The sequence below is a fragment of the Pantherophis guttatus genome, chromosome 4 (genome assembly GCF_059756535.1).
Source record: "Pantherophis guttatus breed Tessera chromosome 4, ASM5975653v1, whole genome shotgun sequence".
NCBI classification, from domain to species: Eukaryota; Metazoa; Chordata; class Lepidosauria; order Squamata; family Colubridae; genus Pantherophis; species Pantherophis guttatus.
Window position 1 is genome coordinate 129,079,866 of NC_142066.1, and position 103,266 is coordinate 129,183,131.

The 103,266-nt window shown below is 38.1% G+C and overlaps 1 protein-coding gene across 7 annotated transcripts; it reads right to left on the minus strand.

Annotated features, from left to right (window-relative positions):
* Positions 1-2,845: 2,845 nt before the first annotated feature.
* Positions 2,846-101,137, minus strand: PPP1R9A (protein phosphatase 1 regulatory subunit 9A). 7 transcript variants are annotated; one of them, XM_034402529.3, is made up of 17 exons: positions 100,869-101,135; positions 92,002-92,755; positions 70,333-70,465; positions 69,009-69,129; positions 59,536-59,640; positions 54,870-55,008; positions 54,232-54,381; positions 48,884-48,937; positions 47,814-48,043; positions 46,974-47,070; positions 46,551-46,710; positions 45,382-45,420; positions 39,904-40,061; positions 20,262-20,369; positions 19,411-19,434; positions 18,732-18,914; positions 2,846-9,205 (listed from the first exon to the last, which is right to left on the minus strand). In XM_034402529.3, the coding sequence occupies exons 2-17, from the start codon at positions 92,710-92,712 to the stop codon at positions 8,993-8,995; spliced, it is 2,625 nt and encodes an 874-aa protein (XP_034258420.1). In that variant the 5' UTR covers positions 92,713-92,755; positions 100,869-101,135; the 3' UTR covers positions 2,846-8,992. The 7 variants fall into 7 exon arrangements, with proteins under 7 accessions (XP_034258420.1, XP_087748891.1, XP_034258424.1 ...); XM_087892765.1 differs by lacking the exon at positions 100,869-101,135 and adding an exon at positions 100,117-100,412; XM_034402533.3 differs by lacking the exon at positions 100,869-101,135 and adding an exon at positions 99,657-99,843.
* Between the last annotated feature and the right edge of the window lie 2,129 nt (positions 101,138-103,266).

The window sequence follows — 103,266 nt, forward strand, 5'->3', positions numbered from 1 at the left end:
TGGAAGGAACCTTGGAGGTCTTATATTCCAGCTCCTTGCTCAAGGAGGAGATCCTATTCCAGTGATGGCTAACCTTTTTGCCATCATGTGCCAAAAGCAGGGGGAGCACGGGGGGAGCGTGTGTGCCCACACCCATAATTCTATGTGCCCTGTGCATGCACCTGCGCCCCCCTGCGCTCCCCCACTTTTGGCACGGGATGGCATGGTGGGGCCATTAGGCCTGTTTTTCGCCCTCCACAAACTCCAGAGGCTTTCTTGGAGCCTGGAAAGGGTGAAAATGGCCTTCCACATGGCCCTCCGGAGGCCCTCCAGAGGCCAGAAATGGCCCATTTCCGGATCTTCCAGGCCCACCGGAAGTCGGGAAATGGGCTGTTTCCAGCCTCCAGAGGGTCTCTGGGGGGATTATGAAGGCTGTTTTCACCCTCCCTAGCTCCTAGAAAGCCTCTGGAGCCTGGGGAAGAGCAAAAAATGGGCCTTCCCCACCTTCCCGGATGCCTGTTTCCCGACTTCCAGTGGGCTCGGAAGGCCCAAAAATCAGCTGGCCAGCACATGCATGCGCACTGAAGCTGAACTAGGGTAATGCTCACGTGCCCACTGATATGGCTCCGCGTGTCACCTGTGGCACGCGTGCTATAGGTTCACCATCACGGCCCTATATCATTTTAGACAAGTGGCTGTCCAAAACCTCCAGTGATTTCAAATTGTTCCACTGGTTAATTGTTCTCACCATTGGGAAGTTTCTCCTTAATTTCAGGTTGTTTCTTTCCATGTTCAGTTTTCATCCATGGCTTCCTGTCCTGCCTTCAGGTGTTTTGTAGAATAGGTTGACCCTTTCTTTGTTGGGGCAGCCCCTCAAATATTGGACACTGTTATCAGGTCACCCCTAATCATTCATTTCATTAAACTAAAATACTCAATTCCTGCAACCATTCTTTAGATGTACTGATTCACATGAATCAAAATTCGTATTTTGATTTCCCCTCTTTAATGCAGTGTGTGGTAATATAGTGGTGAATTTAACAGAACAATATTCTGTTAATATCACCTAGTTCTCTTCCAATTCTAATTCTGGTGGAGAATGGTGCCCTCTACTGGACAAAGATAAGCAGAGGTTTTTTCTGCAGGAATGTAATATGTTGAATTTGAACTGATCTCTTTTTATAGACTTTTTTTTTTATACACAAAAGTTAAGCGTACAAGTGCAAAATGCTAAGGACAACAAAACCATTTTCATTTGTAAGTGACATTATCATGACCTTTTAATATTACTTGGGGGTGGTTAAGGGCATATCTCTACTTGCCCTTAATAACAGTACAGACATGGCCTACTAACTCAGTCTTGCTCTTACTGCTGTCTTCCTCTTCTTACCAATCTATGAGTATGATAGTTTAAATTTTCTTTAGCTGTATCACTTTGTAGATATTTTGTCCCTTGCCTGGCATTGTTCAAGAGCAGAGGTCTTCAAAGTTGGCAGCTTTAAGACTTGTGGACTTCAGCTCCCATGATTGTCCAGAATAGCTATGCTGGCTGGAGAATTCTGGGAGTTTAAGTCCACAAGTCTTAAAGCTTCCAAATTTGAAGACGTCTGTTCAAGAGCAACCTCAAAGCGTGTGAGATCTGCTGGATACTTAGAACAGACACAGTAGAAAACAGGGCACAAATTGGCAGTCAAGACAGCTCATTTCAAGGCAGTTTAGCTTTCTGACAATTCTATGATGCATGGATAACAATTGAACTCTTTTGTAAGAGAAAAGGCCTCATGGAAAAATGAATTCTATTTATTTGTTTGTTTTATAAAATTTATTGGACTCCTTCCTATAATACTTATATTGCTATTTTACTGTCCATTGCCTTTTTAAAAAACCAGTGACAACTGAGTTGTTTGTAATTTCAATCTTGAATAGTTCTGTTTTACTCCCACCCACCCCCTCCTATCAGACAGGAACAATACTTCCAACCATAAATGATTGGTATAAAAGCAAAAACCAAGGTAAGGTGACATGGTAGATGGTTATATAATGATTATGTAATTAGCCTGATATGGCACGGTGTAGCTCAGTGGTTAAGATGCTGAGCTTGTCGATCGAAAGGTCAGCAATTCAGCGGCTTGAATCCCGATTGCTGCGTAACAGGGTGAGCTCCTGTTACTTGTATGCCAACCTAGCAGTTCGAAAGCATGTAAAAGAATGCAAGTAGAAAAATAGAGACCACCTTTGGTGGGAAGGTAACAGCTTTCTGTGCGCCTTTAGCATTTAGTCATGCTGGCCACATGATCACGGAGACGTCTTTGGACAGTGCTGGCTCTGAAACAGAGATGAGCATTGCCCCCTAGAGTTGGGAACGACTAGTACATATGTGTGAGTGGAACCTTTACCTTTACCTAATTAGCCTGATAGTTGTTTTTTTTTAAATATTGCAAGAACCCTGTCAGCCCCACTCCATAGGAAGACTGGAACTAATTCAGTGATGAGAAACCTATGACATACATGTCAAAAGTATCATGCTACATTTTGGGTGACATGCCAGCCTTCAACAAGCTCCAACAATTACTCTTGAAAGCACACCCTGTTGTCCAATTCTTGGAGGTGTGGAGGCAAACTAGAACCTCCAAAAATTGCATGGGAATGGAACATGTTTTTTACCCATAAATCCTAAAAGATTGAAAACATTTTCTGAAGAAAAAGCCAAGAATTCTTGGAGGAGCAGCATACTTTTAGTTCAAGGTTCAAGTTCATTTCCTTTTCCACTATGGATAGAATTACCTAGATTTCAGTCTGATTTGGATTTTTTCCATAACTTAGGTAAAATGATAATTATACATTTCAAAATGACCAATTCAGCTGATAAGTTTTAAAGTTCTTTTATTGCATTCATTGTCTAACAATACTTGTTTGCAATAAAGTTATATACACTAACAAATCAATCACAAACTTTAAAAATCTGTAATACAAACGGAAACTGGCTTTTTTGTTTTAGGCCTCCAAATGTAGAGAGAATATTTTTCCTGGAAGTTATTTAAGGAAAAATTGAGAAAGTACAAACATAGCGCTTCAGCATCTTTCATGCAAAAGATCTGACACCCAGATGTACAAAATTAAATATCAGGATTACATGCAAGTGATACATAAAACCTCCAAAATAGCTGTGCCATTCATTCTTTTTTGACCAACAAACCAAAGTTTAAAGCCGCAGGACACAGATATAGAGTGGGTTTGAATTTAAGCTGCTTTAAAATTTAGGAATAGAGTTTGTTCTGGAATATGGCTTTCCAAAAACAGGAACTAAAATGTGAAACAGTGAGAATCTCTCAGTGTACTGATTTAGTTTCCTTCCTTTTCATTTTATTTTTTGTCCTTTATGGGAGCAGCTTCAATAATCTCAAATTAATCCTAGCCCTAAATAGCAAACGTCCATCAAAAACTAACCACTGTAAATTATCTCAGGATTTTGAAATTATTGGTAACACAGCAGCATTTCCACCAGGAATCAGCATAATTTCACTAGATTCTGTAAATTTTCTTACTTCTTTTCTTTCTTGATTGTCACAGCATTATGAGGACATTAGGAGAATATGAACAAGTTATGAATACATAATTTAACATCTTTCTAAGGTGATCACCTGATGTGTTTGGAAGGGGGGTTTACCATGAGAAAGATCTATATTACGATTGTCTTCCAGATAACTTGCACCTTCTTCTGTTACCATCACCGAATCATAAATGATAAGGATAGCAAGTTTATTGAAATAATTAGTTATTGCATAATAGTCTTTTCTAAAAGTTCATATGAAAGAAGCAGTAATTAACAGTTAAAAAAAATAAATTTCAATGATTAATACGTTATGTGCACTGCATAATTTACACTCACAAAAGTCTCTTGTAAGAAGAATGTCTCTTCTTACATACAAGAGACTATTGAACAGTGCATTTTCAGAGCCATATCACAGACGTCTAAATAGATATTATTCCAGTATAACACAAATACAATAAAATCAAGAAGAGTCATTAACTGAGTATGATTTAGCAACATAAATATGGTTGATACTAAAGATACCCAGAAGAAACATTAACAAATGTAACTTCAAAGCAGAATTTTCTTAAAATCTCAGAAGCCACATTATTAAATTTATAACAGGCAGTTTCACTTACTAATTCCCAGGACAGGGCATGACTAAATTCATTGATAGGATGAATATATAATTAAATGTATACATCCAAGTGGACTCTTGTGTAAAGATATATAAATGAACAAGTATCTTCCCTTGCTTAAGAACATTATAATGAAAGTAGTTTCCTGAATGGGTCATTGACAGAAAAGATTCAAAACCTTAACTGCTAGCTATGCAAACCATTCTTCACTCAGATGCTTGCTTGCTTGACAGAACTCTGGAAACTGCTGTTATTTGTTACTGTCTCATTGGGTTGATAGTAAAGCAAACTCTTTGACAAATTATTTTTAAGCCAAGGACTAAATCCAGTGAGTCAGCCAAAGTGCAGATGATAGGCAGTAAGACAGAGGTCACCCTGACAGATCCTTGCTAAAGATTTCTCCTCTACACTTTAAGTTGAATAACTGCAAAATGTTAACCAATGCCTTTAGACACAAAGATTTAAAAGTTAAATAGTAATTCAAGCAGTCTTTTTGGATTTTAAATTTCATGGCTGTTTTAATTAACACACGAGGCTAAGATCAGCAACACAGGTAAATCTTTCATTTTTTAACCATTTCTGCCTTAGTTCAGGAAAGATGCAAGAATCAAAGCAACAAAGCTCATACTTCAAAAAGAGAAAGACACATTGAATAAGACACATCGAATAGTACCAGTGCACAGGATTATTTGGCAGCAAGTAATTATTCTTCCAGATATTTTAACAGGATAACCTATAGGCTTTGGTGAGTTCTTACATGGGTTCCCTCACCCCATTCAAGAGCCTTGGTGGCACAGTGGTTAGAATGCAGTACTACTGCACGCTATTTCTGCTGACTGCCTGCTGCCAGCAGTTTGGCAGTTCAATTCTGACTGGCTCAAGATTGACTCATCCTTCCAAGGTCAGATTGTTGGGAGCAATATGCTGACTCTGTAAACTGCTTAGAAAGGGTTGTAAAGCACAATCTGAGGGCCCAGATTGTTGGGAGCAATATGCTGACTCTGTAAACTGCTTAGAAAGGGCTGTAAAGCACTATGAAGCAGTATATAAGTCTAAGAGCGATTGTTAGTGCTTTTTTAGTAAGTATCTTGAGTCAGATATCATTAAAAGTTTTACTTTACAGATATTGGGAGTCTTGTAAAGGTTTACTCAACAACCAAAATACAAAAAATGTTCACAGTACAAAAGTGAAGGTTAAGAAATTCATTAGATATGAATCCTGTATAAGAGCGGAAGGAGAAGGACCTCAATCTTTGAGGCCTAATCTTCTTTCAATTTTACTTCTTTCACATTATCTCCAGTTACTATTTTACTAATAGTTTGGCTACAGCCTGATTGTGGGTACAATTATTTATATTTCTTTAAGGAAATTTGCATAGCTGCCCACTCGTGGTCAATGACTCTGAGCAGCTTACAAAAATAAACACCCAACATACAAACAATTAAAAAAAACTCATCCTCTGGTAACATCAATCAATCAGACAAGCCAGTTGATGGAGTCCATTCCACTCTGGGTTCCCCCAGCCCATTGGCAAAACCAGGGTCTTCAGGGCCTTGTGAAAGAGTATCAAAGTGAAGGCCAATCTAATCTCTGCAAGAATGATGTTCCAAAGGGAGGGGGCCACTATGAAGCCACTATGGCTCTTCTTCTGGGTCCTGCCAGATGTACCTTCTTAGGACAGAGGACCCACTCTGGTGGGTCAGTAGATGTGACCAGGAAAAGATGGCCCTTCAGCTAACTAAATAAATCAAATAAATATTTGATCTGTTTTGGAATCCTTCAAGATTTTCATTTTCTGAGTTAACAAGGGAAGGAAGGTGGACTTGATCCTGCTTCCTGTTAAAAGCTACTACAACCATCCAGATAATCAATAAATTTATCTACTGGTTTATTTATCTGTTATCCTGCAACAATCCAGATAATCAATAGATGTTAGCAAAGTTATATTATCACTCTAACTTTTTCTTGCAATATAGTAATCATTGAATGCTTACAGTTTGAAGTAGCAGTCCTTCTCCTGTTCAAGTATCTATTCACTAGATTCTGCCAACATTCTAGGGTAATTTAATGGCTACCTAATGTACCTTTAATGATTGTCCAACAAGCACAAGTTAAAGAAGTGCAGGTCTTCCACAATGTATACTTGTGAAAGAAAATAGTGTTGTTGTTAGGCAGACATGAGCATCCTAACTCACTTTACTATAGCAATTCCTATTAAAAAAATAATTAATGGGCAGAGATTAGAAGCATTGTCACAAACACCTGGAGGGAGGGAAATGAAGAGGAAAAAAGAAAAGCAGCAAATAAGATATAATTTGGCTCTTACCGGTGGAGACGCAAGGTTTGGTCTGATCCATTCTGTATCTATTATTTACTCAATGGGAGTGTTAATTTTATATATTTCTTTCTTATGTATAAATAATTACTTTTATTTTAAAAAACTTAAAATTCAATGCTCAGGTCTAAAATTATCACAAAACACAGAAGAAAATAAGGGGATAATTTGCAGAACATACATCAAATTAGTTATGTGCAACATCACACACTTTACACAGAAGGAATGTAAAATCATTCTACAAAGCAATATATAGTCTTCAGGAATCTTAGAAATATAAAATAAAGAACATAAATTATATAAAGGAGAGGAACATGTCCTTAGATGTTACATCCATCTTAAATTACCAATAAACCTAACAAAAGCAGAAGAAATGCATTTAATTCAATTACTAACTTCGGAGGTAAAAGAAAGTTCCTTTTCAGATATCCCTCTTTTGCTCAAATAGAGCATTTAACCTCTACACTAAATTAATTAGTTGAATTTGACCATTCTCAGAGGTTTTTTGTTCAATCAGTCTCCTAGAAGACAAGTGTCTTCCATTTGATGTTTCTTTTTTCTTTTTCTTTTGTACTCTTGGTCCTTTCTGGCTCAAAAAGAAGTGTTAGGACTTTCAAGTCATCAGATATGCTGGCAAGGTTTTGTTATTATAGCTGCAGGTTTCAACTTAAGTATTGCAATACAAACACAGAATTACTGAGTAGGATTGGAGAGGAATGAGGGTCCTGGCAATTAAAAAATGCATATGGCATACAGAGCACTGCAAGTAGAACAGGCATAACAAAGCCACTGAGACTGAAATGGAAACTTGAGCTCCTGTAGTTAAGAAATTATCTTGTAAAAATTCCAGAATTAAGTTCAGGTAGGCCTTAAATAAAATCTGGATGCTAGCTAAATGATCATAACAAACTTCTTTTAAAGTGGTCATTCTTTAAAGTCACCTATCTGTTTCCAAATCAGATTCAGTTTCAGTTTATAGTTCTATATAATGCAGTATCACCAAAACCAAATAAAAAGAAAAGAAAAGCCTATGCTAAACTCAGTTAGAACCAGATCTTATCTATATTATTTTAATCAATTAAAAGGGAAACTGAGTTCATCATTTGGCAAAATATTAATTGCCACAACTAAAACAAACATCCTACTGATTTTAAAGGAGGGATAAGTTAAGTGCATGTTTAAATCTCTCCAATGAATCAATACAATTTTAAAGAACTTACTTTCACCTGGATCAATACTTAAGAATTATAATTCTTCTTAAATCAAAGATTACACTATTCTTTGACCCACCTATTTAAGCCTGAGCTTTTGATTCTACCTGATTATTCTCGTTAAGGGGAAAACATCCAAAGTACATTTTTAGAGCTATAGCTTTTTTCTTCTTCAGTATTTTACTACAAGATAGCTGGCAATCTTTTATTATTTGGCAGCTTAAAAAACACATTGCTTTTTAAATGGCAAAAATTTCTTCTTCCCTTTAGAAAAAAAGAAATATATATATACTTGAAAGTGACTTTGAAAGTCAATTTTAGCAGGTGAAACCTCAGCTCTGCCAAGGGATATAATCAACTTTGCCTTCTGGTTTAAGGGAAGTCAAAAGGTAGATCATCTTGCTGATCAAATAAATGTTAATTCTTTTAGGAAAAAGAAGAAAAGAAAAGGGTATCATGCTACTGGAAAGTGCAATTAAATACCTTCCTCAAGAAAAACATTGAAAAATTGTACTTTATTACAAACCAACTTAGATTTAGAAATCCAACTATACATATAAATTCAGAGAATAAATGTTACTCTCTAGTGTCACACAGCACATTAAGGCCTTGCTTTCATTGTTCTTTAGCTACAGTTCCTGGGAGGGGAGAAATGTGGGGTGCTGATAACAAAAGGGCTGCCTTCCCCATTGAAATGCAAGAGAGTGACTGAACTCCGCTGCACCTGTTATTTCGGTATCATTTCAGATCCTGACACCACACTGTGCTAGGATGAAGCGGAATCCTCCCTCAGCACGGATGTGGCTTGAAGCCCACTTGCAGAGGAAAAGATTGAAACATTTGATGTGCCCTGTTATCCATGTGTAGTCACTGATACACAGTTTAGCTGGTTATTCACCTTTGCAGGTCCATTGAATCTTTTCTTTTAACCCTGGCCTGTTTCCAGGGCACTTTAATTTATAGTGTAAAAGTTACATAATTCTGTGTCTGAAGACAAACAAGGAGGTCCAATGCAAACGAGGACAAGTATGCCAGGGCAGCATCGAGAGGTTAAAGGAGCAACATCCCATCCTGGGTTGCTGAGCTATTAAAAAAAATAAAGCCACCGTGATCTGAATTGCCAAATACATCCCAAGTATCCACATGTTTACAGGGGCAGGAATAGCCAGTCATGATTTGTCTCCCTTAAGAAAAGCTTCAGATAGAGGTGCAAAACTTTCTTTTTAATGAAGAAAACAGTGTTGCTTTTCCAAAACCATCTTCATGTACTTAGAAAGCACAGTTAATTCTGGCGTCTCACTGCTCATTAGCCCCCTGAATTGGTTCCGGTGATTGCTTTTCCAGCTTTCTGCACTTCCTTTGAAACTGATCGTTTTCCTTCTTCCTAAGTTTTTCCCTTTGCTTTTCCATCTTCTCTTGAGCTTTGCGGGCTTTCTCTAAATTTGCTTTCATTTCTTTAATTTTCTTTTTAATCACAGCTCTCTCCTGGGAAGATGTCATACCAAGGAACTAATTTTTTTTTTAAAAAAAAAAAGATAAACATTTTAATGTATGGCAAAATTACAGGTCCTTTAAAATATCATGGGGATGTGTAGAGATTACCGTAAGCAGCGGCATGGTCTTTAATAGAACAGTAAATAATTCTATTCTTGATCTATCAAAGCAACCCATTCAGTGAGGAAGAACAAAACTGCTATTACTAGTACTACAACAGTAAAAATATGCTTATACCTGGGCATTAAGAAGAAACACTTCATTCAGTTTTGATTCACATTTGACTTTCTCCAGATCAAAGGATCTATAATGAGAGCCAGGCTGATCTAGTAGTTAAGGCGCCAGGCTACAATTCAGGAGATGGTGAGTTGTAGTCCTGCCTTAGGCATGAAAGCCAGCTGGGTGACTGTGGGATAGGCACTCTCAGCCCAAGTCCCTACACAAGGTGGTTGTTGTGGGGAAAACAGGAAGGAGTATTAGGAATACTGATTTATTTATAAAAACAATAAAGGTGGGATATACATATATATGCTGTGCGTGTTGGCTCTTTAAATTTTAATTTTAACCAATTTCCTTTTCTAATATAAATGTGTCCCTATAAAGGAACATCTCAATCATTACTCCTTAACTAGATTAATGCTGCCTAGCTTGGCTGGCCTCACCTAATGTACAAATGCTACTGATTTCAAATTTATTTTATTTTTATTTTTATTTTATTTTAAATTTATATACCGCCCTTCTCCCTGAGGACTCAGGGTGGTGTACAGCCAGAATTAAAAAACATGAAATACAAATATTAAAAACAATTAAAATATATATAAATTTGGCCCAAAATTAAAAATACAAACCAATTAAAGCATTTAAAATTTCTTCTTAAGCCAGCCCGGCTTGCTGGAAAAAGTGGGTTTTAAGGGCACGGCGGAAGGCGCTAAGGTCTTGGATTCTCCTTATCTCTGGGGGCAACTGATTCCAGAGGGTAGGTGCCCCCACAGAGAAGGCCCTCCCCCTGGGGGTCACCAGCCTACATTGATTGGCTGATGGCACCCTGAGGAGGCCCTCTCTGTGGGAGCGCACAGGACGATGGGAGGTTGTTGGTAGCAGCAGGCGGTCTGGAAGATAGCTAGGCCCGATGTCATGGAGCACTTTAAAGGTGATAACCAGCACCCTGAAGCGCACCCGGAAGACCACTGGGAGCCAGTGCAGCTCGCACAGGAGTGGTGTTACATGGGAGCGCCATGCTGCTCCCATCACTACACGCGCTGCTGCATTCTGGACCAGTTGGAGCCTCCAGGTGCTCTTCAAGGGGAGCCCCATGTAGAGAGCGTTGCAGTAGTCAAGGCGAGAGGTGACGAGGGCATGAGTGACTGTGCACAGGGAATCCCGATCAAGAAAGGGCCGCAACTGGCGAATCAGGCAAACCTGACAAAAGGTCCCCCTGGCTACAGCTGTCAGATGTTCCTCCAAGGACAGCTGCCTATCCAGGAGGACTCCCAGATTGCGAGCCCCTTCTGTGGGGGCCAAAGACTCTCCCCCAATAGTCAGTGATGGAGTCAACTGACTATATCGGGATGCCGGGAGCCACAGCCACTCAGTCTTGGAAGGGTTGAGCCTGAGCCTGTTCCTCCCCATCCAGATACTTGATTTCCCTTGGAACCTGTTGAACTCTTGGCTGTATGGTATGGTGAGACAGAGTGCCAGATGTCAAAATGTTGGCAGCAACTATCAATGATCACATCTAGTTCCAAATTAATTAGGAGCCTTAATATGAGAAACAGACATTACTGTTACTGGAGTGTTTTTGGAGATCAATAAAAATGCATTCTGCAATGCTTGATCTAATAAGATGTAACCTGATAAGCTAATATCTGATTGTAGCATTAAATAGCTATTTATGAGATAGCACAAGGCCATGTGGTAAGAGGATAAAAATATGTGTATGTGCTTCTGTAATAGATACAGGTACATCTATATGTACATTCATATTTATGTGGTATATATATTTACAAGGGAAAAATCCTTCTGTATTAATAAAGGCTTTTGCTGTAAGAGATGGCATAAAAGTATTTTAGAATGGATAAATTATACTGTGTTTTCTAAAATCAAAACCACCCAAGAAAAGAACTATAGATAATCCTTGACTTATGACTGCAACTGAGTCTGGAATTACGGTAATAAGTCATGGCAATTGTTATACAGGTTAGCAACCTGTATAACCTGTATTTGACCAACCCAATTTTACAATAGTTTTGCAGAAGTTGTTAAGTGAATCGCTACAATCATCAGCTGAATCTGTTCCCTGCAATGGCCATTTTATGTCAGAAAGCAGAAGTGAATACTAGTTTCCAGTGAAAAAGCCGTAAATTATGATTATATTCCCTTGGGATACTGCAAACAGACATATGTCAGCTTTGGAAGCCATATTAGGCCAGAAGCTTCAATGCTGCCATCTTCTCATCTGTGGGAAAGTAGGAACGGGGATTAAGTAGAGGGGTTGTTAGTAGACATAATAGCATTCTTCCTGTCGGTCAAGATCAGGGTGATCCAGCATCTGGAGAAGGAGTGGTCAGGGGACTGGATCGAGATGGAACGGACGTTGATTGGAGCATATGATCGACTAGGGGGAAAAGGGATGGTTTTGGCATCTTTGACTTACTGAAGGAAAACCCGGGCTTTTCAGATTCGGGTTTTCCCAGATGTGCCAGTTTGCCTATTCTAGTAAAGAGAACTTTGGAAAAATGCTTGCTTCCGCATCTTTACTTGGAGTTGGGGCTTTTCTGGAACGCTGACACATAAACATGAACCCGTAACCATGGGGGAAAGAGCCCCTGGCCATTAGAACTGTTGCAATATTTTCAGGATCAGACTCAATAAAGATAATAGGAGTTAGAGCTTTAAATATATTTCTTTTTAATTATGATAGGCATTCTATATTCACTGAATATTCAAGGTAGAAGCGACGAGAATGGTGAGGGTGGCTCCTTATATATACAAGGGGTGGAGCTAGGAATGGGAGTGGTAAGTTATGAATACATTAAAGTCCAAAGAATAAGTTAACCTCTGATGTTCCATATATACATTATTTACACATTGGAGAATAAGGCATTTACATCTGACAAATCCCCCTCTAAATGCCGGTTCGTTACACAACACCAATTACATTCTGATTCAGGACAATATAATACATATAATTTAGAAGTTAAATATTTGTGTTGTTTAGAAGGTAAGGGTTTTGTTAATATGTCAGCTAATTGTTCAGAAGTATCGCAATGTATTGCTTTAATGAATCCGTCTTGAGACAGTTGTCTCACATGCTTAAACTTTATATCAATATGCCTGGACCTTTGTCCAATTGCATCGGATCTGGATATTTCAATGGCCGCTTTATTGTCTTCATGCATAATAAATGGTAAAGTGGGTTTCTTCCAAACATCAGTGATCAGATCATTGAACCATACAAGGTTATTTGCAGCCTTGGACAAACAAACATATTCCGCTTCTGTAGTAGAAGTGGCTACTAGTTCTTGTTTACCAGTATACCAGTAAACTGGACAATCATTCAATAGAAAAACATAACCAGAAGTACTCTTTCTGCATGATGTATCACCAGCCCAATCTGCATCAGCATAACAAGTAATTTTTGGTTCTCTGTCATTATTGGGTTCCAACATTAAACAAAAATCTAATGTACCCTTCAGATATCTTAGAATTCTTTTGACAGCTTCCCAATGATACAAGGTTGGTTTACTAACATATCTTGACAATAGATTGAGAGGTAATGCAATATCTGGCCTAGTCCAATTAGATATATAAAGGAGTGAACCTATAACTGATCTGTAAAATGTGTTGTCTTTAAACTCAGGGGAAGATTCATCAGTGTTTCTAAGAAAATCAGTTTGCATAGGGGTGTCACAGGTTTTGGCATTATTTAAGTTACATTTGTTTAGGAGTTCGATGATTTTATCTTTCTGTGTAAGTTTGAATCCCCTTTTAGTTTTGTTAATTTGCACACCAAGGTATTTATTCACTTTACCCAGAGATTTCAGTGAGAAGTGTTCATTTAACTTATTTACAAAGATTTCCCTGCTCTCTTTATGCTTTCCAATGTATAAAATATCGTCCACGTAAATTAATACAAATTCAATATGATCATTACTCTTTTTTACAAAGAAACAATTATCAGCAGTGGTGGCGTTGAAATCCATGGTCTTAAGTACTTTTACCAAGCAATCGTACCATCTTTTGCCGGATTGCTTTAATCCGTACAGACTCTTATTTAATAACCAAATTTCGTTCTTATTAGTGTATTGACTGTGTGGTGCTCTTACATATATTTCCTTATCTAATTTTGCATGTAAGTATGCGGTCTGTATGTCATATTGGAATACGTCCAGATTGAGTGCAGATGCTACTACAAGGGCTGTTTTGACACTCTCTGTTCTCACTGTGGGTGAATATGTATCAGTATAGTCTTCTGGATATTTTTGTGCATAGCCTTGTGCAACTAGTCTAGCCTTGTATAAGGTATTGCCTCCTTCTAAGTTCTTAATTTTATAAATCCACCTGGTACCTATAATTGTTTTATCCTTAGGTGCGATCGCAGGTGTGAATACATTTAATCCTTGTAAACTTTCCATCTCTTTTTCCATAGCTAGTTCCCATTTTTCTCTTTCTTCATGTGGAAGTTTCAATACTTCTTCATATGTATTAGGTGTTATTTGTTCTCCATTCATATGCATTATGTAATCTTTGTATTTATTTGGTATTTGGTTTCTATTGTTTCTAATAGTTCTTTCAGGCTTGCTATGGTTATCATGCAAATATCTAGCTTCCTTTTTTGTTAATGTGTCTGTCTTTATTTTATGCTGACTATTAGTCCAAGTTTTGGTTTTGTTCTTACTTTTGTTAATATTTTGATTTTCTGTTGCTCCTTCCTCGCAAGATATCGTATCTTTACATTTATTAGGAAATATTTCATTAAGGTGCAATTTTGACCAATTGGCCTGTTCATGGAACACAGCTGTTCTGGATACTATAAATTTGTTATTACTATCAATAAATCTGTACCCTTTGGTTCCAGTTTCGTATCCCATGAATCTTAATCTCCTGGATACGTTTTCTCCCTTTCTCCTCAATTGTTTAGGTATGTGTACGTCTGCAGTGACTCCAAATATGTGCATGTGTGATAATTTGGGTTTTCTATTGTACATCACCTCATATGGTGTCTTATTCACAATACTGGACCAGGTTCTATTTTGAGTGTAATTCGAATAATGTAATGCCTCTGACCAAAATTGTTTGCCTAAACCAGCATCCTCTAATGTGCACCTAATCATGGTTTGTAGTGTGGAATTTTTCCTCTCTGCAACTCCATTTTGAAATGCAGAAAAAGGATTGGACGTGAAATGTAACATTCCTCTATCCTTTAACCATTGGGAGAATTCTTTAGACATGAACTCACATCCCCTATCTGTCATAATTTGCTTTATTCTGATATTATGTTGTGTTTCTATACGTTTGTAGAATTCCTTAAATTTCTGAAATGTTTCATCCTTGTGCTTTAATGTGTAAACAAAACCATATCGGCTGTAGTCATCCACTATTGTTAGGAAGTAACGTTTTCTATAGGTAATTGAGGGACTTAATGGACCAACTAAGTCCATATGTACCAAATCAAAAATATTGTTAGTTGATCTGTTAGATTTTTTTGGTCTGGGACTGGTTTTTAGTTTGGTGGATTTACATACTGAGCATTCCAAATAATTTTCACAATTTTTTATTTTGACACCTTCTGCGTGTTCAGTCATTTTTTGTACTACAGGAAAGCTTGCATGTCCTAACTTCCTGTGTAAGATGTGAGCACACTCATCATGAATTGGTTTACCTATTTTTGGTTTCTTTTCCTTGTATGTATTTTTGTGATCATGAGTTATTCTACACTCATCATTGTCACTGTTACTGACATTTTCATCATCTGCTTCAATATAATCTTCCATATTTGAATCAATGTTATGTAAACATCTTTCTTTAGTTATCAGATAGGGTAGACCTCCTTTTATCATTACAGTACCTACATTTGTTTTGTTCTTTTCTACAGTTGCTTTCCCTTTTGAGAAAACTATATTGATATCAGATTCTCTGCTTAATTTTATGGCACTTAGTATGTTGTGAGGTATTTCTGGGATTAATAATACCCCCTCTATTTTCCCTAGACCAGGCAAGGTCACATTTCCTTTGCCTAGTACTTGAACCTTTTCTTGATTAGCTACCTTTATCACAAACTTATCTTCTATAAATGAAGATAATATACTTTTGTTGTTGGTGGTGTGATTTGTTGCACCAGAATCAATAAGCCAATTGTTATTCTCATCCTGCTGTGTTCTGGTGCTGTCTTGTTTGTTTAGCCCATTCAGTGACCCAGATTTCCTCTCTTTTGAATTTTCTCTACCCCCTCTACCTTCTTTGTAATTTGGTGGACTTCTATATTTGTGTCTATCTGTGGAAGATTGTCTGTAATTATATTTGCTCCTATATTCTGGCCTATGTCTCTCTCTTGAGACTTTGGGACAGTCTCTTCTACTATGTTCCCTGGATCCACAATTGTAGCATCTAAAGGCTTCATTATGTTTATCTTGAAAGACTACTTTCCTAAAAGGTTTGTGGTCTGTTTGGTTACTGGATCGATTTTTTCTTGAATTGTCTTCTGCTATCAATTTGTTAGATAGACTTTCTATGGATAAATATCCCAAATTAATGGTATCTAAGTGTGACATAAAGCTATCCCATGATGGATCAAGTGAATTGATAATAACACTTTTCATTGTTTGATCTGAAATCACTTCCCCCCTCAATTGTAGCTCAGCTCTTATTTTGTTTAGATTTATCAAATGCTCACTTATAGAAACCCCTGGTTTTACTCTAGAGGAAAAGAAATCCTTAGACATTCTTGTGGTTGTAGCTACGCTATCGCTGTGAAATAGATTAAACATGCATTGAATTATTTCTGATACAGTTAGGTTTGGTTTGATGCTATGATACATTGCAGGAGACACGCTAGATATTATTATGAAAAATGCTCTATGATGTAAACAATCTATTTTTAAAGTCCAAGGTCTTCTTGGAGGGCTAGTTATAAAGAATAGTAAATTTTCTTTCATGAAAATAACCTGTAGCTGTTGATACCACTCTTGTAAATTAATGCCATCAATTCTAAGTTTTGGGAAGTCACTGGGTAAGTTACCTACATTATTCTGTCCATTACTTACAACCTGGGGCAGTCCGTGATCTCTCAAGTGCAGGAAATTACAGAACGGCATTGGGATGCTTGCAATGAGTCTGCGCGGTTCTCTGGCCAGTTCAAGTCCTTCTGGGTCGTCTACGTAGTTTCGCACATGCGCGTTGCTCATTTCTTCTTTGGTGGCGTCGTGGAAGGTTCTCTCCCTTTCAGCTCTCTCGATCCGCTCCTCCTCAGATGAGTCGGTCTCTGGCTCGGTTTTTGGGGTTCTGGTGGTGGCGACGGTTCTTTTCTTCCTTTTGTGTGCGTTGGTATTCGATCTTGTCTGTGGTGTAGGGCGAAATCGGCATGGCTCTCTGGGCTCGGGCGTCGTCGCTTTCGAAGTCAGGATGGGAGCGTGCAGGTCTTGAGTCGCCGGTTTGATTTCTTGCTTCTTCGTAGATGTCTTGGTAATTTTCAGTCTTGGCCCAAAAGCAGCAAAAAGTGTTTTCATTGCTGATTTTACTTGAGATTTTGTTAAATCGTCTTCACTTTCTGATTTTGGATCATCTGAAGAGTTTGAGACTTCTTTCTCACTTTCTTCGTCTGATAGTGTTTTTCGCGCCAGAAATTTTGAACTGAGCGTTTTGATTGGCTCTGCCCCATTCTCTTTTGAAGTTCGTTGAAACCAAGATGGCTGCCATTCAAAATTTCGCGCGGGATCACATCTTTTCTTTTTAACAACTATTTTCTCAGTAGTCATCTCACTTACGGTTTTTTGATCTTTGGGTTTTTCTTTAATGACGTTTTTCTCTCTCGCTGCTCCGCTGTTCTTCAGCATCTCCTGGAGGTCCGCGATGAGACTTTCATCATTCTTTTGGCTTTTTAGTATCTTTAATATCTCTGACCTGAGTTCGTTATTTTCTATTTCGATTTCTTTCTGGTCATTATTTTCACTCATTAGTTCTTCTTCTTCAGTGGTGTATTCTTCGGATTCTCTCGAAATCGCATTGGTGAATTCGTTGATCATCTCTTGATCAGTTTCTATTTCTTTGCTGTAGGCCCTGGTGTTGGGCCTATCTTTCTTGGACATTTTTAATTACTTATTGAGTCAATTAACCATCCTCTGCTACCAGATTGTTGCAATATTTTCAGGATCAGACTCAATAAAGATAATAGGAGTTAGAGCTTTAAATATATTTCTTTTTAATTATGATAGGCATTCTATATTCACTGAATATTCAAGGTAGAAGCGACGAGAATGGTGAGGGTGGCTCCTTATATATACAAGGGGTGGAGCTAGGAATGGGAGTGGTAAGTTATGAATACATTAAAGTCCAAAGAATAAGTTAACCTCTGATGTTCCATATATACATTATTTACACATTGGAGAATAAGGCATTTACATCTGACAAGAACTTTAAATCCAGGTTGTAGGTACCTTTTTTGGAGTCCATTGTACCTTTGAATAGTCTTTAAGCAATCAGTTGTAAATCTAGGACCACCTGTAAACTTATAGGACTAACCTTCATTTATTTTATTTTATTTTTAAAAAATATTTTTATTGACTATTTTACATTTTTAAAACCAAAAACATAATAGAAAAAGGCAAAACGAAAAAAGAAAAAGAAAAAAAATTGCAGAAAATTGTAATTATATTATATAATTTTGTTATTTATGTTTTGTATTTTACCGTTTGGACTAACCTTCATTTAATGATACCAAGAGATGCACTCAAATACGCAATGCCAAGCACGGGGAAATCAGGAGATTCAGGCAGTTCAAATAAGTATTGCAAGCTTAAGCTCCCTACAAGAATCTGAGCTACTAACAGTTAAGGGAAATTCACAGGATTTAAGGATAGAAAGGAGTTCAAAGTGAACTGGACTTAGAACTCTTGTGGGTACGCAGAGATTTGTGACTTATGACACATTTGACCCCTCTTTTGGACTCAGCCTGGTCACCTCCTACAGCAACATGGGTCAGGATTGAATTCATGATACTGTAATGCCAGGTGTACTATCTCTGGCCATTAATTTTCAAAATAAAAAGAATTTTGAAAAATAACAAATTAAACAATGAATATTAAATTGTATATTAATTTTAATAGATAGCATTGTGCATCTAGGTATGATTTTTAGGGGTAATGATATTTTCATAATTTCAATGGTAACTCTTCAGTTGTATAATTTAAATTTTCAGCAATTGGTATTGCTATAACTTATTACTATATCTTATCATCTCTATATATCAAGATTTTGATTGCATTTCCCATTATACATTCGCGTAATAAAATTCTGAATTATTTTTCCAACACCAAGAAGCAATTACCTTAAGTTTACTGCCATCCAGCTGAAGGAGACATTCTCCATTTATATTATGGGCTGTGAATTCAGAAATATAATGTTCTAAATTCAGGCTTTTTAACCAATTGGAGACCTGCTGCACACTCCATTCTGAAACACCACGATTTGGAAACTGGCTGTGCTTGGGAGATTGTCCATCATCAAGAATCTATAACAAAAATGTTTTGCAATACAAAGTTCAGAAGAGCTGAACCATCAGATCATGGTGATAGTAGCATATCTTCAATATAATTTCAATAACATTCCCAACTAATTGTGAAATCATATCAAAATTGAAAAGTTATAACATTTATAAAAGTGTGCCTATAGCACACTAACCTAACATTCAATTGCTTAATATTCTTTGGAGGGACAAACATTTGGAAAAATCCTTTTAATATCTGAGTTTATTTCTCATATTATTTTTATCTATCAGAACTACCACATGCTGATTTTATAGACTGCATCTGGAATGACAAAGGTTCCATCTGACCAAATTTCATGCAACGTTTACCATTTTGAAAACCACATCCTAATACCTATACCTAATATATCAAGTAAAAAATATCTTTTACTTACTATCTTTTATAGTAAGATATATTTGAATGAACTCAATACACCATGCAATAAAATGTTAACAAATAAATAGCTTACTATTGTCTCACCTCATCATCAATCATATCCAAGCTCTGAGAGAGTCAGCATTAAAAACAATTGAAAATAAAACATTACAGAAAGAAACTTATTTAGGGAAAAAAGTGCCTACATATAAAGCTTCCAGATCTAGGTTCAGATGCAGAGGTTCAGATGATCATTAGATGTCAACCAAGAGACACATTTGCTGCTGTGACACATTTAACATTTTGCTGCCATCTAGTGGTCTCCTAGGTTTCTGCCCTCTAGATCTGAAAGTCCAAGAACTGATGCTGCAACAAATTTCATAACTGAAGACACCATTAACAATCTATTTTGAAAACAAAATTTTATAGAAATTTTGGTACATAACCAATAGCATCTTCTTTCTCATTATTGCACGTATAAAATGCAATATATCATTTTATATTTATATTGCAATTTAGTAATATAAACAGTTCTTCTTTAAATAGTTTTCAAGATTCAGAATGAATTTGTTGTAATTTCTGAGCGGAAGGGATGCTAAACGCATGTAAAAAAACATGTGTGTGTGTGTGAACATGCATTTTCAATTTTATATTATGTTCCTTTTGAATTTATGTACTATATTACAATTTTAAAGATTATACATTGTTTTCTATCTATGCATTTTCCTTGTTCCTTCATTTAAAACTCATTAGGTAATTACAACTGTTTTCTTTCCTGCACATGTTTTAGATTTTATTTCATGATCAGTAGCTTAACATATCCATTAAGCTAATGATTATAAACAGCAGATCTAAACAAGTATACACACACACACACACACACACACACACACTAACTAGTTCACAAGGAGCACAGAACTCATTTCCTGCTCTTTAAGTATATGTGGAAAAGATACCTCATCAGAAGATACAACTGTGGAATGTGAAAATCCTGGGGTTTTTGATCCTGTCCCTAAGCCACTCAAATCAGATGAACTCGTGCTGCTTGGGCTGAAGTCATCATTCTGTATGGGAATAAGAATAAAACAAGGACAATCAAGTCCAACAATAAAGATTGGCCTGCAAGATTAAATTAGAATCTGCTAAGATTTCATTCATTGTGATAATTTGTTCCTCTAGATTGGAAATATGAATAGTGACCTTAGATTAAATATTTTTTGAAAACATAATTAAAGGAAGCGATTGTAAGGCCCCTCCTCAAGAAGCCTTCCCTGGATCCAGCAGAATTAAAGAACTTTTGTCCAGTCTCCAACCTACCCTTTGTGGGAAAGGTTGTAGAGAAAGTGGTGGCACTTCAACTCCTGCGGTCATTGGAGGAAACGGATTATCTAGACCCTTTTCAGTCTGGCTTCAGGCCTGGCTACAGCACGGAAACTGCCTTGGTCACACTGATGGATGATCTCTGGCGAGCCCGAGATGGAGGTCAATCCTCCATCTTGGTGCTACTTGATCTCTCAGTGGCTTTTGATACCATTGACCATGGTATCCTTCTGGGACGGCTAAGGGAGTTGGGAGTGGGAGGCACTGTGTTACGTGGTTCTCCTCCTAACTCTCTGGTCGGTCACAGTCGGTGTTGGTAGGAGGACAGAGGTCGATCCCTAGGCCCCTCGTTTGTGGAGTGCCTCAGGGCTCGGTCCTCTCTCCCCTCCTATTTAACATCTACATGAAGCCGCTGGGTGAGATCATCTGATGACACGGGGTGAGGTATCAGCAATACGCTGATGATACCCAGCTGTATATCTCTACCCCGCTTCAATTCAGTGAAGTGGTGGATGTGATGTGCCAGTGCCTGGAGGCCGTGAGGGTCTGGATGGGAGTCAACAGGCTCAGACTTAACCCAGACAAGACCAAGTGGCTGTGGGTATTGCCTCCATGCTGATTGTCCATCCTTGGTTCTGGGGGGGGGGGAGAAATTATCCCCATCACAACGGGCTCGCAATTTGGGTATCCTCCTAGACTCACAGCTAAGATTGGAGCAACATCTGTCAGCTGTGGCTAGGGGGATCTTTACACAGGTTCACCTGGTGCACCAATTGCGACCCTACTTGGATCAGAAGGCTCTCCTCACAGTCACTCATGCCCTTGTCACCTCACGGTTAGATTATTGCAACACGCTCTACATGATGCTCTACACTTTTCTACATTGAAAAGTGTTCAGAGACTACAGTTGGTCCAGAATGCAGCCATGAGAGCTGTCGTGGGTGCACCTAGGTACACCCACATTACATCAATTCGCCGCGAGCTGCACTGGCTCCCTATTGGTCTCCAGTCACAATTCAAGGTGTTGGTTATTACCTTTAAAGGCTCAGGGCCAGCGTATCTTCGAGACCGCCTTCTACTGCATAGCTCCAGTGATCGGTAAGATCCCACAGAGGTGGTCTCCTCAGGGTCCCGTCAGCTAAACAATTCTGGCTGGTGGGCCCGCAGGGGAGGGCCTTCTCTATGGCTGCCCTGGCTCTCTGGAACCAGTTACCTCCTGAGGTCTGGGCCATCCCCACCCTATTGGCCTTCCGAAAAACGGTGAAGACCTGGCTCTACCAGCAGGCCTGGGGCCGTTGATCTTGCTGCTGCGATTTGGCAAGATCTGGCCATGAATGATGTGAATGGGTTTTAATTGTTTTTAATGATTTAACTTTTAATGTTTTATATATGGTTTTTAAATGCATATTTAAGGCGGCATACAAGGTGAACAAACAAATAAATAAATAAATAATGCAATGTTATATATTAACAATGAAGATCAAACCTTGTGTGTTCCTCCACGTTTATTGTAGTAGATATGCTGAATTGAAAGATCCCAATAAATTTCAACACGGGTTTATGCATCTTTAAAACTATTTACAAAGACTGGAAACTTTTTATATAACTTTTGCTGAAAATGGATAAAAATTAACTTCTGATTTCTGGATTTATTGATTAAAAGGACTTGTTTATAGGCAGAAGGGAATTATAATGTGTAATATGGGAAGATAAAATTGTTATGTTTGCAACAGTTGCAAAGATTGGAAATTACTGTTAATATCTTTCTTTTCCTTGCTTTTTTGTTAATTGCTTTTTCTTTTATCTTTTTCTTTTTTTTTATTTCTTATTCTGTAGCTTTTTAAATTTTTAGTAGATCTTCTTTTAATAATTTAAAAAAAAAAAACTGGAGCCCTGGTGGAAAAGGTTTAAAATTTGTATCAACTTAGTAACAGCAGTGACCTTTTGGTCTTTCCCACTTTAATATTTGCTATCAAGACAACTTGTTCAAAGTGATATTGCAAATTAATTAGCTATGGTTTACATTACCATGTTATGATCTATAAAAACTCCAGTCTTTTCAGCAGATTTTCTACACCTGATTGTTGAAAGTAAGAAAGATGATCTGTATTATAGCTCTAATGACCAATATGGTTAGAACAGTTCCCTGCTTGTGGGAAGATAAATAGATAAAATAAAGACAGCCAATCAAAAAATAATGTTTCAAAGAACATTGGAAAATTACCAAGTTCATTTGATGGAAATTGACACATTAAAAATGGGAGGAGTAAAGGGTTCATTTGATCTGGACTCAAGCTTCAGGAGGATCTGAAATTTAGTCTTTTTTACTTTTAAAATATAAAAAATATATTTTGTTTTCTTTGTATGGTTTCATTTTTTTTAACTGATCTCAAAAGGATGAGCTATTAAGTTTCTTTCACAGAGTGCTTCAAATATGTTCATCTGATGCTGTAAGAAGGGAAACAAATACCATTAAAATAGTAGCTTTTATTGTAGGCTCTGGTTTTTATTTGTGCAATTTCACAACCATGAACTAAATTCAATCTGAAGGGCACGTGTGTTCACTAGAAACTGCATATTACTAAAAATAGGCCCAATTCCACTGAATCCTTAGAACTTCAATCCATTCTTCACTCCTTCCCACATCCCTGCATGTAAACCTCCAAAGGCCTATGCAAGGGTCCTCTTTGTAGACTTTAGTTCAGCATTCAATACTGTCATACTGGACATTCTTCTAACTAAACTAAATCAGCTAGCAGTACCTGAACACACTTGTAAGTGGATCACAAGCTTCCTAACAGACAGAAAGCAGCAGGTGAAGCTAACCAAAATCACATCAGATATCTGTACAATTAGCACAGGAGCCCCCCAGGGCTGTGTGCTCTGTCCACTTTTCTTCTCTCTATATACCAATGATTGCATCTCAAATGATCCATCCATTAAATTACTGACATTTGCAGATGATACAACATTGATTGGTCTCATTCGAGACAACGATGAATTCGCATACAAATGGGAGGCTGAACAACTAGTCTTGTGGTGCAACTGGAACAATCTGGAACTGAACGCACTCAAAACTGTAGAAATGGTGGTAGACTTTAGGAGAAACCCTCCCATACTACCACCTCTTACAATATTAGATAACACAGTATCAACAGTAGAAACCTTCAAATTTAGATTCTATAATATTGCAAAATCTAAAATGGACACCTAACATCAAAAATGTCTTCAAAAAAACACAACAAATAATGTTTTTTCTGCATTAACTCAGGAAGCTCAAACTTCCCAAGGAGCTGCTGATACAGTTCTACAGAGGAATTATTGAGTCTATCATCTTCACCTCTATAACTGTCTGGTTCAGTTCTGCAACCCAACAAAACAGAAACAGGCTTCAGAGGATAATTAGAACTGCAGAAAAAACAATTACTACCAACCTGCCTTCCAATATACTGCACAAGTCAAAAAGAGGGCTGTGAAAATATTTATAGACCCCTGGCATTCTGGACATAAATTGTTTCAACTCATACCCTCAAAAGGTATAGAGCACTGCACACAAAAACAATTAGACACAAGAACAGTTTTTCCCCAGACGCCATCATTCTGCTAAACAAATAATTCCCTCAACACTGTCAAACTATTCACTAAGGCTGCGTTACTATTACTCTTCTCACCGTTCCTATAACCAAATTCCTCCCACTTATGATGGCATGACTGTAACTTTGTTGCTTGAATCCTTACGATTTATATTGATATTGTTTCCTGATTGCTTTTTTGTACCCTATGATTATCATTAAGTGTTGTACCTTATGATTCTTGATGAATGTATCTTTTCTTTTTATGTACACTGAGAGCATATGCACCAAAGACAAATTCCTTGTGTGTCCAATCACACTTGGCCAATAAAAAATTCTATTTTATTCTATTCTATTCTATTCTATTCTATTCTATTCTATTCTATTCTATTCTATTCTATTCTATTCTACTCTACTCTACTCTACTCTACTCTACTCTACTCTACTCTACTCTACTCTACTCTAAAGGTTGGGAATCCAAGGAAAAAGGCAATTTCCATCCCACAAAATGATGTATTGAGTTGAGAACAGAAATGTCTCCTTTAGGAAATGACCTCATAAAACACAAATCCAATCCTGTGCTTAGTGAGTTGTGTGGATTAGCAGAAAACAAAATGAGTTTATGTTTTCCCACAGCAAAACTATTGAGAACTGCTTTCACAATTCCATAGCAATAAAACTGTCTAAATTTATCTTTAGCTGCCTCCTAAGGAATCCAAAACTTGTAGTATTCTCTATTTTGTGGTCTTAGCATTCTCAAAAACTCTGCACAGAGCTTCAGTTATCCCTACTTTTAGGATAAGTAGGGGCATATCCATGTTCTCAAACCCTTCTCCAGTTTAACCCTCCAATCTTTGTGAAGTTTCTCATTCCCTTCTCTTCCCAACAACTCAATGGAAAGCAAATCAAATGAAATTGTGAAAAAAATGGGTTTCAAATAATGGTCTGCAGCAACAAAATTATAGGATCAGCATAAAATCTGATTTGCAGGTGGGATGGGGGATTCTATGATTCTGAATCAGATATTAACATGTTAAAGAATCCCTGACAGTTGGGAGTCAGGGACCATATAAATTTAAGACCAACATAAATTAATTGAGATGATGATGAATATAATTTGATATTGAGATCATTATCAAATTCAAAATCTCTATTTTTTAAGCTCTGATAAAATTCTTATATACCTGTCTTTCTTAGCTTGGTAAATTTCCATTTTTACCTGCTAATAGAATCCTGTTCTAGACAGAGCTCTGTTGTATGTTATTAAAAATGCTAATATGGATTTCATTATCTCTTTGTTACACTTGTATTGCACAAGTAAATAGCAATCATCACCATAAACATAAAACTGGAACACAAAATATATTTTGTTCCTATCAATGCAATAAAGCAAGAATTATATTTTATAGATGAAGAGAAAGAAGCAATTTCTTCTAGAGCAGCATGTGCATTAATCTGATCGAATAAAAAAATTGAACTAGATCATATATCAGGTTTTATACACAACAGACAAATAGCTCTCTAAATAAAGTTTCCTGTGAAATATTTAATATTCCTGAAAACAAGCCCACATACTGGTAAGAATGAACAATGGAAGCATCAATAATATACAAATGTATTTATCTAACTGAAAGAGAAAATTAAAAGATAAACTAAAATAAAATATTCAGTAATATGGTTTAATATATGTTTGATAGAAGTACCATTGGAATAGGGGAAAACTCATTTGTTGAGTCTGTATTCCTTTTGTATCTTTCTGAGCCACAGCAATTTCTAAAAAGAATTTGGGTAAGGGAAAATAGTATGGGTTAAATCTAAATATCATTGCTCAAGCAAATGACTGTAGTTTAGGGGTGTCAAACTCAAGGCCCGCGGGCCGAATGTGACCTGCCGAGTGCTTAGATCTGACGTGCAGGGCTGCCCTGGAAACAACGTCTGCCAGCAAAAACAGAGCTCGGGAGGGCCATGCGCAGCCCTCCCAAGATCCATTTTTAGCTGTGACGGTTTCCTACAACCCTCCCGAGCTCCGTTTTCGCTGGCAGAATGCTTGGGCCACCACAGGTAGCCCTGACACAAATGACTTTTATCTGGCCATACCAACCCTGGCCATGCCCCCCCCCCGAAGTCAAACACAACCCTGATGCGGCCTTCAATGAAATCAAGTTTGACATTCCTGCTCTAGTTTATTTGAATGAAAGTAAAATGTGCTAGAAAATTTATTTAGTAAAATGTTCTTTAAGAGTGTTATGTTATTTCTTGGGGGATGAAGGGTGTTGTCCTGATCTGAAATTATTTAATTTTAATTTCTCTTTTCTCATAGCAACTTAAAAGAAAGAAAATGTCTCTCTCTATTGCTATTTTATGCACCTGAAGAAATAAAATTCAAAAAACGGAAATTATGCAGCGCCCACTAAACTTAATATTTAAAAAAAAATCTCTGTCCCCTTTTCCCAATATACACTGATGCTAATTAACTTCTGTCAAGAAATTCACAAAAGGACAACTTGAAAAACAAGAGAAAACAGAAAGAATAAGATAATACAGAATTTAACTAATAAATAAAATTCAAATGCTGTAGTTTAAACTTTGCTGCAGAATTCTGATCTTTGTGAAAATTCCGCAACACAAATTTTGCACAAACTCTCTTTAAACTGTCCTGAGCAGACGTTAATACCAAACACAACAGAACAGAGTAACAGAGTTGGAACATCTTCTAGTCCAATACTCTGCTATAGCAGGAACGCTGCATAATTTCAGATAAATGGTTGTCCAATTTCTTTTTTAATAATCTCCAAAATGGAGTACCTAGAACTTTTGGAGACAAGTCGTTCTACCAATTAACTGTTCTCATAGTCAGGAAATTTCTCCTTAGTTTAAATTTGGTTCTATCCTTGATTAATTTCCATCTGTTGCTTATTGTTCTGCCTTTACTTTTACTTTACTTTACTTTTATTTGATTTATATACCGCCCTACTCCCGAAGGACTTTAGGTGCATTTAAGAATAAGTTTTATTATTTATTTATTTATTTATTTATTTATTTATTTATTTATTTATTTTATATATATATATATATATATATATATATATATATATATATATATATATATATATATATATATATATATGTTTTCTCAAGTTTTCGCGGGTGTTTGTATGTAGGTCTTTGGTTATTCGGGTCTTCTCCCACGTAAAATTGGAAGTGTCTTGGCGACGTTTCGACGAAGTCTCATTCGTCATCTTCAGGCTGGTGTTCTCGGCTTCGTGCTTCCAGGAGCAATGTGAGATCGCAGCTGTCTCTTCCTTTTAACTGCTAGTGGGGGTGTGAGCTGATTGGGTGGGAACTTGGCTGTGTTCTGATTGGGTGGAGGTGTGTTCTGATTGGTTAGGGGCTTGGCTGTGCTCTGATTGGATGGGGGGTTTGTTGTGCTCTGATTGGCTGGGGGGGTGTTCTGTTTGGGTGGGGGCTTGGTTGTGCTCAGCTTAGTCTGAGTTGCAGGGGGATTTGAGCTGGTGAGCTGCGTTGTTGTTGTTTGGCTTCGTGTTTGTGGCCATGCGAGCTCTTCATGGTGGGTGTCAGTCTGCTTCATGGATGGATTGGAGGGGTTTAAAGTGGCTAATGATGCAGCTGCGGTCTGGCTTCTGGTCCTTGGTCGTGGCTCATTATCAGTGTGGGTTTGAGTCTGCTTTCTGCGTGGATGTGTGGTGGTGACATCGTGTGTGGCTCTCATGAGTGTGGGTCTGGTGTCATTCGTTATGTTAGGGACTCGTTTGTCAATAAGGGCGGGTTTCTAAATGGCTGGTAGGCGGGAGGTATCGTCTCGTTTGTTCATGCTGTGTGGGCGTTTTTCTATCTCGATGGCTTCTCTGATTATTCTGTTGTTAAAGTGTTCAGTTTTGGCGATAGTTCTGGTCTTTTTAAAGTCAATATCATGTCCTGTGGCTTTAAGGTGTTGGACCAGGGAAGAAGTTGGTTCCTCTTTTCTGACTGAGTTCTTGTGTTCTTCTATGCGTGCACTTATTTGTCTGTTGGTTTGTCCGATGTATGTGGTGGGGCAGGCGGTGCATGGGATTTCATATACTCCTTGATTTTCTAACTCAATTTTGTCTTTGGGGTTCCTTAGGATGGTGGATATTTTTTGGTTTGTGCAGAATGCTGTCTTGATGTTATGTTTGTGGAGGATTTTGCTTATTCTGTCTGTGGTGCCTTTTATGTATGGGAGGAGGGCTTTGCCGTTTTCTTGTTCTCTGTCTTGGATTTTAGTGGGGGTTTCTTTTTGGATTAGGTTGGTGATCTTATTTCTTTAGAATCCATTGGATGTTAGTACGTTAGTGAGAGTGTGTAGTTTGGTTTTTAGGTGTTGTTCGTCAGCTAAGCGTTTTGTTCTGGAAATGAGTGTCTTGGCTACAGAGTTGATCTGGGCAGGGTGGTGGTGTGAGAGTGCATGCAGATAGCGGTTTGTGTGTGTTTTCTTCTGGTAGATAGTGTGTCCTAGGGAGCCATTGGATTTTCTGTAGACTAAGACATCCAGGAAGGGAAGTTGGGGGCATTAGGACAGGGACGGTAGGCATGCTGGTGCTCTTATGGACGCCCCTTACAAGACCTCTTAGGAATAGGGTGAGGTCAACAGTAGCCAATCTAAGGTTAAAATTTTGGGGGTTTGGGGATGAAACCACAGAGTCAGATAGTGAATTCCAGGCATTGACGACTCTGTTGCTGAAGTCATATTTTTTGCAATCGAGTTTGGAGCGGTTCAATTTAAGTTTGTATCTATTGTTTGTTCATGTATTGTTGTGGTTGAAGCTGAAGTAGTCATTGACAGGTAGGACATTGTAGCAGATTATTTTATGAGCTATGCTTAGGTCATACTGAAGGCGGCGTAGTTCTAAATTTTCTAAGCCCAAAATTTCAAGGTATTTTGTTCTGAGCATAAGATATTTTGATCGTCTCTTCTTGGGGGCAGCCCCTCCTCAGATATTGGAAAACTGCTACCATGTTCTTTTTATTAAACTAAACATACCCAATTCCTGTAGTTTTGCTGATTTCAGTTTAGGACTTACAAATTCCTAATTGCTGAGGGAAATAGTATATAACTTACTGATGTAACCAAGAAGTAGCTTTAATGCTGAAATCAAGATCTGATTTTACAAATACAAAATGAGAAAATTAGACAAATATTTTCTTCTATTTCATGACTAGGACTCATCCTTTTGTTTCCTTCCCTTGCCTCTTTCCTTCCACTCTCCTTCCCTTCCTTTTCCTTCTACATTTAAGTACTGCTTTGTTCAAATGAGGTTCTTTTACATTATTGCCTGAGACACAAACTATAAAACATAGAATAACATTGTTTGAGTTCTGACTCTTGATACAATTATGGCATTTCTTTTGACTATCTTGGAAAAGTACAACTTGTATCATCAAATGACTAGTTTATATATTTCCAATTGCAGCCAGGTCAAACCCAAGGCAAAGCATTACTACAGTGCCCTTGATATTGGCCCTTGAAATGTACTGAAAATCTTTTCAGATTGAATTTCATTAATGTAAATGGAAGAAATATAATAGGATTCTGTTTTAGAAAAGGTTGAAGTAATACTAGCCCCCCCCCATGGATTTGGTTGCCACTAGAGCAGCGATTCTCAACCTGGGGGTCACGACCCCTTTGGGGGTTGAACGGCCATTTCACAGGGGTCGCCAAAGCCCTCTCTCGCCCGCCCCTCATGCCTTCACTCACCTTCACTCTCTGCTCTGTTGGATCGCCGGCCTTCGTTTACCCCGCCCACTCCCAATCTATTGCTGCTTCCTGAGTCCCAGCTGATGGCTAGAGGAAAAAAAAATGTTTAAATTCTTGCCGTGGGGCTTCAAAGGCCTGCCCTATAGCTAGTGGTGCAGTCGAACCATTTGTTAAATTGCTGGCTTGCCCCGCCCCTCCGCACCACTATTTATTGCCAATAAATAGTGGTGGGCGAGGGGCGGGCGAGCCAGCAATTTAACAAATGGTTTGGTGTTTTTTGGTAATTTTATTGGACCACGGAGCTTCAGCATAGGTTAATTAGCCCTGGATTAGATCGGCTCCCGACCCTCAGCTGTTTTGCTCAGGACTCTGGTGCTTGCTTGCAAAGAGTGCTGATTTTTTTCCCCCTAGCTATGCTGAAAAACGAATCTGAAAGTAAAGCAGTTTGCTGTTGCTGCAAAGTTGGAAAATTAGGCAGGCAGATTTCTTTTCTTTTTCCTCCCCAAAAAAGGTAGGTGCAAACAATGGGAAATTTAGGGCAAAAGAGGAGAGTTCAAGATTTTAAAACACAAAAGAAAAAAAGATCTATTTAACTAGGGAATTGTAATAATTGAGATACTATTAATTGTATAGTGTGTTGAAAGCAGAAATGGTTAAGTTGTGGTTTGGAGGAATATATGGGGGAAATTATTTGGTTTATTATTATTGGTAAATATAATTAATTGATTTGTAAGAAATTGGATTGCATGGAAATAATTGGAATATTCATGTTCATATTGATTAATATACAAAAAAGGTAGTTATATAACTAATTGATTTATATTAAAATGTTGAATTTATATTAAACAACTGTAATATTACATAATTAACCAATGTGAGGATGGATATAAAAATAGATGACAATGCATCAGGAGTATAATATAGAATAGAAGGGAAAAATTGAATTTGATTAAGATTAGAGATGAGGATGAAGGGTAATATTGGTTTTTTACAAAAATAGATGAGGAATAAATATGGCAAAAAGGAAATATAGAAATTGTAAATTTAATTGAAATGACTAAACACTGTTTAAATTTATGAACCGGCCAAATACTCTGTTCAAAGAAAATACATTGTATGTTTGTATGTGTGTTTCTAATTATTGTTATTTATTCATATTTGTTCTCTTTTATTCTTTAAAGTTTAACAATTCATTCTTTATCTTAATATCTTTATATTTGTTTGGGGTTGGCTTTCTTCCCTTTCATCTTTTTTATTGTACAGCAATCTTTCTCCTCAAACCTACCACCTCTCTCTTTTCTTTCCTTCTTACTTTCGCTTCCTCCCCCTCTTCTTCTCCTCCCTACTTCCTCTTCCTTTCTCCTTCTCTTCCTCTCTTCCTCCCTCTCTTACCCTCACTCTTACTCTAATTTCCCTTCCTTTCCTTCATCCCTCTCTATTGCTGTATCCTTTTATGCATATGGACTACTCAGAGGGCTGAAAAAGTTATTTCTGACTAGTCCTCGCACTTTTGACCAGTCCTCGAACTTACGACTGTCCTCACATTTTACGTTTTTGCCCTATCTTGTCACCATGGTGAAGAGAAGCAGTTGTGAAATGAGTGACATGGTTGTTAAGAATGCTACAATGGGCATAAATGATGACCAGTCATAAGTGCGAAGACCGGTCAAAAGTGCGAGGACCTGTCAGAAATCACTTTTTTCAGCCCTTTGGGTAGTCCTTTTGTGCATATGGACTACTCAGAGGGCTGAAAAAGTTATTTCTGACTGGTCCTCGCACTTTTGACCAGTCCTCGAACTTATGACTGTCCTCACATTTTACGTTTTTGCCCTATTTTGTCACCATGGTGAAGAGAAGCAGTTGTGAAATGAGTGACATGGTTGTTAAGAATGCTGCACGGGCATAAATGTGAGAATGGTCATAAGTGTGAGGACCAGTCAAAAGTGTGAGGATCTGTCAGAAATGACTTTTTTCAGCCCTCTGAGTAGTCCCTATACATATAGCCATGGCTACCCGGTCACATGACCTCCAAGCCATGCCCACCCAGTCAAATGACCTCCAAGCCATGCCCCAAAATAAGCCACGCCCACAGAACTGGTACTAAAAAAAATTAGAACCCACCCCTGGTTGGGGGTCACCACAACATGAGGAACTGTATTAAAGGGTCGCGGCATTAGGAAGGTTGAGAACCACTGCACTAGAGATTTGTAAATATCAAAGCGGGACAATTACCTCTGTAAACATTTTGCTTCCAATCTCATATGACTTATGAGATTCTCAGGTAATGAATGCAATAATAAATGAAATATGTAATAAACACACATTTAAACAGTACTTTTTTTTCTGAGTTCAAATAGCTTCAAATTATTATTTAATTTCATACTCAAGATAAATGACAGGAACAAGGTTTGTAAAGGAATTATAATAAATTGTAAAGGATGCACCAAATTGTAAAGGATGCATTAAAGACTAATTCCTTGTGGGTCCAATCACACTTGGCCAATAAACAATTCTAAGATAAACAATAAATACAACCCCAACATTTTACTATTTGCCCATTGAGCTTTTAAAAAATTATTCAAATGCACTCTGACAACCTAATTACAAGGCTTTGGTCCATAAAAGTGGGAAATTACAAAAATAAAATGGTTTCTTTTTTTTAACTAATGGAGGCTGTAATTTAAGGACCTCCTCCAAACCAAGCCTCTTTACACTTATGATTTATGTTTATTACAGTGTAATGATACTTCCTCCCATTCCAGAAGGAAGTACAAAGAAATACAAGCTTGAGGAAGAACAGAGCAATTTTTAACAACTTGTCTGAAAGCTTCTGATGACCAAGATGTACAGTATCTACCAAGAAGCCAATGTGATCAAATAACTGGAGGAAGGAGAACTGGCCTCCCCATTCCTTTTCCATCATTTCATTTGGCTTCCATGCAAAGGAAAGGTCTGTCTCTCAAATATGCCAATTTGGTGAATGAAAAATACTGCTTTTCTCAGTTACATCTGATACTTCTTGGTGTGAGCTGTTTTCCATTCTTTCAAATAATTTTCAAACAATAAAATTATTATTATTATTCCCTCTTCCAATTTTTTCCCAATTTTCTTAATTGGCACCTGAGACCAAGCTAAAACCAAAAAATGTTAGGGAATTCACAGAAGCTTAGCATTTAGAAAGATCAGTCATCAATAAAAACATATAGATAAACCACATTCTAAACACCATTCAAAAAACCTATAACAAAAAGATTAGAATATCTGTATAGAATTCCAGTAGCTAACATTCAGAAATCAGCTCCAAAAAACAAGCAGAAAGCAATACTCTAAACCAGGGGTCCCCAACTCCCAGTCCATTGACTGGCCACAGCATGCCAGCAACTGGGCCATGCAAACAAGTGAAGCCCCATGATGGTATGCAGGCAGCACACAAAATCATGCTCCTCTCCATGCGCTGCATATGGAACTCTGCAGAGCCTGGATAGCTCTGCAGACAAGACACTAATTTAACACCAGCTGTCTGCAATTAAAGTAAGTTTGAATCTTGCCAGGCTCAAGGTTGACCTAGCCTTCCATCCTTTCTAAGGTAGGTAAATTGAGGACCCAGTTTGTGGGGGCAATAAGCTGACTTTGTATAAATATACAAAAGTATGAAGGCTATTGCTTAACGCACTGTAAACCGCCCTGAGTCTCCGGAGAAGGGCGGCATATAAATCAAATTAAAGAAAGAAAAGAAAGAAAGAACCGCACCATCTGTACATGTGCACGGCTTTTCCATGCCCCATGCACTGCGTGCGCATCCACACTATCTGGGCATGCATGCAGCTTTTGCGTGGCTCCCCCATGCTCTTCGTGTGCAATCACACCATCTCTGTGTGTGCTTTCGCATGGCTTCTCCTGTGCACTGAGGGTGCAATCGCACTATCTGTACATGCACAAATGCACACACATGTGCAGGAAAGTTCCAAAGACTAGCTGGGTCCCCTGAATTGCATGTATGCACATAGGAGGCCCGAACACCAGTTGGGGAGTGTGTGCATGCACGGCTGCAGGTGAGTTGGGAAGACAGCTCGCTTGCCCAGAAAGATGGCTCTGTGTGCCACCTGGGGCACACATGCCATAGGCTTGTCATAATGGCTATATAGGTTATAAAAATAAGGGAAGGTCCCACAATCACAAACATTGATGATGTCACCTAGTTGTATATTAAAATGTCTTCAAGCAAACCACCAAGATCAGAGAGCACAAAGAATACCACAGTTTAACCCTGGGCTATAGATAATTCTCTTCCATTGAAATACACACATTATATGACAATGGACATTCCATACTACTTATGAAACTATGTTCTGGGTTTTGGTTTTTGCTATTTTGGCAGTCCTGTACAAATTAAATATGTCAATGCAGTTCAAGGCTATTAAGGCCCCTATTTTTTTTTAACCAGATCCAGTGGATCCATAAACTGCAATCTGCACCTGTTGAAAACAGATTTGATCTCAGTTATGGAGGCCATCTTAAATATATCACAGCAGTTAAGAGTGCTTGGCTATTGTTGCCTGGGCTTGGCACTGGTTAGTACTCCAGGCAACACTAGAGTTAGATTGAGATTAGGAAACAAAAAAACCTCCGTGTTGTTACCATGATTTGAGGTCATCTTAATTTTTATTTAATATTTAATACTGAATTACACTATTGTATTATTTCCTCTGTTGCACTGGGGATGTATAAAGTTTGATTGGAAATTGATTGCAAAATGTAGTGGCCAAAATGCTGATTAATCAGAGAGCATTTTTACAGTTTATGCCAACTAGGTAAATACTCATTTAAAATTATGTTTATAACACTTACATGGTTTGTAACCAATTTAGTTGATGGGTTATCTTCATACACATTCTACTCTTTGTCTTTTCCTACTAGCTATATGGTTGACAGGTTCAAGCATATAACCACTAAATTTACTATAAACCATTAAAAAGTGTCAAAGACGTAATAAGTTTAATAACTAAATAAGACACAGATTGTCTCTAAAAGAAAGGAAGCAGGTCTTGCCTTCACTTATTTTTAGCTTGCTAATTTCAATTGATTACACAAATTTCTGAAAGGAAATTGCTTTTATTGCTTTATTGTTTTGCTGCTGTTTTTAATGCTGTGTTATGGAGCTGGTTTAGGAGGCTTGCTTTTTATATTTGCCTTAATTGATTTGGATTCCATGTTATTTGGAATGCAGACTATCAGTCTGTCAGTTTGTATGTACAAATGTGTACAAAAGTGTGTACAAATAGAAAGAAAGGACTGTAGCTTCTTGATTTGTTATAATATCCTATGAACTATGTCAAGATAAAACTTTGTTACACAATTTTGCTACTTTAAACTACATATTCATTTTATTTGAATAAAAGTCAGTAATATACTTCCAGCAGGGCTAACAATTGGATTTTTAGTTTCCACTATGCTGAGAAAGCAGATTCTGTATCCAAGAAAAAGGATCACTTTGATCCATGACTGAATTGTGCTTTCTGCTGTGGGCATGGGAACACAGTAAATTAGGTTTTTAAAAAATTGCTTGTGAATAAAGCCTGGCTAAAGATTTAATCTTCTATTGTTCTGCATAGATATGTAGCTTTAAAATCAGTTTGCAGTCCATCTATAAGTGATGATTGGGAAAGGAAACTAAAAGGGCTCCCAATGCGATTTCTTAAATTAAAAAAGCAGCATAATTATATATAGTTAATTAGGAAAACTGCTACCATTCTATTGTAGATTCTTTTCTTGTTAATTGAACAAAAGTTATTATTTACTCATTATCTAGTCTTGCTGAGTAAACCTACTTTCATATAAATTTTGATCATACCTTGGTTGCCCGCAGAGCAACCTTCTCTAATCATGTAAGTACCATGGCTTAGGGCCAGGGTACTTACAGGACCGCCTTCTGCCACAAATAGCCTCCCACCGGCCAGTTCGCTCCCACAGAGAGGGCCTCCTCAGGGTGCCGTTGCCAGACAATGCCGGCTGGCGACCCCCAGGAGGAGAGCCTTCTCTGTGGTGGCACCTACCCTTTGGAACAATCTACCCCCAGAGATACGAGTGATCTCCGACCTCCGGACCTTTCGTCGGGCCCTAAAAACTCATCTCTTTCAGTTAGCCAGTCTCTCTTGATTTTATGATTTTATGGTTGGTTTTAAATTTTGATATGGATTTTAAATTGATAAATTTTAAACTATGGGCCAAATTTAATTATTTTAAATCTATTTTTAATCGTACTTATGTATAAATGTTTTTTATTTTGGCTGTCCACCGCCCTGAGTCCGAAAGGAGAAGGGCGGTATAGAAATTCGAATAATAAATAAATAAATAAATAAATAATCTAATAGTGCATTCAGACTGCATTGAATTACAGTTCCATTGTCTCTGTTGGAAGGGGATTTGAGAGTTGCAGTTCAACAGACACAGAGTCAAAGAATTGAGAAAAGTTAGCTTAGAAGATAGATGATTACGCCATCTAGAAAGAAGTGCATTGTTCAAAAGCACAAAGAAACTGGACTATAAAAAAGTCTAGATGATCTGTGCACGATCATTACCTAGAGATCCTGAAATGGTTCTCTTTTTTGTAAATAGATGATTGCAGCAAGAACAATTTAACATAAATAATTTTTTTTGATATTCTTAAAAGGGAATACTTCTTCATTTTGAAACACAGTAAAATACTCAGATCCAAGGGCAAAAAATTTGATCCAGAAAATTCAACTCTATTGAAATAGTAATAGTGCCTCATTATAAAATACCTTAGTCAAAACTGTGCAACTTTTTTGATTGGCAACTTCACTTTATTTTTCAGCCTCCCAAGTTTACAAAACTAATACATAAAGTGCTAAATTTATGTATCAGTTAAATTTCTGGGGTGGGGGTTTACATTGTAATAATTTTAATTAATTTTAATTGGATTTTAATTTATATTTAATTCATATTGTTGAATTTTTATCTTGTAAACCGCCCTGAGTCCTTCAGGAGAAGGGCAGCATATACATTGCAATAAAATAAATAAATGAAAATAAATGAAAAAGAGCTTAATTTAATATTCATTACATAAATGGAATGCATGTTCTGATTTATTTTTCTCTGCAGCAGCCCAATGAAATACTGAACATTTGCAAAAAGTATGTTGTTATGTTATTCTCAACCTTTACCTAAGGCAGGAGTCACCAACCCCTGGTCCATGGACAGGCACTGATCTATGGCATTCCAGAAACTGGGCTGCATAAACAAGCAAAGATCCATCTGCAGGATGCAGGCAGCATATGAAACCAGTATGGTCCACAGCTCTCCATAGAATCAGTCCATGGTGCCCCAAAGGTTGAGGGCTGCTGATCTAAGACATTTATCTCATTTTCCCTTAAATCAAAATTCAATTCTGTATTCATTAGTTCTGCTAATGGAAGAATTCTTTAAAAAACACACAAAGCTGTAAAGAGATAAAAATCACACAAAGGAATGAAGAGAGATAGCAGTGCTTGGCTCAATGAAACTGCAATGCCCTACGTGTGCGTGCACGTGTGTATGTTATGTGTAAGAGAGACACACAATAACAAATAGTATATCTCTTCCAATCCCTTTCCTCAACATAAAACACTAAAGCCTATTGTTTCAGTCTTTTTGTTAGATTTTAATCAACTACTTAGCTTCAAAGGACCGCAAAAATATTTGCCATCACAAATACATGAACATTTGATGCCAGAAGGGCTGGTGGTAGATTTACCAGAATAGATTACATGGTTATTGTACAAAAATCCTGGAACTAGACTGATTGTATCATCCATCTTTCTTTCAATTTGAGATTTAGAATTTAAAATTTAGAATCTCAAAATAATAAATTAACCAAATCCAGACAGATTTTGAAAGTACATACAGTTCTATTCTGACTTTTGATTAAAGTGCTAGTAGATCAAGGAAAGTGGCATAAGGTGAGAAAATAAATTGCAGTCACGTACACATTTAGATTCATAACTCCCTTTTTCCGACCCTGTAATCCCTTAATTCAGGGTAGAATCAGGGTGACTGAGCAGAGTTGAGTGCTTACTGGCCAGAAGCCCATCTTGTTACCATGCAGAGTTTGAAGAATATTTTTTCTTTGCACCCTAAGAAAAAACATCTACTGCTACCTAGGATTGAACTCTCAACCAGGTCAGCATCTTCACCACTAGGCCACCACACCAGTTATTTAATTAGATCTTTATTGTGGTAGATACCATATTTTTGGAGTATAAGACACACCTACCTTTTTTGATGAGGAAAAGAAGAAAAAGAAATCTCCCTCTGCCTCTGAGCAATTTTGCTTCATTGCAGCAAACAGCCTGCTTTACTTTCATTTTCGTTTTCAGCATAGCTTGATTAGCACAAGGAAAAAAAAATATGCTCCAGCAATTTACCTCTTTGCAGCAAGCAGCAGAGCCCTGCGCAAAACAGCTGAGAGCAAATCAGCTGAGAGTTGGGTGGCCGATCCAATCAACTTGTGCTAATTAGGCTGTGCTGAAGCTGAAAGGAGCTGTTTTTTCTTGCTGTTTGCTTGCAAGGAGGTAACTGCTGCGAGGCAGAGGCCAAAGGGTGGGGGCCAGTGGGTGGGTGAGGCTACATTTGGTGTATAAGATGCACCTAAATTTTCACCCCCTTTTAGGGGGGGAAAAGTGCATCTTATATTCTGAAAAATACAGTATTTCTGCTTGTTGGAAGGTTTCATAACTTTGATGGGATGTTGAAGGACATACTACAGTCATATATTGCTGATCTTCATCCTAGTTTTCAATTACATTGCGAAATGTAAATGTAGCATTACTACCACAGGGGAGAGAGAGAACAACTACCAGAATCTGATGAAGAATATTAATGAGGATGGGCAGAGAAGATTCTGTAATGTAATGTATATGGAGCCACCATAACTGTATGCAGTGTGTTGGTATAAGAGATTATTAAGCAGATTCAGGCTTTTGGGAACTAATCAAGTTATTTTGAATATTTAAACCATTATAACTTAAAGCATATTTTCCAACCCATGTCTGCTTCTCTTTTAACTTTTTAACTTTAACTTTTTATTTTGAAGCATTTGCATTTCTTTTTTGCACTGGTGCACCTTAAAATTACTTATTAAATTACCTGTTTGCAGTATTTAATAAGAATTAATAGCATTACAAAGATGGGAGGAAATAAAGCGTATCACAATGTACATAAATTTCAATCAGACAACTTGGCATGACTGCAAGGAAACATGTTTTATCTTCAAACAGAAAATAATGGATGGAATATATAAAGTTTCATCACATTTCAGTCAATGCAGGTAATCCTCGACTAAAGACTAACATTTCTGTTGCTAAGTGAGACAGTTTTTAAGCGAATTTTGTTCCATTTTACAACCTTTCTTGACACAATTGTTAAGTGAATCGCTGCCATTGTTAAGTTAGTAATAGGATAGGATAGGATAGGATAGGATAGGATAGGATAGGATAGGATAGGATAGGATAGGATAGGATAGAACAGAACAGAACAGAACAGAACAGAACAGAACAGAACAGAACAGAACAGAACAGAATAGAATAGAATAGAATAGAATAGAATAGAATAGAATAGAATAGAATAACAGAGTTGGAAGGGATCTTGGAGGTCCAAGCCCCTGTAACACAGTTATTAAGAGACTCTGGCTTCTCCATTTACTTTGCTTGTCAGAAAGTTGTAAAAGATTAACCCTGGGACATTGCAACCATCATAAACATCCATTGCCAAGCATCTGAATTTTGACCATATGACCATGAGGATGATGCAACAGTCATAAGTATAAAAAAATGGTCATAAGTCACTTTTTAAAGTGCTGTTGTGACTTCAAACAGTCACTAAGTGAACTGTTGTAAGAGGAGGACTACCTGTATTACCCTGACAGCAAAGGTTGAGCAAAATAACAAGGGATGTTTGTCATAGTAATGTACTCACCTTCTTTTCAAGACTGTCTTCTCCATCTGTGGAGCTGATGCTGTCACAAAGTCTTGTTCGGATTGGCCGTGACCTTTTGTTTTTCACTGAAAGCTGCAAACGAGTTTTCAGAGCTTTAGAATCCAATCTTTCTGTTTCAGGGACTGCTTCATTGAAATCTTTTGGAGGAAAAAACAACAACACTCAACTGTCTCAATACTCAGGAATATCCTGCACAATAGGATGTACAGAATGAACAATATTCTATTGATCAAATATAGAGGAAGTAATTTGTCTTTGCACACTGTCATCAAAGTGAATTGATCATTTGTTGCATGGAAATTAAAACTATGTTAGAAAATGTTGAGACATCCTGATGGTTTGTTAAAAACTGAAGAATAAGTTTTTATTTAAAAATTAACATACGCTAAATCCTTGGTGATAGAAATGTACTTAAGATAGGTATTTTTCCAGGAAAATGTTGTTTAGCTTAGTATATTCCACAGTGGAAGACAAAGAATGATTATTTGCATTCTAAGAAATGTAAACCAGTCTAGATGCTGGGGCATCTCCCCTTATTGTTCTTACAATTCATTAAATTAATTTTTATCTATTTAGTTTGGTCTAGTGGTTAAAGCACCAGGTTAGAAAGTGAGAGACTGAATTCAAGTCCTATGTTATCCATGGAAGCCAGCTGGCTGACTTTAGGCCAGTCACACTGTCTCGGTCATTCCCTACCCTACAATAAAGGGCTATTGTTGTGAGGAAAATAGGAGGAAGTTGTGTTGGATATGTTTGTTGCCTTGAATTATTTTAAAAATTCAAGGCAACAAAATAAATGTTATGGGTTGGGTTAAAATAAATAAAATTAAAGAAAGGTTGCAACTAATAAATTGGTGGGATTGTAACTCTAATTTGTACTGGAAGTACCAAATGAAAGCTTTTCTTCCAAAGAGAGATATCAGGCCAATTCAAATTCAGATTAAATGTTTCCTGAAAATGCCCAGATTCCACCTTCTTTCTCAAATGACTCTTATATCACTTCTATAGTTGCTCATTATATGATAAGATACTTTTATTTTGGTTTCTACTAGGGAGCAGTAAAAAACACGGGAAATATAGTTAATATAGTTTGAGCGTGTCACTAATATCCACACTTCTCCCAAAGCTAAATGGGTGTCGACTAGTGAGTATTTGGATATTAGGAAGTACTATGTCCTTGAACAGTATGTGAGTAGGTGACAGAAAATTCAAAATCAAAGACTATTTTGCAAGAAAACTTTTCATTAATCTCTTTTGTAGAAAGGGTGACTACAGCAACAGTAGTACAGTACAGTTCATTCATTCAAGGGATCCAGGAGTTAACTTCTATAAAAAGTATCTTGGGTTCATTTTAGGTCATTTTGATTTTGTCGCAAACTCCTAAGCCTTATTGACGGAATTAATTAGTAAATGTAGATATCAATGAACAGGTAATGATAACCAGTTATTTTAATGATTGAAAAAATCATCAAAGCAAAAGGAAAAGTGAGAATGTGGGCTATGAAATAGTCATATCTTGCTATAGAGCTAGTTTGGTTTGGAGGTTGGTTATTGTGTTGTGTAACCCCATTCATCTCTGGGGTTGTTTTCTATTTAACACATGAATAAATACAGAATAGAAGTGATAAAAAGAAACTTTTTAAAAAGATGGCAAAAAAAAAATAATAATAAAAAGCGTCCTTTCATGTTTTCCTTCAGTATTGTGTTTTCTTTCTCCCATCAAGTTTTCACTTTCTTTTCATTTCCTTACCAGTGCTGATATTCTAAAAGTAAATTTAGCTGAAGAATTAAAGGGAGTTCTATAAAAAATAAATATGGATTTTTAAGTATGTAGCTTACACGGAATTATTTTCCTCACAGCAATAAGTAATAAAACCACCTATATGCTCTACTCTACGCACCTTGCTCCTTTTCTTACAATTTTTGTTAAATTTAAGTAATTTTTAATGTTAGTATTTATTATTTTATTATTTAATATTTTATCTTCTTTTACTTGGTTGCAAGCCTAATAATATTTTATTTATTTTTATGTTATTATATTTTATGATAGAGATGACAGACAGACAGACAGACAGACAGACAGACAGACAGACACACACACACACACACACACACACACACAGATGCATAGATAGATACACAGATAGATAGATGGATAGGCAGGCAGGCAGGCAGGCAAAAAAAGTAAGGGAAAATATAGCTTAGCTCCAAGAATGTTAGAGAAATAGCATGGGAGATCTATAATATTCAGGTTTTGAAGATGGCATCAACTGGTTTCTCATAGTCTATGGATTCCTCTTCCTATTCTAGAATTAATGCTTCAAAGAGTCCTACAGATTTATAGAGCAGAATTGGAAGGTTGTGTCTAGCAGTACCAAAAAAGCACTGTAAGAAACCAACACATTCTTTTTTCTCCATGTTCATTTTGAAATGCTCAACAAATATGCCATATCCACGGAGGGAACTGTGGACAGTGGAACTGTGAATTATTTCACAGATATATAATATGTATAATATGCCCACATTCCATATTTTGCTTTTGATTCTTTTGAGATCTAGAATGCTTCCCAACGAGTTTTATATTATTTTTATTCCTTTTATTGTTGTTATTGATGGTGATGGTCAATTCATTTTATAAACTGTGCTCCTCAGGTCTAGATAATTTTTCAACGTATACATGCAATTATATGCATTTCAATGCACTTATGTAAATATATGAAATCAAAACCTAATTTTCTTCACTTCTATTTGTGGTAGAATCAATGACTGAAAGCAATGTAGGGGCTGTTAAGAAATATTCCAACTTGGATTCCAAAGCGGGGAGGAAATGAACGAGACCAAATACTTAGGACAATAACAAGCATTTCTCAAAGAAAGGCAAACAGTCTAGCAAAATTCTTGTGAACTGATGAATCTTAAAAAAAAAAACCTCTTGACCTAAACATTAGAACTATTTTGGTTGCTTACACCTGGCACTGATTCAACTACTGTATAAGTCAAATAAAAAATACTTTTCTTCTCCTCAAACCTTCTCCTTAAGATTTGTCACAAAATACACCTCACTTCAACCAGGTTGAAACATTTGGTATCTGACAAAATGTTTCCTTCTTTCATTCCATCTAGAAAAGCCATGAGCTGAATCTTTTTAAATATGGGATGGAGGATTAGATCCTCCAAGCATACCTGAGAGCAACCATTCAGTGTGCAAAAAGACTATTAGCACGCAAAAGCAAGAAATGATTTGGGAGATAGTAATAGAGATTAGCAGCTACTAATTGTATTACTACCTAAGGCAACTACTTTGTTGGGTCAAAGGATAAGGCCAGACCTAGCAGAGCAGGAACTCAGTGAGATTAACTAGAGGTAACAACTGCTGGGTTTTATTTTATTAACTTATTTACTCAGTGTTTTTCATAGGTAGCAACCACACAAGCACAAAGCAGCCTTGATACAAAATATACCCAATCAGCATAACCACAATTGTTTTATTTATGATTAATAACTAAACTCACATCTCACTGGCATGAAAAACTTTACAGAATTTTCATAGTAGATGTTGTTATGGAGTCAGATTTTTTAAAAGATTCATTTTAATAAGTGGACCAAGAATTACCAAAAATCATAATGAAAATATCTGTTATAATGCTATACTGGAAAATATAGGAAAAATTTAACATCAACAAGATGAATTTTAATCTTGTTTTTCAATATGCATGTAATGATAATTTATCTGGCCATTCTTTATTTTCCAATTCAAAAGATTTTTTAAAATTACATTTATGAATCAAAGCAATAATAGGAATGTAATTGAATTGTCCAACTTTAGGCTTTAATGGCATGGGTATATTGCTATACTGTAATTCATTCTAACATTTTATACTTAGTGTAAGACATAGGCAGGTAGCAGAAGCTAATTGCCCTCAGAAGCTAAGTAAGTTATGTCCTGCTTAATACTTGGATGGGGAACTATTGGAAAGTAAAGGCCTATTGATAAAAAGGCAAAGAAAACCACTTGTATAAGGCTGCCAAGAAAACTATTTGGATAGTTATCAAGACTCAAGTGAATCAATTGTATCTTTATTTTTAGTTACGTACAATAATAGTAAATATAATGTCACTATTATATTTTTGAAGAAATGTCTTGTCAAGAAGCATTTTCACTTTGTTTGCTCATAATATTGAAAAGCAAAGACTCCTATGTACATTATTTAACCAATGAAATATGAACATAATATTTGCTAGATGAAATCCTATATTATAAACTGACACGTTTAATGGAAGATAAAATTAAATCCAAACTTACTCTGACTTACTGAACAAGGCAGATATGTAGAAGCATTAAAAAGTGGTATCAATGCAGCTAAAGATAAATGATTTGACTGAACCCTTCTTCTGTACCTTACTTACTTACTTACTTACTTAAGTCTGCCAAAGCCAACCTATATGAGTGTGTTTATAGACTCAAATTTAAAAGAATCCTCTATGTAACAAATGATCAATAGAAACTCTATATTCTATACTTTCTAAGATATAGACATGCTATATACATTAGCTAATCCTTTTTCACTGAAGTAAAAATTAAAACTTCTTTTAATGAACATCTTTTGTTTCTCACCTTAGACAGATTAGAGGACAATATTTTTTATGTCCATGGAAAAAGTGCCAACTGGCAATTCTAATAGAAAACTTTATCAAACATGTTTCTTCTGGACAAAGGAAGGAATTATATACTTTGAAGTTTTATATATTTAAAAAAGTTGTTCTTGAAATAGTTGCCTTTTACCTTAGTTATATCATGCTATGACTCAGGAAGCCCCACCGAGTTAGGCAAGGTTGAAAAAAGACTCTTGATTGTGTGCAGTTCTTTCCTAAAAAGCATTTCATACTTTTGGTGATATCTAGTTGTAGCTAAACATCATTCTGTATACTGGCAAGATGGTTAATGTATCAAGAGTCTGACCCTATACATTTGATAATGACTCTTCGCAATATTTCATCACATAAAGATCAGGATGTTTGATTTCAAAACACTAGTTAGCTTAACAGTGTCAACTTTCTACACTCTTGATTCCTGAAATGGAAGCCAACTTTCTGATCAGGAAATAGCAAGACATCAGAAATCATGTCTGCACACATATATTTAACCAGCATGTGAGTGGATATAACAAAACATGGATTCCCAAGGTTGTACAGGCTATGAAGTACATATATAAATGAGCAACAGCCAAATGGAATGGATCTACAACTACATTGTTTTCACATTATTTCTTTTGCCATACTATTTATGAGTATTATGGGATAAGGACATGATCCCATAATTAAACATCCACTATACATTTATAACACTAATGGGAAGCGAGGAAAGTTCTAACAGACAGGAGACTGATTACATCTGCTGTCACAATGGATATATTTTAACACTGAACATTAGATCATGTGCTGTAGAAAAAAACTTACCGAATACATCATCAGAATCAACCCCCTTTATAGCTCCTTCTGCAAATATGCACAGGAAACCTATTAGCCAATTCTCTATTATATCCTATCTTTAAAATATTACAAATATCTTCTAAAAGGAAATTTTTTAAAAAGCTACAATAGACAATAACAGTCAGAAAACTAATTTTCTATCTGAAACATATTACCAAGAAGCTACTTTACTCTAGAAAAATTTGATTTATGTAAATGACAAAGGTGCTTTCACTAAAATGTATTAGCAATGTGACAAAGAATTATACAAGTATTAACAATATAAATGGGACAGCATTTATAACCCAAAGTTCATGTGTGTTTGGGACTACAGATAAATCTTTAGATTATAGATTTAAGTCTGGATCAGCCAATATTATGCTGAAAATCAGCTGTGTCTTATTTTCTTTCCTTCCAGAGCCTGATTCTGTCAATTTTTAAATCAAATACACCTATACCTGGGTTTGTTCTTATAAATTAACAAAGAATTGCTTCCCAACAGTGTATATATATAGTGCTTCTGTATGCAGTCATACCTCTCTGCCATCCATTTCTACATTGAACTACACAAACTATGCTACTAATATGTTCCATCTGCTCTCCTGCAGCTGACCATTATATGAGAATGGTTTTTTTATTTATTTTAAATATTTATATAGTTGCCTATCTTGAACAAAACTCTGGGCAGTTTACAACCCAAAATTTTCAACGTAATGGAAAGAGAAATTCGTTGTCAAAGCATGTACGACTTCTTGCCAAAATAGAGATGTCCACCCCTGCTCTGAACACATAAACACACAGGTGTCTCTATTGTTGCATAAATCTTTGGTTTATTTTTACAGATACAAAAGTCACTGCATTTTCCACTTTGAAATAAGGTAAATATAAAACATCTTAGAGTATGCAAACTCTTTGTTAATTTGTTAATATAATAGAGAAAAAATCAGATATAAATCGAACCAAAAAAAGTTATACATGTTTATATTTATATTTTTACTTATAAAGGTATTTTTATATAACATTATTTGATATGTTCAGCACATCATTTATTACTTTTCAAAAATACTAATCATTCCAATTCCTTCCACAGTAGTGATATACTAGTGTTTATCACACAGTAGTAACGAAACAATCTTCCGATTCACATTCAGACAAACCTTGAAGTAAGGTATCCAGGTAAGTTACATCAAGCTTTTCTGCTGTATTTCCTTTTGAGGATTCTCCAGCAAAGGTCTGTTGTTCAAAAATGTTATTATTGTTGATCTGGCCTTCATTTTGCCTCAGTAGCCTGAGCACTTCTGTTTCAAGTTCTTTAATCTGAGAGAAATATAGGCAACCATTAGGAAAAGATTTGAGACATTTTGTTTTCTTGAGGCAAATAAACAAAGCATCTCTCAATACTTCAGATCATGAGGGCTACTTCAAGTCCCTGTTTTAATGCAGGGATAATCTCTATGCCTTATAGTTCTACAATGTTGCTCATTGATTTAAAAGATTTATAATCTGCTCTTCTTGGTATCAAATTATAATAAATGAATTAATGCTTTCAAAATAAATAAAAGTTACAAAGTTTTTTTTACCCGAGCTTGTAAATATTGAACTTCAAGAAAGTGATCTTTTTCCAGATCTTCAATTTTCTGCTTGTCAGCATCATGGTACTGCAGATACTCAAGTTCTCTTTAGGGAAAAACATATTTGCTGTTTAGAACAATCTTTGAATTGTGATAAATACTGAATCAATTTGCTGAGGTGGTGTACTATACTTTAATATATAGTTTCTCAGAGAATTCCTGTTGATAAAGAGGTTTAATACTAATTTTATAACAACTATGGGACAATAAAAGGTGGAAAGGTGTTTGTTTACGGAGTGCACTGAAATAGCATTTCAGATTATCCTTTATGAAAAATGGTTAATTAGCACTATCAAAAAACAATGAAGGAAAATCAATATATGTCACATAGTTTGCTTCATAGACAGAAAAGCTGTGATATAAAGGCATTACATTTTTAGTTAGTGTTACTCATTTAGAATATGTTTAAATATTTCAAAAGCTATATGTCAATCTGTTTGGTATATTGTATAAATTTGTAATTTTAGCTTAAATGGTCATATACATTTTAGAAGGTTTAAGCATACAGGCACTATTTGATTAATGATATTTGGAGGCTTATACCCAACCTGTTCTTCATTTTAAAACCTTTTAGCTGCAATCTACATATATAGCCTCATATTACATTCGCAAAACCCCTACAAATTAGGCTGAGGGGTGAGGCTGCCCAAAGTCAACCATATAATTCATGGCTGAGCCAACATCTGAATTAGTGTTCCCCTCAATCAAGCTTAACAGTTATATTGTTCTCTGCTTGTCTTCATACAGTTTGGGAATTGGTTCTTGACTAAGCACAAGGATGTTGCTTACTTTTGTTGAAACTCCTTAATCAATTTCTTAGCTTTGTTGTATTTCCTCTCCAAGGTCTGATATTGCTCTTGTGACTCTCTCAGATGTCCATTTACATTATGGCACAGATCTTGTGCTTCAACCCAATAAGCCTCGATTTTCGCCATATTGTCCTTGTTTTCCTTAATGCTCTGCTGAAGTAATTTCCTTTCCACCTGCCAGCTTATTTTCTCATTTTCAGCAATCTGCAGCTGGAGAAAATTAAGTTACAGATTTATATATTCAGCTTAATTGACTGGAAAGAATGTTGGGAATATGGCTACTATTATTTAGAATAACAATAATTCAAACAGCTTTCCCCTCATGTTTTTTAGTTCTACAGATTTTAGTTCTACAGACTATTTAAGTCAATTCAGAAGGTTGGCAACTGACTCATATTTTTGATGGTTGCAGTGTCCCAGGGCAGTGTTGAAAGCCAAATTTTTTTACTACTGGTTCTGTGGGTGGGGCTTGGTGGGCGGGGCATGGCGGGCATGGAAGGGGAATGATACTGCAAAATCTCCATTCCCATCCCACTCCAGGGGAAGGATACTGCAAAATCCCCGTTCCCTCCCCACTCCTGGGAGAAGGATATTGCAAAATCTCCATTCCCACCCAACTCTGGGGCCAGCTGGAGGTAGTATTCTCCGAGCCACTACCGGTTCTTCAGAATCTGTCAGAACCTGCTGGATTTCACCGCTGTCCCATGGTCAGGGAATCACCTTCTGAGAAATAAAGTCAATGGGGAAACCAGATTGACTTAACAACCGGGTTACTTACTTAACAACTGCAGTGATTTATTTTACAGCTATGGCAAAAAAAAAAAAAAGATAGTAAAACAGACCAAAACTCACTTAATAAATGTCTCGGCAACATAAATTTTTGAATTTAATTTGGCCTACTTGTAAACCATTTGTATAACATAAATTCTCCTAAATCAACTAAGGCTATTACTTCTTGTTATTCCTTTCTAAAAAGAACTTTTCTTTGCTTCCCTTTTAATCCATCTGAAAATAAGAATATTGTCATTTGATGGTGATAACCATCCTTACCTTTCTTTTTAGCTGCTTAACCTGTGTTCCTGTAATTGTATGCCGGAGTTGCAACTAAAAATGCAAAACCACAAAGCAAACAAGTGAGCTGCAAATGCCATTATTCTTATATACATATATTTGTGCATACATACGTCTTGTGAGTTCTGTCTGTCTATCTCAGGTTTGTTGCACTTGCAGTGGGAACACTGCGGTGCAGAAGAATATAAATTAAAATATCTAATCTGAAAAATAACTCAGTCTTTGCAAGCTAATTAAAGAAAAAGTGTTGCTAGCCTGCCTCTCTAAATATAAGATTAGGATATTCAAACTGCCTAGTGAAATCATTTCTCCTTAAAGATGTAATATGAATAGTCATATTCAGTTTCTTAAACAGACTAGATTTAAATTTTCTAGTGCATATAAATACTCTAAAAAATATTAGGGCAATTGTTTAAAGCAGACATGTTCTAAAGTAGCAGCAAAACCTGGAAGAATCTATGAAATGCATCAGTACTAGGAAGGAAACAGTAGAATAAACATATATACTATAACCAAAAGGAAATACTTGTAACCCTCGAATTGGTAAAAATAATTGAAGAAATTTTTAAGCTATCTTTCTTGTACTTTTATTTCTGAGAATCTCTGAAACAGAAATTCCAGATTTGGAACTTTCTGGTAAGACGAATTATCTCAACTCTAAAACCAAAATTGTGATGATTAATGGAAAGCAAAAGTAAAAAATTGTGATGCAAACAAACAAACAGTGGTCAAATAAATTAAACAGTGGTCAACACCAGATCTAATCAGGTTGAAAATCAGCAGAGAAAGTATTTACCTGCTAATGAAAGGCCACCATAAAAGACTCTAAACAGAGCCCTTAAATGTCAGGGTTCCTTTACGAACAGATATTCACAGCAAAAATGTTTTTTTAAAAAAATTGTAAACCTGCAATTCTCTTCAACGAAACATTTGATAAACTGTGAGAAAAGTCAGGGGTGACTGATAGGAATAAAATGTATGGCTTAAGCGGTTCTCAACCTGGGGGTCGCGACCCCTTTGGGGGTCGAACGGCCATTTCACAGGGGTCGCCAAAGCCTTCTCTCGCCCCCCCCCATGCCGTCACTCACCCTCATCCTCTGCCTCTGTTGGATCGCCGGTTGCCATTTGCTTATCCCGCCCACTCCCAATCCATTGCTGCCTCTGGAGTCCCAGCTGATGGCTAGAGGGAAAAAAACTTTAAATTCTTGAAGCAGGGCTTCAAAGAACCGCCCTACTCTCAGCTGTTTTGCGGAGGGCTCTGTTGCTAGCTAGCTGCAAAGAGGTAAATTCCTGGAGCAGATTTTTTTCCCCCTAGCTATGCTGAAAAAGCGAAATTGAAAGTAAGCAGGGTCTTGGCTGCAAGGTGACAAAATGAGGCAGAGAGATTTCTTTTTCTTTTTTCTCACCAAAAAAGATAGCTGCAAAACTGCAAACAATGGGAAATTTAGGGCAAAAGAGGAGGTTCAAGATTTTAAAACACATAAGAAAAAAAGCTCTATTTAACTAGGGAATTGTAATAATTGAGATACTATTAATTGTATATTGTGTTGAAAGCAGAAATGGTTAAGTTGTGGTTTGGAGGAATATATGGGGGAAATTATTTGGTTTATTATTATTGGTAAATATAATTAATTGATTTGTAAGAAAATGGATTGCATGGAAATAATTGGAATATTCATGTTCATATTGATTAATATACAAAAAAGATAGTTATATAACTAATTGATTTATATTAAAATGTTGAATTTGTATTAAACAACTGTATTACATAATTACATAATTAACCAATGTGAGGATGGATATAAAAATAGATGACAATGCATCAGGAGTATAATATAGAATAGAAGGGAAAAATTGAATTTGATTAAGATTAGAGATGAGGATGAAGGGTAATATTGGTTTTTTTTAAAAAAATAGATGAGGAATAAATATGGTAAAAAGGAAATATAGAAATTGTAAATTTAATTGAAATGACTAAACACTGTGTTGGAAGAAATATCCTTCTGGGTTCTGCTCCAAATGGGGAAAAAGACACTGAAAACATGGAAACTGCTTGGAAAGATGGTTTAATGGTGGACAGGATCACATGGCTTAAGTTCCTGAACAGAAAAGGGGCAGATACAGTAAATCCTCAGGTTTTTATGCTCTCTCTGGCTTTGCATTTCTTGGGGCCCCGAAAGAGTATCCTGATTGGTTGTCAGACTCCCAGGGGGTAGGGGTCTTAGCTAGCCTTGCTGACTGATGGTCACATGTGCTTCCCAGGTCACATGCTTCCCAGGTCACATGTGGTGAGTTTCAGTTGCTAGATGGGGCCCATTGTGTTAGTTTTTGTTGCTATTGTGTTGCAAATGTCCTTTGACAAAGGATTGACTTTCTGCCTCTGGCCCATTAACAAAGGGTGGGGGGGCAGGAAGGTGGGAGCTGCTTTGTCTGTAAAATATGCTTCTCCATTTCTCATCCAGGGAAATATAATATTCTGCCTTTTTAATATTTCATTCTTCTAGGAAAGGGGTGGGTGCTAACCTCCTACAACTGTTTAAATTTGTGAACCGGCCAAATACTCTGTTCAAAGAAAATATGTTGTATGTTTTTATGCGTGTTTCTAATTATTGCTTTTTATTCCTATTTGTTCTCTTTTATTCTTTAAAGTTTAACAATTCATTCTTTATCTTAATATCTTTATATCTGTTTGGGGTTGTCTTTCTTCCCTTTCATCTTTTTTATTGTACAGCAATCTTTCTCCTCAAACCTACCACCTCTGTCTTTTCTTTCCTTCTTACTCTCTTCCCCCCCCTCTTCTTCTTCTCCCTACTTCCTCTTCCTTTCTCCTTCTCCTCCTCTCTTCCTCCCTCTCTTACCCTCACTCCTACTCTAATTTCCCTTCCCTTCCTTCATCCCTCTCTATTGTTGTATCCTTTTATGCATATGGACTACTCAGAGGGCTGAAAAAGTTATTTTTGACTGGTCCTCGCACTTTTGACCAGTCCTCGAACTTACGACTGTCCTCACAATTTACGTTTTTGCCCTATCTTGTCACCATGGTGAAGAGAAGCAGTTGTGAAATGAGTGACACGGTTGTTAAGAATGCTACAATGGGCATAAATGATGACCAGTCATAACTGTGAAGACCGGTCAAAAATGCGAGGACCTGTCAGAAATCACTTTTTTCAGCCCTCTGGGTAGTCCTTTTGTGCACAGGGACTACTCAGAGGGCTGAAAAAGTTATTTTTGACTGGTCCTCGCACTTTTGGCCAGTCCTCGAATTTACGACTGTCCTCACATTTTATGTTTTTTGCCCTATCTTATCACCATGTTGAAGAGAAGCAGTTGTGAAATGAGTGACATGGTTGTTAAGAATGCTGCACGGGCATAAATGTGAGAATGGTCATAAGTGTGAGGACCAGTCAAAAATCCGAGGACCTGTCAGAAATGACTTTTTTCAGCCCTCTGGGTAGTCCCTATAAACATAGCCATGGCACCCGGTCACATGACCAGCTAGCCACGCCCACCCAGTCACATGACCTCCAAGACATGCCCATAAAATAAGCCACGCCCACAGAACCGGTAGTAAAAAAATTTAGAACCCACCCCTGGTTGGGGGTCACCACAACATGAGGAACTGTATTAAAGGGTCGCGGCATTAGGAAGGTTGAGAACCACTGGCTTAGAAGCAGAAGTGAGCTGCAAAATTGACTTGATCAGTAGTTGGCAACCAGAGCATATTCCACATCTGGAATTTTATAGTCCAGTTACAGCATAACTAAAACTGGTTATAAATGTCTTCCATTCCATAGTTATAATATAAACACTTTCTGTGTTTTTCCAACTCACTGAGGAATAATTGCTTAGTTTGCGCCCATTTTAATGGATTTGGGTGTGGGAAAGGGGAAGGATCTGATCATATGAATTCCTGAGCTGGATTTTTAAAAAAAATATAAAGCCATAAATCACTCTTATTCTCAAAGCTTATGGTCGATTCTGCCCTTCTAAAACAGCACTATAAGCCACTGAACTGTATTTAGGTTTCTAAATAAATAGGTTTTCAAATGGCTTTGATAACTACAATCTGTCCACATACAGATGGTTTACTCAATGTTCCTCTGCTATTAAAACAGATTCTTGTATTATCAATATAAACAATGAACACCAATTAGTTGTATTTAGATCATTGAGTAGAACATGATATGATACACAATAAACCAAGAGTTAAAAAAAACTGTCTGAGCAACAGAAATTTATTTTGTAAATTAACCATGTGTACTCCTAACTAAATGTAGTGCCTATAAGGTAATAGAAACAATCCAATAATTGATTGGGAATGAATCTCTATGAACACCAATACTATTATACCAGTGTATAAATACTAGTAACATTTCCTCTGATACTGAAGGCAGTGATCTATTGAAGAGATATGTGGAATATCAGTGTGACAGAAAGGGAAAAGGGCTAGATTAAGCTAGGCATGATCTACATCAGGCAAATTGAAGAGTTGTGGATTTCAACTCCCAGAATTCCCCAGCCAGCATGGTCAGCTGAGGAATTCTGTGAGTTGAAGTCCACAAATCTTAACATTGCCAAGTTCGGAGACTCCTGATGTACATTGTAGCCTACTCTCAACCATAGAAATTCACTAGTTAATTTAGCCCCGTAGTTATGCTAAATTATGTATTTTAACCCTGTAATCTTGCCTCAATCTACTTCTCCGTTATTATATTGGGGAAAAATTGGCAAAACAAATACTATAAATTCTGCCTTGACATCCCGGAGATAAAGGGGGATATAGAATAACAGAGTTGGAAGGGTCCTTGGAGGTCTTCTAGTCCAACCCCCTGCTTAGGCAAGAAATCCTATACCACTTGAGATTCTAGCCAATTCCTTTTATTGCTATCATCACAACAGTTGCTTTAAACCCATTGCTTCAGTCTTCTAAGGCAAAGGGAAGCTTCTATGTCCCTTTGCAGATTTTTCCTGATATTAAAGAAGGAAATGAAAATGGATTTGTGCTACTATGGTTTTGAATACCAGTTTGCATGAATCACTGAAGAGAATGACCTCGTAACTTGGGTATAATCTTACAGACAATCTGGTGGCTGCTATAAGAAAGATTAGAATTAGAGAATTAAAAATGAAAAACAAGGATTAGAGATTCTAATTCTTTAATTGTGCTCAAGCCATATATTCATTAACTATGAATGCAAATGGGCAATATTACACTTCGCACTGATAGAGTCTATATTAGTGAAAATATCAGTTTTTCAATGTTTTCTGAATCCCGAATACAAGCTTTTGTTTGATCATTTCTATCCATTTCTAATTCTCTAGATTACCTCTTTAAATTTTTCGGCCAATGTCTCTATTTCTTCTGGAGAAAGGATGTTATCATTTTCAGGACAATCAAAGAATTGAATGTTTTTTTGTTCTCTTGGATAAGCTGCCCCAAAATCTTCATTGTCTTCATCAGCACCATATTCCTCTGTCTTGGAAGCCAATTCATTTTTTAAATTTGTTTAAACAATTTTTAACATACTTTCATTAAAGAAAACAGTAAATTTACTGCAAAAAAATTCCCCAGACAAGTAAATCTAAACAATTTTAACCACCAATAAAATCATAAAATCTGTAAGGAAGGTTGAGCCTTCTAGAACAGTTCTAGATGAGAAGTAAAGCAGTTTTTTAAGTATTATTTCATTATTTATTTACTTTATTACCTAAGTGTGAATTATTCATTTATATGCTTGAAGATTGGGAATCCCTACCTCTTCTTTTTCTCAATGGTCGCTAGAGTAAAAGCTGGAAGCTTTTAAAAATAATCAAACCTGGATTCTCAGTTTCTGACTTCAAAAAAAAATCAGAAAATAGTAAAATATTTGGAATTTTGGAAGAAGGTATTATTTCCAGTTGCAACTACCAAAAATGTTAAAGTAGAAAGAATGAAATATAAACAAATAAGGAATGAACAAGATACCTCTTCTTCATTCTCATCCTCATCAGCTTCATACTGTGCATAATGATGGCCTCTCTGGCGGTGGTCATACTCTATGGTCTGCTTAATCAATTTACCCACTTCACTTACTTGTCCTGCTTTTTCTCTGCCTATTAAAAACCTGGGGAGAACATAAATGAACAAGGGTAATTCCCCCCCTCTTCTCTTGGTTTCTAAACAGCCAAATATAGAAAACAGTAATGGAACATCTTACAACTAATACGCTTTAAACATTTGTGGACTAATATTCACTTTATCAATACTGCATAACCAAAGCCCAAACCTCTCATTTAAAGGAGATATTTTATAATGCATTGTTGTTTGTAACTGAGTTATACTGAATGTCAGGGTTCCAAGTAACACCCCCAACGAAAGAAAACTCCGAGGCTTGAACTTCCTCAAAATTTGTTTAAATGAGGGACAGCAAATCATTTACATTCTTGATGCAGAACAAATTTACAAATTAGATTCTCTTAAGCAGCAGAAGTGTCACTACTATCTGCAAATTTAGGTACCTCTAGTGCAGGGGTCTCCAACCTTGGCAACTTTAAGACTTGAGGAATTCTGGGAATTGAAGTCCACAAGTCTTAAAGTTGCCACGGTTGGAGACTCCTGCTCTAGTGAACACTTGAATTTATGTATATCAATTTGTGCATTTTTTTCTTTAATGGTTTAGGACTATGGACTATTGAAAAGAATAGTGACTGTATTAAGAGGCCAAAGCTCTTGATACTGGATAGTTGTACCTGACTGTTCTATGCAATAAAGGAGAAACACTCAAAACAACACTTTAAATAAGAACATTTAAAAGAGCATAGGGCCAAGGGACCATGCAAGAAGCTGCACACGTACATTCATCCCAAAAACAGGAGCAAAAGAGCACGTGGCTTTCACTTACCTTTAAAATCCTGAGGTTGTTTGTACGCCCATCAAAATTAGAAAACTATTTTTACACAGCACTGGTAATCCTTGAGTTATGACCATAATTGAGTCTGGCAATTATGACCATAAGTTGACTGTCATATAGGAGGTCACTATGTTACCAGGAGCAATTTTATAATCTTTTTTTTTTTTTTTTGGCAATCATTAAACAAATAGAGAGGTCATAAAGGAAAGCAATTCTTCACTATGGGATGGGGGTTTTCTTGCCAGAAATCAGAAGTAAACACTGGTTTCCAGCAAAACCTTCATAAATTGTAATCATATGACCACAGGTGCCTGCCGCAAATGGCCATAAATCTAGGCTGGTTGTAGAGCCCCCCAAATGTGTCAAATGATTGTGACGGGGGCAGCAACACTGAAACTTCAAAACTGGATCATAAGTAGCTTTGGGTATCTGTTGTAACTTCAAATGGTCCTGTTGTGGCCCGCCAGCAGCCTGCGCAGATCGTGGCTGATCCCGACGAGGAGGAGGCTGGTGTGGTGTCACACCAGCAGCCTGCGCAGTCGGCACTCGCATCGGAGAGTGAGGAGGATGAAGAGGATGTGGTGCCAGAGGCAGAGACTCAGCCAGGGCCTTCAGAACCTCCAGAGGCTCCTTCAAGTGGAGATAGTGAAGTGGAGGAGCCTCTCTTAAATGCTTGAGCATGCAGGGCTGCCAAAAGGCAGGAGTGGCTACTCAGGAGGAGGAGATCTCCTCGAGAGTAAGGCTTGAGGATAATTGGCCACTCCCTTAGCCTATTTAAGTCACACACCGTTAGTAAGTTTCTTGCTAGAAACAACTTGTAATTATCATCAGAGCATTTTTGGAAAAGTCTTATCGTATCTTGTTTTCTGGGCTGGTTGCCAACCTTTGCCGGACTTTGGTTTATTCTTGCTACTTAATAAATTTGATAAGGACCGTTGGTGTGTGTCAATATCCTCAGGAATCTGGAGCTGGGGCAGAACAGGTCCCTAAGCAACTGATCACAAGTTAAGGTTTACTGGTAATAATAAACAGGTCACACAAACCTGTGATGTCATGACAATAATATCACCTTCTGCAATCTTCTGACAAGAAAAGTCAATGGGAAAACCAGATTCACTTTACAACCATGTTACCAATTTAATAAATGCAGTGATTCGCTTAACAACTGTGACAAGAAAGGCCGTAAAGTGGGGCAACTTAACAACTGTCTCATTTAGCAATGGAAATTTTGGGCTCAATTGTGGTCATAAATTGAGGACTACATGTATGTGTAATTTTTTTAAAGGAAATTTTTAAAAAGTAACAGAAATTCTTACTCTTCTAATGAAGGAATGTCAAATACTTAGAAATGAACACTGCAGGAGAATTAAAAATTCACACAGATGACTATGTGGGAAACACAACACACATTATCCATCTTCATCATATGAGAGAGTGTAAATCATAATTTCAAGCCAGTTGCCAAATATCTGGATTGTGATCATGTTACTGCAAGGATGCTATGATGGGCAGAAAGGCAGGCCATCTTGCTGTTGTGTATAAGTTTAAACAGTGCTTAATGAGTGGTTTTTAAGGGCCATCTATACCAGTGGTGGGTTGCCCCCTGGTTCGCACCGGTTCTATAGAACCGGTAGTAAAACTAACGGGAGGCTCCACCCACCGACTCCGACATCATCAAAGCGATTCTGCGCATGCACAGAAGCTTCTCTGTGTGTGGCCCCACTGCAAACCAGTAGTAAAGGTAAGTAGAACCCACCCCTGATCTGTACCATTTGACAATGTGAGGTAACAATCAGTAGAATAATAACAATCAGACTAAGCGCGGCCACATGTTTATTGGACCCGTGTCCCTCCTGGCTGGTGCTGGCCTCTCGGGAGGTTACACGAGGTTGGCTCCAGGGGATTATAAATGCTTCCTTGAGAGAGGGTGTCTTCCCTGCCACCTTGAAGGAGGCGGTGGTGAGGCCTCTCCTCAAGAAGCCTTCCCTGGACCCAGCAGTGTTGGCTAATTACCGTCCAGTCTCCAACCTTCGCTTCGTTGCGAAGGTTGTTGAGAGTGTGGTAGCGCGACAGCTTCCTCAGTACTTGGATGAATCGGCTTATCTAGATCCGTTCCAGTCGGGCTTCAGGCCTGGATACAGCACGGAAACAGCATTGGTCGCATTGGTAGATGATCTCTGGAGGGCCCGGGACAGGGGTTGCTCCTCTATCCTGGTCCTATTAGACCTCTCAGCAGCTTTTGATACCATCGACCATGATATCATGCTGCACCGGTTGGAAGAGTTAGGGGTGGGGGGCACTGTGTTGCGGTGGTTCTCCTCCTTTCTCTCTGATCGGTCGCAGTCTGTGTTGACAGGGGGGCAGAGGTCGACCCCGAGGCCCCTTATATGTGGGGTGCCACAGGGGTCGGTTCTCTCACCCCTTCTGTTCAACATTTATGTGAAGCCGCTGGGTGAGATCATCCGTGGTTTTGGGGTGAAGTATCATCAGTATGCTGATGATACTCAGCTATACATCTCCACCCCGGACCACCCCAATGATGCCCTTAAAGTGATGTCCCAGTGCCTGGAGGCTGTACGGATCTGGATGGGGAGGAACAGACTCAGGCTCAACCCATCCAAGACCGAGTGGCTGTGGTTTCCGACGTCCCGATATAGTCAATTGGTGCCATCACTGACTATTGGGGATGAGTCATTGCCCCCCACGGAGAGGGTTCGCAACTTAGGCGTCCTCTTGGACTCACGGCTGTCTTTAGAAGAACACTTGACGGCTGTGGCCGGGAGGTCTTTTTATCAGGTTCGCCTGATTCGCCAGTTGCGTCCCTTTCTGGATCGGGACTCGTTAAAAACGGTCACTCATGCCCTCGTCACTTCACGCCTGGACTACTGTAATGCTCTCTACATGGGGCTCCCCTTGAGGAGCTCCCGGAGGCTCCAGCTGGTCCAGAATGCGGCCGCGCGGGTAGTTATGGGAGCAGCATGGCGCTCCCATGTGGCTCCCCTCCTGCGCGAGCTGCACTGGCTCCCTGTGGTCTTCCGGGTGCGCTTCAAGGTCTTAGTTACCACCTTTAGAGCGCTCCATGGCTTAGGACCGTACTTACGAGACCGCCTTCTGCCTTCTGCCACCAATAGCCTCTCACCGCCCAGTACGCTCCCATAGAGAGGGGCTTCTCAGGGTGCCGTCAGCCAAACAATGTCAACTGGCGGCCCCCAGGGGGAGAGCCTTTTCTGTGAGGGCACCCACCATCTGGAACGAGCTCCCCCCAGAGATACAGAAGATTCCGGATCTGCGCACTTTCCGCCGTGCCCTCAAAACATTCCTGTTTCAGCAGGCCGGCCTGGCCTAACTTTCCCTTTATATTGCTTTTTGATTTTATTTTAAACTGGGATGTCTTGAATTATCTAGGACCAGAATGTTTAGTATATTTTAATTGGTTTTTTATTATTAACGTTTGTATTACATGTATTTTTATTGTTCGCTGTTCACCGCCCTGAGTCCCTTAGGAATAGGGCGGTATATAAATTTAATAAATAAATAAATAAATAAATAAATAAATAAATAAATAAATAATATTTAATAGACTTACAGTATATTAAGTGTAAATATATTGAGGCAAAGGGATTTTTGAAAATGTTAATTGTTTTCATTCCATTTATTTGGAATATGCTATTTGTTTTATTACAGTAGCATAATTGCATTGAATTTAAAATTTCTTTTCCAGGGTTTCCTAGAAAATGTTACCGGATTCGTCCTGTGCTACGTCTGAGAACTGTTGAAGCAAAATCTTGTGAAACACCGACCATGTTGACACCATCTACTTCTATAAGTTGATCGTTTAATCGGATCCTTTAAGAAAAATAAAAACAGACATGTAAAGAAATGCATGATATTTTATAATCTGCTTAATGAAAGATAAAATAAGTTGGCCCTATAATCCACTTCTGAAGCCTCTTTTGAAACTTAAATCAAATGTTTTTGAACTAATTCTTCGCTTAAACCAAGATAAACAATTCAACATCAGGTACAGTAGCAAGTTTATAAATACAGTTGTGTAAACTTTGAACCAAATAACAATAAACAAACACATTATCATAGAAAAATGTACACTTACTGGAATAAAAGACAGCATAAGAGGAAAGAGAGAAGCATAATATTGCAGAGTACTGAGGATCAATTCTTTTTCATCATTCAATTGTCTTCTGATTTTTTTATGTTTGCATTTAAGTAGAATCAAATTAGTAATGCAGCCAGTATCTCATAAAACTTGGCTCTTGAAACAAATGACATTTTGGTCATACCCAGTAAAATTTTCTGCTAAATGTAACTCAACTTGCATACAAAAAACTCAAATGTTGGTATTTAGTGGTATAGTAGTGTTGGTATGGAGGAGGGCAATTCCATCAGGATTATGGGTGGGAGGGGCAGATATGGTGGGAGCAGGGGGCCACATCGTATTGTGGGGGCACGTGCCTGCTGTCTCCAAGCGGCGACGTGCTCCGGCTCCCAATGCTCACCTCGTTCCCTGGGTTATCCAGAGTCTCAGAGCCCTGGTCTTAGGCTGATGCTGTGCAACGCCAGGTCCGTGGTCAACAAAGCCCCCCTCATTTGTGAGCTGATTCAGGAGGGGGTAGCGGACCTGGCGGTTATTACAGAGACCTGGTTGGGCCAGGAGGGGGGTCCCCCTCGTTGAGATGTGCCCACTGGGTTTACGCGCATTTCATCAGCTGAGGGCCCAGAGTAGGGGTGGGGGAGTGGCGGTTATTGTAAAGGAAGGCCTCGATTCTAGGGAGGCCACTGTACCTCAGATAGCCAGATGTGAGTCTCTCCTTGTGAAGTGGGGCCATGGGATGCAGATGGGCTTGCTGATTGTGTACTTGGTTCCCTGCTGGTGGCAGCGGCCCTGCCCAAGCTCCTCAAAGTTTTATCCGGGGTGGTGGTTGATACCCACAGGTTTTTGGTCATGGGGGATTTCAACCTGCCGTCCATCAGTGAAATGTCGGAGGTGGCTCGGGAGTTCATGGCTTCCATGACAGCCATGGACCTGACCCAGTTAATTCATGGCCCTACTCACACAGGAGGACACACTCTGGACTTGGTTTTTGTCTCTGGTCAGTGGTTGAATGGTCTAGATATAGGGGATATAGTCATCGAACCCTTGTCATGGTCAGACCATTCTCTCCTTAGACTTGACTTCCTGACTACTACACCCCACCGCAGGGAGGCAGAGCCCACTAGGTGGTTCCGCCCCAGGTGCCTGATGGATCCTGATGGGTTCCAAATGGAGCTTGGGCTATTCCCTGAGACTCTGGCTCACGACTCAACGAAAGACCTGGTGGCCACCTGGGATAGGGCAGCCACTGGTGCTTTAGATTGGGTCATGTCTTTACGGCCTCTGACCCGGTGCCGAATCGGCCCAGCTCCTTGGTTCTCCGAGGAGCTGAGGGAGATGAAGCGCCGGAAAAGACGCCCAGAGAGTAGTTGGAGGGCTAGTCGTTCTGGATCTGACCAAGCACTAGTGAGGTCTTATAACAAGACCTACTTAGTGGCGATAAAAGCGGCAAAGTGCAACTACTTTTCCGCTCTTTTTTTTTTTTTGAAAAACTTTATTGAGTTTAAAAAGACATAAATATATTGACATTTCCATTAATATCAGATGTGCAGTGGTTTTAACTATATACAGAATATATTTCTGGTGACATTTCAAATTACTTTTTACTTTTATTTAACACACCTTTTTCTCTTCCTTTCATTGTATCATACATCCATTCATACCACCTTCCCCACACAGTATAGTATTCTGAATTCTCATCATTGTTTATTTCATGAGTTAATTTAGTCATCTCTGTGCACTCCTGTATTTTCCTAATTATAAGCTCTTCTGGTGGCTGGGTTTTCTCTTTCCAATATTGTGCATAAGCCAATATGGCGGTTGTAATTATGTGTATCATTAAATGAATCCTTTCATTTCCATATGGCTTCTTTACTATTCCCAGGAGAAATATTTCCAGTGTTAATTCAATATCTTCCCCAATTATTTCTTGTAACCATCTCCTGGTCATACTCCAATATTCTTTCGCTTCCGGGCACGTCCACCAAATGTGAAAGAAGATGCCTTGACCATAGCCACATTTCCAACAGTTGGGGTGCATATTGGGATATATCTTTGCTAGCCTAGCCGGGGCTAGATACCATCTGTGGAGCATCTTGTAGTGATTTTCCTTGTATATCGCAGCTCTGGTCAATTTAAGGTTCTTATTCCATGCCTCCTCCCATTCATTAAAATTTATATCACGTCCAATATTTTTCTCCCATGCATTCATTTGATTCTTTGTTATATCCTCAGCCCTGTCTTCATCTAATAAATAGTTGTATAATTTAGCCAGGATCTTTTTGCCTGTTCCCATCAGGACTTTATCCAACCCATTAAGTCCAAGTTCTAAGCCACATTGTTCTTTGTCTTTCTGGTATCTAGATTTTATTTGTAAGTAGGTCCACCAATCTAAAATTATTCCTTGCTCTCTCAAGGTATCATTTGATTTAAGATTTCCTCCTTCATCTAAAATGTCTTTATACCTACTCATTTTCTCCATTCCCCATCTATTGGAATAGATCAGGGCCTCCATCGTGGAAAGCCACCTTGGGACTTTTTTATAGTATCTCTGCCTAATCAGGATCCATGTTTGTATCAATGAGTTTCTGATTTTATGTCTATGAAAATAAGCGGCAAAGTGTAACTACTTTTCCGCTCTTATCATGTCAGCAGATAATCGCCCAGATGCCCTATTTAGGGTGACCCGCTCCCTTCTCCACCTGGGAGTGCGGAAAGACCCCTTGCAAGGGCATGCTGAGGATTTTGCGCATTATCTGCATGATAAAATCGCTCAAATTTGGGACGGCCTGGACTCTGACTGGGTGGGTTCAGGCGAGGTGTCCGAGGCGGGTCTTGAGAATGTTATCTGGGAGGAGTTTGATCCTGTGACTCCCGAGGACGTGGACAGGATGCTGGGGAGGTTGAACGCAACCACATGTTTATTGGACCTGTGTCCCTCCTGGTTGGTGCTGGCTACCTGGGAGGTTACACGAGGCTGGCTCCAGAGGATTATAAATGCTTCTTTGAGTGAGGGTTTCTTACCTCCCGCCTTGAAAGAGGCGGTGGTGAGGCCCCTCCTCAAGAAGCCTTCTCTGGATCCGGCTGTTTTGGCAAATTACCATCCTGTCTCCAACCTTCGCTTTGTGGCGAAGGTTGTTGAGAGTGTGGTTGCGCGACAGCTCCCACAGTATCTGGATGAAACTATCTATCTGGATCCATTCCAGTCCGGCTTCAGGCCTGGGTACAGCATGGAAACGGCATTGGTCGCTTTGGTTGATGATCTCTGGAGGGCTCGGGACAGGGGATGTTCCTCTGTTCTGGTCCTATTAGATCTCTCAGTGGCTTTTGATACCATCGACCATGGTATCATGCTGCGCCGGCTGGAGGGGTTGGGAGTGGGAGGCACCGTGCTACGGTGGTTCTCCTCCTATCTCTCTGACCGGTCGCAGTCCGTGTTGGCTGGGGGGCAGAGGTCAACCTCGAGGCACCTTGTTTTTGTTTTTGTTTTGAAATTTTTTTTTATTTTTAAACCAAACTTAAAACATAAAACAATTGTCATCCATTACAATTACAGAAAGTGTATTGATCAGTTACGAATCTTTTGTGCTTAATCCTCTATCCCACATTTTCTTATTTAACAGTTTATTACATTATTATTCTCATTTACCAATTATTTAACAATAAATTATCCTCTATAAGGGGAAGAAAAAAACCCCTTTATATATTTTATTATCTTATCCATTTCATGTTTCATATTTCATTTCCATTCGAGGCACCTTGTTTATGGGTTGCCGCAAGGGTCGGTCATCTCGCCTCTCCTGTTCAACATTTATGTGAAGCCGCTGGGTGAGATCATCCGTGGATTTGGGGTGCGGTGCCATCTCTATGCTGATGACACTCAGCTGTACATCTCCACCCCAGACCACCCCAACGATGCCCTTGAAGTGATGTCCCGGTGCCTGGAGACTGTGCGGGTCTGGATGGGGAGGAACAGGCTCCGACTGAACCCCTCCAAGACCGAGTGGCTGTGGCTGCCGGTGTCCCAATATAGCCAGCTGGTGCCATCGCTGGCTATTGGGGGCGAGTCATTGGCCCCCACGGAGAGGGCTCGTAACTTGGGGGTCCTCCTCGATGCACAGCTGTCTTTTAGAAGAGCATATGACGGCCGTGGCCAGGGGGGCTTTTTATCAGGTTCGCCTTATACGTCAGTTGCGTCCCTTTCTGGATCGGGACTCCTTATGCACGGTCACTCATGCCCTCATCACCTCTCGCCTGGACTACTGCAATGCTCTCTACATGGGGCTCCCCTTGAGGAGCACCCGGAGGCTCCAGCTGGTCCAGAATGTAGCCGCGCAGGTAATTATGGGGGCGACATTGTGCTCCCATGTAACACCTCTCCTGCACGAGCTGCATTGGCTCCCAGTGGTCTTCTGGGTGCGCTTCAAGGTATTGGTTCTCATCTTTAAAGCGCTCCATGGCTTAGGGCCCGGGTATTTACGAGACCATCTTCTGCCACCGATAACCTCCCACCGGTCAATCCGCTCCCACAGAGAGGGTCTCCTCAGGTTGCCGTCGGTCAAGCGATGTTGACTGAAGACCCCCAGGGGGAGAGCCTTCTCTGTGGGGGCACCCGCCCTCTGGATCGAGCTACCCCCAGGAATACGACTGATCCCGGACCTCTGTACTTTCCGCCGAGCTTTGAAGACCTTCTTATTTCAGCAAGCCGGGCTGGCTTAAAATTTTAATGGGTTATTTTATGGGTAAAGGGTTTTAGAATTTGGGGAAGCCAAACTGATCTAATTCTGTTTTAATTTATTTTAATTTTTATATTGTATGTATTTTAATCTTGGCTGTTCATCGCCCTAAGTCCTTCGGGAGAAGGGCGGTATACAAATTTAATAAATCTAATCTAATCTAATCTAATCTAATCAAATGGAAGGAGGAGATTTCTGAACACCTTCTAGTTCAGAGTTTCTCAACCTTGGCAGTTTGAAGATGTGTGGACTTCAACTGCCAGAATTGCTGGCTGGGGAATTCTGGGAGTTGAAGTCCACACGTCTTCAAACTGTCAAGGTTGAGAAACTCTGTTCTAGTTGATTCATTGCTATTTTGTTTTTTTCTATAAAGCTTTTGGAAAGATTCGTGGGATGTGCTATGTTGGCCCATTAATAACAGTGGAGTGGGAAAAGAAAGGAGGCTGACACTTCAGTGACATATGTCTTTTTTGATTTATGAGCCACCAAAGTTTTTGTGATTGTGACATATGAATTTTCTGCTTGAACCAGGTCCTTTTCTTTGTAACTAAGCAATCTACCTTTCACTATCTCTTAAATCTGTAGAAATGTCATTATTTCTTTTTATCTGGGTAACTAAGACTCTGATTCAAAGTCTGAATTACCACTGTCAGAGTCACAAGTATTGGAGTTTAATGTAACCTCTCTAGACCTTCTGGGGCCAGGATTATTTGTATCCTGAGTAACTTCTTTTGGTCTTCTTTACCTGAGAATTATTTCTCTATCAAGAAAGTAACAACAGGAGCATTAGGAGGTATGTAGAGAACTAATGAGAAAGAGTATCTCCCCCCCCCCCATTACAACTATTCTACAAACAGGCAACTCCTTCATTGTAGTCATTGTGTGATAATATCCACAATATGTTCCAAAAATGCCAAATATGCTAACTGGTTGAAAAGGTTGCCTCCTTTTGTGTCTTTATTTCAGAATTAAGTTTCAGAGACTTCTCAATCCTGTTTTTTTATTTGCCACTTACTCCCTCTTATTTATGACTCATTTTTTTGAAATAAATAGGAAGGATTGACACAGCCTCCTTCATGTAACAGCATTTTCATAAATATCTATATAGAAGCAGCTATTTTTTCTCTCATCAGAAGAGGGAAATATATTTAGAGAATCAGAAGTTTTTCAGTTGAATAGTTTAAATATTCCATGTAAAAATTATAAAATCAGGTCTTCAACACTAAAAAGTTAATTTTTGAGTTAAGTCATTACTCTGCAGTTTGAACTACAATTTTTAGAGGGAAGAATTTTTTTCTATACATTATTAATTCAAGTTTTACAAAGCACCTAAAAACTAACAGACTAATAAATATAGCAATAAAAAAAGAAAAGGAAAAGTGCTGAAAGGAAAAAATAGTTCCTATTTCCTTTGCATCAAAATGTACATATAATTTTGTACATTTACAAAATTATTTATTTGATGATTCCAAAAATCCTTTTTTATATTATCCATTTTTTTCTTATCATCAAAACCACAAATTATAGGTGATTTTTTTTCTATTTCATAAAAAAAATCTATAAGGAGTTTTCATTCAGTCATAATTATAGGCAGTGTTTCCCTAAACAAGGGAATTGTTGACTAAATTTTGACAATTTTGACTAAATTGTTAATTTAGTCATTCCATCTTCATTAATCAGGAATGTTGAGACTTACCAACTTTTGAGCATATAATAGTATTGCTACCGTTGTTATAAAGATAATTAACAGAAATTCTGATGCCTGGCTTTTCTATATAGCTTACTAACAAACTGTATCAAAGCATTCTCTTCAAAAATAAAAATAAAAATAAAACTAGAGTAAAAATAATATCTCTTTAACCACCGAAACCTTTATGTAACAAAGAGTCTTTGCTACAAAAGGAAATATCTCTTCAGTTGTAATTGATTATTTCTTTAAGTGATTAAGAGATGGTGAGAGTAAGAATTTATAAATCCAAGCTCCTCACAGCTCAATTTATAGTCTGGCTGCAGAAACTTTTCCGTTTCTGCAGTTTAGCTAGAAAGAACTGCTGTCCAGAACTAATATGGAGCTCTAGATCTCCCTTTGATCCAGGGAGATAAAAGGCAAGCAGAAATCACTTTCCAACTGATCTTCAAAGGCTGCACCAGCTCTCCTCATTTTTGGGACTGTTATTCCACACTGGAAGCAACTCCCAAAATGCAGTCATCCTAATAGGTATAGTACTGTTCCATATAAAATATTCACCCACAACACAATCCATTTCACTGTGTCAATCCAGTGAAGATCCCCATTCCCTTTAAAGATGCATACACAACTACATGCACAGATAGCATTTTGAGCCATTAATAGAAATAGCTTATAGCTAATGGCTTATAACTTCACTCAACTATTCTTTTCTATTCAGTATAGGCGATTTTTAGAACAGACAATGGGGCCTGGGGGACATGAGGACTCCTCCAAAGCCCCCAATGGCACTTCATGCTATTTGCACATATAGTAACAATTCATAGTTGGAAGAAAAATTGCAATCTACTTACCCTTTCCAAAGTCTACCCATAGGAGTGTTGCAGAGCTGGTAGACTGGGCACTACTTTTATTCCTTGTAACTGCATTTACTAAATATAATATTTCATTGGGAAACATACTAGATATATAAAAGATATATAAAAGCATTTCAAAGCTGTTATATTCTGGATTTCTTGCTCCCATGATTCCAGTCTACTGGGGGTGTCAAAATCTTCTGAGAAGATGGAGAGTCCGCACCTGAATTTTCATTCACCTAATGGTTGCTAAATATATTATCAGTTGATCTCTTAGATTAGTAAGACACTGATAAGGTATCATCATTTGTCACATATTTACTTGCTTAGTTGGGAAAAAACTAGCCTAACAATTTTTTTATCCTTCAAGATCCAGTAAATTATTCTCTTAGCTTCAGAAACAATATGTCTTATTTTTCTTTCATTTCACTTGCTATATCTATTCTTTAACATTTACTACTCTTATACTCAAAGTCATAGCCTTCCATATCTCATGGTCCTCCCCAGACGGACCGAAAGATATTAACCTGTTAAGTTACTCATCATGGTTTCGATTTACTCATATCATCCTTGGACCCCTGAATGAAAGTTATAAATTATTCCAGATATAGAATTAAAATCATATAATAAAGGTCCCAACTAGGATACAATATCAATTTTTTGTCTCTATCTTCAATTTGTGTTAAAATAATCACCTGTGCTATTCTAATAATGAACAGATGCATAGAAATCTCTGTATGATGATCATAGTTTATTTCTCTCTGCAGCTAGCTTTGTGTTCGTCTATATGCAAAATGGGTGTATTCTTCAATTCAATTCATGAATAAATTAAATTAATTTTAATAGTTGGCATTCCCAACTATCCCCCCCCCCCCCACAACTTAATCCAAATCACTTATCTGCTTTGGAAAGCAAATCATTTCAAATATTTGATCAACTTGGCTTTAAGTTGAATTTCCAAACTGAATTTTTGTATAAATTCTTGTGTGTAATATAAGAGCTTTGTGTTACTTCTTCCTTAATGAGAAAATTTGTTGGCAACTCATATGAACTGTCTAAATAATATTCCAAATGATATTCTAAGTCTTGGCATGTTATCCTCCTTTCTACATTTTTAGACTTTTTAATTAATTCTTTGTTATTTGTTTATATCCAAACCTTTGATACTCTGAACATAGTGTCAGTACACTATTTCGTGTTTGATAATAAGTGTCCCTTCTACTTTGTATAATTAATTTGTGTTCCATCAATGTTCATTCTTTATTTTATCTTGAATTTTTCCATTTATATGATTCATTATTGATCTCTAAATTTTATTGCATAGATTTAATTAATCATAGTTTTTGTTTGCCTATGGATCTAGGGTAATTTTAGGATAAAAAGAACTAAATGCTTGATAGAGAAATAAGTATTTCCCTCGTTGGTTCTCATCACTGATTTCAGTTTACTGTATACTGAAAGGTAGATTTTCTGTGAAATTAAAATAGCAACTTTTCAAAGATGAACCTTCTCACTAATGTTAGCTTGTCTGATGATATGTTTTTAAAAAATACTGTGATGAAAGTTAAGATACTCAAACATGTGTGTTTAATTTTTAGACATTTACACGTCAATATGATTGTAATTTTAAGCATGAAGGGTCAAAATAAAACCAAATGTGATGTTATCTCATTTGATTAAATCACTTATAAACTACAGAATTTATAAATACTCACTTTCAATTAAAAACACACACTTTTACTGATTATTTATAGGCTTCATTAAGTGTATACCACAATACACTTTAATTTTCAGTGATACTTGAAACAATGATAGTTCATATTTACCTGCCATCTTTTTCTGCAGGCCCATGTTCTGTAATAGTTTTTACAAATATTCCCAGCTTCTCATGACCTGTTTCTATTCCAATTCCCATACCGATAACAGAAATGCCAAATCCTTGTTCATCTGAAAAAAAAATTGAACATGAATATTTGTAGTTCAGCGTTGAATTGTGGAGTCCCTGGTGTTCTCTGAGTTTTCATTACATTTCATTACAAAACAAGGTAACATCATCAGTGCTAGGTAAAACTTATACACATATATGGATGGTCTTTCACCTGTGAATTTTTCAAATTTACTTCACTGTTCACTTTTTACTTTAACCCTATAAATCATTTAAAATAAAATCCAATATTCTAATACACAAACCAGCAGCCAACTACCCAGATTTATATCTGTACATTGTGAGAATTGTTTCAGGAAAGTTAGCTCATTGCAAAATATACATTCATTTCATAGAAGTTCGTACAGGTATTTTTCAGTTGGTACGGGTCAACTGTACAGGTCATCTATATGACCTGTACACAAAATCAACTATATCCTTAAGACTCTTCTGCAATCTCAAAGAATCCAGTAATCGTTTGCAAGCATTGGAGAGTCTTCCTCACTTTATCTTCATTGATCTCTCTGGGAATGAATGAATGAATGGATGGATGGTTGGATGAATGAATGAGTGCCATCAAGTTAGTGTCAAAACTAATCACTATGCTGATAAGATTTTCTCTAAAATGAGCTGTCCCAATTTGATCCTTCTTCCAATGGTACACCCACTGCTGCTGTAATTGAATCCACCCATCTTGGTACTGGTTGTCCTCTGTTGTGTTTCCTTCCACTTTCTCCAGCATTATAGACTCATTTAAAAACCCTCTGGCAATATTGCCTAATACTCTTACATATACATATATTTAATAATAGGCCCACATTAGGATTGAAAGTATTTTTTACAGATCTGCAAATAATTTACAAAATTGATTTGCGGCAGAATAAATGGGACAGGAGAACTAAGTAAAAATATTCTCTTAAAAATAGAGAAAAATACAAGGTTGGCATGTATGTGTTATAAAAGAAGTGAAGAGGGAAAAGGAATGGCAAAATGGAGCACAGTAGCAAATGACTGTTACTAGGATGGCAGACAGTGTTCTGATGGCAAAAATGAAAAACCCATAAAATTATGTCTATACATTATATTATAATTATTTATAGATTCAAGGAGCAATATACAACTAATTTTTGAATCCAAATGCCAAATTTTTTTAAGGGCATATCTGAGCAGCACTTCATATATTAAACTATTCAACTCCCACCCTATGGCAATTTCAGAATATATACCTTTTTCAATGTCTATGGGGAAAATATCCAATTTTTCTACACGTTTTTCTAATTCATACTCAGCTGATGAAGATATTGGATCAATTGTTTCATTTCTCCGGTCGTATTCTATATCAGAGTATGTCTTGAAAACCTAAAAAGATATTGTAATCAGTCAGTTACATTCAAAGGCCTACACCTAAGGCCTCCCATTAAACTAGGAGAAAATGACTATTTCCATGAAGCGTTTGGAACTCATCAAAGATTAAGAGTTTCTACTATTGAAAACACCATAGCAGATCAAATGATTCCTTTTGTTAAACCCCCTCTAATGAAAATAATGATCAGTAAATCTATTTATAGGTTAAGAAGCTTCATTAATGTACCCAATATACTTATCTTGGAATTGTTTTTTCCAGTGCAGGAGGTTGGACTCCGCACCATCAATACCTTTCTCAAAAGGTCAGAGCAGGAGCAAGCCTTGTATCCAAATTAAGTAAACGTATCCAACCAACCTTCATTTTACCTCTTTGTAAAGTCTTTCAGGCTAAACTTATTCCGATCATGCTCTATGGTGCCGAAATTTGGGGTCTTACAGAGGCCCCCATATTGGAGAGAACTCAAAATAATTTGTTAAGGAGGATGCTCGGGGTAAACAATTCCACTTCAGCTGCAGCCGTCAGAGCTGAATTGGGACATTTCTCACTGTACACCTATACAATCACTAGGGCGGTAGCCTACTGGCTAAAAATGACTCAGATGGAAGCCAGCAGACTCCCCAAAATCTGCCTAGAGGAACAGCAGATTTCAAATCCTCAAAGGTATTCCTGGCTAACCCAGCTGTCAGAAATATTGAACCGATATGGCGTAGGGTTCCCGTTGTGTGACACACTGAAGCAAGTTAAACAACGGATTAAAGATATACATGGGCAAATGGACATGACAACTCTTTCAACCAATCACTTCCTTAAACTGCTGACAGCAGTTAAAACAACTTTCACCCTGGAAAAGTATTTACATTTAGAAATGCCATCAGTGGAGAGACAGTTATTTGTTAAGTTTAGATTTGAACTTTTAGATACCAACGTTAAATTCGGTCGTTACCGGAAAATCCCGTATGACAAAAGAACATGTATATGTGGGGTAAACGTCGTGGAGGACACGGCGCATATAATATTCGAATGTAGGCTGTATGAGGAAGTAAGAAAACAATATCTGTCCCCAATTATAAATAAATCTCCCCACTGGAATATAAGGCATAAATTAGCATTTCTGTTGAAGGCTGACTCTCCTCCCATGGTAAGGGCTATCACTCACTATCTTAAAAGGATGACAGCAATACGAGCCAGTTATATCGAAAAGAATTTCATTGATTGTAAGAAAGATGAGCTGAGTTAGAGAGGAGCTATCTTATTTGGGTTATCTAGTCTTGGCAACTTAGCTATTGAAATCTGATATTGTAAAATTTTAATGTCATATATCATATATTTTTAGATTGTTATTTCTGTAACTGTTTTGCCTTTTTCCCTTTTTCTTTTCTGTTTTGTTTGAAAAGGCCTTCGGGCTATTCAATAAACAAATACATTACTTACTTGCTTCATTAATGAAGCAAATCTTTCCATCCATAAGGAGTTCAAATTCTGGAAATGACAAAGTATAAAATTGCTTAACGCGTTGTAAGCTGCCCCGAGTCTCCGGAGAAGGGCGGCATATAAAAATAAAAGTAAAAATTAAAATAAATAAAATAAGTGGATTTGAGGTAGAAAGGCATGGAAGTTCCAAGTGACACCCAGGAGTAAGTCAGACTTTCATTATTGTTACCCCTTCAAAGTAGGCCAAGTTAGGAATCAGATACCACAATGCTGAAATTCTGGTACTCAAGAGGCTTTCCTAAGAAATAGAAAGTGTACTCAGATTAAGCATCCAACAATTGTAATAGCATTTAAATAGAAAATATATTTATTTTAACAGCATAACTGTTAAAATAATTACAATTTTCTCTTTTATTTGAATTAATTTGACAGTTGTTTGAGTATAAATTAAGTGTTTTAGTTGCATAACAGGATGAAGAATATAATGCCATTTTATTCTATTAAATTTTATTGTGCACTGATTTTTGACCACAATAAAGATTTCTTCATTTAATCATAGCAAGACCATACTTCTCCTGCAAGAAATAAAATTCTTGTATTTTGTTTAATAGAAGTAATAAAAGGAAAAGAAGCTGGTGTTTTAAAATTTTTAATGAAATCAACATAACTGATTAAAGTGTTAATTTTATTGCATGCATCCAACAACAAAAAAATAAGATTATATTTTCCTTCTGCAAAATTGATCAGTTTGCTGAAAAAAGTTTGTTTCATCTACTTGCTAACTGGGACTCAGGTTGAAAAAATGCTTTAAATATTAATTATACTTTTCAAAAATAGATCAACACACTGAAATGTTATCATGTAAACTATTACTTTAATTTCTTAATCAATTGTATACTTGTTAACTTGACACACATCTTAGTCATTTAAAGTAAATATTGGAAATCATCAGCTAGTATGTAAAGTTTAAGAAGATAGGAGGGAGAAAATCCTGCCTTTGGCAAGTCTTGTTGTCAAGGAAACAGATGAGTATGCTGTACCATTTTATGGTTATTTCCAAAACAGCATCAACATGATCCTGAAAAGGAGGAAGATTAGGACAATCTTGCTTTAAATGCAGGAGATTTTAGCTTGAATTGACTTTGGGTTTGGTCTTTCATTTATTTGGAATAACAAAACAATGATTGCACACAAACAATTTTTTCTGGATTTGTTCCCAAAGTTACCAGATTTATAGTGCAGTCCTATATATACAAAATTTAAGATCCTCAGAATCAATACATCCTTTTTCTAGGTAAGGTACAAAAAGCAAGTGGTTACTGATTACATCTTTACATTTTGGATGTTTAGAAATCCATTTCAATCCAATCAGGACCTATCTTTGGCATGAAAGGTCTTTTACCAAGAAGGGAAAGAGTGGAGAACTCTATTCATTTTCTTTGATCTCTTGCCAACTCTCAAGAGCTTTCTGAACTCTCAGCTTAATGATCATATATAGGAAGTACAAAGTAGTATTTCCTATAAGGAATAACTGCTCCCAAGACCTGTGGGCAATGGTTACTTTCTACTAAATGTTTCTTGCTTTAGTTCCAGAAGATTGTGAACAGGAAGCCAGTAGAGTACACCCTAGCCAAATTAGCAATCATCCAATTTGTCTTTTCTCTCTTCTACACCTCCCCCAAATCACATACAGCAAATTCTCTTGTCTGTTTACTAACCTTTTCCATGCCTTGATAATAGACAACCAACTTTCTCTCTCATATCTACTGGCCAGGACTCTAGCTTGGTTTTTCAAGGTAACAAAAGCATTTTATATTACAGCAAGTCTACTCCATTCGAATGCATAAATAAGTTAGTAAGGTTAGGTGAGAATGTGACTCACCCCAACCTCCCTAGGGGAAGAGTGGAAGGCACTGAATTATTCTCCAATACTATCTATATTTTAACTATGAATATAACAACCTTTTTCATTGTATTACATGTAATTTAATGTTTGCTGTTTATGTGGTAGTAGCAGATAACAATTTAAAAATCAATTTAAACAAAGTGCGACAATATGTAGGCCCGAACTGATCTTCAGAAGCATGATTAGACCAATTCTCTTTAAGCTAATAAATATTTATACTGACTTGAAACAAAAGCATTTTTGTCTACCTACATAAAGGGCAAACGATTCAGCATCCAGCAAGGACTGTATTTTTCCAGCAATTTCTCAAATTCAGTTAAAACAAAAGATTGTGAACTTCTATGAACTTTCACAAATTTCTATCTAATGCTATTTTTACATACATGTGCAAATTTACATGTGGCTAGATGGTCATGTGACTGGGTGGGCTTAGCTAACTTGATTTCACTCAAGTCAAGGGGTACCTAGCCGGCCTCTCATAGCCCCTCCCCTCCCAGCCACTCCTCGCCTGCCCACCTGGGCTCCTTAGGGCCCCAACAGGAAGCAGTTGTTGGAGCTAAGCAGCCACAGAAAGAGTTGGCAAAACAGCTGGCTCAGTTCAAATTGGATCTGATCAAGGAGGCTCAGCAGAAGCAGAGGAGTGCTAGGCCAGATACTGGCGCCTAGAGGCTCAGCGGGCTGAGATGGTCAGCCAGTTCCAGGCCATGATACAGTCCCACTGGAACAAGGCCCTCTGGCTTTTCTCCACCAGCGGCACTTCCCCCAGCCTTCCCACAAAGCCCCGTACCAGGAGGCTGAAGCAGACCCCAAGTTGGAATTTCTGCCCCCTTCTGCCTCGCATAAAAAGACCTCAAAGGGGGAGACTCTCTGCAGTAACACAAGCATTCATTGCACATATCTGGTCCAGGAGCCATAATTTAAGGACCCCTGATTAACCGTTTCCCCCAAAATAAGACAACCCCTGATAATAGGTCCAATCAAACTTTTGAGTTCATGGCAATAAAGCCAAGCAGTTATTTCTTATAATATAAGGCAGGGTCTTATTTTTGGGGAAACAGAGTAGTGCAATATAAAAAGTAAATAATTTTTCTGTGGACCACCAAAATTTTCTCATGGACCACCAATGGTCCACGGACCACCAGTTGGTGCCAGCTGATCTAAATTACATCTTATTAAACATTTTTGAAGTACAGGTAGTCCTCGACTTACAAACACAATCGAGCCCAAAATTTCTGTTGCTAAGTGAAGCATTTTTATGAGTTGTGTCTCATTTTATGACTTTTGTCATTTTTAAGCGAATCACTACAGTTGTTAAGTGTATCATTGATCATTAGGTTAATCTGGATTGCCCCATTGACTTTGCTTTTGCCTGGGAAGGTTACAAGTGATGATCACATGACACCAGGAGAGTGCATCTGTCATAAATACATGCCAGTTGCCAAGTGTCACTATTTTTCAGCGCTGATGTACCTTTGAACTGTTCACTAAATGAATGGTTATAAATTGAGGACTATTCTATGCACAGTTCTAAAAATAATAATAATGTATGCATCTGAACTTGCATAAAGAATGTTCAAAACCTAGCAATTTCAATTCAGTATCCCCAATAAAGAAAAATGATACTTTCTGGATGCTTATTAAAACATTTGCAAGCTTCTAAAGAAGTGTTTTCTTTCTACAAAAGCCTAATGTAATTGTCACATGGTAATCTGATCTGTTCAGTGTACAGAAACAAGCTCCTTTTCAAAATACTGGCTGCTACAAAGCTTCTTATTTTCTGGACAAATTAGTTACTGTTCTTTGAACTTTCTTGCCTCAGAACTATACATATTTATTTTATTTCAGTAGTTTTGCAAAATAAATAAAATGGAATGTTTCATCCTGATGTTATTCACACATGAAGAAATAAAATTTAAAACAAGATATTTTGACAGCCTTAAGAGGAAAAGCGTCTAAAGGAAAAACACTTCAACAAGTGAATGCAGTTTATATAACACTGAAATAAATGAAGATTGTCTTCCCTATATATTACACATCACATAATAAGACCAACTTAAGAGCATGGTTTTAAGGGGAAATATATGGTGTAAAGACAGTAATCGTGTGTGTGTGTGTGTGTGTGTGTGTGTGTGTGTGTGATGAAATCCAGCAGGTTCTGACAGGTTCTGGAGAAAAAGTAGCGGAAATTTTGAGCAGTTCAGAGAACCAGTAGTGGAAAGTTTGAGTAGTTCGAAGAACTGGCAATACCACCTATGGCTGGCCCCAGAATGGGGTGGGAATGGAGATTTTGCAATATCTTTCTCCTAGGAGTGGGAAGGGAATGGGGCTTTTGTAGTATCCTTCCCCTGCCATGCCCACAGAACCAGGAGTAAAACAAATTGGATTTCACCACTGGTATGTGGGGTGTATGTATGTTTGTATGTATGTATGCATGTATTATGGCAGATGGATAGAGAAAGAGGTGGTTCCTTACATAACCAGATCTAGAGCCATGTAGGGTGTACATCCATGTTGCTTTCCATGTTAAAAGCAACAACCAGCCCTTTGAATTATACCTGGAAGCCAACCAGTAATCAATGCAGCTCTGAAGCAGCAGGGCCAGCTGAATATATTTGATTACACCTATAATTGTTCAGGCTGCTGTATTCTGCATCAATGTAGCTTCTGGATGTTTTCCTGGACAGTCTTACATACTGCATATTACAGTAATTCAAGTGGTAAGTGTCTAGAAGCCTGTGAGCAGGGCTTTGTAGTCCACAAAATGTTACAAATGCCGTTAGTGGCAATATGGAAAACCATATGTTTTTCAAGGACTTTAGTCAAATAATTTTGATTCCCCCCCTCCTTTATATTAAGAAAAGTCTAGAACTGTGATGGCGAACCTATGGCACGCGTGCCACAGGTGGCACACGGAGCCATATTGGTGGGCACATTAGCTCAGCTGATTTTTGGGCCTTTTGGACCCACTAGAAGTAGGAAAACAGGCTGTATCCTGCCTCCGGAGGGCCTGGGAGGGGGGAGGCCCATTTTTTGCTCTCTCCAGGCTCTCTAGGAGCCTAGGGAGGGTGAAAACAGCTTTCCCCAGCCCCCAGGAGGCCCTCTGGAGGCTGGAAACAGCCTGTTTGCCAACTTCCAGTGGGACTAGAAGGCCTGTTTTTTGCTTTCCTCAGGCTCTAGAGCCTCTCTAGGAGCCTGGGGAGTAGCAAAAACGGCCTTCTCCATCCCCCCCCACCCCGAGGCCCTCCAGAGGCTGGAAACGGCCCGTTTGCCAACTTCCGGGCCCACTCTGCCATTGCGTGCCAAAAGCGTGGGGAGCCCGGGGGGGTGTTGTGCATGCATGTGCAGTGGGCATGGCATATATAATTATGGGTGTGGGCACGCACATGAGCTCCTCCCGCTTTTGGCACATGATGGCAAAAAGGTTAGCCATCACTGGTCTAGAAGTTTAGAGCTCATTCTGACCTAACCTGATTGTGTTTTACTCTTAATTACTGAATAAAGGAGAAGGGGAGAAATATTAAGGTAGTTTCAAAGGTTTTCCTGCTCTGAATGTCTCACTTTCGATTCCCATCATAGAGTCATAGTCAAAGTTGGGTCTTGCATTGACCATAGAAGGGTCATAAAATCATGGTGCCAGGTTTTGATAAAAAAAAAAGTTGTGAGTTTTTGTTTAGTGGGAGCTTCTGCACAGAATTTAGTACTGGGTACTGCAGAAACTGTGCTATACTATAAAGAGTTTTTAGCAGCTTCTAGGAGCTCCTTAATTTAAGATCTTGCTTGAAATGTTTATGTTTTGCTTTTAATTCTTTATTTGTAAAGTAGGACGTAAAGTGAAATTGAATATAAGAGTGAAATAATACGGGTCAGCCTGAATGATCTCTGAAGGACCCCTTTAACTAGTAATTATAAGAGACAGTTGCTGGGTTCAAAAAGTTAAACCACTAATAATAAAATTTAAATTTTCCTAGATTTACTGTGGTTCCAAAATTGCTTGGCCACCCTGATCACTGCCCTGACACTTGGCAAAACAAAGGTAAGTGTACAAAACCTCTTCTAATTACAACTGATTCCTGTCCTTCAAACAGAAGTTATAAATCTCTTCCCTGAGAACAAGGCATTCCTGTTCAGACCCACCCCTTTTGCTTTTTAAAAGGGGATGAAAAAGTGGATGATTTCAACTGAAACAGTGATGAAAGGAAAGGGAGGTTTCTGGGACTTTCTAATCCTTTAAAGGAGAAGGTGAAGGGCAGAATCTCCTATCATCTCCCTGGGATGGGTGGAAAGAAGGGAAAAAATAAAGTGGAAGACATCTGGAAAGCCAGAAGAGCAAGCAATAACAATGGATACTCCTTTTACTAAGGCATGACTGGCTCTTAGCCCATCAGGACAAAGAAATAGTAAAAGATAAACGAGCTGGACCTTGAGACTGTTTTATCAATATAAATTGAGGCCCATAATTGGCAGGTGCTGGTTTTCTACTCTAATTACAACTTTTCCTCTAGCCATAATCTCTGTTTACTTTCTTTTTCTTTATTCCTGTCAGAAGAACCTATAATTTACAGGCATATAACCTTCAACACCGAGAATGCACTGGTGAGGGAAAAATCAGACAACATATATTTTACAATAAAAACAATTCATTTCTCTAAAGTGTAACTAAGTGATAGCATCTTTTGCATCTGCATACTTCATAAACTCCCTTCTTGCCTTATCATAGGAAGCAATTATCAAATTCTGTCACTTCTGAAACAAGCCAATTAGCCAGAGAAATACATATGGTTACTGTTTGAGATTAGAATTCCAAACTATTTTGTTGTAAATTAGATTTTTTTCATTCTATGACTAAGCTTACTTAGGAACAAAATTTTCAGCGTTTTGTTTTTTATTGGTCAATGACCCTAATAGAGTTATGCCTAATTTTACAAAACATTAATTTAGTCAAAAAAAGAAGCAGCAATAAGTACACGTAGGATACTCAATTAAGCTACCTCAATTCTAAGGAATTTTTCTGATTTGTTTAGCTGCATATAATCCTTGTCAAACTTGGATATGATAACTAAAAGCCGGAGTTGAATTGATTTAAGAACATCTGGGTTTTTATTTTACAGACCTTGGAAGAATAGAAGGCTAAGTGAATCTTGAGCCGGTGAGAATTGAGCAGCTGGCAGTCAGCAGAATTAGAATGCAATACTGCATTCTAACAACTGTCCCACCACAACTCTCAAAAGGTTCAGACATTCATCTGGCATTCTCTGTACCCTTAGATTGGGCAGGCAGAATTTAGATGGGATAGGTAGTCTTACACAGATTTGTAAGTAATAACCAGTGCTCTGAATTTTAATAGGAAATACATCAACAACCCAGTGCTGCTGCCAGAGCAATTATGTTATATGGCAATGATGAGATTATCTAATAAACAGACCACTGCCCTTTGCATCAGTTTAACTTTTCTGGGTGATTTTCAAGGGCAGCCTCCTGAAAAATGAATTATAATACTCCATAGAGCACATGACCTAGGGCATTAGGCGTTATTTAGGTCATGCTTTTTACAGGAATCATTCATTTTCTCTCACCAGGGCTTCTTGTTCTATGTAAGGCCACAACTACTACATCAACCTAAGATGGCAAAGACTCCTGGCCATACTCTTTACCAACTATTCCTAGTGCAGCTCTGACTCCAAGACAATTGCAGCTCTGAGTCCAAGAAAATACGACTTCAGCAATAGAATAATAAATGTCTGGAACGCTCTACCTGATCCTGTTGTTAGTTTCTTTAACACCCATACTTTTTACTTTAAATTGTCTACCTTATACGTTTCTTAAGAAGTCCCTAAGGGGGCGTGCATAAGCGCACCAGCGTGCCTACCGTCTCTGTCCTACTGTTCCCATTTATATGTATTCCATTTATTTATTTATTTATTGGTTCGATTTATATGTCGCCTTTCTCCGGAGACTCAGGGTGGCTTACAATGCGTTAAGCAATAGCCTTCATACTTTTGTATATACCTGCTTAGTAGGGCTTTCGGCCCCCCCAAACGGTGTTCTATTTTATACAAAGTCAGCTTATTGCCCCCACAAACTGGGTCCTCATTTTACCTACCTCGAAAGGATAAAAGGTTGAGTCAACCTTGAGGCTGGTGAGATTTGAACTTGCAGTAATTGCAGGCAGCTGGTGCTACTTAACAGCACTTTAGTCTGCTGCGCCACCAAGGCTTTTATGTGTTTATGGCTATGTTTCGCTTATTTATATCCATTTATTTGTGCCATTTTTTCATGTGTCCATGTCTATGTCTATATACTGATACTTGTTTCCTTATACTTATTGACAAAATAATAAAATAAATAAAATAAATAAATGAATAATTCTTGTGGTAAGCCTGCTCTTCACAGGGGAGCACCACTCCACTGAATATCAGAGGTGGTAATGAATGATCAGCTATTCTGTTTTGCTTGGGTTGAGTCTCCCAATGTTTACATATAGGTATTAAACACAATAAGAGGTTAAGATGAGGCCCTGAATGGGACACTCGAGAGCCTGACAACTGACTGGAAACTCCAACCTAGGAAGATTGGAATCATCATTAAAGTGAAGTTTCCTATCTTTGATCTTTGTAGGAATTAAAAAAAACCCTATGTATCAAAAAGCTGCTGAGGTTTAACAAAACAAGGATGATTAGACTCTCACCATCAAAGCCTTACTACAAGTCATATAGGTTCCATGTTATGTACCAAAAGATTACGTTAGCAACTAATCAGAAGATGATGTTGGTTTATATCTTCACACTCTATCTGAATGCCAGCCCTCTATTTTCTACAAGGTTTGACTACCTTGGTTCAAATTGTCCAATATTATCTGCTCCAAATTTGCAGTATTCAAGCTGTACTTTAAAAAAAATAAAATTTGAAAAACGGTTCAGAGATCCACGGAAGCAACATCTAGGATATCTAATAATTTTTTTGGGTCAATCTTTGGTTTATTTCTAATTTATAAATCACATCTAATTTGTTTTTCCAATATATTCTGTTATATATCGGAACTGAGTATTTCTACTCAGTTGCATTAATGTAGAGAAGTAATGGCTCATGTTTCTATATATAGATGTATATATGATTCCTGACTAATGTTCTGAGTCAGTATCTCTGGAGTTTCTCATCTGATGTGACATGATCTGACATCTAAATCAAAGAATTTAGGAAGAGAAAGGTAAAAGTTCACAATCTAGGTTGTTGGTCTCATTTAGCAAGAATCCACTTTCATTTGTGGCTTCTATTCTTGAGCTTCTCTTTCAAAACAAAATCTCCAAAATAGAACTTCTATTTTCTAATTAAATATTATAGAATCATTTAGAACAGCAATAGAAAGCTGGTCAGTTTTCCAAGATCCTTCTACATTAACCTAACTAGCTACAATTGTTTTGGGTTGTATTTCAACAATATTTGGAAGAAGATAAGTTGCCCATGCTTGTTTTATATTCACTAAAAAGAATAATGAAAGCACTGCAGAAGTACCAGAAAAGCAGGAAAGAATGGAAAATAAATAATAGGCCAAGACTTAGGAATTAGGCACAATTCCCTAATAAAATTGTTGTATTAGCTGCTTAAAATATTCTTGGAAGTGAATAATTGTTCGACTGGAATAGATATTTTCAATTTGGTACAAAGGCAGGTATGAAGGAAGAAGTGAAAAGACATGATGGGAAAAGTGTAACAGAAGTCCAAAGCAGGGAGTAACGGATGTGACCTTAAGAAAAATATACAAAAGGATTATTAGCCAGAGATAGGGGAAATATTTTGCCCTGACTGACCAATTCAGAGAAGAATTTGCTAACAGGCTGTGAACTATATTGGTGAGACAAGGCACTTCAGAAAATGTAGAAAAATGTTTTAATATTGTGTGATAAATAGACATCAGATGAAAGAGATGAGATAGGAAAAATAAAAGGGAAAAATTTTATAGCCTGTCTTCACTTTGTGAACTGAGCTTTTTTTCCTCCAGCCCAGCACCAGAATTTCTCTCCTTCCATATATTTTTTCAAAATCCAGCACTGGAGAAAAGCAGCTCAAATTTTGTGATTCAAGATTTTTTCCCTCCAGCCCAGCGACAGAGTTCACTCACCCCTACCACCATTGCCTTGCTCCTTTACAAAGTCCAGTAGAGGACTGGAAAAAAGAAACTCAGATCATGAAGATCTAAAGCTTTATTTTTTTCTTCTTCAGCCCAGAACTGGAGTCCCCTTCTGTGCACGGACATGGAAGAAATTCCCCATTACTGTGAATGGGCTGCCAAATGTTCAGCACACAATCGCAGGGACGCTGCAATAGCCATGACTTGAGGCATCTGTCATAAGTCCCTTTGCTCAGCACAGTTGTAATTTTGAACAGTCTCTGAATGAATAGCTAGGTAAGGATTACCTGTAACCAACAGCAGGCAGGCACACATTATTGTTCCTGTTACTCTTTTACTCAGGTAGGAAAGCACAACTCTCTGCTGTTGTAGGCTCTGGATTTACTAATTTCACAGATGATACCATGGCACAAGAATTTATTCATCCAGACTCTCAAAAAGTCAATAATAAAGCTTGACAGGGGCTAAAAGCTGGGTTATTGTTGCAATGTATCTGACTGCAACCTACAGATTAGCACAGCTCTATCTTCCTTTAATGCTGGTGGATGAGTAAGAAGAGTATGAAGTGGACTCCACACATAAGGAAAATATTTGGAGTATCTCATATATTGGAAGGCTACCTAGAGTCAGACCGATGATGAAAAAATGCAACAGATGGAGCCCTGCAACCTGTTTAACAGTTTCATCTGCTGCTCCCAGGAAAACCCAACTATGTAATCTGCCACCTCTATAAGATGTTTGTACAACCCAGTTTGAAGATGCATTTCCCAGCATAGGACATTTCTGGACATAGACTTTGGATTTTCTGATTCTATCTATTACTGGGCTACAAGACTGGCAGAACAGGATACACAGCAGTGGTGAGTTGCTACCAGTTCATCCCTGATCGGGCGAACCAGTAGTGGTGGCGGAAGGCTTCGCCCACCCACACGTCTCTGCACATGCACAGAAGCATTGTGCATGCACACAAGTGTGCGCTTGCCCACAAGCAAACTGGTAGCAATGGGATTTGAATCCCATTTGATACACAGAGCAGCAGAAAGGGGGAGGGGAGAAATGTATAGCTGTGTTATAGGACTTGCTTAGGCAGAGGAGGAAAGTCATGAATCAGCAGTTTGTTCCTATGGCTTCTACCATTTCTGTGCAAATGGGAGGGGAAACTGAAAATAACGGGGGAAATAGTATAGACGATGAGAGTGATGATTAACAAAAATCTATGATAAGCACTAATTAGGCAAAGAGGGCTGAAGTATTTATTTATTTTTTATTTATTAGTCATATTTCTATGCCGCCCACTCTCCGAGGACTCTGGGCGGCTTACACCAAAGACAGTATACTGAATAGCATATTGCCCCCAACAATCTGGGTCCTCATTTTACCCACCTCGGAAGGATGGAAAGCTGAGTCAACCTTGAGCCGGTGAGATTTGATCTGCTGATCTGCTGAACTAGCAATCAGCTGAAGTAGCTGCAGTACTGTACTCTAACCACTGCGCCACCTCGGCGCAGAAGTATTCTTTCAGTTCTGGGAAATCGCATAGTATTTGGAAGCAACTCAAGCACACAACTGCCTGATTCACTGGGGTATAAAGAGGGAGGATAGTACTTGAAAAAACCATGTTATTGTAGCCTATCTCAGTAAAGTACAGGGAGTCCTGTTTTACTGAATGCAACTCAATAGTTAAGTGGTTGCTAATTGGAATATCTTGAGGCCACAACTGCGCTTATGATTTTACACAGGACAATGCATACTGACTAAATGGTAAACAAGTGAATGAGGGAGATGCTGTGAATATTGCAAATCTGGGCATTAGTTGCAGTTACTTTTTTTTGCCAATATTGTAACTGTAAACAAAATGAATGAAAACTATTTAGTTTATCTCAAAAAAGGAAGGAAGGTCTCAAAAGCCATTCTTGCATCCTGACAGGAATACTATTAGAAATAATTTCCCTACACTGAATACTGTTATCAAATAAGAAGAAGCTTCCCTGTCTTGGTTAAAATATTTAATTGTAATTCTCTAGGAAATATGAAGCAAGGGATTCAATTTCTTATCTTATATTCTTAAAGTAAGAAAAATCTACATTCAAGAATGCTTGTGCACTATTAGTTAGCATCTACACACCCACATACACAGATTTCTAAATAGAACAATGCACGTTAGTTTAATGCCTAATTATTTGAAATTTATTGCAGTGCTTTCTAAAGTAATTTTAAAGCAATTTGTAACATTTATGACATCATCCTTAAAATAATGTAATTTATGTCATGTCAGTTTTAGTGAGATAGAGAATAAATAATGAAATCACTTTAGGAAAACTACTTTTTTAAAAAAAGATAGCAGCGATCATGTATTTCTGAACAAGATTTTTTGCAAAACGTGGAAGGGGAGGAGGTTTTAAGTATTAATAAATTGATTAATCAAATTATTCAACCCTCCCCTCCCCCCAGTTGTTAAATTGAATTTGCTTTAATAACATTTCCATTGACATAAGGTGAAGTTAAGGAAACACTCCTACTGACAGTAAGGTGAAATTAGGCTACCTAATGAGCTTTTATGATTAGTAGTAGTCTTGCATTCATGTTACAGTACAGGTTATTTGCTATGGAAACTCTTAGGGTAAAAAATTCCTTTTGGCATACTGCAGAGGAATTTGGCTGCAGAGGATTTAGTATTTAATGGTTTTCTTATGCACAGTTAAAAGAAATATTTAAGGTAAATAATATGACATTTGTCTGCTGACATTTGGAACAGAGCAGCAGAAGACAGAATTTGAAGTTGAATTATGTACAGGTAGTCCTTGACTTACAACTATAACTGACCCCAAAATTTCTGTTGTTAAGCAAGACAGTTAAGTGAATTTTGCCCCATTTTATGACTTTTCTTGCCACAGTTGCTAAGTGAATCACTGCAGTTATGTGCATGTGTGGAGGAAGCATGCTCACATTTGCGAACCGGTAGCAAAGGTAAGTGAATACCACCTCGGTGCCATTGTAACTTTGAACAGTTACTAAATGAACTGTTGCAAATCGAATATCTGTACAAATGATGAACATGCCATTGCTAAAAGATATAAAATTATTAAAATTTGAAACTGAATAAGTAAAGAACTGTATGATAAAATGAGTTAAGAACTTTGGAGATATTTATGGAACAGTGGGAAATTTACATGCTATGAATTAAAATTATTAAATGATGTATTGTTGGTATATGGCTCCAGAAAATTTATCTAAAATGTATAAAGATGCTCAACTTTATGTTGGAAATATGGACAATATGAAGAGCTATTTTATTACGCCTGATGGAAATGCAGAAAAGCTAGGTGATTTGGGGTTCAAATCAGAGGTGAAATCCAGCAGATTCTAACAGGTTCTGGAGAACTGGTAGCGGAAATTTTGAGTAGTTCGGAGAACTGGCAAATGCCACCTCTGGCTGGCCCCAGAGTGGGATGGAAATGGAGATTTTGCAGTATCCTTTCCCTGGAGTGGGTTAGGAATGGAGATTTTGCAGTATCCTTCCCCTGCCACGCTCACCAAGCCATGCCCACAGAACCGGTAGTAAAAAAAAATCGGATTTCACCACTGGTTCAAATGCCCTAACTCAAATAATTTTAAAGATAACCGAAATCAGAAATTTTCATCTTAGACTGATGGATAAATAGTTGGAAAAAGTCATGGAACTCAGTTTCTATATATGACTAGATAACCTGTGCCTAACCCCTGGGTCATCATTTCAGAGATATATTTTACCTAAACAGAGAAACAAAATGATGAAGTTATAGTTGTTAATCAAGGACTATCTATATTGTTTCTCTGGTAAAATTGAAATGACTGACATTTGTTTGACTGATTAATGATTAGAAACAATAATTGAAAACAGAATGTCTAATGTATTTAAATATTTTAACAATTAAAGTATATCTAGTAATTTGAGGGTATTTTAGAAACAAATAATTCTTTTAAGTATCCACCAAAAAGAATGTGAGAAAAAGTTCCAACACAAAATTTAAATATCTCCAATGATGCATCTCTGTAATTCATGCATTCTTGAGCTCATGCATATTTATGCAGATCGTGTCTCCAATAATAAACAGTATTTTCAAGTATGTCTTAGCCTTCTGCTGATTCACAAATCAGCAGAAGTGCTGAATATTTCAGAAGCTGGTATAGCCCGACTATAAGCATGACTACCAATAGTTGCAGATGGATTATTAGAAACAGCCAGCTTTTTCCTTTATTGGTCCTCTTGATGGGATGAGAAAAGAGGAAGATAATGGAAGTGCTGGTACCTGGAATTGAAAGTAATTATAAATATACAGGATGTCTATCAATAGTTGATAGTAAGCTAAGCTATTTGCTTAACTATATTCATTGAATAAACCATAATTAACTGGAACAAACATGCTAAGCCAGAATCTCATCATTAATAACTAACATTAGTCACTTTAAGGTTTAACACAACCGAATGCAGGGTGTCTAATTCTAGGGTGACAAAGAGAAACTGGAGAGAATAATTTGATGGGCATAGGTTTTCTTCTATGAAGTGAGAGCTTAGTTAGAAGTAAAACCTGGATTCTGCAACCATTTTAGTTTATTGGTTATTTCTCTCCTAGCCTCTTCACTATAATTGGCATTGGGGAGACGGGACCCACAACAACCAGAAGGCTCCTCTCACCAAAAGTGCAAATACCAGCTGCATAAACTGACTTTTAAGGGTGTGTCTAATTTAAAAAAAATTAAATCTGTTCATAGTGTTAACAGAGAAAACTAAGTGTGAGGAATTGGGCACCCTGCACCAAGGGAATATACTCTTGAACAATATACTAGTATTGCTCTTGAACAATATGCTAGTATTCTCTGGGATATTGGCTTATTGTTTTATGTTATATACATGGACAAGAATTGAAATCCAACTGAGTAACTGGCATTTTTGTTATTGTATGTACACAATGTTGTTGTTGGAGGGTAAAAACATGAATCTGTATGCATCAAATGCAGTAATTAAGTATGATGAAGAACCCGGCAGCTAAGTATATTTAGAGAATTCATATGGTAAAGTCAGCTCTCAAATGAAGTACTTAATAACAGGGAATTGAATAGGAAATGATTTAGTCCGGTTACAAGCACAGTCACAACAGAGCTATTTTTACACTTTGCATTGCAAACTTCCCACTGCAAAAGAACATCTTTTTTCATCTTTTATATCCCTTATCTATCTTAATCCTTTTAACTGAGTGCAAGTCAAATACCTATAACCTATTAATAATTTCAAGTAAATATTGAATACCCTTAAACGCTTTAAGAGAATTATATTGGCTTTTCTTCTTGCTATAATTAAAAGCATTTTTGTTTCCTAATATTTAAGAAGCTAATACATAATTTTTAAAAAATGGTATTAATGCAGAGGAGGGAATCAAACTGATGTATTCGACTTTTTTAAAAAAAAATAGAGCAAGTGACATAGGGAAATATATGTATTTTTTTCACATTACCAAATCATTTTTCAGGATTAATGAACAAAGTTAATAAGAAACAATCTATTCATTTTCTCAAATACTTTCAGATTTTTCTCACTCATTTCTATACTAACTGTGAACAGGGAAAGAATGGACTACCTTCCTTCATGGCATGAAGCTGCACTGAACCATTTATTTTCACTTCTCATGCCCCTTCAATCAGAATTCCAAAGATATTCCCAGGCATACTTAAATTAATTGACCTGTAGATTTTGCAGGTATTTTTTGCTCTTTTCCCTTTTTATGTGGGAAATAACAGCATGATACCAATTGTTGGGCACAGATGCAGCCTTTGAATACACATTAAAAATAAACCCTACAGCTCCTCCAAACCATATTTAACTTGGCGCCACTTACAGTTGCAACCTTATTGCTTTTCAGCATTCTCGCACCATTTATAATTTTAATTTCCTTTTAATTATTTTAAGCAGATAGTAACATTTATAGCATTCAATTCAATTCCACTATGACATATTATTGTCCCCACACAAACCGTTAAGAATCTTTTTTTCAGCATTCTCTTCTTCCATTTTCAATCCAAATCATTTCACCATTTTTAAGTACATTCAGTCTCTGGAGGCTGTTTAGCTGTCTTCACTCATATTCTAAATAACTTATTATTTCAATCAAAGATTTGTTTTCTTCCTCTTTTAATGTAATAATAGACTTTCTCTTGGTTAATGCATCTATCCCTCCTCACAGGTGAATCTCCCAGAGTTAAGGTTCTTGGAAAACACAAGATAATTTTCTTTTTTTAATCAGACTGGTTTTACATTTCCCACACTAGTCCCTGATTTTACCTGGGGATTTCAGTGCCAGATATCATCTGACAACTAAGTTCTATTTTCATATTTTAAACCTCTTCTGTATTATTTACACAAGCTGCTTCAGCTCAATCTTTGCCAGTCTAAGGATAACCATATAACTCCTGTAGCTAAACTATAGCATCCTACTTCAAAGCAAACTAACTCAGAACATACTAATATACAATCCTTCAACTAAGAGATACTGCAAATGCTGTGTTGGTTACCCAGTTTTTAATCTTTCGCTGAAGTTTTAATAATCAAACAGTTCATGAATACTCAACATCCTTGAAGCATTAGATGTTTATTACTTACTCATAAAGCCTTTTCAAATTTTACAGGTGATGCTTGCTTAGTGATTGTTATTGGGATTGGAATTTCCATCACTAAGTGATATGGTTGAAAAACGCAGCTATGCTGCTTAACAATAGCACTTTTGCCAGTCCCTAGTTACTGTCACTAAGCACATAACTGTGGGTCATTAAGTGAGGACTACACGACTGCAACTTTGTCGACTTCTCTACTGACTTTGTAATGCTTGTGGACACAAACCAAGGCCAGTTACTAAATGCCAGGATTGCAAATATGTCTGTGGAGGCTACAACAGCCGGAACATTGAGCACCTGTCATAACTCATTTATCCCCATTGTAAATTGGAATGGTAAATGAACAAGTGGTTGTGAATGAGGATCACATGTACTTAAATCTAGTTCTAGTCTCAGCAGTAGCAATCCAAGCAACATATTTTCAAAAACTTAATTCAATAAGGAATGTGTCTTAAGGATTATTTGTCTCTAGATAAACAAACCCAAAAATGAAGGGCAGGTCCACAGTAAACACATGTAGAGTTTTTGTGCAGTGAGTAGACTGATTACTATATAGGTGGTTCCTAAGAAAAATTGCAAATTATACTATATATTATGGAGAAGTGATATAAGCATAATAAATTCTGATGATGTCAACATTTCAGCCATCCTAAAATCAGTTTGCATCCAGACACCTGATTAATGGGTCTAAATTTAAGATTTCTAAATTATCAGACACACTGAAAACAAAGATTCTAGTAGTATATCGTGCTACTATACCATATAGATATATGGAGTTGAAGTCCATATATATCTTAAAATTGACAAATTTGAAAACTCTAAATAGTAAAGTGTACCTTACTAGGTAAGGTAATGTAATATACCTAAGGTATAATAATAAATGGGTTATTTTTTAATAAGATGAAAAACAGTTTTGTGGGACTGCCAGAATTTACAATATTTTAAAATTAAAAATATATGTTAATAGTCATCCTGATAATAAGTAAACTGGGAAAACTGAATCCAAGCTATAAAGGAAAATAACAAAATATGCTATAAGTTATTATCCTAAGCAAAAAAATAAATATTGTTATTCTTCAGTATTTTCCTCTACATACCACCTTTTCTTTCCCTTGTATATTTATTCTTTCCCTTGTATATTTTTAAAACATCATAACAATTAGGCTCTATTGCAACCTATTTTTACAATATAAAAATACAGTTGTTAAAAATAGAAAAGAAAAACATAATTTTTCTTTTAAACGTAAGTAGTTTAGCAGCACAGAATTTTCTAGCAGTGACTGGATACGTGTTTAAAGTCTAGAATAAAAAATTTAAAGTTTGATGCACCATCTCACTTCAATCTTCCCTAAAAATAACAAGAAACATCAAAGAGAATGGAATCAAAAATTCAACTTCTTTCAGCAATAAGATCAATGAACCTCATGGGGTTATTGTTATATTATTAGGAAAGTAGCAGGGAATGCTGGACACGGTGGCTCAGTGGCTAAGATGCTGAGCTTGTCAATCGAAAGGTTGGCAGTTCAAATCCCTAGTGCCACGTAACGGGGTGAGCTCCCGTTACTTGTCCAAGCTTCTGCCAACCTAGCAGTTCGAAAGCATGTAAAAAATGCAAATAGAAAAATAGGGATCACTTGTGGCGTTTAGTCATGCCAGCCACATGACCAGGGAGACGTCTTTGGACAGCACTGGCTCTTCAGCTTTGAAACAAAGATTGAGCACCGTCCCCTAGAGTCAGGAACAACTAGCACATATGTGCAGGGGGAACCTTTACCTTTACCTAGCAGAGAATGCTATATACCCGTGATGGCAAACCTATGGCACACGCACCACAGGTGGCATGCAGAGCCCCATCGCAGCCGCCCAGCTCCACTGCACATGTGTGCATACCTCCCGCTGACCAGTTGGTGTTTGGGTCTCTGCTGTGCATGCGTGGGGGTTGGGGCACATGGGAGACGTCCGCGCATGTGTGTGGGGGATGCAGGTTGGTGCAAGGGGCTTTCCTGGAAAGCATTCTGCAGCAACCTGGAAGCCAAAATAGCGCGGGGGGCACTCGCATTGTGTTTTGGGGGTTCTGGCACACGTGCATGCATTTGAGCATGCGTGCTATGGGCAGTTAGCACCAAAAACGTTAACCATCTCTGCTATATACCCAATTTGAGCATGAGGTTAAGAGAGGTTAAAAATAAACATTAAAAACAACTTTTTTAAAATAAAGATTTTATAGAACCAGTACATAACATACCATTTCACAGATGAAAAACTTAGTATTAAACTTATAATTACAATTAAGATAAAATTTAACATACGTCTATTTGTTGACTGACACTTTTTTTTTGCATCTCTGGATACTCTGGCTACTCCCTAAATGGTTTTAGTGGCCTTTTATTTAAAAAATAACAGCTACAGGTAGTCCTCAACATACAACCGTTTGGAGTGCAAAATTTATGTTGCTAAATAGAATTCTGCCCCATATTATGACCTTTTTGCCACAGATAAGTGAATCATTGTAGTTATTAAGTGACTCATGCATCCAAGTCAATGCGGCTTCTTCCATTGAGTTTGTTTGTTGGAAGCCATCTGGAAAAGTTATAAAGGGTAATCACATGACACCAGGACAGTACAAATGTCATAAGTACATGCCAGTTGCCAAGCACTCAAATTCTGATCATGTGACCATGGGGCTGCTGCAACGGTTCTTAATGTGCAAACTAATCTTTTTAGTACTGTTGTAACTTCAAACAGTCACTAAACAAACCTTTGTAAGTCGTGGACCACCTTTACTGAATTTTCCAGTTGTGCTGGATACATACAATTTAACATACCCAACCAGATGAAAAACCAGCTTCCATAATACACAAATTTGCACTACTGAATAAAGCTCCAATTGTTTGAGAGGGTTTGTTCTGATTATGTCTGCTTATCTTTTCCATCAGCCCTCATTTAACCTTTTTACCATGTTGTCAAATGTGTTTCAATTATATCTTAATAGATAAAAGTGATTACTATGCCTGCAATAGATTAGATTGAGTTCTCTACACTTTTGAATGTTGGCTCTCCTTATACGTATTTATATTTTATCCTAGCAATTCTGCCTCCTCATTCCCCACTAGACTAATAACAAAAATTACATAGAGAAATTGACTTAATAGACATAAACTTAACCTGAATAAATTGCAGAATAGGTAAACATTTTGTGACATTGGCTTAAATGTTCCCTAAAGTAACATTTAACAAAGGGAATCAAAGCACAGAACTTGCTTAATTTAAATGATCACTTTTTAGTCAAAATATCCAGTACTCAATGGAAATGAACAAAATCTCCCATTATCAACATTCATTAAACAACAACCATGAAAAAGCAACCAACTTGGAATAAAAAATGTGCATGCATATAAAAGAGATAGGCTAGTGAAACCTACCTTAATTGGAGCTGTACTAAACTTAATTTTTCTGGTTGCTGGGGTTTCCTCTTCTTCTGATAAGCCACCAACTTCCAAGTCCTCTTTGTCATGATCGTAACAGCTGTTATCATCACTATCTTTTTCTTCATCCTCTTCAGCTCCAGCATTCCCCCGATCAGAACCGAAACTTGATTTTGAACTAGAACTGCCCATCGAATCTTCTTGGGCAGTTCCTTTGATGGACTTAAGGAAAAAGCATTCATCTTTATCAGCAGAGGCTGTTTTCTCCTTCTTTGGGGAAGAGTGATTGAAAGGCTGTGTTTCATTTCTTTTAATCCCCTTCCTATTTTCAGTAAATTTGAAAGGTATAGCATCAAATTTAGTAATTATCTCTGAAACAGAAGTTTCTAACTGTACAACTGATCCATCAGCTTTCTCCACAATCTCAAAAGGTTTAGTTCTTCCTTCAAATGACCGTAGACTACTTCTACATCTGACCTTTGTTATTCCTTCAGCATTCTCACTAGGTTTGGTACCCATTTGCATGAATAACTTTTTAATCCTGCTGACATTAGAGCCATAACTCTTTCCCCTGGTTTGCTGAGAAATGGCTCCTACTATTTCTTGTTTTTCATCAAAATTATTCCTCAGAGTCTGGAACTGACCCCCATAAGTATTCCTGTCAGGAGAGGAACTTTGGATGTTTGATTTTTCTTCTGAACACTTCATGTTTATGAATGAAGTTCAGCAACAAAGAAACTATTGGTATAACCTGCAATACAAAAATAGGATTTTGCCTTATACTTGGGTTTGTAGCTTCCATTTATGAGATTTATACATTTGTTTTGTAACAATCTTGGCAATAAAGAGAAACCGTTATACATATGATGTACCTGATTGTAATTCCACCTTATGAACTAAGCCCACTTCAGCTAGGCAGATATTCATTCTGAATATCCCACTGATACTAAGGTTCTTGGAGGAAAGGTAAAATTCAAAGAAAAAACTTTTAAAGCTTTAATGACAGTAATAATCTTGTTTTAAAATAAGCCCTGAATATATAATATTAAAGTCAGGGTTAAGTGTCTTTTGAACTCCATTGATAGAGCTCAAACATTCAAATTAAGACGAAAACAATTTAGCTGTATTTCTCCCACAAATGAATAATTACTATGTCCCATACTTGAAATTAAGGAACAGAGATTCTATGGAAGATTAAGTTTAAAACCCTCTTTTTTCCCTGTTAGTCATTTGATATCCTGTGAATAGGTCCATTACCATATGATATAACACCATGGAATAAGTCTGAGAAAAATCCAACAATTACAAGTTTATATGTGTTGGTGTTACAAGTTCATTTGTATTAGTGTCACATATTCTATCACAGATATTGTTTCCCTATTTATTTTATACAGCATCTTGTTATTTTGTACTATATAAATATCATATATAATATATATACAAATATTTTCTTATATCGCCACTACATATGGGCATAAAACACTTCATACAGCATGCAAATGGTAGAAATTTGCATGTAAGCACACTTCCACTAAGGAACAACTATTTTTTCTGTGTGAATGCCTCTGATAGCATGCCCTACCCACCAGTTTCAGATATAAACTTCCAATAAAATGCACAGCAGGATGGAAAATAGCCCAAGAAACCACGTGAAAAATGATACAGCTCATGAGCACAGATGTGCACCTCAGACTGAATAAATATTAGCATACCATAGAAAATCTCAGGGACCAATTACAACATACCAGAGCACATTTAAAGACTGACAATGACCATCGAGAACAGTTCCCAGAGACATGCCAGAAAAAGGAAAACTGAGCTATAAACCAAACTACTGAAACTAAATCCCAGAACCAAAGAGGCAATGGAACCTGAACAGGTAGTCAACATGCCCAGCTGCCCACTATCAACTGCAGAACCCAGTTTTATACAAAGAGGCCTCAAGTCCAACACAGATGATACTAATCATCTAGAAATCTTTCCAGTCCTGAAGAAACATTTAGAACCACAGAACTTCCCACAGAACTTCCCACAGAGACTCATAAGAGCATAAAATTATCATACCACAGATCAAAAGGAGATGAGGAAAAAAACCAAAGCAGAGGACAAGCAGCTTTCAAAAATCTAGAGGAGGACCAATCTATTATCATCCTATCAGCAGACAAAGGTCAAACCATAATTATTGTGGATAAATCCCAAAACATATAAAAAGCCAGAGAATTATTAGAAGATAAAGAAACTCACATCCTAGTAAACACCAATTTAACCCAGAAATTAGACAACCAGCTCAAGATAACTCTCAGTGAACACACCAAGAAAGGTAAAGAACGATAGTGGTGGATGAAAAGCATCTTCCCATGCTTTTATGGACGCCCCAAAGGCAGGCCTCTTTGGCCAATTGTATCACTACCAGTAACCACAACCTACAACATTGTTGAAGAACTAACAAATAAGCTTGGATGCTCACAAAGGTAAATAAATACTCCATCAACTCCCCATTACAGTGCCTCCAAACAATCAAAGACCTGACCATAGACAAAGATGAAATCATGGTCTTATTTCATGTCATAGCATTCTTCACATCCGTATTTCCAGAACTAGCAAAAAAAAAAAAAAAATCCATGATAACACTAGAACACAATATACCCTATTTAACTAAATAGACCAAGATTGCATTACCCAGAATCATGGACTTTATCAACTTTTGCCTGACCACATACTTTCAATTTAATGGAAAAATATATCAACAAATCAAAGGAAGTTCCATGGGATAACCACTTTCAGAATTGATAGCTGAGATATAATGGAACACCTGAAATCTACAACATTCCCACACATAGATCTAATGTATGGCTCCAATACAGGTAGTCCTCAACTTACAACGTTCGTTTAGTGATAATTTTATGTTACAACATTGAAAAAAGTGATTTATGAATGAAGGCAAATATACGTATCCAAGGATAATGGTGGAAGATGGAATTTGGGTCGGTCACTGGGACCAGAGAGTTACTCTTCCGAGCATTCGGACTCATGGTGGAGCCCCTCTTCAGGGAGCCTGTCTCTACTGGAATATGTGCTTTGGGCAATTCTGTGAGTTGTGTTTATGTGGTGCTTTCCTATTGGCTGATTGATGTGGCTGACAATTGGCTGTTGTTTCCTTGTGCTGCCAGGCCTTCAATTCTTAAGTACTTGATAAGCAGGCAGCAAATCAGCACTCCTGTCAACTGACAAGGAGCCCGATTGCCAGCCTTCAATCATTTCCCTAGCTATTTTTCTCACCCTGCCATATAGTGTTCTGATGCAGCTCAGAACCCATGTAATACCCAGAAAGCTAAACAACTGGAGAGAAGGTACCTACATGAACAATTCAAGCAGAATGGGCATCCACAAGCATTTATTTCAAGATATCTGCCCAAAATGCAAAGGAGAGAACAGAAAAAAGAAGGAAAAAGACCAACTGTATGGCACACCCTGCCATACATAAAAGCATTTCAGAAGCAGTAGAACACTGCTTCTGACATCTGAAGTGGGCACTGCATGCCTCCCAGAGGCTACCCTATGAAGATGAATCATGCATTGTAAAAATCTCTGGGAGGTGAGAAGTACTTCCAATGTAATATACCAGATCCCCTGTATGGATTGCTCCTGGGACTATGTAGGACAAACGGGGAGGAAGCTAACCACCAGATTGCAAGAGCACAAGTGAGTGTCCAGGTGAGACTCTTTGGAAGTCTCACACGGCAATGAATGACCACATGGCATCACTACAGCACTCAAACCAAATAAAGCCCTCCAAAACATCTTAAGTAAACCAAATCACCCAGGAAGCCCAGAAGGAAAAGAAAACATACAACGTACAATGTAAGGATTGTTAACAGCCACTATGAAAGACAAACAGGCAGAAGATTAGCATAGCGCATCCATGAATACCAGTGGTGAAATGTAAAATTGTTACTATCGGTTCTGTGGGTGTGGCTTGGGGGGTTAATATGACTAAGTGGGCATGGCCAACTTTTTTTTCCTCTTTTAAAACCATTTTTTAAAAATGGTAAAAAAATGCATTTAAAGCCTCTGACGATTCCAGCTGACTTGCCTGATCAGCAGAGGCTTTTTTTCCTTTTAGAAAATTTTTTTCTATAACCTCTTCAGCCTAAGACAGTGATGGCTAACCTTGTTGCTGTCGCGTGCCAAAGCAAAGGAGCATGGGGGGGGGGCCTAGTGCATGCATGTGCCCACACCCATAACTCAATGCACCCCGCCTCCCCTGCACAAACGTGCGCAACACCCCCACTCCGTGCTCCCCCCGCTTTTGGTACGCAATGGCATGGTGGGCCCGGAAGGTCCGTTTTTTGCCCTCCCCAGACTCCAGAGGCTTTCTTGGAGCCTGGGGAGGATGAAAACGGCTTTCCTCACCCCCCACCCCCAGAGACCCTCTGGAGGCCGGAAACCAGGAGTGAAATGCTCCCAGTTCGGACTGGCTCGGGGGAGTAGGTAGCGTAGATTGAGGCTAGTTCGCCGAATGGGGAGCAATGGCTGGCTGGCCACAGAACTGATCCACGTCCCACAGTCCTGCCATGCTTGCCTGCCTTCCTGGCATCCCGGTGGCCAGCTTGCAAAGGCAGGCAAGCAGAAGTCCATGTGGAAGGCAGGCAAGCATGGCAGGGCTGTGGGGAAGGAGCTAGCAGCTTACTGCCTGCCCCCCCCCCACTCAAGCAGTAGCTTCCCTGCTCAGCCCCGACAAGCTATGCATCCATAGCAATGGGATTGTTTTGTTCACCGCAGTGGTGCTTCGGGAGGGCAGGTGGACATATTCATTATAGTTGCCAGCTGCAGACGTCCGCCTGCCCTCCCAAAGTACCACCTCGGTGAACAAAAAAACCTGTTGCGCTGCGCCTCCTTCTGCAGCCAAACGCGCCTAGCCGTCCGTGCCCTTTCCTCAAATGGACTGAGCATGGGGCGCTTGGAGAGCAAGCGAGCAAGAGAGCTCTCCAACCTCTGTTTTTGTGGGGGGTGGGAGGGAGGGAGCGATCTGAAGCCGAGGCACCCAAACTTCTGGCAGTGGCAGGGCAGCTTCTGAGCAGCCAGCTCCACCTAACCTACTCCCTGAGTCTCGCCATTCTCCTGCGCCCCCCGCCCCAGCTCAAGCAGCGGCAGGCTCTGCAGGACAACCACATCTCTCATTTTTCCCCACAGCACAGTGTATGCTTGCTACCTCTGCTTGTCTGCTTACAAGCGATCTTCTCTGCTTCTCTCGGGATGCTGGTGTGGGCACCATGGATGCATAGCTTGTTGGGGCCAAGAAGGGAAGCCGCTGCTTGAGCTGGGGGGGGAGCCAGGAGAACGGCGAGACTCAGGCAGTAGGTCAGGTGGAGCTGGCTGCTCAGAAGCTGCCCCGCCGCTGCCAGAAGTTTGAGTGCCTCGGCTTCAGATCGCTCCTCCCTCCCTCCGTCCCTCCCTCCCTCCCACACACACAGGTTGGAAAGCTGTCTTGCTCGCTCGCTCTCCAAGCGCCCCATGCACAGCAGAGTGATGTGAATGATGTCAAACTGGCCACACCCACCAGTCACACGCCCACCAAGCCACACCATGCCCACCAAGCCACGCCCACAGAACCCATAGCAAAAAAATTTAGATTTCACCCCTGCTGGAAATGGCCCGTTTCCCAACTTCTGGTGGGCTCGGAAGGCCCGAAAATCAGCTGGCCAGTGCATGCATGCGCATTGGAGCTGAGCTAGGGCAATGCAAGGTTTGTGTGCCCACAGATATGGCTCCGTGTGCCACCTGTGGCACACGTGCCATAGGTTCACCACCACGGGCCTAACAGGTTGTAGAAAAAATGCTTTTAAAAGCTTCTGATGATCCCAGCTGAGCTGCACGATCATCAGAGGCTTTTTAAAATTATTTTTAAAAGCATTTTTTCGACCAAAGAGGTTGTAGAAAAAATATATTAAAAAAGCCTCTGATGATTGCACAGCTCAGCTGGGCAACGGTGGGGGGGGGGAGAGCAGGGATTTTTGCTACCGGTTCTCCTAACCACCCGCCTCCGTCACTACTGGATCAGGCGATCCAGTCCGAACCGGGAGCATTTCACCCCTGATGAACACCAAATAGCGGTCAGAAGAAATGATAAAAGCTCATTAATTTCAAAACACATGGACAGACTCAACCATAGTTTCAATTAGGAAACTGTGGGCATCCTAGATCAAGCCAAGTCCAAAAAATGCCAGAGAATTCTTGGAGGCCTGAAATTAGAAAACCTGACCATCAAGAGGCACGTGGATATAAACATCTTCACACTATTCAAAAGAGACAATAAAAAGGCCAGAAGGAAGCAAAGGGACCAAAATGCATGCTCAGTAGCAATCAACCCATATGAGCAAAGATTAACACCAAGATTAACATCAGACCAACAATCAACACTAGACAACAATGGACAATACTTGTTTATTTACTTATTTTAATACTTATTTTACTTATTGATTCTAAATAGATTTTTTTCTTAAAAGCTTCCAGTGATGAAGTACTCACAACTGTTGTGAGTGCTTCATCACTGGACATTTTTAAGAAAAGGTTGGACAGCTACTTGTCTGAAATAGTATAGCTTGAGAAGGGGGTTGGACTAGAAGACCTCTGAGGTCCCTTCTAACTCTAATTTTGATTAAATCAACAAACCAATTCAGACAAACAAGCTACAAGTAAACAACAGCCTAAATAATAAACCAACAACACTCCTACCCACATTGACAGGGCAAGCCACTATTATACAAAAATAAGAGCACGGCCCACTCCCTCTTAGCACTGTTACTTAGTTTGACAATGAAATGTCTGCAAAGCTCAGAAACCACCATATACAAAGTATTTTGCTGCAATTTTCCTGTACTAGAGTTTCACCAAGTGGTGACACATAATTAGATATTTTTATTTTTCTCTTACAGAAATGGTGAAATGTACCCATCAGTGACAGGATCCTTTGAAATACCAACACTAGAGCAGTAATACCAGTTTTTAGAATGCCAATCAATGCGCCAGCAAATCCACAAATTAAACACTGGCTTCAATAAATCTGGGGATGAGAACAAGAATCAAATACAATGAAACCCAGAATCAGCAAAAAATAAATAATTTGATAAGAAAAGACTTGCCTGTTCCCCTGGTAGTCTTGTCAGAATGACAAAGGCCCACTAAAAGTTCACAGAAATGGCACGAAGCATTTTAAGAATGAGAAGCAGACAATCTCAATTTCCCAACTTGGATCTCAATATTATTAGGAGGTCAACTGTATTTCCCAAACATGGACAACAATCCCTGGTAACAGGGAGCCACTTGGAAGCCTTTGCCATGGTAGATGGGCAAAAGGAGGAAATGGTTATTTGAGCAGCAGCAGCAGCAGATGACCAATAATAAAGACAGCAAAATCTCCCATTAGTGCCGTTTCCGCCTTCTCCGCGGTTACAACTTCATCAACATCTGCGACCCCCACCCCTCAGAGAAGGTGCACTTGTACATTCGCTTGCCCGGCGCTCCCTCAGAAGTGGAGAAGCCTTTCAGAGCTGTCGGAGCTGAGAAAGAACTCGCGCCCATATTGCATCCAGAATTGACGACTCGGTCCACCGCCAAGGTTTGGGTCTGGCTGCTCGTGTCCCTAAACCCACCTCTGGGAACGCGGCATCTTCCCTGCTCCCGCACGGCCTTCTTCCATTCCGGTTCGCCAAGGGACGTTATGAAAGGAGGGACGGCAGGTAGAGAGAAGGAAGGAGCGAGAAGCCCACAGCACAGCGTGAAGGGCTCTCCGCAAAGAACGAGAGGAGGCGGAGAGAACCGGTCGGTCTCAAGGCAGCGAAAAAATCACGGTGCCGTTTCGGCGCCGCTTGCGCAAGAAACCCGCTAAGGAGGAAATCTTGCGGGGGGGCGGGGGTGGGGAATTAGCTCGCTAGAAACCAGGTGGCAATGAAATATATATATATATATATATATATTTCATTGCCACCTGGTTTCTAGCGAGCTAATTCCCCACCCCCGCCCCCCCGCAAGATTTCCTCCTTAGCGGGTTTCTTGCGCAAGCGGCGCCGAAACGGCACCGTGATTTATACACATACATATATATACACGCACGTTTTCTCTTCTTCGCTTCTCGCGCTCTGCCCACCTCTTCCGCGTGATGAAAGTGAGGTAAAAGGCTGAACTCCCGTGGCGGAAAACCCCGAACCGAGCAGCACCTTGCAACAGGAGATGGAGCATCAGCACCTCTGGATAAGCAATGCAGGGAACCGTGCAAGGGAAAAGAACAAGCTGGCGCGACATTAAAGCCCCCGCGCAGCCCGCCTACTTTTGGGGGTGGGAGTGTAAGGGGGGGCAGGGTGCCGAAACAAAAGCGATCCGCGCAGCAGGGACCTCTACCCCTCCGCTCACTTTGGGCGTCAAATAATTCCCATAGCGTGGCAGCTCCTTGCACACCGCCGTACCCGGAGTGTGGGCGTTGCAAATCAACCGCTTTTGCCTTCTATTCTATTCTAGGGGTAGTTTGCCGTGGCTCAAGCCGCTGTCCCGTTTAACCACCGTGGCCAACACCGGCCGCCGCCCCCACCCCGCCGCCCAGCACCACAGTTACCGTCGTTGCCCCCTACCCGGTTGCTACACCGACTCGACTCCGCAACACCAGAAGAGGCACCCTGCCGATCGTTCCCGCACTGGACCGTAAGCCTGGTTCCCGCCGCTCGGTCAACCGAGATAGATGGGCCGGCAGGCGGTGGCTCCGTGAAGGCGCCCTGACAAACCTCCGAGGAGTCCGGGCTACTCTCCTCCACTTGAGCCAAGAACGCCTGACAGGTGTTTAACCTTCTAAAGCGTTGCGCTGGTTTGCTTACCGCGAGAGAAGGGAAGGCACAGAAAGCACGCTGGTGCTGCTCCTATCACCGTCGCCAATGATACCAATGGGCCTTGCCGAAGCAAGCGGGAACAAACGGCTGAAACAACTCGGACACTACAAGCGTGGCTTCTCTGCTAGCTTCTGGCTACGAATCACCCCGCCCCCTCAATCATCCCCACGCACGTGCATTCAATCTGAACACAGCTGCGGAGATCTGCGCGCGCTTGCAGTCAAGGCTAACTGCAAAGCATTGAAAACAGCAAGAGACTGTGGGAGGGCTCCTGTCCTGGAAGTGCCCCCGCTCTGGACTCCTCCGCTTTCTCGCTGGCTATCTCGCAGCGGCTTGTCATCCGCCACCTAAGGAAAACCCATCTTCAAACGTAAGATGGAGGCTCCCTCTGGTTGCAATCCCGAGCTATTGAGACGTATTTCCATCGCTATGGGCACGTAGTATTTTTGAACGCTAATATTTCAATATATATATATAAGCCCCGGTTATTGGCACGTAGTGCTTCTGATGTGCATATTGTATATAATATTTCCAGTATATTTCATATGTAATGTAGCCATATAATTCCCTGATATTAATATTCAGTGTTTCTGAATGCTGGAAATTATTAGAATTTTTAAAATTCTCTATATGACTTGTGCTTATCCTGATCATTTATTGCAACAGCCTCAGTAAAGTAACAATGTAATGAAAATGTAACATGGGAATTGTAATTATGTTTCAACATACATTGCAACTTTCTAGCTAGTAGATATATTTTTTTCAATTAAATCCTAAACATAATACTATGGTAAGGATAAGGGACAGGAATCTGGTTAAAAGTGTGGCTATTCCTTAGGCCTCCTTGTGGTGAAATGAAACAGATTTGCTGTTCCTTCTGTCTTTCCATCACTTGTGAATGATCTGCAAAGCCACAGATGAACTTCACTTCCAAACATGGATTTAATCTGGCCATCTAAATTCAAACCATGAGTCTGATCATTCTTGTACTAGGAATACTGTAAGCACAATTCTACATAATGGTACTTATTTCTTTGCAAACTTTTAAACCAATTTAGCAATTCATCTTGATTTAAAAAGGAGTAAATTATCTATTTCTCATATTTTTTTAAAAAAAATGTTTGTGAGGGCGTAAACTTTGTTTTACTCACATGTTATATTCACAAAATACCACAAATTAGCAAACCATACATTTACTCTAATAAATTGTGTGAACAGCCTTATAGTTAGTTTGTGGTTTGAACTAATTTAGACAAAGATAATTGTGTTGTAAGGATCTTGCTACATAAAATAAACCATCATCTTATATTCTAGCTTCCTTTTTTTCTCCACAGAAACAGATCATCTGTGAAAGCCATCCCTAATTTGCCTGTTTATTTTTAATATATTTTATGAGCTCATTACATATTCAGAATTCTAAAAGTAAAAGCTTAATTAAAAATAATTTCAGATATTGACTTTAATTTACTTAAGAAAAAGTGGTTTCTTAAGAAAAAGTGGGCTAGAAGGAGCATGAGAAAATGTTTTCCCCCACAGGATTTATTGCCCCCCCCAAGCAATAAAAGTGCATAATCAACACTTTTCATAAGTGAACAATCAAATCAGTATTTGGTGAGCTACTGTTAAAGAGTTGTGAGGATCTTACAACATTTCTTCACAAAAGTTTCTTTTAATTACAAAACTTTAATAACAGAAAGATTTTCAGATTACATAAATATAAAACGAAGATTGAGGTTTATCACTTTTAATCAAATTATTGTAAGATTGAAAAGCCAAGAAACAGTAAAATTGGTGTGTCCATTTTTCTTTCCATATTGATTGTCCAAGTTCCTTTTTTAACATAGCACTTCTTATTACTTCTTTATTTTTATCTTTGTGTTTACCTCCCAGTGTCTCTTTTGATAAGTTGGGCAGCTATAAGTACATTAGATAAATAGTACATAAAACAAAAATAATTAAGGGAAGAAAAATAACTCACTCCTGGGAAAGCCAAAAGTGTGAAAAAGAAATCCAAATTATTCTTGACTTTATTTTGCTTGGTGAAAGATGGAGCAGAAAAAAAACTGTCAGGCTTTCCAGAATCTACATGAGGCTTCCCTAGAAGAGCATCTGAAAACAGATCTGGCAATTAGGTAAACAACTCCATCAGCATTTGTTGCACCTCTGCTCCACAAGCTGCATTAGTTGCCAATATGCTTCCAGGTTCAATTCACAGGGCTGGTAAAGCCTATAAACCTATAAAGCCATGTTGTTTGAGGTCTCCCTCTCCCCACTTACATCTACCCATTGTATCAGAACTGGCATGTTATGGGTCCTGTTTATGAAGGTGTGTCATGAGGCAGAAGCCTTTTCTTCCCTAGAGGCCAGTTTATGGAATATTATCCTT

Bases quoted from the DNA above. Each gene is read 5' to 3' on its own strand.
- PPP1R9A (XM_034402529.3), bottom strand. From the start codon at position 92,712: ATGAAGTGTTCAGAAGAAAAATCAAACATCCAAAGTTCCTCTCCTGAC. The intron at 59,641-69,008 runs GTAAATATGAAC...TTTTTCTTAAAG, and splicing joins CCTGCAGAAAAAGATGGCAG to GATCCGATTAAACGATCAAC. The intron at 46,711-46,973 runs GTAAAAAAAACT...TATTTCTCTCAG, and splicing joins TTCAATATTTACAAGCTCGG to ATTAAAGAACTTGAAACAGA.